Source organism: Pelobates fuscus, chromosome 7, assembly GCF_036172605.1.
Source record: "Pelobates fuscus isolate aPelFus1 chromosome 7, aPelFus1.pri, whole genome shotgun sequence".
Classification (NCBI taxonomy): domain Eukaryota; kingdom Metazoa; phylum Chordata; class Amphibia; order Anura; family Pelobatidae; genus Pelobates; species Pelobates fuscus.
This window is the reverse complement of record NC_086323.1, coordinates 70,064,279-70,208,457: the sequence shown is the minus strand read 5'-3', so window position 1 is coordinate 70,208,457 and position 144,179 is coordinate 70,064,279. Positions and strand designations below refer to the sequence as shown.

General features: G+C 42.8%; 1 protein-coding gene across 3 annotated transcripts; it reads left to right on the top strand.

Moving 5' to 3' along the window:
• The first annotated feature begins 40,348 nt into the window (after positions 1 to 40,348).
• DIPK1A (divergent protein kinase domain 1A) lies at positions 40,349 to 143,905 on the top strand. 3 transcript variants are annotated; one of them, XM_063428399.1, is made up of 6 exons: positions 40,349 to 40,437; positions 112,500 to 112,589; positions 114,204 to 114,338; positions 120,222 to 120,329; positions 126,314 to 126,490; positions 142,025 to 143,905. In XM_063428399.1, exons 2-6 carry the CDS (start codon positions 112,587 to 112,589, stop codon positions 142,835 to 142,837), a joined length of 1,236 nt encoding a protein of 411 aa, XP_063284469.1. In that variant the 5' UTR covers positions 40,349 to 40,437; positions 112,500 to 112,586; the 3' UTR covers positions 142,838 to 143,905. The 3 variants fall into 3 exon arrangements, with proteins under 3 accessions (XP_063284469.1, XP_063284472.1, XP_063284471.1); XM_063428402.1 differs by lacking the exon at positions 40,349 to 40,437 and adding an exon at positions 40,733 to 40,775; XM_063428401.1 differs by lacking the exon at positions 40,349 to 40,437 and adding an exon at positions 93,988 to 94,104.
• The last annotated feature ends 274 nt before the right edge of the window (positions 143,906 to 144,179 follow it).

Sequence of the window (144,179 nt, the reverse complement as noted above, 5' to 3'; positions counted from 1 at the left end):
GATATAGTCCTTCTTTTTTGGTGGGTGCATGTGGAACATGCCCCACATTTATGAAAGCCTGGCGTCTTTTGTGACTGGAGAAAATTCAGTTTTGGACTTTTCAACAAATTTGGTAATCGCATACCCATCCTGAAGGAAACGCCGTTTTGTATATATACCCTTTGGAAGGGAGACAGGCGCTGATCTCCAGTATAATCTTGTAAGTTCTCTACCTCCGGGTCTGAACCACTCATTATTGTACATACTTCACCATTGTGTGATTTTTTTATACATTCTAGATATCCTGGAAATTGTTGTGTCATTTTATACACAGGTCGTATTTTTATGATATTTGCTCTGCTACCCCTTTAATCTGTACGGTCACTTGTTGGTGCAGTACAGATTTTCCCCTTTGTTACTTTACATTGGGGCTGTAGCACAATCTAGCACACCTAGCGCAACAGGTTGTGTTCTGTTACTATTGTACTCATATGCAACCTATATGTTTTTATGCCTGCCTTGAAGTGCTCCTAATGGTTTATATTGAAAATGTTACTGATGCATGTTATATTGTAACCTTATAATAAATAAAGAATAAAAAAAAAAAAAAAACCAGTACCCCTATGTATAGGTTTTATGGTATTTTGGAAAGTTGCAGGGTCAAATATAAGACTTGCCCATTTCTGCTTTTGCACATTGAAATTTGCCAGATTGGTTATGCTGTCTTTGAGACCATTTGTCAGCCCAGGACAGAAAATTACCCCCAACATGGAATACCATTTGAAAAAGTAGACAACCCAGGGTATTTAAATTGGGATATGTCCTTTCTTTTTTTAGCTGCAAGTTAGTCACAAATGCTAGCCAAAGTTAATGTTCATATTTGTTATTCGCCTTTTTTACACAAAAATTGCACTTTCACTGATGATGTCATCATCGTGATACATTTTACGGTTTTAAAACACTCATGTGTGTTCAGCAAAGTCTGATGAGTAAATCAGTATCCCCAATGTACAGGTTTTGTAGTGTCTTGGAAAGTTACAGTATTAACTATAAGGCTTGCAAATTAAATTTTCTGGACTTTCTGCCTTGGTTGTCAGGCAGGTCCCTTAAATTGTAATTAGTAAAATCACATAATTATGTAAAAAGATTACATAAATATACATATATAATATATATATATATATATATATATATATAAGTTTATTTTGATATGAATATATATATCATATAATATAAGAAAGGTTGATAGTCCTTGCACTCAGGCTAAAAAGTTGCCTATATATATATATATATATATATATATATATATAATGCTGGGTGCCAGCCCTGGGGCTTCAACATGCAAAGTTGTGAAACAAATGGTTTGCACTCACGGTCTTCCTTATTAAAGTCTCCTTTATTCCAACATGTATATATATACATTAAGTATAATGTTATATATGATATATATGGCTACATATATATTTTTTGTATTTCTAATGTATTTTATTTTTCAGCAGCAGGGAGACTGCCTGACAACATAGGCACAGCATGGCCAGCTACTGCGGCCATGTGATCAGTCTCGCAATGCATCTCTACAGGGAGCATTCAGCGCCTCCACGCAGAGCATGGAGACACTCAACATAGGTGCTGCACACTACTCAGCACTTGACTAGGAAGCACCTCTAGTGGCCGTCTGAGGCAGCAATGCAAAGGCTGCCTTTTTTCTAAAAGTGCTCAGGCTGCAGGGACAGGTTATAGGCACTAGAATCACTACATTAAACTGTAGTGGTTCTGGGACTATAGTGTCCCTTTAATAAGATGTCTTTCTCTCACCTGTCAATGAACTCTTCGGCATAGATTCTGTGCTGAAGAACTGAGTTACAGGGAGAGCAGGAGGAGACACAGGTGTCGATGCATCCCGCCCACCCCACTGCATCTTTACCTTTTTCTCTTAACCACCCATTTGAATTTCTTGCCCCTTTTGTGTTTCTGTTTTGATTGTATTACCCGCTTTAGTGTATCTTATCTCCTATTTTCTGTCTTGTGTGTTGTACACCCCTCCTGTGTATCTCTTACAACCCCCCCTCTGTGTATCTTTTACTTCATCCCAGCCCCTTTGTGTGTCTCTTTTTTTCCTTCTCCAGCTCCTCTGTATGTCTCTTTCCCCAGTCCCTTGTGTGTGTCTTTCTCCCCCTTTCATGTGTCTTTTAGTTTCTCCCTTTTTTGTATAATTCTCCCCTTCCCTAGCCACTCTGTGTTTCTTTTTTGCCTCTCATCCCCTCTTTGTGTCTCTTTCTCCTCCTGAACACCTTTGTGTGTCTCCGCCACCCCTTTTTGTGTCTCTTTCTCCCCCTCAGCCCCTCTGTGTGTCTCATTCCCACTAGCCCCTCCATGTGTCTCATTTATCCCCCCAGCACTTCCATGTGTCTCATTCCCACCCTCAGCACCTTCATATATCTCATTCCCCCCAAGCCCCTCCATGTGTTTCATTCACATACCCAGCCCCTCCACACCTCTCCCCCCAGCCTCTCCATATGTCTAAAAAAAAAAAAAATATTGTGCCATTTTTGTATGTCAAGGTGTGTATATCTGTGCTTGTATGTGCCAGTGTGTGTATGTGTATGTCTGACACACACCTCACGGTTTTCCTATGGATAGGTCTAATGTGCGCGCGGTCATTGCAGTGCATGTGCATTAGGTCTCCCCCGCCGGCTGATGTTGGCGGGGGAGGAGTGTGGGCAGAACCTGACCCAGCACGAGGGACATCGGCGCTGGATTCAGGTAAGTAGCTGAAGGGTTTTTAACCCCTTCAGCCCCGTGGGATGGGGGGGGGGGCTCGAGGGAGGGGGGAACCTATTAACCCTATAGTGCTAGGAAAACAGCTTTGTTTTCCTGGCACTATAGGATCCCTTTAAGTTCTTATATTGTGAACTTAAAGGAAGATTCCAGTGTTAAAATCTATATTTATGTAAAAAGAGCTATTTTAAATTTAGGGCCCTCCACTGTTTTTTTTTTTAAAAACAATACGTTACTTACCACTAATGATAATCTCCCCGCCAATCCAATGCTTCTCATACAGCATTGGGACACAGGTGCAGAAATTGCTACAATGATCAACAAGCAGTGCTTCTCAAAGAAAAGCACTGGCGGAACTACTGGCGGTGCAGTCAGTACGGTTGCACCGGAGCCCCCATGCTTGGGGGGCTCAATGTAAACCGGATGAGTATCTCTTGCCAGGGGCCTGGTCGGGTGCAGAGCGCCACGCGAGGAGGCATAGGAAAACCCAGAGAGAGAAAGAAACAGACTGACAGCACCTCGAACAGACTCCCATCCGCCCCAGATTCACAACATCCAGATCCCAAGACTGGGCCTAGGGAAGCTACCCTCCTGCACCCAAATGGTATGGAAGCAGGCTAAAATGTGTAAATAATGCCTTGTGTTTGATATGACAGTGTGTGTATCTTTAATGTTATATATTCACAAATGGCTCTCAGACATTGTAGTAAAATAGAACTTCTCTTTACTTCAGTACACACATATAATAACATAACACAAGAGAGACTAACACAACAGAACAAATGCATAACTTCACTATGCTGCCATCTAGTGGAAGGTAGACTGCATAACACCCCAATACACAACACTCCTCCCCCCTAGACCTCAAAGTCTTTGAGATAACTGGGAGGGTGAATATTTCTTATTGAGCGCCCCAAAACCCGCCAATACATAACACTCCTCCCCCCTAGACCTCAAAGTCTTTGAGATAACTGGGAGGGTTAATATTTCTTCTTGAGCGCCCCAAAACCATGTTTGGAGCTGCTTCACCTGGACCTTCAGTTGTGCCCATCCCTTCTTCCTGTGCTCTCTCAGATGGACCGCAAGGAACTGGTTCTGCAACAACAACTCCTGGAGACCTGACACCTGTATCACCCAGTGGTTCGATATCATCTGGTATCACAGAAAACCCGGTATGACTGGGACCGACAGCAGGCACAATCTCATCACTCCGTTTCCGGATCTGATCGACATGCCTTCGTACTATTCTACCATCAGGAATTTGAACTTTGTATGACAGAAACTCCGTGCGGAACAGGATTTTCTGTTTCCTGTACCCGGCCGGACTCACAGGAAGTGCACACTCAGTGTGCACCTTCCTATCACTCCGGCCGGGCACCGCGGACAGCAGAGCAGCTCGGCCACGCTACAGGGGAGGTGAGAAGCAACTGCAGCCGCCTGAGCGCTCTTAACAGAGCGCTCAGGTGGCTGCAGCATTTAAAGGGCCGGCCCTGAACGCGGCCGGCCCCCTCAGAGTGTGCCGCCAGGCCTCCTGATGGCGGGCCCCCCTCCCGCCCGGGCCCTCGGACCATGCCCGAAGTGCCCGACCGGTCAGTCCGCCCCTGCATAACACAAGAGAGACTAACACAACAGAACAAGTGCATAACTTCACTATGTTGCCATCTACTGGAAGGTGGACTGCATAACAACCCAATACATAACAGTATATGCGTGTGCATTGGTGTGTATGTGTTTCTGTATTAGAATGTGTGTGTGTGTGTGTGTGTGTGTGTCAATGTGTATCTGTGTCAGAATCTCTATATTAGTTCCACCACGGTAGAGAACTATGAGAAGCCCTGTGTGAGTGTGCAAAGATACTGAGAAAGCTTCTAGCAAGCTGAAGTGCTTTAGGAGTTCTCATCGTAAAAGGTAAGGATCTAAAAAGAAAGACTCAAAGAGATTTGAAGGAGAAAAATAGAGAATGGAAATTGGGCCAAAACATGATAAATGCACGCAGGTTGTAATTATACCTCAAGTTTGCCAGGAGTGTCCTTTTAAGGCAAGGTGAATTAAAGCATAATTTAATTTCTGTTTTACCAAGAATACGTTGATGAGATTATTCAATAAAAGGGTTATTGACTAAACTCCACACTTTAGCCCAAGTTTTCTAATTGTGATTTAATTTGACAAAATCCAAAATGTATTAAATAAACCTGCAAATAAGGAATATCCCCAAAATAGCCAAGTAAAAAAAAAAAAAAAAAAAAACTGCTGAGGGGGAACATTTTTTGCAGTTTAAGAATTTACCCTGGTGCCATTGGCTAGTAAGTGCAGATCTCTTGTGGCAGCAGTTCTAAAAGACTCTTGCTTCTGAGAAACGCCAGTTGAGAAAATGAGTTCATCCAATAATGGTCTGGTGATAGTGTTTGAAAACCGCAGATGTGCTCAGAGGAATGTGAATTCCCTTGGAACTGTTGCACTTTATACTCTGTTAAGATCATTTAGCAAATAGCTCAGTATGGGTTTGGTGTAATATTTCAGCTCATAAATGTGTTCCAAAGGGACACGATCTACTATTTAATCAGATGCCGTTCATTTAACTAGGCTTTATCAGGATTATAGGGCATATTCTTGTTTGTTCTTTTCATCCTTTAGATTTAGGCCATAGCTATAGCCATTGCAGGAACACTTTTATCTTTAAATAAACCAGATTTAAATATAAATCTATTTACATTGGAACAACTACACCATGATTTAGTAAAACATTTTTTTTATTTTTATTTTTAACAATGTTACCCCCTTAATCAAAAAGAAATAAATTGAGCGCCCACATAAATCTGTGAATTAAAAATATAATGCTCTGTTCCTATTTAATATCTGGGCAGTAATTATGTAATGCCACACAGCGAAACCCCCCAAAACAGAGTAGTTTATTCACTAAGCAGCATCTTGTAGTAAAATAAAATATTCAACGCAGCTATTATTACAGTTCAGTGTTTTGGAATAAAACCTGTATTCATTAAGAACCTACAATTATTATTATTATTATTATTGCAATTTATAAAGCGCCAACAGATTCCGTAGCGCTTTACAATAGCGGCGGCTAACCTTGGCGATGCAGGTGTTTGTCCAGTCGTGCTAAGCCAGCCACTAGGGGTGGAAATATATGGCAAACAGACAATTGTTATGAATGGAAAATATATATATATATTTTTTTAAAATTTAATACATGGACAATACAATGCGAAAGTGAGAGGGGCAAAAAAAAAAAAAAGAGTATAAACCATAACATTTATCTGTAATTTCATTAGAAGGCATCTCTACTGAGGCACAATGCTTTCTTAATTCTGGACATTTCTCAGCTGGTAAATGCATTGGTAATGTCACTACATGTTCAGTAATATAGATATGATGCAATTTTAAAGAGACACTATAGGCACCCAGATGACTTCATATCATTGAAACAGCCTGGGTGCAGTGTCACTGTTTCCCTTAGTTCTGCAGTGTAAATCATTGCAGTTTCGCAGAAAGATAGCCACTAGAGGCGCTTCCCGGAGTTTCCTGGACTAAGTTGTCTAACTGATGCTGGACATCCTCACGCTCTGCATGAGGACATCCAGCATCAGTAAAATCCCCATAGGAAAGCATTGATTCAAGCGCTGGCCCCGCTGTGTGCCTACACGGAGCATAGGGGAGATCAGAGATTGTCCTCACCGGCCCACAGGCCCTTTGCTGGGCAGTCGGCAGGGAAGAGTGAGGACCCGGTAGTCCCCACTCCCTGAACAGAGGTAAGAAGGGAGGGGGATATAAAGTATATTTATTTTAATTAAAAAATATATATATTTGCTTTAATATGCCCTCCTACCTCCCCCCACACACAATAACTCCTTACACATTCCCACACTAACTCTCTTCTCCCCACACACACATACTGCACCCCTCACACACACATTGTAACTCTAACACGCACAGTGCACACCTCACACACACCCTGCATCCGTCACACACATACGGCATTCCCCCACACACAGTGCACTCACTCACACACACTACTGACTATGATGCTTCTACAGGCCCCATCCCCTACTACAGCTCCGATCCTGGCATATCCCAGGTAAGTTGTCAAACTGTTCTTAAATAGTATGATTACTTACTCTGGCATTCTGCCATGGCACTCTTGGCACTATAACCACTTTAGAGAGCTGTAGTGTTTATTGCGCCTGGATTGTTCCTTTAAATAATCAGTTCTCCTCTTGAGATCATGTTCTGTATCCTTCCCTGTAGGAATGCAGATTTGTATTCCTAACACTATAAAATCCCTTTAAGAAAAATATATTATACACATATTTGCACCATTTAAGTAGCATTTGGGTGATAATAAATGATGTGGGAAAACAAGACAGATGAAACAAATATTTATTGTGAGGCAGTATTAAACTGAGGCCCCATATCCAGGCCCAACATTCAGCCCCCAAAGCCCAACCCATTACCTGGATTACTTTTTGTTCGTGGGAATGCGGGGCGGGCAGGTTTATGTGGCGCTCCTGCGGGTTTTCCCGGAGGTGGCGTCAGATTTTGGCATTCCGGTAGCGGAGAAGAAGATGGAGGGCCTGGTGGAAGTTCTCTCGTTCCTTGGGGTGGAAATTGATTCCGCCAGGATGATTTTTCGGTTGCCGGATGAAAAGGTCTCTGTTCTACCTGCGGTGGGTTGATCTGGTGAATGGGGCAAAAAATGTGCAGTTGAGACAGCTTCAGGTCTTTCTGGATCACTTGACATTTGCGAGTCGGGTGCTACCCATGGGTTGAGTTTTCTGTCGACGGTTATCCTTGGCGACGGTGGGGATTTGGGAACCGTTTCATTTTATCAGGGTAAGCAGAAAGCTCAAGGCGGTTCTGCAGGTGTGGAGCTCCTTCCTGGAGATGTACAATGGTAGGTCATGCTGGCTGCGAGCGGCGGTGGATAACTTGGCGTTGGAACTCTACGCGGATGCGTCGGGATCCACTGGCTTTTGGGCATTTTTTAAGGGTCAGTGGTGTGCCGGGACTTGGCTGGAGGCTTGGAAGGGTGGGGATCTCATGTTGAACCTCACGTTTCTGGAATTCTTCCCAATTGTGGAATCTCTCAAGTTGTGGGGTGAGGACTTGAGGGACAGGAGGGTTAATTTTCACATGGACAACATGAGTGTTGTCCACGTTATTAATCGTTTCTTGTCTGCATCGGTCCCGGTGTTGGCGTTGCTGCGCGGCTTGATCCTGTTGAGTTTACAGTATAATGTGTGGGTTAGGGCGTGGAAAATGTCATCGCTGATGTGCTTTCTCGGTTCCAGTGGCAGCGTTTCCAAGAAGCGGCGCCGGAGGCGGACCAGGAGGGGCAACCTTGCCAGAAGTCTTTATAGAAGCTCGGTTCGGAGGATTGATGGGTTTGGAGTCGGAGTCGTTTTCAGCATCATCAAGGAAAGCATACCGGGTGGTCTGGTCCAAATGGCTGGGGTTTGTGATTGGGGACAGGAACCTGGCGTCGGACATGGGGCACTTCGAGTTAACCCTTCTGTTCTTGAATAGTTTACTGGAGGGGGGTCGGTCCTGTGCAGCGGCGGAGAAGGCTCTAGCTGCTCTGTCATTTTTGTCTTGACTCCGGGGTTGGCAGGACCTCACCATGGAGTTTAGTATTCAACAGGTACTGAGGGGATGGCACAATAAGAGGGTTCAAGATCGTCAAAGGCCGATTTCGGTTCAGTTGCTCTGGGAATTGTTGGTGATGTTACGGCGAGTGTACAGTTTGAATTGTGAGGCTTTGTTGTTTAGAGTGGCGTTTCGGATAGAGTTGGTGGCTGTGAGCCGACGGGCGGGGGCTCCGCTGCGGTCGGATGGGTTTGTGGATATAAGAATCCGCAAATCTAAGATGGATCAAGCGGAAGAGTGCGTTGGTTCGAATTGGTATAGCGGGCGGGAAGTTTTGCCCGGTGCATTTGTTTTGTCGCTTCTTGGAGGTCGGACCAGCGGGCAGAGGGACGCTGCTGGTTCATTGGGATGAGTCTCCGTTGACGTATGGATATTAGGGCACTTATACGTCTACTGGGCGGCAAGGCGGGCTGAGGAGCGCCCTTCTGGCCGTAACTTGGGGTTTTCCTATGACACGGCTCTCGTTCGGTGGAAGGGTATTCGGGGTTTGTCCTGGAGTCAAGTGTATCCAGAGTGTTGTTTCCTCAGCAGGTTCGTCCCCGGGGCTATTATACTGGTTATTCATGCAGGGGGTAATGATCTGGGCCAATGAGTACGATTAACTTGATTCACTCCATGAAGGATGATGCTGCCCGGTGTATGGCGTTTTTTTGGGACCTTACAGTGGTCTGGTCAGAGGTGCTTCCCAGGTCGTGTTGGCAGTGCCTGCCTCATGCAAAAAGGCTCGAGTGCAGTAGGCGAAAACTCAATATGACCATTGCTAGATTTGTATGGTGGCATGGGGGTATCGTGGTCAGGCATGTCGAATTGGAGGGTAACAACGGCAACTTAATGTGGAAAGATGGGGTCAACCTAAATCTGGTAGGTCTGGATATTTTTAATGTTCGGCTGCAAGTGGGGATTGAGAGGGTGCTGGTGGCGGGGGGCGCGATGCTGGGGGAGGGGGAAGGAGGCCGGCATCGCGGTGGCGGGATACCTGGCCAGCACATGTGAAAGCAAGTGCCAATTTGGATTGGGGAGTCGCAGCCAGCTTGGGCTGAAGGCGGAAAGGTAGGCTGCTTCGGACCCTGGGAACTGGAAGTGATATCTGTCTTGTGGTATAATCACCCCCATCAGCTGACAGTTGGATGTTAATGCTGGTTCAAAGTTAATAAAGCTGTGGCTGTTGCCCTTACCCACTATACAGGTGTCTGTGTAATTATTGGGCAGCGGGAAGGTTTACATGTGTCAGCAGTGAGTTTTTTTATCTATAGGTATACATTTCAAAATAATACACACAGAGGGAAAACTATTTATAAAAATGATATTTCCAATAATATAAATGATGACAGTTTTTCTCCCTTTAAAGATAAACACTTTCCTTGTTTAACAAACACACAACATCATAATGCAGCCTAATTTGATTCAATTACTTTAATGCAACGTATAGGAGGGAAGCTTAATTACAGATATCAGTGTAAGAGTGGCAGAGCTCAATCTTGTTGCTCATTTACGAGCTGCAATTTTAGACGCCTTGACTGTTAGACCATTTAAACGCATCCACAGTGCCTTTAACCCCTTAAGGACACATGACATGTGTGACATGTCATGATTCCCTTTTATTCCAGAAGTTTGGTCCTTAAGGGGTTAAATATCATTTATCTATTGCACTGTCTACAGGCAGTTATTTTACTTGAAATTTTTTTTTATTAAAAGCTAACCTTGCTTGATTAAACACATATTTTCTTCTGTGTGTTATCAAAACATGTTTCATTTCCAATAACCTGCTTATACTGATTATTTTCCTCCTATCACTATATATGTAGACCCCCAGTTCTTGTATGACCACAACTGCCATGATGACTAAGGTTGACAAAGTATTGTGGGAGTTGTAGTTTTACAAAAAAACTGAGGTGAGGATATATTTTTGACACTCCCGTTGCTAGGTTATTAAAGGGACACTGTAGTCATCAAAACAACTTTAGCTTAATGAAGCAGTTTTGGTGTATAGATCATGCCTGTAAATAGTCATCTAATGTTTGCAGTTACTGTATTGCAAACTCTATTTAATTTAGAATTTTTTATCTCCTGCTCTGCTAATACCTTTCTAGACCATGCAGGGGCCTCCTGTGTGTGGTTAAAGTTCACTTTACAGAGCAGGAGATAAAAACTTTTAAAGTAAGATCTGATTGAAAGTAGAGATGTCCCGAACAGTTCGCTGGCGAATAGTTCCTGGCGAACATAGCTTGTTCGTGTTCGCCACAGATGGCGAACATATGCGATGTTCGGTCCGCCCCCTATTCGTCATCATTGAGTAAACTCTGACCCTGTACCTCACAGTCAGCAGACACATTCCAGCCAATCAGCAGCAGACCCTCCCCCCCAGTCCCTCCCACCTCCTAGACAGCATACAATTTAGATTAATTCTGAAGCTGCATTCTTTTTTTTTTTTTTTTTAAGACAGAAGTGTGTTATATTTGAGCATGCTAGGCTGAACGTGCGTATATCATGGCTAGTTGCACTGAGGGTATGAGTATATAGCAGTACATTGTTGTGAAAGATGGTTGTCATGTTTAGGGTGTAGCTTGCACGTTATCAACTGTGTATTTATATCAGCAGCTCCACCACTAGTTATAAATCAAGTGTGAGTCGCCCCATGAGATGAGACTAGTGAATAACATAATACATTAACGGTTAAGGTAAAGGCATGTAAGGAACTACGACAATAAACTCTTTAGGAGGTGAAATAATGACATGTTTAAACGCTTGCTACTTTACGATTAGTTAATGTGCAGAGAGCAGTTCATGTGATCAAAGGCATGGTGTGGAGGATCGGCTATAGTGGGTCATGCTTGGCAGGCTGCTGTTTACTGCTTGTGCTCATCCGATCCCTTCTGGGAGCCAGGTGCAGACCCTGGGAGTCCCTGATACCTGGAACAACAAAGGCAAGTCTCTGGCTGAGTGCCGGGTTCGCGGCTTGAGGTGGTGGAAGCTTGTTTTGTCGGGTGGTTGGATCTGTCCCGTTGGTGCTTCACATCCGGTGCGGGATTGTGGTGGCTTAAGGTGGAGGTGAGTGCTTGACGTGGGGCAGGCTCTGCATTTCTCTTTGTGTCTCCGGTCCCGTCTTCGACGCCTTTTGCGTTGGTGGATTTTAATGGGGACTGCTTCGCTTAGCTGTGGTGGAGCTTGTTGGGGCTGTGGTGGAGCTTGTTGGGGCTTCCTGCTTGTTATTTGCTTCCAAAATTGATTAAAGAGTCTGTCCAGCTTAGACTCAATATCCTGCCATGCTTTGCTGGTACCAGGAGGACACGCGGCTGCCGCCATATTGGGAGAGTGGCAGATGAGTATGTCAGCCTGGGCGGCTGTGCTCTGTGCGTCCATTAGCTCCAGACAGCCTCTCAGGCTGCTCCTGGGCATCCCAGGATTGGGAGATCGGCCGCCTCTCCCGCCCGGTGAGCACCAGGCCACACTTGCCACGTGGAGGTAAGTAAGACTCTGTCGAGTTGCTGACCGCTATTAATCATGTCGGGTCGGTCAGGTAGGAGCAACATTGGTGGGTCATCCCCTTCATTCTCCTCTAGTGTAAGTCTCGCGGCCGCGCGGAGCGTTGCCACGGTAACCCGTGGCAACGCTTTGACCCCGCGGCTCTCGCGAGACTTACAGTGGAGAAGAAGGGAGCTGCACGGACCGGAGGTGAGAGAAGGGAGCCGACAGGAGCTGCTGTAAAGGTAAGTTACAGCTCTCTGCCAGCCCCCAACAGGACCGCCGGGCTTGTAATGAGCCCAGCGGTCCTGGTCTGTATTATGGCAATGTAAGTTGCCATAATACAGACATTAACTCGAATATAAGTCAAGTTGGGGTTTTTCAGCACAAAAAATGTGCTGAAAAACTCGACTTATACTCGAGTATATACGGTACATGTAGAAACATACATGGATGTGTGTACTAAAGAATTCATTTTTGTGTTTTGTGAATCCAAGGTTGTGTTTGTGTGAGTAGTGCCACTGTTTATATTTACATGTAGAGGAAGTGTGCGTGAAACAAAAACTCTATATCTTATGGACCAGATGTGTATTTGTGTGCATTGTAGGAATACAGTTGTGATTTTGTATTTTGTATAGAGCGTCAATGTATTTAGGGATGTGTGAATTCAAAAGAATATTTGTGTGTAATAATAATGTGTGCAGATGCAGTGTTATTGAATATTTGTATGGACTGTGTTAGTGAGTGCAAGAATGTTTTTGTGAGACATGCATGTGTCTGTGTTTGTATGTTTGTACGATTGTACTTCACTGGATGTTACTGTGTGCATGTATTGTTGTATTTGAGAAGTATGTCTATACAGGGGTGTATTTAACCAAATGTCATAGTGTAACTTATCTTCCCATTCACTGTCATTCTCTTACAAAGCACTTTTGTCTATCTGATCCCCAGGGGCTTTGCTAGGTGGATCCAGCCCCCCCAAATAAATTTTACATTAAGCTCGCCCAATGAATAACCCCAACGCCACCGTAAAAAAAATAAAAATAAAAAATATATATGAACAAATAAAGAAACAAATACATATATACAAAAGGACAGCAGTCTAAGGACTTTTTACAAAATTAAAATGTTATTTTTATTACTAGCTATCAATAAAATGTTAGCAGTTCGTTTTTTAAAGCTAGTTTTCCCGGAGGAATTAATACAAATACATAGACACATACTACTACACATATGCAGTCATACACAATTACACATATACATGTAAACTGTTACACATACTCAGAGATGCACACACCACATATACCCAGACCTATACACATATACAATATGTTGCCTAAATACACACTCTTACACATATAGACATACACACATTCAATAAACAAAACAAAAACATGGCCCAAACCACTAGCCTATCAGATATTGTTCCTGTATAGGGTTAACCCATACATTCCTGGCCCAGAAGGAGTTAATTATTTATATTATAGTTGCCAAGTAATTAAATCCAGAAGGGGTTAACTTCTTTATATACCAAGGGCTAGGGGATGCCTATTCCTCTGGCCCTAAAATGATTAATATTGCCTTTTGAAGTGTCCTGGTGTCCCAAAGTCCTAGCTAACCCCCCTAATAAGTCCTCTCACGGCTTATCCTGTAATAAAATAGTTCTACTTACCTGTTGCAGTCTTGATCCCTGAGGTTCTCTGGTTTCACAGGAGGAGCACAGCCAGCCTTCCAGGAGCTCTGAGCAGCTTGCACTGTGACTGCAGTGAGAGAGCAAGCCACCGGGAGCTGGGCAGAGTATGGAGCTGGCAGCATTTGGACCTAAAGCGTCAGTACACAGTTTTTTTTTTTTTACAATTTCCCCATTTTTTTCTTCTAAACTCCCTTTTCTTACCTTAAACTGCCTGTCCTCCCTTCTGTTCAGGCTCCTTTCCGCATGGCCGGGATTTTGTTTTGAGAGGCGGGGATATGATGTTAAATCCTATCCCCGCCTCCATCCACATACACTGTGACAGGCTGCATTTTATAACAGAGTTTTTAAAAAAAAATACAGGGCTGTCTGGGATGATCTGCTGATCTTACCATTTGGTCCATAACTTCTACTGCACCCGGCCCCCTGTCCGGTCTCTGCCCGAAGTGCCCTAGTGGTCAGTCCGCCCCTGGTTGTACGTGTTGCAAATGCTTACAGCTGAATCCTGGCTATGCTTGTATACTTTTTATTTAAAATTGTATACAGTGTAACGAGCGGACTGAGAACCCTCAGGGCCCCCGGGCAAAATAAATCAAGGGCCCCCTTACAGGCCCCACCCGTACCCCGCAGCAAGCGCCACCCTTGTCCCGCCTCCATGCACCGCCTCCAGCCACAACCTCCTTTTAAGACATTCTCCCATGCAAGGGAGGGATTTACAACAATTATTACAATAGCCAATCCCATAGATGTTACCTCCCACACATCTCCTCCCCTTAGATTAACACTTAACATAATTATACAGTACACACTTTTCCCCAATTCTTGGATGTACCCCAAATATATATGATACACCTCTGATCTGGGTGAGCAACATACTCAAAAATCACCCAGATCGGACCAGGGGTTCGGGAGTTATGGGCAGGCAAAGATTTGACCGACCGCATGGGTAAAGTATCCGAAAATAGTTCCATGTATTTTGGCCCTGCGGTCGGTCACAGAAAAGGGAATAAAAACATACGAATTGCCTGGGTTATGGAGCCTGGGGAGGATTCAAATGAATCTCCTAGTTCGTGGGGTTCTACACAAAATACTGGAAGTCTGGAGGTCTCAGCGGTGTTTGCCTAGTCGAGTGTCCGATTTTAGTTCCAGACACTCAACGGCAAAACACCGCTGTTCGGGAGTTTAAGATGGCCGCCGCCACGTGTTTGTTTCCCAAATGGCGGCCAGCGGTGTTTGCCTAGTCGAGTGTCCGATTTTAGTTCCAAACACTCGACGGCAAAACACCGCTGTTCGGGAGTTTAAGATGGCCGCCGCCACGTGTTTGTTTCCCGAATGGCGGCCACCCAGAGGACAAAGAACACATACATAGATTGCCTACTACCCGTTTGCAACATTGTTGCAAACGGTAATTGGAGGCACACTTATTCCTGGGTGGTCTGGTTGTTCGGTAGTTTCACTCAATATAATGAATGGAGTGATTCTACCGAACAATTAGGTGAATGCTGCATACATGAATAAAATTTAACCGAACACATAAAAACATACATATATACTTAAGACAGTATTACTGCAATATGCTACAAAGTCTTAAAGGGACATTTTTCCCAAAAGTCCCAATATGTCCACGGATGATTCTAAAAGGGCCAGCAGCAGCAATACAAAATACAACATGCCCAAATATAGTTCAAACGTACCAATTTTCCAGGGGCCATAGTCAGCAGGTAGGAGGCAGGCAGCCAGGCCTCTCCAATGCCCAGCGGCGAGGCGGGTTCCACCACAGCTCTGTGTAGTGGTTATGGTGCCAGGAGGGCCGGGCCCCCCTCCCAGAGTAAGTAGTCAAACCGTTTAAGAACAGTTTGACAACTTACCTGGGGTCTGCTGGGATATGAGGCTGTAGTAGGGTATAGGAGCAGTGGTGCAATGTGTGAGGGGTGCAGTGTGTGTGAAAGGTTCAGTGTGTGTGAGGGGGTGTAGTGTGTGAATGTGTAGGGTGTGTGGGGCAATGTGTGTATGAGGGGGCTGTGTATGTGTGTGGCAATGTTAGTATGGGGGGCTGTGTGTGTATGGATGGGCAGTGTATGTGTGTGTGTGCAGGGGTCAAGTCCTGGGGAAAAAAGTGTGGGAACTCCCCTCCCCACCAAAAAAAAACCACTTGTATGCATATATAAACGCGTGCACACACATACACTCACAGACACACACATGCACTCAGACACTCACAGACGCACACACATACTCAGACACTCACACAGTAATTTTGTGCTGCCCTAGGCATGACTATACCTGAGAACCCCCTAATCTAAATTTACCACCCCTTCCTGTCAAGGGCGCACCGCTTCCTGATTAAGAACCCACCCCTTCCTCTTTAGACTCCACCTTTTCCTGCTCCTTTTAAAGAAATACTATAGTGCCAGAAAAACAAAGCTGTTTTCCTGGCATTATAATTCCCTGTAGTGCCCCCCCTCCCTCATGTCCTCCCCTCCCCCACTCGACACTGATGGGGTTAAAATCCTATGGGTATTTAGAAAATGCTGGATGTCCTCATGCACAGGGTGAAGACGTCCAGCATCAGTTAGGCGACTTTTGGTCACCTAACCACCCGAAAGTCCCTCTAGTGGCTGTCTTATAGGCAGCCACTAGAGGTGGAGTTACCCCTCAAGGTAATTATTGCAGTTTCTGAGAAACCGCAATAATTACACTTGCAGGTTTAAGGGGACTGGGACACTGCACCCAGACCACTTCAATGAGCTGAAGTTGTCTGGGTGCCTATAGTGTCCCTCTAAGCACACTCTCTGACAGACACCCACACTGGCAGATACACACTGACAGTAACACACACACTCAGTGACAAACACACAGACGTCACTGATTTGACACACACACACATTCATTGACAGAGAGACACACACAAACACACTGACAGACACACACTAATATTCTCACACACAATAAATGACAAACAGACTCTTACTGATTTGACAGATACTTACAAACATACACTAACAGAAGCACATACACGCAAACATGTGCATACACTAACAGAAGCACATACACTTATACGCACACACACGTGCATACACTAACAGAAGCACATACACGCAAACATGCATACACTAACAGAAGCACATACACTCATACACACACACGTACATACGCTAACAGACGTAAATACACTCCTACACACACACACAATGACACAAACACACACATACACCAACAGACATGAACTAACATACACACACATACATAGACTAACAGACATACACACACACACACTAACAGACATACACACACACATACACTAACAGACATAGACTAACAGACATACACTAACAGACATACACACATACACTAACAGACATACACACACATACATAGACTAACAGACATACACACACACATACACTAACAGACATAGACTAACAGACATACACACACATACATAGACTAACAGACATACACTAACAGACATACACACATACACTAACAGACATACACACACATACATAGACTAACAGACATGCACACATACACTAACAGACATACACATACATACACATACACTAACAGACATACACACAGGCATACATATATACAAATTATTCAAATTAACATTGCCCACCCAGCCTCCCTACCTTTTAGGAAACCTTTTAGGCAGGCAATCAGGTGGCCCCCCCATGACAGGGGGAACAGAGGGCGTTTGGGGGCGGCATTTTTTGTCGCCCCCTGAGTGCCTGCAGAGTGAACGTCGTTCCTGCTGTGAAAAAAGTGCAGGAACGCCGTTCCCACGCGTTCCTGCAGGACTCGAGCCATGTGTGTGTGTGAGGCAATGTGTGTAAATGTGTATGGTGTGTGTGGGGGCAGTGTGTGTGTATGGGGGGCAGTGTGTGAATGTGTATGGTGTGTGGGGGCAGTGTGTGAATGTGTATGGTGTGTCTGGGGGGGCAGTTTATGGGGCTAGAGTTCACTCTCACCACTGCGACCACCAGGAATCCCTGGTGATCACAGTGTTGAGAGTGAACTCTACCTGTAGCTCCAGGCAGGGCCGGATTAACATAGGGGCTGATGGAGCTGCAGCTCCAGGCCCAGGCCCATGGAACAGGCCCATTGATTTAAAAAAATCACTACTCTTAGGGTTTCCAGGTATTTCTTATGGTTGCCAGGTATTTCTCAGAAGTATTTCTCAGGTATTTGAGGCTGCCTAGCCAGTGCCGGTATTGCAGTAATACCGGCAATACAAATGTCTATCTCAGTATAAACAGAGATTATTCTGCAATATCAGCGCAGGCCAGTAGGGGTCGCTGTTTGTGTGGAGAGAGGCAGGGATAAGAAGTTACAGCATCTGCCTCTCTCTACTCACTGATGAGCGGGGGAGCAGCTCTGCGCAGAGAGTCCAGACAGCAGCTACGAGCCTGCGAAACATGGGGACGATGAGAGACTTGGGGACACTGAGACATTGGGACACTGGGAGATATAGGGACACTGGGTAACATGTGGCACTGAGACACTAGGGACACAGTGGCCCCATGTCTCCCAGAGGCCCCTAGTCTCTGTGTCCCCATGTCTCCCAGCCAATGTCCCTGATGTCTCCTAGTGTCCCTGATGTCTCTCAGTGTCCCTGATGTCTCTCAGTGTCCCCATGTATCCCTGGTGTCTCTTAGTGTCCCTAGTCTCTCAGTGTCCCCTAGTCTCTCAGTGTCCCCTAGTCTCTCAGTGTCCCCTAGTCTCTCCGTGTCCCCATGTCTCTCCGTGTCCCCATGTCTCTCCCAGTGTCTCAGTATCCCCATGTCTCCCAGTGTCCCAATGTCTCTAAGTGGCCCCTAGTGTCCTAGTGACATTGGGACACTTGGAAACATGGGGACACAGAGACCTGGGCATACAAATACTAGGGGACACTGGGCAACTTGGGCACACTGAGACACCAGGAAGGCACTGAGAGACATGGGGACAATGGGCAACTTTGAGACCTGGGAGACATGGGGCACTCCCAGTGTCCCCATGTCTTCCAGCCAGTGTCCCTAGTATATCAGTATCCCCATGTCTCCGTGTCCCAGGTGTCTCTCAGTGTCCGCAGTGTGCCAATGTCCGTAGTGTCTCAGTGTTTCCTAGTCTCCCAAAGTCCCCTATTCTCCCAGTGTATCAGTGTCCCAATGTCCCTCAGTGTCCCCATGTCTCATAGTGTCACTTAGTATAAAAGAAAACATATCAGGCACTCACTGTGCAATCAACAGAGAGAAGCTGTTATATTTCTACTCCTGTCTCTATTCTGCCTGTGAATACCTTATGAGTTAATAATTACTCAATCATTTCTAGTTCACAGAGAGATTTTTAACTTATTTTTTAATTCTTCAAGTTTATTCAAGACAGGCATTAGATATGAGCAATAGATAGTGGCGGTTTGTGAAACAAGTTACCAACCCCATACAACGGAGGGTTAAAGCAACTGTAGCTAATTAGTGTCCTCTTTATGCTCTCTCTGTTTTGCAACAATATTGCAACACTGTGATAATACAGAAGCCCTAACCTGATAGCTATCTGACTCAGTTTCTATACTCAAACTGTCTCCTATATTGGATTGCATTAAAGGAACACTATAGTCACCTAAATTACTTTAGCTAAATAAAGCAGGTTTAGTGTATAGATCATTCCCCTGCAATTTCACTGCTCAATTCACTGTCATTTAGGGGTTAAATCACTTTGTTTCTGTTTATGCAGCCCTAGCCACACCTCCCCTGGCTATGATTGACAGAGCCTGCATGAAAAACAAAAACTGGTTTTTTTTTCATGCAGGTTTCACTAACAGATGTAATTTACCTTACATAATTGTATCTCAATCTCTAAATTGAACTTTAATCACATACAGGAGGCTCTTGCAGGGTCTAGCAAGCTATTAACATAGCAGGGGATAAGAAAATCTTAATTAAACAGAACTTGCAATAAAGAGCCTAAATAGGGCTCTCTTTACAGGAAGTGTTTATGGAAGGCTGTGCAAGTCACATGCAGGGAGGTGTGACTAGGGTTCATAAGGGAACAAATGTTCTCAGTGAGCAGTTCAGAGGTTTTGCTAAGATGTATTTAAACTAGGAGGGGGGGGCAAAAGGGTGATAAAACATCAATCCAATTGTCCCCCAAAACAAGGACAGAAGGTGCCTGTAGCAAGTGTGTTAAAAAATGATAAGCTTAGAGTCATGTCTACAAATGCTTGCAGTTTAGGGAATAAGATCCATGAACTTGTGGCAATAATGGCAACTGATAGTGTAGATTTAGTCGCTGTTACTGAGACATGGTATAATGAAAAAAATGACTGGGACATAGCAATACCAGGGTACTCTTTATATAGAAAAGACAGGGAAGGCAAGAAAGGGGGAGGGGTGGCCCTGTATGTGAAGGATTGCATAAAATCTAGCCTAATAAAGGTTAGTGAGACGAACATAGTGTCCATTTGGGTTACGTTAGAATTTGGTAATCACACAGTAGTTCGTGTAGGTGTGATTTATAGGCCCCCAGGACAAATTGAAGAGTTAGATAATCTACTAGTTGAAGAAATAGCTAAAATGACAATGAAGGGGGAAGTTATCACCATGGGTGACTTTAATCTTCCTGATGTGAATTGGAAAACAAAAATAGCTATTTGTGCCAGAAGCACACAAATTCTAAACTCCCTACTGGGATTGTCTCTGTAGCGGATTGGTACCGGGCTGTCCCACAACATGTATGAGAAATAGTGTATTTAGTTTAATGTGTGTGGTTTAATGTGTGTGAACATATATAGGAATCATGGTATCCAGTTATATTGACAGTTAAATGTATATAAAGAACTGTATTCCTCTAGTTGTTCGGTAGAATCATTCAAATAAAACAAGGGAATGAAACTACCGAACAACCAGACCCCCCCCTGTGTAAAGTGTGCCTTCAATTACCGTTTGCAACAATGTTGCAAACGGGTAATTACCTATTCGTGCAGTGTGGTCTTTGTCCTCTGGGTGGCCGCCATTCGGGATGCGAACACGTGGCGGCGGCCATCTTGGACTGCCGAACAGCGTTTTGCCGTCGAGTGTCTGGAACCAAAATCGGACACTTGACTAGGCAAACACCGCTGAGACCTCCAGACTCCTAATACTTCGCGGGGAAACTACCGAACAGCCCGCCGTTCGGTAGAAAGAACCCCACAAACTAGGGGATTCATCCGAATCCCCGTCAGGCCACTTAACAGTAATATTTCACCCCTTTGCATTCGCCTGTTTGTGACCGACCGCAGGGCCAGAATACATGGAACTGTTTTCGGATACTTTACCTCTGCGGTCGGTCCAAACTTCAAAGTCCCATAACTCCCGAACGCTTCATCCGAATGGGCTAATTTTTAAGTATGTTGGTCCCCCAGAATAGAGCTATCTGGGGATGTTGGATTTGTGGATGTACCCCAAGTATTTAGGGTACATCCAAAACTCGGGGAAAACTGTGTACACGATAAGGGGATTATGATGCTAGAGGAGGGGAGGAGATCTGTGGGAGGTTACTACCTAGAGATTGGATAATGTCTTAAGTGATAGAACCTCCTCCCTTGCATGGGAGAGGGCTTTATAAGGAACTGTGGAATAAAGCTTGTCAGTTCTACTCCTGAAACTGTGTGTCGTCCAGTTATTGGGATTGCGATGGGGATATTGCTGTATTACTCTGCCTGCTGGAAACCTTGCCTGTGGACTTAACATCACCTTGTTCCTGAGCCTCACTGGGATCTCTAGTGGAGAATAGCTGTGCAAAATCGGCTCTCCGCTACATTGGTTGGCAGCGGTGGGATCCAAACTCACAGAGGAACAAGCGTAAATGGAGTACGGATGGAGATTGATTTTTCTGCGCTAAAACGCTCCACGCTAAAGGACCTCCTAGAGGCAAGGGGTATACAAGCCAGCAATAAGAAGAAAGCAGTACTTGTTACAGAACTCATGGCAGAGTACAGAATGGAGGGCGATTCAGTTCCGGCACAGAGGGAGCCGGGAGGAACACCACAAGGATCGGAATTCCAGAGGCAGGTTCAGTTCAGGCTATCCTTTTATGGGGAAAACCCCCCAACAGAAATTGTTACCAGGACAATGGCCGAGGTACAAGAATTCATCCTAAGGACACAGGCACCAGAACAAAGCTCTGCAATTAATGTGCCACAGGAAGGTAAGCCTAAAATACCATACCAGGCTTTTAAAACATATGTGGAGGCAGAGGAAGATATAGACGCTTTCCTGCAAGACTTTGAAAGACTGTGTGCACTGCATAAAATTAACGCAGAGGACTGGGTACCTATTTTGGCCGGAAGGTTAACCGGGAGGGCAGCAGAGGCATATCGGACTGTACCTAATGACGAAATAAGGAATTACAGTAAAGTGAAAGAAATTATACTCGCCAGGTATGCTATAACACCCGAGGCATACCGGCGGAGGTTCCGGGATCTAAAGAAAACAGAGAAGGACTCACACGCAGAGTGGGCATGCCGATTACAGGGGGCAGCGCTCGGGTGGGTGCAAGCTAGCAAGGCACGTTCTATGGAGGATGTAATACAGATGTTGCTTATGGAGCAGTTCTATGAGGGAGTAACCAGTGAGGCCCAGGAATGGGTAAGGGACAGAAATCCTACTTCCCTTACCGAGGCTGCTAGGAAAGCGGATGACTACCTGGATGCACGCAGGTCACAAAAACCTGCAGCTCCAAAAGCAACCTTTAAAACATTCGGGGGAACCACCTACCCCCCAGCTCCACCGAGACCACTACCACCACCACCACCACCCGCTGCACAGCCCCGGTTCCGACAACCCCCCGCTGGTCCCTGTCATCACTGCCAGAAGTGGGGACATTATAAAAGGGAATGCCCACAGCTACGGGACCGTTCCACCTGGATTCGTCCAGGCCCACCTCCACCCAGGGCGGCCGCAGCCCACCATTACCAGGACCTAGTTACCACCCCGTATGGTCCCACAGTCCCCATTACTACTGTGGAACAATGGGAGGTACTGCACGAGGCAGATCCTGTCCAGGCCAATGTGGACAATCTACGGCACCATCGACAGACGGTATATCTGAATGGTACAGCAGTTCGGGGATTACGAGATTCGGGAGCCACCATCACTTTGGTACAGAGCCACCTGATTTCAGATCAGGCAAAACTGAACAAAACTGTTGCCGTCCGGGTAGCTGGGGGAGCAGTGTACTGGCTACCTACAGCAAGGGTACATTTACATTGGGGAGCGGGGGCAGGAGAAGTGGAGGTGGGATTGATGCCGCATTTACCGGCGGAGGTTTTATTGGGGAACGATCTGGGGAGGCTCACTTCTGCTTTTGAGCCCCAGTCGCCCACCACAGGGGAGGTCAACCCTGTAGTCACCCGACAACAGGCCCGCACCCAGGACCACAACACACTGCCGGAGGTCCAGGTAAGCAACCCTACCCCCCCTCTAGAATGTGTCCCCTGGGCTCCACCTAATGAATTTGTAGCTGAAGTCGCCACAGACCCCACGCTTCAGGTGTATAGGGACAAGGTTGGCACGGGTTCCCCCGGGGCGGAGGGAGAGAGGTTTATCTGGGATAAACAACTTTTGTACAGGGAAACAAGCAAACAGATTACGGGGTTAGACCCGATAGCGAGGAGACAATTAGTGGTACCACAGCGGTACCGGGCTGAATTACTCCGGATAGCGCATGATATTCCGCTATCCGGACATCTAGGGGTTAGTCGCACCAGGTACAGACTAACCCAGAGTTTCTTCTGGCCAGGGATTAGCCAGGAAGTACACAGATATTGCACGACTTGCGATACCTGCCAGAGAGTGGGAAAAAGGGGGGATCGCAGGAAGGCTAAACTTCACCCCTTACCCATAATAGAGGAACCTTTTAGCCGAATAGCGGTGGATCTGATAGGCCCCCTCAATAAAGTTAGCCCGTCAGGAAAACGGTATATTTTAACGGTAGTAGATTATGCCACCAGGTATCCAGAAGCAGTGGCTCTGACCAACATCCACGCTGAGACGGTCGCGGATGCCCTCATGCGGATATTCTCCCGGATGGGATTACCCAGGGAGATTATCTCGGATCAGGGTACCCAGTTTACCGCAGAATTCACCCAACACCTCTGGAGGATCTGTGGCATTAAGCCTATTATCAGTGCCCCTTACCACCCCCAGACGAACGGGCTCTGCGAACGATTCAATGGTACCTTGAAGCAGATGCTCCGAACCTTCGCAGAGACCCACAAGGACTGGGAACGATTCCTCCTATTCGCATACCGGGAGGTACCGCAGGAATCCACAGGGTTCTCCCCGTTTGAATTATTGTTTGGAAGGAGGGTCCGAGGCCCATTAGATCTTATTAGAGAGCATTGGGAGGGAGACCGGAGCACAGATGGCACTCCCATCATACCATATGTGTTGGCCTTTCGGGACCGCCTAGAAGCGTTGACCAAGACGGTAAGGGAAAACCTTCAGGAGGCCCAGACCCGCCAGCGTACATGGTATGATCGGGGAGCCAGGGACCGTAGCTTTCAGGTCGGGCAGAAGGTACTAATTTTAAAACCTGTCCGACATGATAAGTTACAGGCCGCCTGGCAGGGCCCATATAAGGTGGTGGAGCAAAGATGTGATACCACCTATATTATCGGCCCCTGCACAGGGACTGGGGGGCGACGCATGCTCCATGTGAACATGCTGAAGCCCTACCACGAGCGTACTGAGGAGGTAACCGCCATCTGTGCCCCTAACACGGAAGAGTTTGACAGCTTACCCCTCCCCGATTTGCTGGGGGATGGACAGCTGTCCGGGGATTTAGGGGAGGTTGCGCTGGGAGATCGGCTGAGCCCACAGGAGCGGATCGAGGTACAGCAACTATTAGAAGAGAAACGCGACACGTTCTCTAATGTACCTGGATACACGCCTCTGGCAACTCACCGGGTCGAGACCCCAGGGCAACTACCCATGCGCCAGACGCCATACCGCATTCCAGAAGCGGTACGGGCAAGCATGCGTAAGGAGAACGACGAAATGCTCCAACTGGGGGTGATCGAACCCTCAGACAGTCCTTGGGCATCTCCGGTAGTCCTCGTACCAAAGCGAGACGGTACGACCCGCTTCTGCGTGGACTATAGGAGATTGAACGAGAAGACTGTATCCGACGCCTATCCGATGCCCCGGATAGACGAGTTACTGGACAGAATGGCCAGGGGCCAATACCTCACCACTATTGACTTGTGTAAAGGGTATTGGCAAATCCCCCTGGCCCCAGACGCCATCCCGAAGTCGGCCTTTGTCACCCCATTTGGCTTGTACCAGTTTAAGGTCATGCCATTCGGGATGAAAAACGCCCCAGCCACCTTCCAAAGGATGGTGGATCGACTCCTGGATGGATTTCAGGACTATACCTGTGCCTACCTGGACGATATTGCCATTTTCAGCAATACGTGGCAGGAACATTTAGCTCACATAGGAGCTGTGCTAGATAGGATAAGGGAAGCAGGTTTGACCTTGAAGCCGGCCAAGTGTAGTATCGGAATGGCTGAGGTACAATACCTGGGACATAGAGTAGGGTGCGGTAAACAGAAACCCGAACCTGCCAAAGTAGAGGCTGTAGCCCAGTGGCCCACCCCTAGGACTAAGACCCAGGTTTTAGCGTTTCTAGGGACAGCAGGGTATTACAGGAAGTTTGTTCCCAATTATAGCGCCCTGGCCAAACCCCTCACTGACCTGACCCGTAAGAACCTTCCCCGCCAAGTAAACTGGACCCCGGAGTGTGAGCAGGCATTCCAACAATTGAAAGATGCACTGATAAATGCCCCTGTCTTGGCAGCTCCCAATCCAACTAAACGTTTTCTTGTTCACACAGACGCTTCTATGTTTGGATTGGGGGCAGTACTGAGTCAAGTCGGGGCCGATGGCGGAGAACATCCAGTGGCTTACATCAGTCGCAAACTGTTACCTCGAGAAGTAAGCTACGCCGCCATCGAAAAGGAATGCCTGGCTGTGGTGTGGGCCCTAAAGAAGCTACAACCCTATTTATATGGACAGTCCTTTTCCTTGCTCACGGATCACAACCCGTTAGTCTGGCTGAACCGGGTGGCTGGAGACAACGCCAGGCTGCTGCGCTGGAGTTTGGCGCTACAGCCTTTTGACTTTAATATCCAGTACCGGCCGGGTAAGCAGAATGGAAATGCTGACGGGTTGTCAAGACAAACTGACTTAGAGAAATGATCCGTGAGCCCCCGGACATCCCCAAGCCGATCCGTGTTGGATCAGACTGTGTATGCCGGCTTGTGGGCAAGGGGGAGCAGTGTAGCGGATTGGTACCGGGCTGTCCCACAACATGTATGAGAAATAGTGTATTTAGTCATATTGCTGGTTTAATGTGTGTGAACATATATAGGAATCATGGTATCCAGTTATATTGACAGTTAAATGTATATAAAGAACTGTATTCCTCTAGTTGTTCGGTAGAATCATTCAAATAAAACAAGGGAATGAAACTACCGGACAACCAGACCCCCCCCTGTGTAAAGTGTGCCTTCAATTACCGTTTGCAACAATGTTGCAAACGGGTAATTACCTATTCGTGCAGTGTGGTCTTTGTCCTCTGGGTGGCCGCCATTCGGGCCACTACTGTGGAACAATGGGAGGTACTGCACGAGGCAGATCCTGTCCAGGCCAATGTGGACAATCTACGGCACCATCGACAGACGGTATATCTGAATGGTACAGCAGTTCGGGGATTACGAGATTCGGGAGCCACCATCACTTTGGTACAGAGCCACCTGATTTCAGATCAGGCAAAACTGAACAAAACTGTTGCCGTCCGGGTAGCTGGGGGAGCAGTGTACTGGCTACCTACAGCAAGGGTACATTTACATTGGGGAGCGGGGGCAGGAGAAGTGGAGGTGGGATTGATGCCGCATTTACCGGCGGGGGTTTTATTGGGGAACGATCTGGGGAGGCTCACTTCTGCTTTTGAGCCCCAGTCGCCCACCACAGGGGAGGTCAACCCTGTAGTCACCCGACAACAGGCCCGCACCCAGGACCACAACACACTGCCGGAGGTCCAGGTAAGCAACCCTACCCCCCCTCTAGAATGTGTCCCCTGGGCTCCACCTAATGAATTTGTAGCTGAAGTCGCCACAGACCCCACGCTTCAGGTGTATAGGGACAAGGTTGGCACGGGTTCCCCCGGGGCGGAGGGAGAGAGGTTTATCTGGGATAAACAACTTTTGTACAGGGAAACAAGCAAACAGATTACGGGGTTAGACCCGATAGCGAGGAGACAATTAGTGGTACCACAGCGGTACCGGGCTGAATTACTCCGGATAGCGCATGATATTCCGCTATCCGGACATCTAGGGGTTAGTCGCACCAGGTACAGACTAACCCAGAGTTTCTTCTGGCCAGGGATTAGCCAGGAAGTACACAGATATTGCACGACTTGCGATACCTGCCAGAGAGTGGGAAAAAGGGGGGATCGCAGGAAGGCTAAACTTCACCCCTTACCCATAATAGAGGAACCTTTTAGCCGAATAGCGGTGGATCTGATAGGCCCCCTCAATAAAGTTAGCCCGTCAGGAAAACGGTATATTTTAACGGTAGTAGATTATGCCACCAGGTATCCAGAAGCAGTGGCTCTGACCAACATCCACGCTGAGACGGTCGCGGATGCCCTCATGCGGATATTCTCCCGGATGGGATTACCCAGGGAGATTATCTCGGATCAGGGTACCCAGTTTACCGCAGAATTCACCCAACACCTCTGGAGGATCTGTGGCATTAAGCCTATTATCAGTGCCCCTTACCACCCCCAGACGAACGGGCTCTGCGAACGATTCAATGGTACCTTGAAGCAGATGCTCCGAACCTTCGCAGAGACCCACAAGGACTGGGAACGATTCCTGCCGCACCTCCTATTCGCATACCGGGAGGTACCGCAGGAATCCACAGGGTTCTCCCCGTTTGAATTATTGTTTGGAAGGAGGGTCCGAGGCCCATTAGATCTTATTAGAGAGCATTGGGAGGGAGACCGGAGCACAGATGGCACTCCCATCATACCATATGTGTTGGCCTTTCGGGACCGCCTAGAAGCGTTGACCAAGACGGTAAGGGAAAACCTTCAGGAGGCCCAGACCCGCCAGCGTACATGGTATGATCGGGGAGCCAGGGACCGTAGCTTTCAGGTCGGGCAGAAGGTACTAATTTTAAAACCTGTCCGACATGATAAGTTACAGGCCGCCTGGCAGGGCCCATATAAGGTGGTGGAGCAAAGATGTGATACCACCTATATTATCGGCCCCTGCACAGGGACTGGGGGGCGACGCATGCTCCATGTGAACATGCTGAAGCCCTACCACGAGCGTACTGAGGAGGTAACCGCCATCTGTGCCCCTAACACGGAAGAGTTTGACAGCTTACCCCTCCCCGATTTGCTGGGGGATGGACAGCTGTCCGGGGATTTAGGGGAGGTTGCGCTGGGAGATCGGCTGAGCCCACAGGAGCGGATCGAGGTACAGCAACTATTAGAAGAGAAACGCGACACGTTCTCTAATGTACCTGGATACACGCCTCTGGCAACTCACCGGGTCGAGACCCCAGGGCAACTACCCATGCGCCAGACGCCATACCGCATTCCAGAAGCGGTACGGGCAAGCATGCGTAAGGAGATCGACGAAATGCTCCAACTGGGGGTGATCGAACCCTCAGACAGTCCTTGGGCATCTCCGGTAGTCCTCGTACCAAAGCGAGACGGTACGACCCGCTTCTGCGTGGACTATAGGAGATTGAACGAGAAGACTGTATCCGACGCCTATCCGATGCCCCGGATAGACGAGTTACTGGACAGAATGGCCAGGGGCCAATACCTCACCACTATTGACTTGTGTAAAGGGTATTGGCAAATCCCCCTGGCCCCAGACGCCATCCCGAAGTCGGCCTTTGTCACCCCATTTGGCTTGTACCAGTTTAAGGTCATGCCATTCGGGATGAAAAACGCCCCAGCCACCTTCCAAAGGATGGTGGATCGACTCCTGGATGGATTTCAGGACTATACCTGTGCCTACCTGGACGATATTGCCATTTTCAGCAATACGTGGCAGGAACATTTAGCTCACATAGGAGCTGTGCTAGATAGGATAAGGGAAGCAGGTTTGACCTTGAAGCCGGCCAAGTGTAGTATCGGAATGGCTGAGGTACAATACCTGGGACATAGAGTAGGGTGCGGTAAACAGAAACCCGAACCTGCCAAAGTAGAGGCTGTAGCCCAGTGGCCCACCCCTAGGACTAAGACCCAGGTTTTAGCGTTTCTAGGGACAGCAGGGTATTACAGGAAGTTTGTTCCCAATTATAGCGCCCTGGCCAAACCCCTCACTGACCTGACCCGTAAGAACCTTCCCCGCCAAGTAAACTGGACCCCGGAGTGTGAGCAGGCATTCCAACAATTGAAAGATGCACTGATAAATGCCCCTGTCTTGGCAGCTCCCAATCCAACTAAACGTTTTCTTGTTCACACAGACGCTTCTATGTTTGGATTGGGGGCAGTACTGAGTCAAGTCGGGGCCGATGGCGGAGAACATCCAGTGGCTTACATCAGTCGCAAACTGTTACCTCGAGAAGTAAGCTACGCCGCCATCGAAAAGGAATGCCTGGCTGTGGTGTGGGCCCTAAAGAAGCTACAACCCTATTTATATGGACAGCCCTTTTCCTTGCTCACGGATCACAACCCGTTAGTCTGGCTGAACCGGGTGGCTGGAGACAACGCCAGGCTGCTGCGCTGGAGTTTGGCGCTACAGCCTTTTGACTTTAATATTCAGTACTGGCCGGGTAAGCAGAATGGAAATGCTGACGGGTTGTCAAGACAAACTGACTTAGAGAAATGATCCGTGAGCCCCCGGACATCCCCAAGCCGATCCGTGTTGGATCAGACTGTGTATGCCGGCTTGTGGGCAAGGGGGAGCAGTGTAGCGGATTGGTACCGGGCTGTCCCACAACATGTATGAGAAATAGTGTATTTAGTCATATTGCTGGTTTAATGTGTGTGAACATATATAGGAATCATGGTATCCAGTTATATTGACAGTTAAATGTATATAAAGAACTGTATTCCTCTAGTTGTTCGGTAGAATCATTCAAATAAAACAAGGGAATGAAACTACCGAACAACCAGACCCCCCCCTGTGTAAAGTGTGCCTTCAATTACCGTTTGCAACAATGTTGCAAACGGGTAATTACCTATTCGTGCAGTGTGGTCTTTGTCCTCTGGGTGGCCGCCATTCGGGATGCGAACACGTGGCGGCGGCCATCTTGGACTGCCGAACAGCGGTGTTTTGCCGTCGAGTGTCTGGAACCAAAATCGGACACTTGACTAGGCAAACACCGCTGAGACCTCCAGACTCCTAATACTTCGCGGGGAAACTACTGAACGGCCCGCCGTTCGGTAGAAAGAACCCCACAAACTAGAGGATTCATCCGAATCCCCGTCAGGCCACTTAACAGTAATATTTCACCCCTTTGCATTCGCCTGTTTGTGACCGACCGCAGGGCCAGAATACATGGAACTGTTTTCGGATACTTTACCTCTGCGGTCGGTCCAAACTTCAAAGTCCCATAACTCCCGAACGCTTCATCCGAATGGGCTAATTTTTAAGTATGTTGGTCCCCCAGAATAGAGCTATCTGGGGATGTTGGATTTGTGGATGTACCCCAAGTATTTAGGGTACATCCAAAACTCGGGGAAAACTGTGTACACGATAAGGGGATTATGATGCTAGAGGAGGGGAGGAGATCTGTGGGAGGTTACTACCTAGAGATTGGATAATGTCTTAAGTGATAGAACCTCCTCCCTTGCATGGGAGAGGGCTTTATAAGGAACTGTGGAATAAAGCTTGTCAGTTCTACTCCTGAAACTGTGTGTCGTCCAGTTATTGGGATTGCGATGGGGATATTGCTGTATTACTCTGCCTGCTGGAAACCTTGCCTGTGGACTTAACATCACCTTGTTCCTGAGCCTTACTGGGATCTCTAGTGGAGAATAGCTGTGCAAAATCGGCTCTCCGCTACAGTCTCTAAAACAAGTCGTTGAGGAGCCAACTCGTAAAGAGGCCATACTAGATTTAGTGTTAACAAATGGAGATTTGGTATCAGATATTACTGTAGGTGAAAGTTTAGGATCCAGTGATCATCAGTCAGTGTGGTTTAATATAAGAACAGTGACTGAGTCACACCACACAAAAACAAAAGTTTTAGACTTTAGAAAAACAGACTTTTCTAAAATTAGAATATGTGTAAAGGAGTCATTATCAGACTGGAGCAACTTAAATGGAGTCCAAAATAAATGGGATTATTTAAAAGCTGCACTACTGAAGGCAACAGAAAATTGCATTAGGCTTGTCAGTAAAAGCAAAAAATTCAAGAAACCACTGTGGTACTCCGCAGATGTGGCCAAAATAGTAAAAAACAAAAAGTTAGCATTTAGTAATTATAAAAAAACCCAGAGTGAGGAAGACAGAATGACCTATAAGATTAGGCAGAAAGAGGCTAAGCAATTTATAAGAGCTTCCAAATCACACACAGAAGAGAAAATAGCACAGTCAGTAAAAAAGGGGGACAAAACTTTTTTTAGATACATAAATGAGAAAAGAAAAGTAAAACAAGGATTAGTTAGATTAAAAACAAAAGAAGGAAGGTATGTAGATGAGGATAAAGGTCTAGCTGACTGCCTCAATTAATATTTTTGTTCGGTATTTACAGCTGAAAATGAAGGAAAGGGACCTCTGTTAAAAAAAAGGATAAATTAGTCATTTATTACACGTGAGTTTACAGAGGAAGAGGTTCTATTTCAACTGTCAAAAGTAAAGACAAATAAGTCAATGGGACCTGATGTTCGCCCCTTTCAGCAGTTATGGTTATGTGATTTGTGTCAGTGGCCCACCCTTTTGCCTCGTCCATAGACTTCCTGCTTTACTGGACACTGCTGTTAGGGGGTATGGGTTTACTTGAAAGATGAAAGCGTGGGTATGTGTTTTCTCATAGCTGCATCCTATGAGTTTCCCTCCAGCACCATCTCCATCAGATACATGACGCTTAGGAGGTAGGACTGTTTTAGTGTTTTTGGTCAATAAAATTTTGTAATTAGGCCTATCATAATTGTCAGCACCAGGCCCACTGGGCTCTTAATCTGGCCCTGGCTCCAGGGCTAGAGTTTACTCTCGCAAGAGCCGTAACGTTGCCGTGGTAACAGCGGCAACGCTCTGTGCTCGCGCAAGAAGGACCCAGAGGAGCTGCAGGCTGAGCTCCCAGGTCCTCTCTTCCTCCCTCCCCTGCCGGCTGCCCGCACAGTGCCTGCGGACAGGGGAGGGGATGGGGGGCAATTGCCCTGTTGCCCCCCTGGATCCACCAGTGATATATACAGTAGACTGGTGCACCTGCCCAGGATCAGAGCCGGTGCAAGGATTTTTGCCGCCGTAGACAAAATAAAAATTTGCCGCCCTCACCCCCATGTGACATCACAATGCCCCACCCATATGACCTGCCATATGAACTAAAGCCAGTGCTGCACACAGTGTGTGTTTACATTAAAAAGCCTGCATGGACCAGCTATAGACACCAGAACCACTTCATTAAGCTATAGTGTCCCTTTAATGTGAGGTAAATTATAGATTAGTGTCACTAATAATATACTAGACTGCCTACTTACTTGCGTAGGTGATGCAGTGTGTTTGTGTGTAGTGGAAGCAGTGTGCATTTGTGTATAAGGGATGTATTGTGTGTTTCTGGTTGTGTGTAAGGGATGCATTGCGTGAATCTGTGTTTATATGCATAAGGGATGCAAGGTATGTGTGTGCATTGAGTGTAAGAGATGCATTGTGTTTCTGTGTGTATGTAAGAAAAGCAGTGTGTGCGGACCGGAGAGCAGCTTGGCCACACTACAGGGAAGGAGAGGTGAGAAGCAACTGCAGCTGCCTGAGGCTCTTAACAGAGAGCTCAGGCGGCTGCAGCATTTAAAGGACTGGTCCTGAATGCGGCCGGCCCCCTCAGAGTGTGCCACCGGACCGGCCACCCGGTGGCACCTACTTGCTTAGCCCCCGTGGGCCAATCTGGCCCTGCCGCCGGGCCCCCTGATGGCGGGCCCCCCTCCCGGCCGGGCCCTCGAACCATGTCCGAAGTGCCCGACCGGTCAGTCCGCCCCTGCAGTGTAACATTCTTCATTCTTCCACTGGGTAAGTATATTAGTACTTAGGCAATACTGTGCTTCGGAACTTCGATACTTCGACACTTCGGCAACTTCGGGACTTCGGGACTTCTGGACTCCGGGACTCCGGGACTTCAGGAATTCGGCACTTCGGCAATTCAGCTATTCGAACATTCGGAAGTACCTGAATGTCCGAATTGCCCGAAATTCGTCCGAACATGTCTACTGTGTTACGATTAATATTGACATAAAAAAAATTAAAAAAAATATTGTCTACAAAAACACAGGTAACCAGGATTGAAGACAATGGTAACTAAACATGGTCACAACAGAGGACCAGCGACTCTCTCTGTGAAAACAGATGGTGTCAAGCAGAAGGCCCACCATAAATAGGTTCTATCCAGCTAGTCTTTAATTAGTTAAAGGGACACTATAGGCACCAAAACAGCTTTAGCTTAATATAGCAGTTTTGCTGTATAGATCATGCCCTTGCCGTCTCAATACTCTGCCAATTAGAAGTTAAATAACCTCTGTTTCTGTTCATGCAGCCCTAGCCACACCACCCCTGGCTGTGACTCACACAGCCTGCATGAAAAATGGTTTCATTTTCAATCAGATGTTAAAGGAACACTAGAGTGTTAGCAATAGAAAGCTGTATTCCTAACACTATAGTGTCCCTCTGCCCACCCACCCCAGGCAAATAAAGGGTTAAATAACCCTTGTCTCACATACCTGATTCCAAAGCCGAGGTCCCTTGGTTTGACGATTTAACCCCTTGAGGTAAAAGTGCGCTCAAGGACCTCTTGGCACCATACCAACTTCATTTAGATAAGGTTGTTATGGTGCCTAAACTGTCCCTTTAACCCTGCAATTTAACCCTGCAGGGATAAAATGACAGAGACATTTCAATGAGATGAAGTGGTCTGGGCGCTTATAGTATAGTGTCCCTTTAACTTACTATATACATTTTTATCTCCTGCTCGGTAATCAAACGTTTGCTTCAGTCACACAAAAGAGGCTCTTGCAGGATCTAAAAGGGTATTAACAGAGCAGGAGATAATACATTCTAAATTAAACAGCATTTGCAATAAATTGATTTTTAACACTAGTTCTCTTTTCACACTAAAGCTGTGCAAGATACATGCAGGGAGGAGTGACTAGGGCTGTATGAGCGGACTGATTTAACTTCTAAATGGCAGAGAACTGAGCAGTGAGACTGCAGGTACATGATCTGTGCACCAAAACTGCTTAATTGAGCTAAAGTTGTTTTGCTGCCTGTCATGTCCCTTTAAGCCCAAAAGTCATAGTATAAGTGCTAAACCAGGAGCCCCCTAATAGTCAGGCTCATATTCTGCTAATGGGAAATCATTGCCTGGCGGGAACAAAGGGTGTGAAATATACTGTTCAAATTAGCTTCCCTCATTCGTATATTTAGTGTATTCAACTTCTGTCTTTTGTTTATTTTTGACACCCGTAAATTTTGCTACTATACTGTATAAATGTCTGTTTCTAATACTTTTTCATTGAAAAGAAGAGCCTGTGTTCTGTGAATAATCTTGTTTTTATGAGGCATGTACTCCTCTTTCATGAGATCACCTGCAGACATTATGAAATCTCATACTGGGTTTTGTCTATTGCAATGTGTTTCTGATTTGCACCGATCCAGAAAACGCTTTATTGGGTAATGACAATAAACGTTTACATGAGATATATTTGCCAGAGATAAACTTATCTCTCCTGAGATTAACCTTAGTTTTTAACAAATGGGAGTACGATGTAACTACAGGGTGGCACATAAGTCCCTACCCATCCAGCACACAGATACACTGGATCAATAAAGTATATGGATGGGCCACCCTGTATATTAAATTTGCTGTAAAACACATTTCAAATCCTGGACATATATAAGGTAAAGGGACACTGTAGGCACTCAGACCACTTCAGCTCATTAAGGTGGTCTGTGTGCTGTGTTCCTTTTGCACCTAGTGCTGCATGGTAAAACATTGTAGTTCCAGAGAACTGCAATGTTTACATTGCAGCACTAAGTCTGCCCTCTGTGGCTGTCTATCAGACAGCCACTGGGGTGCCTCCAGAATCATAATGGGCTTTTGGTCCGTTATCTGACGCTGGACATCCTCACGCTCTGCATGAAGACCTCCAGTGTCAGATTTTTTTCCATAGGAAAATATTGATTCAATGCTTTCCTATGGGAAGGTCTAATGTGCGCACGGCATTTGCCGTGCATACGCATTAGACCCCGCTCGTCGCAGGATGGAGGAGGGGGCAGAGCTTCGACCCAGCGCCGAGAAACATTGGCACTGGGATAAGGTAAGTAAATAAAGGGTTTTTAACTCTTTATTTACTGGGTAGGAGAGGGCTTGAGGGAGGGGGGAAGCAGAGGGATCGGTAGTGCCAGGAATACAGCTTTGTATTCCTGACAGTACAGTATCCCTTAAGTTTGTCTTCTGTACTTCTATAAATACATTAACTGTGACTGCTTATTAGACCACCAACCACAGGTGGGCCTCTGCGTAAGCGTGTTTAAAATGTTTAATAAGGACCCTTATGTAGCTGTGCAAAATTCCTAAGAAAGGAAATAGAAATTGCTGATGGATAGTCTAATTTCAGACAAATGTTTCCCCCAGGTTTGCTATGCAAAGATGGAAATATGGTATATCAAGTTTAGCTTAGGGTAAAACTGGAATTTATGTATCTAAAATTGATGTATAGTACATTGTTGAATACCCTTTGGCTGAGGATCATGGGGATTGCAGTCCCCAAACATCAGGAATGCCAAGGTTATCCAGTGCCAAATTGATAGATGTTCATTTGTCAGCTATCCAGCTCCTTATATGTGGTCACTTTTTTCTTGTCTATGTTATTATTTGCACAGGGCTGGGGTTTCCGTGATATCATATTCCATCTGATAATGGTCAGCTATGCTTCAATGCCCAGTTTGGACCAGAAATTATATGATGTGAGAGCTCTCCCATGAAATTATTCTCAGTCATAAAATACCTCATAACAGGGAGAATGATCTTATTAAAATATTTTAATGCTCTTTGTTACATTATATACATTTGAATCACTTTATCCTGTGTTATAATAACTGACTGAGTGCTTGTAATATCCCTATTAATTTCCACTAACCTTACTTTTTAAGTAATTTTTTTTAACAGAGTTAAAACAACCCTTCAACAAAACCAATCTGGTAGGTTAAATAAAGTACAATGCAAAAAATCAAAGGAACACAATAGAATTAGGAATACAAGCAAACAAACTATCAGCCAAAGTGAACTCTGGCCGATAGTAAAAGAAGGGTTACAGGGGTAGTACAGGTCATAACCCTAAATATATGAAAGGACAAAAGAAAGGTGATGAGGGGAGCTCCTCGTAGATACAGGGTACTTCACCTCACAACCACTACCCCCAGAATGAGTATCAAGTAATTGTAACTAAAAATAACAAAACTTTAATGGAACAAAAATATACTAGACATCTCCCACACGTACATACGTACATACACAAAACATACCCTCCCACACGTACATACACAAAACATACCCTCCCACACGTACATACACAAAACATACCCTCCCACACGTACATACACAAAACATACCCTCCCACACGTACATACACAAAACATACCCTCCCACACGTACATACACAAAACATACCCTGTCACCCTAGACAGTGAAGGTAAAAAAGAAAAGAAAATTAAAAAGAGAATTAGGAATACAAACATGAATTTCTAATGCTATAGCGTTATTCTAGCTGTTTAGGTTATCCTTTAATGCGTGCGGGGGGACAACGACACACATTAGGGAAAGTAGCATACTATAGTGTTAGGAATACAGTTTTCTATTCCTAATGCTATAGTGTTCATTTAAGTTAGCATACTAAAGGTTTATAAAATGATAATGAAAATATTTGTTTATATTTTGTTTGGAGACTTGAAGTTAAAATTACACTGCCACCGTTTTGGGGACTTTGCTGAATTTGCAAAGTCCTTTGACTGTGACATCGCCGGTGGTGCTCCAGTGGCCGGGGTGGGCAGGTAAAGGCTTACCTGAACCTGTCCCTCGCAGGTGCCGACATCTTGATCCGGCAGAATCCTCTTCAGCGCTGTCACTTCTGTACTCGCAAGAGTACAGCATTGAGGTCTATGGGGGATGCTCTATAGACACAGCCAATTCCCTGCAGCCGTCACTGATGTAAGTGGAGGAGAAATACGGAGACAAAGTGGTCCCTACTTCGTCTCTGTATATCTCTTGATTGGTTTGGAATTTCAGTGAAATTCCAACACCGTCATAATGAGTATTTTATAAAGAGCCTGTCTTTTTTTAGCGGGGTTGACAGTGCCTCTTGAGGGAATACTTCTCCCGATGGTCACTAAAAGCATTAGATTTATTTTCTCAGAAGGCAAGTCACTTAATGACATGGTCTAGTTGTTTTTAAGACATAAACTGAAGTTATGCCTTGAACAAATACAGGAGGTATAAGAATTAGCGGTATTTAAAGTGAGAGTGAATTATATTGCAGGTTGAACTCCTCCTCCAGTGTCTCTCTTCTAGACTGTCACTAGAGGTGCTTCCTAGTGTTTCACAGAGTTTTACTCCGTAAAACGATGCTGGAAGTCCTCATGCTTTGAGGACCCAATAGGTAAGAATTGATTTAGTGCTTTCCTATGGGTAAGCCTTAATGCATGTGCGGTGGTCACTGCGCATGTGCATTGGTCCCCTCTATCTCTGACGTCAGGGGCGGAGGATCCTGAACCAGCTCCCAGGTACCTCTTGTGATTGGGGGAGGGGGCATCGCGAATGCAGAGGGACACTATAGTGGTAGGAATACAGTTTTGTACTCCAAACACTGTAGTGTTATTTCAAGAGGACTAGTTAGAGAGGTCTCTAGTCTCCACAATTGGCCATTGGCCCCCTACTGGGCATTTACCCCTTTTTTTCTAATGGATAATACAGGAATGAGTAAAAGTTTAGTGAATAAACCTACATGTCTGTGCCTTGATTTTATATGGACTGTTAAAGGATTATGGACTGTGAGGCCTCTGGCACGTGGGGGAACTGTTAAAAGATTATGGACTGTGAGGCCTCTGGCACGTGGGGGAACTGTTAAAGGATTATGGACTGTGAGGCCTCTGGCACGTGGGGGAACTGTTAAAGGATTATGGACTGTGAGGCCTATGGCACGTGGGGGAACTGTTAAAGGATTATGGACTGTGAGGCCTCTGGCACGTGGGGGATCTGTTAAAGGATTATGGACTGTGAGGCCTCTGGCACGTGGGGGAACTGTTAAAGGATTATGGACTGTGAGGCCTCTGGCACGTGGGGGAACTGTTAAAGGATTATGGACTGTGAGGCCTCTGGCACGTGGGGGAACTGTTAAAGGATTATGGACTGTGAGGCCTATGGCACGTGGGGGAACTGTTAAAGGATTATGGACTGTGAGGCCTCTGGCACGTGGGGGATCTGTTAAAGGATTATGGACTGTGAGGCCTCTGGCACGTGGGGGAACTGTTAAAGGATTATGGACTGTGAGGCCTATGGCACGTGGGGGAACTGTTAAAGGATTATGGACTGTGAGGCATCTGGCACGTGGGGGAACTGTTAAAGGATTATGGACTGTGAGGCCTATGGCACGTGGGGGAACTGTTAAAGGATTATGGACTGTGAGGCCTATGGCACGTGGGGGAACTGTTAAAGGATTATGGACTGTGAGGCCTCTGGCACGTGGGGGAACTGTTAAAGGATTATGGACTGTGAGGCATCTGGCACGTGGGGGAACTGTTAAAGGATTATGGACTGTGAGGCCTCTGGCACGTGGGGGAACTGTTAAAGGATTATGGACTGTGAGGCCTCTGGCACGTGGGGGAACTGTTAAAGGATTATGGACTGTGAGGCCTCTGGCACGTGGGGGAACTGTTAAAGGATTATGGACTGTGAGGCCTATGGCACGTGGGGGAACTGTTAAAGGATTATGGACTGTGAGGCCTCTGGCACGTGGGGGATCTGTTAAAGGATTATGGACTGTGAGGCCTCTGGCACGTGGGGGAACTGTTAAAGGATTATGGACTGTGAGGCCTCTGGCACGTGGGGGAACTGTTAAAGGATTATGGACTGTGAGGCCTCTGGCACGTGGGGGAACTGTTAAAGGATTATGGACTGTGAGGCCTATGGCACGTGGGGGAACTGTTAAAGGATTATGGACTGTGAGGCCTCTGGCACGTGGGGGATCTGTTAAAGGATTATGGACTGTGAGGCCTCTGGCACGTGGGGGAACTGTTAAAGGATTATGGACTGTGAGGCCTATGGCACGTGGGGGAACTGTTAAAGGATTATGGACTGTGAGGCATCTGGCACGTGGGGGAACTGTTAAAGGATTATGGACTGTGAGGCCTATGGCACGTGGGGGAACTGTTAAAGGATTATGGACTGTGAGGCCTATGGCACGTGGGGGAACTGTTAAAGGATTATGGACTGTGAGGCCTCTGGCACGTGGGGGAACTGTTAAAGGATTATGGACTGTGAGGCATCTGGCACGTGGGGGAACTGTTAAAGGATTATGGACTGTGAGGCCTCTGGCACGTGGGGGAACTGTTAAAGGATTATGGACTGTGAGGCCTATGGCACGTGGGGGAACTGTTAAAGGATTATGGACTGTGAGGCCTCTGGCACGTGGGGGATCTGTTAAAGGATTATGGACTGTGAGGCCTCTGGCACGTGGGGGAACTGTTAAAGGATTATGGACTGTGAGGCCTCTGGCACGTGGGGGAACTGTTAAAGGATTATGGACTGTGAGGTCTCTGGCACGTGGGGGGACTGTTAAAGGATTATGGACTATGGGGTTCTGGCAGAAGTGAAACTGAGTTTAGGGAGTTTGCTTAAAAGTAGTTTTTCTTTTGTATGTGCATGAGTAGCTGTTTGAATGGATATACAAGATATAAACACAAGTGCTAAAGCAGTTAGTATATAGCATATCACCCTGGACCATATTTAAGAGTATGAATAGGGGTGTGATATCAGATGGAAGTTACTTGTAAACATGTTTGTTTTTACCAATGATTGGTTAAATGTAAGGGTAGCTGCATGCAAGGAAAGGACTTTTACTGACAATAAAATCAAGGATTAGCTCAATTCCCCAGCCTCACCCAAATCTCCTCAGAATAGATAAACAGATTATTTACTTTTTTTCTTAATGTTTTATTTGTATTTATTTGTTTTCATCAATGCATGCATTGTTCAAATGGTCTAAAAGCTGTTCTGCCCATGCCTGCAGACCCAACCTGCTTATTTTTTATTATTTTTTTTTACACCCAAGAGCTTGTCTGCATTCTCCCCATGTAAATTATCACATGAAATTAAAGCCCAGCAGCTGTCTGAGCTGGAATGTGACCTAAAGCAGGCAAACAGCGCCCCAAGCGGTCACATTGCAACTGTGCTGGGAATGTTAGCTTTGGCAGGCAGCAAAACACCGCGAGAAGCCGGCTGAGCAGCGCCATCTCGCGAGACTTCACAGTAGGCTCCAGCATAGAGAGAGAGAGAGAGAGAGAGAGAGAGAGAGAGAGAGAGAGAGAGAGATCTTCCCCCAGAGCTCCTGTACCTAACGTGTTGGAAGACACCAGCAGCAAGCAGTGCGTGCTGACCATGCCAGCTGCAGCCCAGGTAATCCTATAGGGTTACAAAGTATCAGCTCCTGTAATTACAGCTGTCTGCTCATTGACTTTGCAGGTGCCTGTCTCTGCATTAGAGATTAAGCCAGCTTGAGTTCCCATCCTTTCACTGCTCACCTCTCACTGTTTACATTCCTCAGATACCCCCCTGTCCTGTCATCACAGGGCTGCCAGTGTTAGGGGGGTCTCTATAGACTGAAATTATGCAAAGACAGGTCTTTACACCTCCAGTCAGCCATTAATATGGGATGCATTTGTCAAGAAATCCTTGCATTTCTCTCTATGGTTTTCTATCATTCACTGCATTCCCCCATAGGGAAATTTTATTGGGTAATTAAAAAAATATATATATATCATAAACTTATTTATTAAAGATGAATGTAAAGTGTATTTCTTTATCTGATTTTTATTTTTTAGATTATATTGTTTCTTAGTTTTGCAGGGTTAACTATTGGGCGTTTGTAAATAGGCTATTTAATTCAGATTTTTGTGTTGGATGAGATCCAGGTGTATGAGGACATGTAGAAAATAAACTGGTCATTTTGCAGCATTGGTGCTGGGCTTATTTATACACCACAAACTTATCAGCAGTAATTTGTCTTGATGGCACAAATACATAGTTCTAGAGGATTTTGTTTTGCATTATATATCTGAGCAGATGCTGTCTTTTAGGTAAGGAGGACTTGTTTTTTAAAATTTAATTATTTTTTTTGTAACATTGTGTCTCTTTGGATGGCTTTTTAATTGGTGGTAGTAGTAATTCATTTGCAATGGCAAATCATTTGACCTATCCCTCTGCAACATAATTATAGCAACAGACATCTATTTGGAACCTTGCTGAATTGGCCACAAAGAGGGCTGTAATATCTTTTTATTTATTTTTGTCTGGGAGAAAAGAATGATAGATAAAAGAAAGGTGATCTGATTTCAGTTTTAGGTGTTTGTAAAACCTGTGTTTGAGTATCACTTAATAGTATTGTATGCTTAATCCAGATTTAATCTCAATTGGATTTGTAGTATGACTCACTAAACTGTGAACTCTCGTTTATCAACAAGACAACTGTGACTTATTGGCCAAAATAGCCCGGTTGAAAGCATTCTCCTTTCTAAACTATTTTAGCATAACATTTGTCAGTTTTTGTGGTTTCTGGTTTAGTGAGTACATCTAATCTGTGTTAATGCAGGACATCACTGAAATCTGAACATACTGTTCCCCACAATCTGTCACTTTGCTGTCATGCATTGTTTTTTGCCATTATATTATGATTGCAACTGTTAAAATATAAAATGCAATTTCCCATGACATTTGCTACACAAAGTTTATAACTTTCCTCTTTTCTTGATCAATTCTGTTTTGTTGTGTGTGTATATAGCCCAAATAGTACGCCGTAAATACTATCTAATAGCCTGTAGTAAGATATTGTTTGAGGATAGCATCGTAATTGGATAATGCCGTATTCAGTTTGTCGGTGCTAAAATATTGTTTTTTTACTGTAACTTGACAACCAAATTGTAACATTTATACACTAATTGTCCTAATTTAAAAAAAAAACAATTGCCAGTTTCTCTATTTTAGGCTACTAAATTTTACAGTATGGGTATTATTATTATTATTATTATTATTATTATTATTATTTATATAGCGCCAACAAATTCCACAGCGCTGTACAATGGGCATTTTCACATCATTCACAGTTTAGTAAATAACACTCTGATGATCTGATTATAATGCCAGCAGTGTGGGTGTTAACCATTTATAGAGGACATATTTCAAAATTGCTATTAACTAGATCTTCCTTCAATGTCTTATCTTTTTTTTTCTTTTCTTTTTTTTTTTCTCTCTATATCCAACTTTTGTTAAAATTGATGTTATTCACACAGTGCTGCACTGTATACGTTAGATTTTACGATATAAATATTTGCAAGGATTCTATGGAGCTTTATTCGTAAGCTAATAAGTGATCTCCTGGGAATAACACGGGCATTTTTATGTTATTTGACCTCTTGATAATGATACCCAGTGGAGCAGCAAACAGATAGTATCCATCATTATTAAAGAATAAGAGACTGTTGGATCTCTTATCCATTTGTAGGTGAGCTAAGTTTCCGATTTCTATAGCCCATAATATAACCATGTTGTACATGGATTGTGAAATGTCATGGAAAAACCTTAATTTGTTACACAAGACTTTAAACATTTTTAAAAATTTTTTTTTAATTTTAAATATTTACATTTTACTATGGGCTATAGCACTAAACTCAGTTTCCCTGAAATGATGGAACAATTTTCGTTCTTAATTCTTTCCATTCTAAAGGGAAAAAGCCTAATTAGTAGCATGGGGCATGTGTGTGTGGTCACATCAGTATAGTTGATTGTCATAACTTTGTCATGTTTGGGCCGAAAAGCATTATTAACATCACTATAGCTATAGCACTAATTTTGTTTTCCTGCAAATTGAATTGGTGGTTCAACATGTTGCAAGTAAATATTGAATTATTCTTCTGCCTGAAATGCGTTATTTCTTAAAACTTCAGTACCAGTTCCCCCAGATGTTTAAAATTATTTGCAGATCAGATAAATTCCTTGTATGAAAGTAGAAGAACAGTCTGTTGGGGAATGGTGATATTTTAGAAAGTCAACGCAACGTGTCCATTTTTGATTTCTGAGCTCATCTATTAACTTGGCAATTTGCGGACAGTAGAATCTACCGTTAAAATGACTAAATACCTTGCAGCACTGCAAACTCTTATGTTCATACAAAGTCATTTAAAAAAAAAAAAATCTGAAATCAATAATTTCATCATTCTAATCCTGAATTCACTTATTTGTAAAATCTTTTCAGATAGCCCAGAGAAGAGATCTACATAGCATTATTATTAAAAAAAAGTTTGTTTAGGTGAATTTGCTCTACTCCATAGCTAGTGATGTGTGGTCTATTTTTTTGGTAATAAATAAAATCAAGGAATATATTCACTAAACATAAGCTTTGACATGGGTCTTTAGGCAATAATAGGCAATAGGCTTCTATTTTTGAATATGGTTGACTGTTTAACCGCCTCTGTACATTTTTTTTTCTTTTTTCGACTTGAACTAATCCTTACGATAAGTCCATAAGCTTTTCTTAGCATAGCAAAGTAGATAAGAGCTCCTGACATAAGCAAACTGGAAGAAAGCAACACACGTCTGTATGTTGGTATCCAAGATATTTTCCAAGCTTTTATTTAAGCTTAATGATAAATGGCGTAAAAAGAAGTCATGTCTAGTGTGTATTTTATTAAATTTTTTGCTCTGTCATGCTAACAAGCATAGACCTTGCTATTTGTTGGTAACTGCAGCTATACATTCTTTTAGCCCAATGACTTGTAAACGTAAAGATTACCATAATTTACAAAATATCCCATTGCAGCTCTTGGTAGACACACAGAAGCTTCATTTCAACCTGCACCTCGGCAGAAGTTTTAGATCTGAATTGCCTTTTAAATTGAGATTAGCCTTATATGCACGTGTTTTAAGTTTTTTTCTCTGTAATGGCACACGATGAGCAAAAACCAACATGAGAACGGAGTGTGGACCCATCGAAGGGGATGCTGTTTGAGTTGTCTGTTTTCTTGTACTCTGCGTACTTGTGTTTATGAAGCTCAACTTACTTGCCATTTTTTCTCTAAATATATCCTGGAATAGATTATCTGGTCAGTGGTGCTCAGCCAAGTCCTCAAGGCACAACATCCGTTGTTTCAACATATTATCATTGGGAAATGCCTGAATTCTGCACTATTGGTATACCCTGAGGACTGGGGGGTTAAAACCACAGGGCCATAGCATCCAGACATCGAAACATTTTTCTAGCTTGACTGTTTTCACTTTAAAGGGACTATATAGTCACTAGAACCAGTAAAGCTTTGTGCAGTTGTTCTGGTGTCTATAGTGTTTCCCTGCAGGCTCAGCAATGTAAACGGAGAAAAGGCAGTGTTTACATTGCTGCCTCGGATTGCCTCTAGTGGCAGTCACTCAGACAGCCACTAGAGGTGCTTCTTAGCCCAGTGCATCACACTCTGCATGGAGGCACTGAAAGTTGCCCAATAGAAAGGCATTGACTAAATTCATCTCTATGAGGAGATGCTGATTGGCGTAGCCATCGTATTCTAGGGAGCTGAGCCGTCCTATAAACTCTGTTATTGAGACACGATGGTCAGAATGGTCACAGACCATTTGATTGGCGCAGCATGGTGTTTTGCTACGCATGCGCAATAGCCTTCCAATGCTTTCCTATGGGAAAGTATTGGATTGGCTGAGGACATCGTTTGATCCCAACTATGGAGGCATAGGGGAGAAAAGGTGAGTAAAAACAGCTTTCCAACGCGATGCAAGGGGGGGCCAGTGAGCTAAATATTTTAACACTAATGTGTCAGGAATACATGTTTGTTTTTCGGACACTATAGTGTTCTTTTAAATTTGGAATTAACTTGAATTCTCTCACTGGTGCAAGTGTTTATAAAGTATTAGTTAAGTTATTTAAATTTGAAGTTATTTTATTTTGCACTACAAAACCCTTTGATTAACGCATTTCCTGTAATCCAGCACTGACGTAGCCTCCGCTGAATAACCCAGTCTGCTTCCGCTGATGTCATCAGGGTTGATGACTATTTCCAACTTAGAAATACGTTCAACATTTAAGCAACTTAAACAAACTTTGCCATTACAGTGTCTTATGGTGTGCAGTGAATGTATAGCCGCCACCTTTAAATTTTTGGACAAGACAGACAGTCCGCATATTTAACTCAAACCCAAATGTAATAAAGAGATATTTAGAAGGATTCCACCACCGGTTCCAAAATTCTAATTTCCTTTTATTTAATTCATGAGTGAGATCATCCAAATGACTTACAGTAGAAACAGCCTCCAGCTTAGTGTAGTCAAGTCGTACAGAAGCCAGTATCACTGAATGGTTCCTGACTGCCCTATAAATACCAATTTAATGATACAAAGAACTTGAAGGACTTATTAAATATCGCACTCTCCTGGATTAAAATTTTGTAAAGTGAACTTTTTTTTTGTTTTTGTTTTTTTAAGGAAGAGTGTCGTGAGTCGTGTGAGTCACAGTCAGGGTAAGTGTTGCTATTATTGCGCAAATAATGTGGTTAAGCTTTTAACCGACAGAGTACAGAGCGGGGAAATTGCAGGATTGTGATCTGTGCACCAAAACAACTTAATTACGCTAAAGTGGTTTTGGTGCTTAGACTGATCTTTAACCCCTTAAGGACACATGACATGTGTGACATGTCATGATTTTCTTTATTCCAGAAGTTTGGTCCTTAAGGGGTTAAAGGAATAATCGAAACATCATAACCTCTACAGCTTACACCTCCCGACTTGACTCGGACAAAAATCTTTCAATATTAGTGGAGGGGTGGAGTGACGCGTGATGGTTCCAGGTAAGATGTCAAACTGTTCTAAAATGGTTTGAGTACTTACACTGGAGAGAGAGCACTTCTGGCATCACAACCAATATAGTGTTACTGTAGTCGTTATGGTGCTTAGAATGTTCCTTTTAAGAATGGTTGATTATTTTAATACATGTTCGAACGATATAGTACTTATGTTATAGTTTGGTGTGTGTCATTAACTGTTGCTCATTTCTTTGAAGATCACACCCTAAGGCATGTTTTACCCCGCAGGCAGGTTCCCAACATCATACACATACAACATACAGAAATTCTCGCCTTTATTGCCTGTTCAGGTTTCTTGGCAGCAATAAAAATGTTACTCTATGAGATCTAGATCCTGTTCTGCAACGCACATTCTTTTGATTTTATATTCAGAATTTACCGTCGCAGTACTGTTGTTTTGAGAACAAATGTTTCTTTCCTGTGACAAACCACAAGATATTAATTTATCATGAGATTATAAACTTCAACAGTCCCTGTGTAGTTGCCCAGACCTGGGCGAGCACGATGCTTATTGTTCTACTGGTCAACAAAATACCGGTATCTCCTTTTGTAATCTCTTCATGGGGTAGAGCACATTTTAGACAATACTTGACCGGGCATCTCAACCTTTTCTACTCTGCAAATAATTTTGTACATGTATACATAGTGTGCCAGCCGACAAATGCAGAGTTTGCTAGAATATTTAAAACATGAACTAAATAGCCCACTTCTGGCTGCATTGCACATGCATGAGAATACCACATACACCTGTGTGCTTTGTAAGAAGAAAGAGGTCATTTGTTGGGAATACAATATTTTGAGAGATGAATTAAGAAATAGAGAAAATAAGGGAAAAAATAGGGGGTGGGGTGGGGAGACTTTTACAAAGATTGCCTGCAGGATACTACACTGGATTTCCAACTTACTTGTGCGGAAAGAGGAAGCTCCTGATGTGAGAATGTGCTATAATTATATTTAATAGATGTTCTAATATAGTTATTTGTTAGTGTGGCTAGCATAATGTATAGAGCCCTTCTTTTTTTTTTTTTTTTTTTTTTTTTTTTTATTCTGCCTGTAATATCACATAAATTATACATGGCAGAATCCCATTAAAGTCCACCTTTGATCACAGTACCACATGTTAAATAATTGCCACTTGCTACCCAATAATTTATGTATTAAAATTTATTTTTCATTTTTATTTTTTACTCTATATATTAGCGACTCAACTACAGTTGTAAGTGTGGTTCCTAAATTTTACAATATATCATGACTGTAGACTCCCACAGTGTTTAATTCCAATGTCTTGATGAAGGGACAGATTCTCAAGTTGTTGATGACCTCTATATTAATGCAACAGTGATATGATAACCCTTCCATAATAGCTTGTTCAAGCTGAGTTCTCGTTTTGAATATAGATGACTGAATTATATTGAAGGTGTCTCCAAATGCTAGGAGTGAGCCTTAAACATCTACCATTCCTCTGAAGATACCAGGCTGATCCTAGTAAAACATGTTTATTAGTGCCATTAGGACAAAAGATTTGTGAAGAAATAGGACTGCCCAACTCCAGCAACCTGGAACATGATGGATGACTTTATCCATCTGCTGATGTCCTCAGCCAATGAACTACTCCTAAATATGACACAATTGCTAAATCTACTCTACAAAGGGAATTTCAATGTTATGTCTATCTGAATATGAGCCAAATTGAGGACAAATGGGAAACCCTGGTAGGTTGCAAACTTTTGACTACTTACAGTGGGCGACGCTGGGAACTCCTGGTACCATAAGCGCTACAGGGAACTGTAGCTGTTATGGTGCCCAGCATGTCCCTTTTAAATATTTGTACTTAAGAATTTAAATCAAGATGTTCTAATCATAAGATCTATATTAGTGGTATGCCAACCTTTTGGCAAGGATTTAAGATTGGTTTATTTACATTTTGTTTAAAGAACAGGCTTACAGTCCGAGGGATCAGGGGCGGAGGACACACAAAAAAAACGCACAAGCCACAAATAAATAATAAGATTAAAAAAAGCAAGGAAGCACTCAGTGAAAGTAGTGATCCGTATGATGCACAATTCCCAACAACCACGTTAATACCGAATAGAAAACTAGTAAACAAAATTACATCTGCTGTAAGAAAAATTCAAACCACATTGTTGGCAAGATTAAGAAATTACAGCAAGTTTAATCACATAAATCACAAGAATAAAAGCTTAATAGTTGTTTTTTGTGTGGTCTTGTACTCTGCATTCGTTCGACTGTCCCCTTTATTTTCTGCTATCTGTATTTTCCCCTCATCCATGTATATTTGCTCATAATTTACACAGCGCAACATGTCTGCCTTAAGCCACAATAAATAGCCATCACTGAAAAAAATGGCTCATCTTGCTTTCAATGTAAGTTTTGTGATCTATATTTTAACCCCTACATATCATTGGGGGAAAAAAAAATAATTTCTACCACTTTAGAATTCTATTTGTTGGATCAGTACCGTGTTCTAGTTGCTTTCAGTTATTAAAACTTTCATTCCAGAATTGAAATCGTGATATTACTAATATTGTTGTAGATTTTAGAAAGTAACCTTCTAGCACAGATAGACCAAGCCTACCAACTGTCCCGCTTTTTGTCCTGTACTGGTGTCCTGCATTCATAGACATCCTGGAACTGTCCTTGTGCAGCCCACTGTGTGCATGTCAGTAGACGTGCTCATGTTCTGCAGTGGACACTAGGACCATTGAGGAAACACTAAAGCAGCATTGTCTGCATGGTCCTGTATGTAGAGGGCTGCACCAGGAGGCTGTCTGTCATCCTGGCGTGCTTGATGCCAGGCTGACGTGCCTTCAGTGGTTGGGCATAAACACTTTCTGAGTGGGCTCATGCATTATGGGCACGCACCCCCGATTCCATACCGCCCAGTGTTGAGAGATATGGCAGACCAAAAGATCAGGTGTGCGAGAAATTTAAAAAGTTTGTGTTTTATTGTATTTGACGAAACAATATGTGTAATATGATGTTCATTTTGAACAAAGACACTTGGGCTCAAAGCAGAAAAATGATTCTGGGGCATTTACCCTGGCACAGCGTGTCTAATGATGATGTGTTCACACTGCGCTGACTGGGGCTGTTCTATGCTGTCCCTGTATGTGGCGCATAATAGAATAACATTGATGTGATGGGACAGGACTCTGAAATTGGGGTTAGTTGGGAAGCCTGTGGGGGGTTTGGGCGCAAAAGAAGCAACAGACAAATAAAGAACCAACTGGTTTATTAGTAAATTGTACAAAACTGTCTGCAACACTTTGATAATCTCTTCCAGTGTTTCTGATTCTTCAATGTAATGTGCTTGGACTGAATTGGATTGTGATGTCAATTGCTAAATCTTTGATTAGATTATGGAAGGATTATTTAGAATTAAAAAAAAAAGTTTAATCCCCAAATCAATCCTCTTTTTCTTTTTGTGTTTAAAACTCGGCACCCAGTAGTCTAGATGGTGTGTGCATGCATGTGGGGGAGAGAGAGATGGAGACTGCATTTTGCAATTACATTTCCTCTTCAGGGATTTAAAAAGTACAGTAACACACAGGTGATGAATGCTTAAAATAAAATTAACGGCAATAGAACTACTCAAGCATAAAGTCATTTTTAGTAATTTATGTTTAAACTACAGCTGGTGATTGCAATGGTTTTATTTCATTTACTTTTTTCTTCATCTGTGTTTAAACTTAAAGGTGGGGAATTCCGCATGTGCGATTAGAGCCATGCAAATATGCTCATTTGTATAACTGATCTAGTAACCGAAAGATTAGGGAAAGTTTGTGTCCTTGCCTAGCGTTTGTGGTGTCAGAGGGAGCAGAAATACTGATACAGTATCGCATACACTCTGACTGCTTTCACCTTTAATGTACAATATACAGCCCATCCACAGTGACACTCCTGTGCCCTCTGCTTAACTATACTGGAGGGTACTAATGGATTGGGGTGCATACCTTTCAAATTACCATTTTTCCATGAGAAAGGAGGACTTCATAAATGTTTCAGCTCTTTGAAGCTAAATGATCAATGAGAAGGCCCATCACAATTCCACAGACCTGCTACTGATGTTTTACTAAGATGCTGATGATGCTTGGTTATATCCAAGTCTGAGTGCATTCACTACTTGGACCTATTCCTTGACTTTTGTTATTTTGTTTTTAATGTTTTTATTTATTTTTAATGTAGCAATTTAGTGGACCTAGTTTGTGTATCCTGGGCTATACACATTTATGTTGCACTTGTGTATAAAGCTGAGCGATTGTTTGGTTTGTTTAGAAGACCGAGGGGTTACATTTATCTTTGTAAAACAGTAGAAAATGTAGGGGCAACATGAAGGCCATTTAATTTTGAAAACTGCAGATTTAAAAGGTACAAACTGATGCGGAAGATAGTCAACTGGACTTGTTGAATTTTTTTTTTTTTTTTATTAGGTTGTTATTTTACTACAATGATTCTACCATTGTTACATATAGTGTACTACTGTATTTTTTTTGTACTTGCTGTTACATGTAGTTATTAATAATCTGGCTGATAAAGTATTTGCCAACCAAAATTCTATCGTTTATAACAAATGGCTGGCCTGCTCCCTCCCTGCTTGCCACTCCCAGCAGTAAATTCCTTCTAAGTAAAGTAACTGTCATATCTCTATTCCTTAGACCCAAACTATCCATCCCAGCAACAGGAAGGCCATTTGATTTTACTGGGCTCTACCCACCCGCATTCCTTCTAACTATATAGCATGCACCTCCAGCTGTTTTGGAACCACAGCCAATCACCTTCCTATTACCTTCACATGTTATCAGCTGCTGCAGTTTTACTATTAACTCTCTCTGCCCTCACATACAAATTCCTCTGCTACTTTTTCGTCTCATCTCCCCATTTTAACTTTTAGATTGTAAGCTCACGGGCAGCCCCTCTACCTGATGTATCAGTCTGTTTTTATTGTATTTGTCCTTTTCCCAACTGTACAGCGCTGCGGAATTTGTTGTCACTTTATAAATGCCAGTAATAAATAAAGTGCCTATAATTACCTCTCAGGGTCATGCTGAAAGTACAAATGAGGACTGGGAGCTTATCAGTTCAATCACTTATTTTTAGCTCTGGTGGTATTCCTGTGAGACCTTATGTTAATATGGTTACTGCAGAGAGAGAGACTATAGATAGTAAAGTATCCTGTTGGTGCCCTAAAGATATAGAAAGTTTGTTAGAAGTGCAGGAACAACATGGAGAAAGGGAGAAATATATATTTTTTATATTCTAAAATCTCTTGCACTCATACATACCTTGACATTCTGGTTGTATATTTTTCTGTCTACCTATTATCTATTTAAAGGGACACTATAGTCACCAGAACAACTACAACTTATTGAATTTGTTCTGGTGAGTAGAATCATTACCTTCAGGCTTTTTGCTGTAAACAGTGTCTTTTCAGAGAAAATGCAGTGTTTACATCACTGGCCACTCCTCAGATGGCTGTTAGAAAACCTTCCTGGGTCATGGCTGCCTAAAATGCATCCAAACATTCAGTGTCTCCTCCCTCTGCATGCAGACACTGAACTTTCCTCACAGAGATTCATTGATTCAATTCATCTCTATGAGGAGATGGTTATTGGCCAGGGCTGTGTTTGAATCATGCTGCCTCTTTGTCAGTCTCAGCCAATCCTATGGAGAAGCATTGTGATTGGATTGATTTTCTGAGTTTAACAGCATGCAGATTTACAGCTTCTGACTTGAATACAGTAAGATTTTTACTATATTTATGGAGGCATGAAGGGCCCAGGGGGGCTAGATGGTGGTGTAAACACTATAGAGTCAGGAATACATGTTTGTGTTCCTGACCCCATAGTGATCCTTTAATCTATCTGACTATGCTTTAGTGACCGTTTCTCTTTTTTTTCACCCCGGTAAAGATCTTTTTACTTACCTTTGCTACCTATAGTAAACTATTCAAACATAATTCTGCTACAAGTTCCGGGTAACAAAGTGTCCCCATCTTTCTGATATTTATCAGGGGGATAAGATACCTCTTTACAAGCCTTAGGACTCTTACTCTTTTTGCTATCTACATGTGAGCACTCTACACCTTTTGAGATGTAGAATTATACTCCTAAATTCCTAAGAAGGTTGACTAGTAATGTAATTCTGATTCCTGCTTAGTGTGACCATTTTCAGCCAAATCTCTGCTGATTTAAAAGTGAAATGTCTTGTTATTGTGTTCTGTTTTACCTTATGCTGAATATAAGGCTCTGTTGTGTGTCTGCTTTCATATGGTCCCTACCCCTATCTGAATGCTACAAAGTTTCCTAATGCCTCGTTTAGAGTGCTAGAAGCCGTAATTATCTTGCCCTGCGGCTTTTCACCTTTTTTTGACAACGATACAATTTTAATGCAAAGGCATTAACTTGATGACTGGTTCTTTCTATTGCAAATTAGCCCTGTGACATACTTCAATGTAAAATGATTTGTGTTAATTCAGCATTAGTCCTTCCTTGTTATGAGGCATAGAGAAACTTCAATCATGGCAGTTTTCTAGAGCTTCACAAATAGCATAGATAATAACACTTTATAGATCTTAAAGGGATTGTACATTTTTGTTAGATGTGTCTACCCCACCTTGACAAGGGTTTCTGTTGGGGTGTGTGTGTGTGTGTTGGGGTGTGTATATGTACACACACACACACAATGGTGAACTTTGTATTCTAGAAAAATAATGTAGTTTGGGGGGATTTGGAGACATCTTTGTAAACCACATTGATGAAGGTTGAGTGGTTTATGAATATATCCTGAGCCCCGAGATGTCATTATCTTCTCTGGGAACTGCTGCCTGGGAGCCTAGCTGTTGCTAATCTTGAGTAGGTATTGCACTGTGTTATTAGATGCCCTGATCTGCACGGAGTCAGTCAATCCATGTCTTATGGATTGCAAAGCAATGTGTGATTGCACTAATACATATCTCATAAATGGCGGTGCAGCAAGCTTCATTCTCACGGTGTTCAGGAATGCATGAACAGGAATTATGGGAGATAATGCCTTCTCTTTGGATACTGCTCAAGTAAGAAAATTACCAAGATTACTTCACCTGGGCAAACTATTTCAATGGAATATTGCATTGGTTATTAAAAATAGCAAGTGTGTATCATAAAATGGGATGGATCACGAGTTCTTTTTCTGGAATCTTGATTATCATTGAAATTCTACTGACAATATGACATAATTTATAGCCTGTCTTGGAACGTTTCAGGGCTTGATGGTGCCTTGCAAGGTCTCATATATTATCACACAAACAAACAAAAAAAGCAATCATCTCTATTGTTCAGGGCATTGCAAGCTACTACAACAGAGTTTAGATAATGCCTGTAAGTTACTCTGTATTCTTGGTAACCCTCTCTTTGTTGTCTGTGTGAATGTAGCAATACAGCTTGACCTACAAAGGTTACTGTAGAGTGTGGAAGGAGGGAGAGGATTCCTTTAACCAAACCTGTGCAAAAGTACAGAATTGAGTGTTGAAAGAGACACATATTCTAATTTTCAGTGGATGTGAAAAATTTGGAGCGGATTAAAAAGAACGGTCAGGTTAAAGTATGTGAGAGGACTTTTTCGAAGTAGTTCTAAAGTCGCTTAATTGCATATTTTTTAACACATTTGTTTAAAGCAATATGCCAAATAGGTTATTTTCATCTAATCAAGCTGTTGTAATTAGTACTTGAAGAACAGACTGTTTCTTGTACTGCATATAAATTGTATGAGAATGCATGGAACAAATTTAGCAGAGTTGCAAGCATTATACAGTAATGGCATAGTAGCTTTACCTCCTCTGTTAACTCTATCAGGACTTTTGACGAAAGTGAGAATCCAAAGTGAATTTCAAATTTAAGGCTGGAGTAGTCTAACTCAAAGCATAGCTGACTGAAATTTTCCAGTTCAGCTATTTTCAACTTAATTTTGAAATTTAATTTGGATTTCTCACTCGAGTATATAATCCTGCTTGTATGGATCCACTGACACTAGAGTAAAGTTTTGGGCGTTCAAGACGCGGCCCACCAGACATTGAGGTGCGTCCCGCGTGAGATCTTCAGCAGTAAGCACCCCTCCAGCTGCTAATAGCATGTGTCCAAGTTCCGTTTGACTGGCATGAGTAGTTACCTACTTTCCAATGTGCAAGGGAGGGGTTGGGGGGAGAGGAGGAATCTTTAAAGGGACACTCCGCTGCTCAAATAAAAATAATAATAATAAAAATCACTGTTTAGTAGATGTACTCCAAATGCAAACGTGTGTGTGTGTGTATAAAAAACAGCTTGCAAAACCTGCATATCTTTTTATCTTCAGCCTTTGCAGGCATTCCCCTTCTAACCCCGCCCAGACTTTATGTGGCTGTCCAATCACAGACTTCCCAATGCAGCTCAATGAGAAGGCAAGGCAAGTGCTCTGGGAAATTGCTGCCTCTCGAGTTTAGCTCCACTGAGCTAACCAAACCAGGAAGTTACTGGACGTGCTGTCTGCTTGAAAACCAGGGGGTGTAACTAGGGGAATTTTTAAAAGTGTTAAATTTCGATTGACCCCACACGATAACCTAAACGACACGACGGGTAGTCACGCTGATCGACATTGCCATACGCACACTGACACATGACTCAAAGTCACAGATATCGAATGCAAAAACTTAAGCAGGGTCGGGCGTTTAGTGGGCCTGTCCCATTGCAACACTGATAGCACACCGGACAGCTCCACCTCGGGACGGAGACCGTGCCAACACCACCCAGCTACACTTGGCAACAACTAGCTGGTACAACACCGTGGAATATCGCACGACTTTCCACTCACGCACCAGACGAAACTCCACTAGCATTGGATTGCTCACGACAGACACAGATTGCACACATACCATGAGAGAAATATATGGAGGACCATGACGCTTTCAACTCCTAAAAACTGGAGCAGCTAAAATTGCGCAATGACGACACACATTGTACTCACCCGCAGGAGGTGCCAAAGTAGACGGGGGGTAACATCTCCATTCCTTTCCCCCTTTACCTTACCCTTTCCCCATATACCCAACTCCTCCGAACAACACCTTACCCATTCTTGACAATAGGAAAGCGACAGACATTCATGGTAAAGCTGACTACAACAGACAAGGATAACACACAGGGACGATCCGAGTGTATAATATAACAATTATGAAGAAAAAAAAAAATTTCCAAAGCAGACCTACCGCTCATACCCACCCCGCGAAGGTAGGCGACTGAATCGGAAATGCATTTCCCAGATACTTAGTTATACTATGAACCCCATGGTAATGTCTGCACACTGTATCTTTAATACTTCATACATTGTAACTAAAATTGTCTTGTTGAAACTTGTATCCAAAATGCTACATGCCATTTGTTATACTTATTTACTATGTTATGCTTGGAGGCCTGCGAGCCTCATACTTTTTATGTTACACATCAATAAAACAGATTTACAAAAAAAAAATTCTATTGACCCCTACACTTTTTGTAAAATGAAGAAAAAAAAAAAAAAAAAGACACACTCTTTACACACAAAGCATTTCAGCACGCTAAAGTGCTACAGGGGTCTGGAGTGTCCCATTAACTCGTTGGTAATGCTGAATGCTCAGTATGTCGACAGGATGTGAAGTCCGATAGAATGTTAAACTAATTTTTATCATTCTTCTTTTTTTCATTTTTTTTTTCTTCAAAATGCTGAACAGATATAAAAATGATCTACATAAGGTATAAGCAGTTTTTAAACTGTTACACAATGATGCACATGCATTTTCAGATGACAGCACTGCTTTAAAATATGCAAGCCTGCAGTGCATAAAGTGGTCTCTAGCTGAGACAGTAAGTACGTTTTGCTAACCATTGTTATATAAATTAAATGCATGCCCTAGAATTTAGATGTATTTAATAAACTGCAGGCTCTACCGTCTTTCGTCTCGAGTGGTTGAGTCGGGCTAATTTCTGCTGATTCGTCTGCTTGTCCATAATATTTGGGAACACCTCTCCAAGGCTGTTCAATATGATAAGATTGACTAATGGAATTGTTTCAACTTAAATATTAAGCTATTAACAATTTACAGAACAGAGAGTCCTTATCTGCCCATTGAGCTAGGTAATGATTTTTTACAATTTCCTCATGCCTTATCATGTAATTCTTAATATGGCGCATTGTTTAAATGCCCTATTGTGATAACCGTGCATTTTATTTGTTGAATGTGACTGCTTTGCTGAATGCTGATTGGTGATTTTATATGTGACTAGATGAGGGGAGTTTCGTGACTGGCTTGGTGGGCGATTATGCTTGGGATAAGTAACTTGTTTTGTGTAAGTGCTGGAAAGTGTGTATATATGGATGTGTATAGTTGTTTGTGAACTACAGTACCCATTATGCTTACACAGAGAATTGCAGTTCACCCTTATCTACAGGGACATAAAACTAGTTTTTGAACCAAATCTCTCATGATATGATATGATATATACCTCCCAACATTTCAAATGGACTTAGAGGGACACTTTAACATTTTGGGGGGGTGGCCAGGGGCAGAGATGTTCAGAGAAATTTGAGGTGACTTGCTAATAATTTGTGCAACTAAAATGTAATTTAGTGTGTGTCTCCTAGAATAGAGGAACAGAGATTTGGACCCAATATGGGAACTATCCCTTCTACATAGGAGGTAAAGACATAGGAGGTAAATATGATGCTCAGCTAACCGCCAAATGATTACAGGAAGTACTGTAACCACTTCAGCCTGTTGTTCTGATATTGATCACATTAACAAGAGCTACTGCTGCTTTTAATTGCAGTCACACTCTCTTCTTGCCAAACAGGTGATTGAATGAGAAGTGGCTGAGAGCACTCCAGAGGGGGCTGCAGCTGGTGGTTGCGGCCTTCTCTGGAGTGCTCCCTTTTATGACTGGTTAGTTGTTAAACTGTCCGCAAACTTTTCTAATACATCCTCAGGAGTGCCCTGGCACCCTCCCTAGGCACCTTAACCGTAACAGCAGGCTGGAAGGGGTATGATGATGCTTTGAGTGTTTATTTAAAAGCTGGGTTGCCCCAGAGCAGTGCATCCACTTTGGCTCACCACTGGCAGCTCACATTTTGCATAGCACCCAAAAAAAACCCAGTAATGTAAAAGGCAGAAGTCATATCATATAACACATTCATACTAGGTGTAGTAAGCACTAACAAAATTAACATACTTATACATCTTCCAAAGATTCATAAATGTAATCTACCAAAACTATTTTTTTTTTAAATGGTTAAGGGCGGAGCCTAGCAGCTAAGCAGCCCAGACGTGTTCAGCACGAGCTCCCACGTCTGGGCCGACAGGGTGTTTCACCCCAAAAAACGGCACTTACCAACCGCAGCTTCTACTGCTGATATCCGGGAGAGGCTGCTGCACCAAACGGTACCTCTCCCGTTCTTCTACGTTAGTGGATCAACCAACGAGGCTTGCGGCCTACAGAGGACTGAGTCCGGGAGAGACGGCCGCTCTCCAGGATCTCCAGCAACGAGTGGGCACCCTGTAAATCCTCCCCCCCCCCCCACCCCGGACCGGTGGGGGTCATCCCGGTCCATACCACGCACCATACGGAAAGCGGGTACCGAAGAAAGCGGGAAGCTGTTAAACTGCGATCTCCCCCAAAATGGCGGAAACAGTTTCTGCAAGCGACACGAGGCAGACCACAGCAGATGGATGCGCTGCACTCGACCGCATGCTGCTACACATCGACGAGGTCTTCGCCCGGTTCTGGAAGCATTTAGATGAACGCGTAGCAACGGCGGCTGGGGGAGGGAAAAGCGGACGAAGGCGAGCAGGGGAAGGGGTACGTGGGACCATGCCAGGCACCACAGCCCACAGAGCACCCAGGCCGCACGCAAACAGCCCTTCTGGGCAGAAAGCCAACGAGAAACTCAGCCCAAAGCCCCAAGAGCCACAACGAAAGGCCCCTCAACAGCTGACACAGCATGACACTCCCAGGCGGATTGCAACCCCAAAGCAGCAGCCAGCGGCACAGAGGAAGGCCCCACCATGGCGGCGAGCAAAGCACCATCCGTCGCACCGGCTGCGGGTACAGCTTGGGCCCCACGCATCATCCCTGCACAAGCAGAAGACAAAGCAAAGCCGGATCCATAAGAGACATACCTCTGCACAGCACAGAAGACTCCCGGTACTCCCAGCGACTACCACCAAAGGGTCTGACCGAGCCCACTTGCCAAGACAGGAGACGGGAGGCCTGGGCTACCCTTCAAATAGGTCTGGACAGTGTCTGATAGCCATGGGCATAGGCTGAGCGAAATAAGCACCAGGGGACACTAGCTAAGTTAAAGCTATAATCTGCTGTTCCCTCTCCTACACACAGCACTGATATACAATGGTAGCATGTGTTTTAATGTTTTAGTATTTTGTTTCATGTCTATATTCCTATGCCCACTAATCCACCGGATCCCACTACTATGTGGTACCAAGTCATTAATAGACCTGGTGGTCTCCTCTCTCAAATAATGACCAGCACCTGTAGTCCCTTAGCATGCGTTATCCTATCAACTACCTGAATATTCCTGCTGCCCCTCTAGGACCAGTCACTTATTGATGCATGACATACATAGCCTTGCATCCTTCCACGGCCCTAGACACATTCTCTAGGCCTGTTCTATAAGCCTGATTTCAAAGCCTGATTTCAAAGCCTGATTTCAAAGCCTGATTTCAAAGCCTGATTTCAAAGCCTGATTTAACAGCCTGATTTAACAGCCTGATTTAACAGCCTGATCCAACAGCCTGATCCAACAGCCTGATCTAACAACAGCCTGATCTAACAACAGCCTGATCTAACAACAGCCTGATCTAACAACAGCCTGATCTAACAACAGCCTGATCTAACAACAGCCTGATCTAACAACAGCCTGATCTAACAACAGCCTGATCTAACAACAGCCTGATCTAACAACAGCCTGATCTAACAACAGCCTGATCTAACAACAGCCTGATCTAACAACAGCCTGATCTAACAACCTGAATCATAAGCTTGATTTACATGCCTGTATTATACGCCTGTTTTACATGCATATCTCGTCTTAAATATACATAAAAGTGCACTGTCTTTGCAAGCCACATTACAACCTATGTATGACCGCGTAAACTCTGGCAGAATGCTGTTGTGGCACTTGCCGGTATACATGTACCTTGTCTTAACTATGCACAATAAAATAAAGATTTGGAAAAAAAAAAAAATGGTTAAGAAGTCACCTATGTCCATTTCACAGGTTCATTTTCATAAGCTTGCATGGTATGAACAGCATTTGATGTCAACCCATCCATCAGACATTACACATTTGCAATGCGTTCATTATAATCGCATTGCTTATTGATATTTTGAAACGTTGATACAAGCTCTGTATTTAATCAGAGGTTTAAGTGCATTCGTGTCTCAACCTTAAAAAGCTGCCGTATAACATTGTCAAAAAATGTCCCCGTCTTCGTTCTTCAAGCTAGCACTGTTACGTTTGAGTTCTCGGAGTGATTTCATGAGAAAGCAGTTCTGTTTAAATATTCATACAGCAAATTAATATATCCTTAGATTACTGCAAACCACAAGCTACTTTATTTATTTTACAAATGGATTATTGACTTCAAAGGCCTATTTACACAGCCCTCTATAAATGTAACTCTGTTTACTGGTTTGCAGGCCATGCTTACCTCAGTGGCTGCATAGCATTGTTCGAAGTTGCACTGTCTGATGTTAACGTCCAAGCCCTTTTTTGTTTTCTAAGCGTTTTGATTTAGGAAAGGAAAAGGTTATACAAGAAGAGTAAAAGTGCACATGGATACTATAATGTTATAAAGTAATTAACAAATATGCAAACAGTAGCACAAACAGAACATACCCTATTCCAGTTTAATATGGTTAACCTGTCGCCACAATATATGATGTAGACGATGTATTAGAGCAAAATAATGATAGAAGTAAGTAACAAATTGTCAGTGTAGTAAGCAGGGTAAGTGAGGGCCCACATCAAAGGAGAAATAGGAGAAGTGGCGGGGCGAGGGGTGGGGCTAGAGAGATGGGGCAATATAGTACAGAATGGCTGGAGAATGTATGAGCCAGGATGGCTGATTTATGTCCATAAATGTTATATCTGGTGCAATTCATAAGTGTTTGGACACATAAATTTTTTGTTGTGTTAGAGTGAGAATAGCATTTGTGGTGTAATATGTGTGGTCACATGTGGAGGGGGATAGGGACTGTAGTCTGTGTTGGGGGAAATAGTCTTTAGTTCATGTGTGTAGGGAGGAAATGGGAGCTGTCGTGTGTGTGTGCGTGCACGCGCAGGGATAGGGGATATAGTGGCTGTGGTGTACGCGCAGTAGGTGTGTTGAGCATGAGATATATAGATAGATAAATGGATATAGTGACTGAGCTTCTATACCTCCGCCATGTCAGCTTCCTCTCTGCTACCAGGGTGTTTGGAGCATGTCAGATCCAGTAGCAGATGCTTGACGGGGGTCATCTTCCACTGGACCAAGCTGCAGCTCTCCTTATAGGCAGGAAATCGTTCCCTGTGCTTTTGCCTCCTCTTTTCCTCTGCCTACACTGTCTCCAACTACTGCCTTTACAAAGCACTTGTTGATCTCAGGCCTAGCTCTTTCTTAACTTGTCCTGAGGATCAGGGACCAGTGCAGCCAGCCAACAGGCCTGAAAACTGTTACTGGGATCTCTAAACAAACCAGAAAGACGACATAGTTCCTGTGAAGGGATGCCCTTTCACTATTCGGCTATTTGCATTCTTTTCTACTATCCTGTCCCAGTTCATTCGTTATTTTGTTCGGTTCCTGAACCGAGACCACCCCAGAGACTAATTAGAACTTAGAACACTGTGTATCTTGTACGAAAACCGCAGACTAACCGCAGACTAATTGAGTGCTCCTGAACGCTGCCTGCGGGACTTGGTCGTCGAGTGCCTGGAACAGTTTTTTTTTTTGGCAACGTACTCGCACGACCACCGGTCTTTACGGATCTCCTCTACGTTCCTCTTCCCATCAACTCAGACGAACGGCGTTCGAGAGTTTCTGAATACCGAACACAGGGAGCATTCTACACGAACCAGTTTGACTTGATCTACTGTGGTATTCATACAAAACCCCACAAACTGAGACCGGCTCTTGCTCCTTTTCTCATGGAACTGTTTCTCGGCTTCAACCTTGTGGCAGACCGGTCAACTCTCCCTACAGTGCCGTTCGTGAACTACTGAACTGATTTTTTTTTTTTTTAATATGTTGTTCCTCAGAGCCAGGCTACCCAGAGATGTGACTTTTGTGGGGTTCCCATGTATTTTGGGGGTGGAAAATATAACTTTTTCTGACCAGATTATAGTATTGAGTTTAGTATTATCTCGCTGGCTCAGAGGAGGAGTTTATGTACTATATAAATGAAATGCCTGTTTTTCCATTAAACCAGTCTTGTCCCAGCATTAAGCTTTGGCTCATGTGTGGGTTATTATGCGACACCAGCGATATTGGAACCTGTGGATTATTGGCATGTTATTCTTATGGGAAAAGGGTATACAAGACGGGGATATCTTCACTGACCGACACAGTTCCCATTGGAATTGGCCCACAATACTTTTTTTTTTTTTCATTCATGGTGGAAGATCCAATATTGTGGCCTACCAGAGTGGGGTGGACGACCACTGCCTTGCCTACTTGCCAACTCTCATTTGCAAGAGAATGTCTGGCTGGTCATGTTCTCTTTCCCTCCCCCTCCCTTTGGACTGGTGGGGTTATCCCAGTCCCAACTGGAGGGATCTGAAGCTGTCTACTGGGAAGAAGAGCAGTGAATTTTGTAATGGTTTTGATCCTAAAATGGCTGCCAAACAGGCACCTTCACATCCGACCAAGTTGCTGGGCCCTTGATATGTACTATCCAGAAAAAGATGTTGCGCTAGAGTATTACTATGTATATCTAGTAAGATGATTTTTTTTACTGGTGAGATATATACTTACTAGATACACATAGTAATACTCTAGCGCAACATCTTTTTCTGGATATTGGATTGTTTTACACATATTTGGTGATTGCTGCTGATTTCTAAGATCTCTATTATCATAAGTGCTACACTTTTTAACAAACCTGTTTAGCGCTATCCGCTACTTTGGGTTAACTGTATTTCCACGATATATATTGCTTGTGAAGACATGGGAAGACCCACGTGAGGATCAAAGGACCAAACTACTCCAAAGCATGCTTGCAGGCAGTGGCAGAGTAAGAGGGCTCCTGACAAAACACCAGTCCATCAGGTCTGGTGCCCGCAGCCACTCAGCTAGTCCTCCAGCCCAGCTGAGAAAACCTCCACATCACAGCCAAATGCCTGGTTCAACACACGCATGAGTGACGCTTGAAAGGCATTTCTTGGGATTCCATTGCTGGTTCACTGAGGAGCCAGATCTGTGGGTGCCAGATACGGGCACACTAGGGCTGGTGGAGCGGCATACGTTGAACATTTCTAGCTGTTGAGACTCTGCTTTGGAGGTTGGAGTAGGCTGAAGGGCTATATAAAGGCATTAGATGCCCCTTTTACAAAAGTATTTAACTCCTTTATTTTGTTAAGTAGATCCCTGGTGGTCTGGTGGGTTACTTTACACACTTTCGTCCTGTTGGAACTGTTAATTTTGCACGTTTTTTGGATGGTTTATTCTACATATTTTGAAAATAGAAATTATCCCCAGCAAGGTGCATTTGGTCTGTGTTTTTATTTTAATTTTATTTTTTTGGGCGCTTTCAAGTGGCCTTCCTTGGTGGGTCCTATAGTAGTCATAATGTCCTGGTGCCCTGGCATCCCCCCATTGTAACTGGCCAAACTGATTTTTATCGGTTTGACTTTTTACCTTGAGTCTGCAGTGCAGGTTTTAGTTAATGGGCATGTTATCGAATAGTAGTGCAAACCACAAGCTACTTTATTTGGAGTGTTTATTTAAGTCAACTGAACAAAACCCTAATGTTCGCCTTCTATGTTGAAATCTTCTTGTGAAACTGAGATGGATAATTTATTTTTGTAAAAGTCCAGCATGCAGTGCTTTAATCCCTCTTTAGGAAACAGTTTTGCATCATCTTGTTATATTTATCTTGCAACAGCACACTAGTTGTATGCTGTATTAGGCAACTTTTAAATAGGAGTGGATCTGTATAGGTTGAAATCTGTTATCAAATCTCTACCGCTACAAGGGGACTAATCGTTACACCGTAATGAAAAGTAGCAAATTTAGTTTGAGTCCCTATAAAATGATTACAATGTTTTTGTTAAATTCCCAACTCCAATTTTTTTTAAAAATTACCTGTTATAAATGGTTCAATACTTAAAATAAATAAAATATATTTGCATCTAATTCAAAATGGTTGTAAATAATAAAAGTACCATTGGATTATTACTTGTGGATGCACAAAGGAAAGATGTGCATGGCCCTGGGCTGTATTTCAGATAGCTGTGGGGAATTTCAGCTTGGTGGAGTGAGTGTATGTACAATTTGTGATACATTGAGGCCCCCCAATCAATTTTCCTATAACAGTCGCAATATTGGAGTTCTGTCCTGCCGTCCCGATTTGGTTCCCTTGTGTTTGCATTTTTTTTTTTAAATTCTTTATTTTGTCAGTGTTGTAGTTTGACATACAAGTTTGCCCTGTCACAACGGCAGGTGTAAATCAACATCAATACAGATCATACTATCTCATAAGCAAGGGAAGCGTTACATATTATGCGTGTTCAAGGTGAGATAGGTATTCTGTGTCACATGCGGTTCATGGCTGTATTCCGCTTTGCTGTGGTTGTCGTCAACACTATTTTTTGTTTGAGATGTCATGTTGGCATACAGTTTGGTTAGGTCCACAGTCACCTTTGGCGTCAAGGGTTTAGCCCGTCGGTGGTGCCACCTGGTGATGGCTATAAATTGGTTACGCTGTGGTGTGCTGGGGGTCTTGGGTCAGTTGGGGGTGTATCCGTATAGTTGGATTCAGGCTGGTTATCAGTGACCCATCTATATGTGGCGTGTCAGGCTCGGTTACAGTTGTCGCCCGTTTCTCGTTGAGTCTCTGTCAGTGTTTCATGTAGGTCGCTGGGTTCGTGTTAGTCCGGTTGTGTGTTAGCTTGTTGGTGTCGGTGCGGGCGGGTGTTGGGCCCCTGACCTGGAGGAGGACATGGGGGGGGGGGGGGGGGGGTAGTAAGACGTCATGTGATTCGTGGGAACCTACCATGGGTCAAGTGGGTCTGCTTGGTTGAGCCTCCTGTATTGAGGTGTATGTCATGGGGCTTCACCTGTCAGTCCCCGTACTAGTGGTGCGGTTAAGTATTACATGGGGTCGTCAGGTGAGTGGTGGGGTAGCGGGTGCCGAATAAGCATATATACAAATAAACATAAATGTAGGTAAATAACAACATTTTAAAACGAAAAGTGATAAGGTTAAGTGATCTCAATCGAAAGTCCCTTCTTCGTCACTAATGTCCGCATCAGCTCCTGATCAGTACCGTTACTCATCATAGCGTCCTATGTTACAGGTGGTGGTACAGCTTGGGAGCGCGGGATGAAGGGTATAACAGTGTTCAGGTCCCAGGATCTTGCTGGTTGTTCTGGCGTCACCGGTACGGCTGATATGCCCAGTTTTCGTAGAAATGGTGCTGCTTCTTCCATGGTGTGCAAGGCATGTACGGCACCGGCTTGTGTGACTACTATGGAATTGTCCGCTCCCCATCTATACGGCAGGCCTGCCGAGCGTAGCTGGGTAGTAACGGGTCCGCATGACTTCCTCCACAGTAAGGTAGCCCTTGACAAGTCTTGAAAGAATAGTAAGGTGGAGTCCTCAAAGGTAATTGGTGTCTTGCCTTTAACAGCTTGCAGAATATGTATTTTGTCTTGGACGGTGTGGCATCTTAAAATAACGTCTCTGGCGAGGTTGGATTTCGTGTTGTTTGTCGAGGGGAGACGATATATACTTTCAGCGTTCATTTTGCGGGCCACTGCTGGGGGCAGTATAGTCGCGAGGAGGCGCCTTATATAGTGGGGTAGTTCCTCTGCCGATATCGCGGCCGGGATCCCCCTGATTTTTATGTGGGTTCGGCGGTGTCGGTCCTCCATGACTGCAAGTTTCCCCATTAGGAGTGTTTGGTTCCGTTGGAGTTGGAGTATTGTGTCCTGTACTGCAGTGATCTTAGTGTGTGCGTCTTGTACGTTGTCGGTGACTGCTCCCACTGTCTCCCTGATCTCTCGCATCTCAGATTTGAGCTTTGCGGAATCTGCGTCCAGTAGTTTGTGGATACTGGCAAGGAGTAATTTTAGGTCCCCCTTTGTGGTCGGGGCAGAGTCATCGTCGGCAGCTATATTTAGGGGCGCTGTTGTCACTATGTTTGGTAGTACCTCTGTTTGCCTTCGTTCCGGCTTCTCCGACCTCTCCGGCCTCTCCGGTTCAGATTCGGCCTCACTTTGGGATTCTTCCGGTGGCGGAGGAGGTTCGGGTCGCGCCGGTCTTTGGAGCATGGCCCCGATGTCTCTGTTGGCGGGCCCGGTAGCCGACTTCTGCGATCTGCGGCCCATGGTCGGGTCGTGTGACAGCGGCTCTGCTCCTGGCTGGTCTGGGAAGTTTCTCCACAGGAGTGACTCGAGGTCTGTGGTCGTCAGCGGTCGGTAGGCCTCAACTCGGCGGCGCCGCTTAGGTAGCCTCTGCGGCTGAAAAAAAGGCATCAGCCGGCTCAGCACAACTTGCTGGATCAGGGTGAGTAGGATTGCAAGGTGGATTGTTAGTATTTTTGGCTGGATTTAACGGATTGAGGGTGACTCGGGAGGAGGTCAGGAAAATGGCGTCTTATCAGGTCTGCATGCAAGCTCCGCCCCCCGTGTTTGCATTTTACATGTGCTTCTGCTGTCTGTCCTTTAGTGGGCGACTGAGGCTGCCCACCAGTCTCGATCTGTATACCTCCCATTGTTAGTAGATATTATGCCTTCCATAAGGATTAGAACGTTCATGGGCTGATGATGATAAATGTTCAAATTTAGTAGGCCTTGCTGGCATATTGACTACTATCTAAGTAGAAACCGTTATGTGCTAACCTGTTCATTAGCAGAAATGTATAACAAACCAGTGGTCAACCTCTGAAATAAAGATATTTTCGCCCACAGCAGTGGAAATTCATTGCTTGGAGAGGTTGTTCTATCAGATACATTTAAAAAAAGGCTTGAATGTGTGTTTTTTTTTTTTTTTTGCATGAACAGAATATTCAAGTATATAATTCAGTTTTTAACTATTAACATGACGTAAAGTCATGATTTTATTCATGACATGGAGGCTCCTATTATGCTGCACTCCTTTATTTCCTCAGCAGCAAAGAATAATAACATTAAATCAGTATAAAAGAAACCAGTAAATAACATGAGGTATATCTTCCTAGCAACAGGAACAGCCAATCAGCATCCTCTTCATAGCATAGTAGGCAGTATCCAGTATACTACTTCCTCTTTCTTGCAATCCCGAACAAGGACAACAAATCCAAATGAAAAGTGGGGCTCCAATAAGAGGGTATGCGAACCTTAAGCTGGAAGAGAAAGGAGAATATTGCAATATCCAAGTAAAAAGAGCTTGTGCTCTTGCAAAGAAAAAAATATAAAATATGTCAAAACAATAGAGATATCACACAAGACAGAGTATCGTGGTAAGGGTGGATGAGCAAAACAAAATCTCAGAGAAGTCGACATATGACGGGATGTCAACCGACAGGCGTCCCATAGAAACTTTGATGCTCAGCAGAAATGGACAATCAGTAAGACCGGTAAGGTTCATAGAGCAATAGGCTTTACCTTCATCATACAAAGAAATCAGAAAATGGAGGAGACTTAAAAGGAGCCGATATGGGATCCAAATTTTATTTAATGCACCAACTATGCCATCTGCTTCAAGCTGATTTATAAGCCTGTCTTGTGTCGGATGCCCGTGCACCCTCAATAAGTCAAAGAGTTGATTGCGAAACTCCCTCGACCGACTAAGGTGCCCTGAAATCAACCACACCATGAGATGCAAGAGACTTTTGAAGCACAAGGGGATGAGGCAGACCGTCTGGATCCTGAAGAAGGCACTCAAGAGATGGAGACGTGGAAGGTTGATAGCCATCTCCTGAAGAAGAGGGAACTATGGTTGGGACGGCGATAGAGGAGCCACGATCACCAGGTGCCGGATTGGCGATATAGATGAGAAAAGCAATGGGGAATCAGTACAAAGGGCAGGAAAAGCGTAATTCCTTGAAGACCAATCTTAGGAGAAAACATTCGTAGCCAGTGCTGTCGGATCTGGTCTCCAACTGAAAAAAACAGGGAAGTTGAGCATTCAAACGGAAGGCAAAAAGGTCTATTTCCAATAGACCCCAAAGGTTCCAGCTGTTTTGGAAGACCGTGGAATCCAAATGCCAGTCGCTGGAATACCAGTCTGCCGTGGTGTTAGAGAGACCTTGAATATATTCTGCCGTGACTGAAATGCAGTGTATCAGGCGAAATTGCCAGAAATTGCGAGCCACGTAGGTCAGAATTTTGTATTTTGTGCCTTCAGGTGATTGATGTAGCGGACAGCTGACACGTTGTCCATCTTCAGAAGGATAGCACATTGTGCTTGAGTTGGGGAGAAACTTTGGACTGCAATGGAACCGTCCAGAAGTTCCAAACAATTGATGTGGAGTGTTGGTTCCAGATCTGCCCTTGGCGGAAATGTTTCCGCATTGAGCGCCCCAACTGTGCAAACGTGCGTCAGATTTGATGATCAAATCTGGAGCTGTACAGAATATGGTGTGTTCATTCCAAGCTTCCGTGTGAAGAAGCCACCCTTGGAGTTCGTCCTTCGCTTCTGAGTCCCGAGTTACCATTTACGTTTATGATGCGCTGCCCTTGAGATGAAGGTTGTAATCGTTGTAGGGCTCGATAGCCAAGAAGACCTGTAAAAATGGCCTGTATAGATGCTGCTAGAAGGCCTAACATTCTCGACAGATGGTTGAGAGGTTGCTAGTGTTCGCCTATTTCCTTCTTGATATTGGCTAATTTTGTCACCGGAAGGTGTAGAGTTTGAAGGGTACAATCTACAATAATCCAATATAACCCAGAAATTGGATTTGTTGCTTGGGAACGATAATGTATGTCTCCCAATTGATCAGGAAGCCTAGGTTCTCTAACCGAGTCAAAGTCCATGCAAGATATGTCCGGATTAATTGAATAGACTGAGCCAGAATTAAAATGCATTCTAAATATATTAGAAGACGTACTCCATAGCAGGGCAACCATAGGTTTCATGAGCTTGGTGAAGCACCATGGAGCCGAAAACAAATTATAGACCCACGTCTACCCATGGTGATGACTTTGGCGTGCATGTGACGTCACGCGGGAGACGCGTGCGCACTTTCTGGGGTCAAAGGCTGATTTTGGCCAATCAGATTTGTAAATGGCTTTTTTAAATGCATTTCTACTTCTCCTCGTTGCCCTGTCGTGGTTTCCCCTAGTGGTGTTCAGAGAGTGTGTTCCTGAGCGTTTTATATCTGGTTTTTGACTTTGGTTTCTTTTTGACTTCCCTGTATTCTGGTATCCCTGACTTTTGGCTTTCCCTTATCATTGTGTCCCTGACCTCGGCAAATATTTTGACTATTCTCTGGTACGTTAAGTCCTGCCATTCTAAGGCCCGGTAAGACGTTACCTTTTAGTCCCCCCACTATCAGTAGGGAATAATGAAGATTTTGAAGTCTTACCATAAGGTCTTCATCTTGAAGGAGCACCTCTTGGACCATTAACAACACAGGGTCGACCATGTTGTGGGAAGAAGTTTGGTATAGTGCATTGTTCAAAGAGATCAGTTCTGTCCTTGGTTGTGTCTAAAAACTTCTGTTTATTCAGTCAGACAGCTTCTGGTATTTTTGGCCCCAGCAAAAACTCTAGTGTTAAATAGCTTGCGCATCTTGGATTGTGCTTTATCTAGAGTAGTCAATGTGTGGAGAAAGGAGCCCAATTATTTTACAAAGTTGTCCTCAAAGAGAGAACCTTTTTTCCTGTGCCAGTCTCCTTCAGAGCCACAGTTACACATTTGGGCTCAATCTTGAGCAAGATCAATTTGCAGCGTTCTGTGACAACCGCATTGTTGGCGTTGCCAACTTAAATCACTCTCTGGATCTTACCACTTAAGATGGCGCAATCTAATTCTAGATCGTCCTCTACTGCTTCAATTACTTTGGCTGCTGGATCAAAGATGTCCAGGATTTTATCCTGACAGTCTTGCATGAAAAATCTAAGCCTTTAGTAGGCTTCCATCCTGTCTTACTCCGGAATTAAATGATCTTAGGATCGACTAATAGCGTTTTACATGCGTCATCAGGGACTGTTTGATGTGGGCCTTCAACCCGCAATTTATTTCACTTTGTCTTCTCAAAAGTCTTGTGTACTCTGGATGCAATATACTTGGCTACGTGGTCTGAGGGAGACCCCTGGGTGACGTAGGTAGTCGGGTTCGAATAGGGGTTCACTTTGAGTGTCCAAGATCCTATCGGTGTCCCCTGAAGCCGCATGATCTACCTCAATCTTGTTAGGTTTAATAGGACGTGTATCCTGCGTGGGATTAGCATCCTCTCCATCAGTAATTTCATAATCTGGGTCAGAAAGATCCTCTGAATCCTCCATATAGGATCCAGGGGACTTCTCCTCAATATCAGAGTTCAGATTCAGAGTATAGTTGGGCTTTTGCCCGTTTCCAAAGTTTGGTTTATTTTGCCCAACTAGTGGCTCTGTTGCGTGGTGGTAAACTAATCGTGCCACCCGTGACCGTTATGGCGCTGTCCGTCTCTATTATTTTGGAGTGTTTAGCCTTATATGTGGCTTGCGGCCAGGCTAAAGCAGAGAAGGTGTGAGTACAGGTACGGCCACCTGAGTAGTCGGCTGAGCCGATCTCTGTGCCTGTAACCGGGTCTGCGCAAATGTCTGTGAAAGTGAATCAGACATAACCTCCATCTTTGACACAAGGGCATTTGTCATTGCTTTTGCCATGGAAGTGTCAAAGTCTGCATATCAGCAGGATCAGTAGAATCAGCAGAAAAATCAGCCTTCTCTCATGGAGAGGCTTCTAAAGTAAACTGCATGTTTGCTGTAGTACCAGAAGGCACAGAAAGGTCCTTTCAGACTGCATCATAAATATACAGACAAGCCTAAGGGAATGAATAAAGTAAAAGAATACCAAAAGGAAAGGGGTGTGTAACCCTCAAGTAATAAATAAATGAACAGGGTAAGGGAATGAAGGTACTCACAATAGTGAAAGAAATGGCAATTGTAATGGGAAAATGCAGGAGCTGTCCGGCTGCCACTATAACTAAACCCCAATTTAGATTTCAGACAGTTGGGGTCAGCGCAGCGGCCAGACAGATGAATGAAGGGAAAAAACTGCGCAATAGCACTTTGCAGGGGATAAAGGTCCTCAAAGACATCCCTGATCCCCAATTGATGGTCATCTTTGGGCCAGGGAGGTCCGAGGGGAAATAAATTAAAAAATGATATACAATAAAGCATGCTACCGGAAACAAATCAAGTAAATACATCAAATGAAGTTAAAATGAAGTAGCTAAATATATTCTAATTAAAATGTAATAATTATATTAACCACAGTAATAATATGAATAAAAGTAAAAGATCCCACAATTAAGAACCGTGGGACCCAGTGTCACTAAATTGAGCAGCAAAGAAAGAGGAAGTAGTATACTGGACACTGCCTATTATTCTATGAAGATGATGCTGATTGGCTGTTCCTGTTGCTAGGAAGATATATCTTTCATGTTATTTACTGGTTTCTTTTATACTGATTTAATGTTATTTTTATTTGCTGATGAGGGAAATAAAGAAAGAGTGCAGCATAATAGGAGCCTCCGTGTCTTAATAAAATTGATATGTATGTCATGTGGTGGTTGATCCAAGTAGAAATCTGCCATTATGGAATCAAGAAGGAATCGTGTGTTATGCCTAATTCACTACCATTTTATAGCATAGGTTGCTTATGCATCCTTGACCTCAAAGTGCATAACTTGGTATTTCTCTACATTGAATTTCATCTGCCATTTTTTTACCCAGTCCCCAATCTATGTAAATCCCTCTGCTGCAAAGCAATATCTTGCTCACATTGTATTCTTTTACAGCATTTTGTGTCTTCTGCAAACACTGAAACATGGCTTTCAAAGCCAATTTCAAAATAATTTATAAATATATTAAATAGAATCAGTCCCAGAACAGAACCCTGAGGGACACCCATTACCACTTTTGTCCAGCTTGAAAATGTTGTATTAATGACAACTCGTTGTACTCTATCCTTAAGCCAATATTCTACCCAAGAACAAGAACATTCGTCGAGACCAATTTCATTTAGTTTGAAGACTAACCTATTGTGAGGAACCGTATCAAATGCATTGGCAAAATCCAAGTAGATGACACCAACAGCAACGTCATGATCTATACTTCTACTTACTAATTCGTTGAATGCAATTAGGTTAGTTTGATATGACCTATGTTTCATAAAACCATGCTTATATTTTCTAATAACACTGCTCCTCCCAATGAATTCATGAATTTTATCCATTAATAACCATTCAAATACTCTCCTACGTACAGAATTTGGCTCACAGGTCTATATTATTCAGGCAAAGATTTTGAATCTTTTTGGAATATAGGAACCACATCTGTCTTTCTCCAATCTTCCAGTACAACTCCTGAAAGAAAAGAATCTTGAAAGATTAAATACAGAGGTTCACTTAGTTTCACACTAAGCTCCCTAAGTATTCGTGGGTGAATACTGTCAGGCCCCAGAGCTTTGTTTTGCATTAACTTTATTTAGCTGCTGTAGCACCTTGTCTTGAGTAATCAAATCACAATTTTTCCAAAGAGTTTATGCATGTCAGTATGTTGTAAAGCTGCCTTTATCTTGGCATAAATTAAATAAATTATTTATTCGTACAACCCACATGCTTTTGCTTTTGCTTTTTGAGTTTGTTTCAAAAGACACCATATTGTGATCACTATTTCCCAAGTGCTCCTCTACTTCAACGTTGGTCAAAAGATCAACATATTTTGTTATAACTAGATCCAGACAAGCATCCTTTCTAATTGTTGTTTGTACCAGTTGTGACATGAAGGTGTCATTTAACATTCAAAAACCTGATTTCCCCTTGCTGAACTACGAGTCCTTCTTTTCCAAATTATGCAACTTTCCTTTGCTCTAAGAACTGTTCTTCCTCATCAATAGTAACATTAGGTGGTTTATAACATATAACATATATATAACAGCATAAAAGAATGGGCTTCACAATTGAACTTGATGGTCTTTCATTTTTAAACCAGGCAACTACATTAAACCCATATGTTACACGTCTTAATTGGCATTTGGTTTGCTTCTACTTTGTTTTTTGTTTTTTTAATCTTTCTTTTTGCAGTGCAGGATTTAGGTATACAGGCTTGCATGAACATTGTAAAATATTGACTGCAGTAGAAAGCACAGTGATTTGACATACAATATCAGGAAAAATTGCACTGTTTTTATATATAAATGACATGGTTATCAGTATGTGTCAAACAGTTATCCAAAATGTATATTTAAAACTAAAATCGTGTCTAGTGACCGCATAAATGTCAACTTGTGTTAGAGTGCCCATCAGGAGACTTATTCGTAATGTGTTAGTCAGGTTAGGTGACTGGCAGGGCTTAAAAACTAAAGAAAAGTAAGCATGCTTTAGTATGTGTGTCAGTGAAAAGCTGTCATAATTCAAGCTAAAGACCAGCTGTACTAACTGCCACTGTGATGCATCTCAAATAGAAGTGAGCATTGACTGGCTGTAAGCTTTGTGTCAATAATTATTGAGTATTAATACCTCTGGGTACACCTCACCAGAGAGGAATTACAAATGGCAAGAATGCAAGAGTAACACAATATAAAATACATGAGAGCGCAAAAGTGAAATAAAAATGTCTCTGCCCTGAGAGCTGGAGTGAGTAGATATAAGCCGGAGAGTTGTTGCACCGATCTATCCTATGCCACAGGTGAGCCATGTCAGACAGTGTTTTAATGCCTCTGGAGGGGGGGCCATGGATAGTGGGGGGGTTGAGAGTCCATTAGGACCTGGGGGGGTTGCCCCCACAGCTGCAGGTGCTGATGCAAACCCGCCATGTGGACCAAAACGATTCATGCTGCAGGCCTTGCCAAGCAAGAATCCACTGACCACGAGGATCCGCAGGAATTTTTGGCCGCCTCTTGAGAGCCGTGTAGTCTACATCTTTGGGGCATAGTGGTAGGTTTGCTGCATGCGTGTTATTAGCTGCGGCACCTAAGTTCCTCTCACCTTCTCCCAGTGTTGGCGGGTAAGTGCCAGCCATTGCAGTCTCCTGCACCTCCTTCTCCGCACGATCTATCGTTGGCCACATGGGCGACATGGAGCTCCAGCAACATGTAGCCATCTTTGACCGCAATCAGACCCTGCCCACCCCCGCTTCCACTTTGTTTTAAGCAACAATAATGCCATGTTGGGTATATAGTGCTGCCTTGTTGTCTGGTAAGCCTCTTAATTTAGTTTTTAACGATTTTTGCTAATCATTTAATCTGCCTTTTCTCTTCCCAGTCCCAATGGCAACAAAACAATATGCACACAATTTCAAAGTATGTTTATGAGACAGAGCAGATGGCTACAAAATATGAATTCACTTGATTGTTACACAGCCTCGAATAAAATCTGCAAAGGCTTTCACAGATATGAGTGCCAGTTATTTTCAGTGTAGGGATCTCCTTAATGGATCTGTTAAAGTGTGTGTTGGGGGGGGGAGTGGGTCCTTTAAATGAAAGTGGATAGATCAGAATTATTCTTCCACTACATATAGGGCCCACTATAGTCACCTGAACAACTATAGCTTCATGTAGTTGTTCTGGGAAATCTAGTCAGTCCCTGCAGGCTTTTTCAGAGAAAAGGCAGTGTTTGCCTCTGGAGGTGTCCTTAGGGAGCAATGTTGTCACTCAGACTGCCACTAGAGGTGCTTCCTGGGTTGTGCAGCACTGGTGTTTTTGTAGACTCTGTACGCTCCCCATGGTGTATTGATTTAATGCATTTCTTTGAGGAGATGGTTGGCCAGAGCCATGTTTGCCGCGCATGCGCAGTAGCCTCCCAACACTTTAGTATGAGAAGCACTGGATTGGCTGAGATCATTAGTTGTAACAAAAAGGGCAGATTTCAATACACGCCTCTGACTGACTGTCAATCATATAACCAGTCCTGTTACTTCCTGGTTTGGTTACCTCAGTGCAGCTAAACTCAAGAGGCAGGCAAGTGCCCAAAGCACATATATTGCAAAGAATTATCTTTGATCTGCATTGCAAAGTCTGTGATTGGACAGCATCAACGTTTGGGCTGAAGAAGAAGGGGATGCTTGCGAAGGCTGCAGACGAGAGCTGTAGCTTTTGCAAGAAGTTTTTAGCGATGATTTTTAAAAAAAAATTGTACTTTTTTTATTCACTTTATTGGGGGTATAATTTAATTCATGCCTGTTTTCATTTTGGGTATATGTGCTAATCCTGATTTTTAAAAGCTTTTTACATATATGTATTTTAAACATTTTTGGTGTTGGAATGTCTCTTTAAGAACGAATGTCGCCATTGTGTATTGTCATCAGAATCGGTTTGATACTGACCATAAAGCTTCATGGAATGCCTCTACTAAATGAACTAAGCATTCCATGTTGGAGCTGTGTCTTTATACCATTATTGACTATGACCTAATAACAGAGTGCCGAAATACTTTACTGAGCCACATATAGTCTTCATCTTGTCTTGAGAGCAGTACCACGACTTACTCACTTTGTCTGAAATGATCTGCTAAGACTAACAAAGCAGCATGTCCCATGCTTCCATAATGTCTTTATGGATCAAACTGTAATGATGCCACATCGATACAGATATAGCCTGAAACCGTTAATGTCCTTTATCCCTAGGGGTTCATGGCTATTTAACTTTAAACTTGACGCTGATGTGATGGGTGTTACAGAACAATTATTCTTGCTAATGTGGAAACATTCTATACAATTAATTATAAAGCATATCTAATGTATAATACTCCACATGCTTCCAGTAGATATTGGGACAACACAATGTCGATGACTGTTTCCTTTTGTGAATACTTTAAAATCATGCATAATTTAGTGTTTTATGCTTTCAAAAAAACCATGCAATTATTGGTCAAACACGTGACCCTGATCTGTATAGCAGTTTTTGTGTGAAACGAACGTGCGAGCAAAAAAACATTTAACAACCAATGATTGCGTGCCGTAGATAAATGCTTTTTTTTGGTTGAAAGCTGGCTGGGTTTTCAATGAACCTGAGTGCATAGATGTAAATTATATTGTTATAGTTTTTTATTTTCTAAAATATATGCTTCATTGAATATTTTAATACCAACTTCTTTCCTGGTGTATGTAAAATGGCACAATTCCATAATTTTCTGTCTGTCTATCTCTGTCTGTCTTTGTGTGTATGTGTTTAATATAGTAATGATGTACGATCTACTCCACTCCCCCTTCTTTCTATCTCTGTTTATTGGAAAATTAATGGCTAACAAACCTCATAGTATGGCACTGGCATGTTTTATACAGCTCAGTAACTTCATTAATTAAATAAAATTTTCTCTGTCCTTTTGTCTGCATTTCTAAGAGCAGCGTGGGTAGCATTAAGCAGGATTTTTTTTTATCCATATCTTGCCATGTTCCTTTAGTACAGCGTTAGTCTTAGTTTTATCGTGTTCTGGCCAAATCCTTATCAGAGTACCAGTATTTAAGCGTCGCTAACAGTTTTATACATGTTTGATTTATTTATTTTTCTTTAAAAAGAACAAATGGTTTATGTATGTTTTGTTTTAGGTTTATGTTTGTATAAAATCTTCAGAATGTTTTTAAAAGTTATGTGACTAAAGTGCAGCAGTATTTCACAGATTTTTTGTTTTGTGTACTTTCCAAAATGAAACACCAAAGTGAAAAGGAAAACAGAAAATAAAATTTCAAAGAGGGAGCAAGGGGGTGAGGGGAAGAGGGAGCAAGGGGGTGAAGGAAATGAAAAACATGGGATAAGAGCTCCCATAACCAATACAACCAAAACCCAGATCATCAGGTCAAATAAACTAAACACGAGGTCAAAGTATGTCTTGCAGACACCTCATCTGCTTCTATGACATTTTGGACATGGACAAGACAGGGGCAGCAATTCTCTGAATACTTGGCTAAAAGGTCCAATAAAGCAACAGTAAGCTCCCCAATGGCTTGAATTTCTTCAATGCGCTCTCGCCATTGCTGAAAAGTTGTGGCAATGCTCTGCTTTCAAAGGGCACACACCAGGGATATTGATCCCATTTTGTTTTCTTAAAGGGACACTCTAGTCACAAAAACAACTTTAACTTAACAAAGAAGTCTTGGTGTATAGATCATGCCTCTGCAGTCTCACTGCTCAATTCTCTGCCATTTAGGTGTTAAATCACTTTGTATATGAAGTCTATGTAACAAACCCTTCCACCAGCCCAGGCCAACAAAAGTATTCCCTTACTTTGACAAGCATTCTCTGAGTGCTCTGCAATGTAAACTCACAGCATGAGATTTTTTTTAAATTCTCCGCTACTAAATCCTATTGGGGCAATCTTTCACAATATTTAAATCCCGCTTGTCCATGCGATCACATACAGTAATACCCACTGGGCAGCATACTTAGCTCAGCACCGACCAGCCTCTGCAGCCTTTGGTCTTGCTACAGGGGGCTTGTAAAGAGATTTAATTATGGTCTTCACAGACTTAATGGCTATCCCTACTTCAGAGGGAATGCCTGGTGACATCCGTAATGAAGTTACCCAGATATGGCTGAACTTCATGTTAAGGTGGTATTTTGCGGTAATTTAATAAACTGTGTCAAGACGTGTTTTAAAAGAACACTTAAGGGTCAGGAACACACACATGTATTTCTGACCCGATAGTGTTAAAAACACAATTTGCCCCCTCCCCATTTGCTGCTGCTGGCTTGGTGCCAAACTTGCCTGCTTGGCTGACCTCCTTAGAAGTGATTCTATTCTCAATGTCTTTGTCTCTTTGTGCGTATGTTTTCAATATAGTAATGATGTACGTTATACTCCACTCCCCTTTTTGTCTATCTGTTTATTGGAAAATGAATGACTAAGAATATAGAAATGATGTACGTTATACATAACAAAGCATTGGATTGTCTGAGCTTGTCAAGGAGGCGGGGCAGGGGCAGAGCCAGCACAAGCCAAACACACCCCTGGCCAATCAGACTGGCAGTGCTGCGCACACTGCAGCAGTGCCACAGGAAGCACCTCTAGCAACCATATGAGGAGTGGCCAGTGGAGGTGTCCGTAGGCTGTAATGTAAACACTGCATTTTCTCTGAAAAAGAGTGACTGCAAAAAAGCCTGAAGGGAATGCTTATACTCATCAGAACAAATATAATAAACTGTAGTTGTTCTGGTGACCATAATGTCCCTTTAATAACATTTTCTCTGTTTGCATGTGTACATTAAAGAACAAATTGTTCAGTTTAGGCCTCTCAAAAATGATTAATAATTTTACTTTTTAACTTAATTTTTAAAAAAAATGTATTAAAGGACATTTGTGGTGACTCATTCATACATTCCATCAGTAGAACATAATGTCTCCTAACAAGGAATTATTAAACATTCATATTTATTTATATAAACCTTAAAAAAATAAAATTATTTAAAACTTTTTTTAAAAAATAATTATTTTTGCAGTGCATAGTTACATCATATATAACAACATTTATGCATACATAGAGTACAAATAATGCTGATAATATATTGCAAGGTTATATATGCATGCACAAAGACTTATTTGCACTTTTTTGATTAAAGAAAAAATACAAAGTAGTTGAAAACATTTAAACAGTGCCTGTCTTGCATATGGGAAATCCCCAAAAATTATAATGCATTTGGCTTGGCTAGAGATCCACCAGTTATACACTGGCAACATGTACTGGGTTAGAGAGTGTGAAAGAAAATTAAACAAGAAGAAAACACAAAGATAATTGAACAGGTAACAAGTTGCTGTTTTAGCATACAGTAAGGGGGGACGACGACGTATTTGATCCCCTGCTGATTTTGAATGTTTGCCCACTGACAAAGAAATGATCAGTCTATAATTTTAATGGCAGGTGTATTTTAACAGTGAGTGACAGAATAACAAAAAAGACCAGAAAAACTCAATGTCAAAAAAGTTATAAATTGATTTGCATGTCAATGAGTGAAATATGTATTTGACCCCCTTCGACTTAGTACTTGGTTGCAAAACCCTTGTTGGCAATCACAGAGGTCAGACGTTTCCTGGAGTTGAAGACCAGGTGTGCACACATCTCAGGAGGGATTTTGTCCCACTCCTCTTTGCAGATACACTCCAAGTCATTAATGTTTAGAGGCTGACGTTTGGCAACTCGAACCTTCAGCTCCCACTACAGATTTTCTATTTGATTAAGTTCTGGACACTGGCCAGGCCACTCCAGGACCTTCTTGAGCCACTCCCTCATTGCCTTGGCTGTGTGTTTTGGGTCATTGTCATGCTGGAATACCAATCCACGCCCCATTTTCAATGCCCTGGCTAAGGGAAAGAGGTTCTCACCCAAGATTTGATGGTACATAGCCCCGTCCGTTGTCCCTTTGATGCGGTGCAGTTGTCCTGTCCCCTTAGCAGAAAACCACTCTCAAAGCATAATGTTTCCACCTCCATGTTTGACGGTGGGGATAGTGTTCTTGGGGTCATAAGCAGCATTCCTCCTCCTCCAAACACAGCAAGTTGAGTTGATGCAAAAGAGCTTGATCTTTGACCACAACACTTTCACCCAGTTCTCCTCTGAATCATTCAGATGTTCATTGGCAAACTTCAGACGGGCCTGTACATGTGCTTTCTTGAGCAGGGAGACCTTTCGGGTGCTGCAGAATTTCAGTCCTTCACGGCGTAGTGTGTTACTGCTTGTTTTCTTGGTGACTATGGCCCCAGCTGCTTTGAGATCATTAACAAGATCCTCCCATGTAGTTCTGGGATGATAACTCACCGTCCTCATGATCATTGAAACTCCACAATGTGAGCTCTTGCATGGAGCACCAGACCGAGGGAGACGGACAGTTATTTTGTGTTTCTTCCATCTGCGAATAATCGCACCAACTGTTGTCACCTTCTCACCAAGCTGCTTTGTGATGGTCTTGTGTAGGTCCAGCCTTGTGTAGGTCTACAATCTTGTCCCTGATATCCTTGGACAACTCTTTGGTCTGGACCATGGTGGAGAGTTTGGAATCCAATTGATTGCGTCTGTGGACAGGTGTCTTTTTTTTTTTTTTTTTTTTTTTTTTATACAGGTAACGAGCTGAGATTAGGAGCACTCCCTTTAAGAGAGTGCTCCTTATCTCAGCTTGTTACCTGTATAAAAGACACATGGGAGCCAGAAATCTTGCTGATTGTTAGGGGATCAAATACTTATTTCACTCATTGACATGCAAATCAATTTATACGTTTTTTGACGTGCGTTTTTCTGGAATATTTTATTTTTTGTTCTTCTGTCTCTCTCTGTTAAAATACATAAAATCGACCATTTTCCATATATTAATCCGACTTGACCAAAATTATCTCTGAATTAACCGTAAACAGGCACGATTTACCTTTATTTTTTGGTAAACATTGACATCTATTGTTTTGGACATATGATTATTGGTTGACTTTTTGAATGTGAAAAGGTTTTGTTTATTAGCTAAGGATGGTATACTAAACGGCACTTAAAGCCAGTGGTTGATTTCTTTGTTGTTCTACTCCGAAGGCTTTTAAATAAAAAATTTTTTTTTTAATAATTGAAGTATTTACTTCTAATAATAATTTCTTTTTAAATTCTATATTAAGTTATGTTTTAATAATTACCCCCCTCCCCCCCCCCCCCCTCCACTCCCCCCATTTGGGCTGGATTTTTCATATTCATTGTAATTGCTGCATTCAAATTTGGGTTCATGCCCCTTTAATCTAGCCCCTTATATACTCATATACTCATGTCCTCTGAATTGCTATCCTAATTCAAAAAATAAAAAGATAACGATTTACTCCCCTATCCAATGAAAATGCTCCCTTGATGATCCTGGCATCTTCTCCCCCGCCAATGTCTCATAAGAAGCAGGGTCTCCTCCGTGATGGTCCTCTCCAATGCTCTTCATGGATGAGCATTGGGGGCCTAATCTTATGCATTACATCTGCATGATTTATTGAAAACTTATGAACTGGCTTGAAGCAGTCAACCAACATATGAGGAAGATGATTGTAATCTGTGAAAATACTGCAAAAAAAATATGGAGCTGAACCAATTTTCTGTGAATTATGGCGTTAAAGGGACACTCCAGACCTCTAAAGCACTGCAACAAGTGTAGATTTCAATAGAAATATAAAATTACCTGGTTACACCCCTTGGCTTTCAAGAAGACATCAGACTTTACTTCCTGGTTTGGTTAGCTCAGTGGAGCTAAACTCAAGTGGAAGCAATTGATCAGAGCACTTGCCGTGCAAAGACTTCTCTTTGAGCTGCATTGGGAAGTCTGTTATTGGACAACCACAGAAAGTCTGGGTGGGGTCTGAAAGACTGCAAACAAGAGTAATGTTTTTAAATGTACCCCTCTTATAAAGTGCATCATTAAATGAATGCACATTGTCATCTGAAGTACATCTACTAAACAGTGATTTAATGTATCTTCTTTAATGCATTCAAACATATACTTATGTCCATTGTTTGCAAGTATCCAATATCTTTCTACAGTGACATCTGAGGTATTGGTATAATTTGCTCTGACTGTGTACAGACAACCTGGTTTATTACATAATTTAAAATTATTTAAAAAAATAATAATAATAAGTTAAGCCCCCACGCCTCCTCAGCTTGGCGAAATTAGTCTCTCTATCAGTCTAGGTGTTGGGGAAAAACAGCAGGAATAAAGTTGCATTAGTCAAGAAAGGAGGTTGGCGAGCGAGTCTGACGTATTTGCAGAGTACAATAATAATCTCCATTCTTTCTGACCAAGTGCTTAGCCACTACCCTGTTTACCCAAAAATAAGCACTAGTCGCTAGTTCGCTAATGTCTGTTCAGGGAGTTTTCCCTGAAAATAGATTTGCGGGATTCCATTCGCGAGAAAGCCAATCTATGTTAGGGGAAGTTTCCCTGAAAATAGATTTGCGGGATTCCATTCGCGAGAAAGCCAATCTATGTTAGGGGAAGTTTCCCTGAAAATAGATTTGCGGGATTCCATTCGCGAGAAAGCTAATCTATGTTAGGGGAAGTTTCCCTGAAAATAGATTTGCGGGATTCCATTCGCGAGAAAGCTAATCTATGTTAGGGGAAGTTTCCCCAAACATAGATTAGCTGGATTTCATGGCCTAGTGAACTGGTCTATTTTCGGGGGAATTCCTCCTAACGTAGACCTGTTTTCTAGCACATATTGCTACCATTTCCCCCCGAAATAAGACATAAGGCACTAGGGATTATTTTCTGGGGGGAAATTAACATAGCACCTGATCTTATTTTCGAGGAAAGACGTCCTGCACCTAGCAGCTTCACTCTGGTGTTCACAACATCATAAAACTGTGCTATAAACATAAAACATGGATTTATTGGATCCCTACTGCTATAGCTTCTCCGTATATTTTTGTAATAGAAGAGTATAAAAAATTGAATAGCTCTTTTAGAAATAAAATATGTATTTTGACCTTGTACTTTTTGCATGGCAGTAACTTTACCAATTTGGGACCAAAGACATGTCAGGAATGGCCAATAACTGGTTAGTCTTGATTATTTACATTTTAGGTTTTTGCTTGTTTTTCATTTTCAAAAGTGTATCATAGTTAGAATTCATGCTTCTATTCACAGAAATGGTCCCCTTAGCAAATCCTTATTTTTTTTTCCTTTTTAATTACCGTATCTTTGAAAAGGGATTATATCTGCCTACATTATTCTGAAATGTAAATTGGCAGCAGTACACAGATGAATCAATAAAGTATGCAGAGAAATAGGCGTGATACTAATTAAATGAGAGTACATTTGTCCTAGCAAATTGAAGTGCTGTGTTTGATTATGCACCATATTGCATTGTTAAATTCCATCCTTGGCTTCCTGACCAGTAGATTACGTGTTAAGTGACATATTTCCTTAGATGCTGAAATTCTATGGTAAACATTAATCTGTAGTCTGTTCTTTTGCTACTTAAATGGATTTAATGAAACCGTTATGGAGCTTTGCATCTTTATCATTTGTAGTGTAGACACAGAGGTTAATTAGGACATATGCTTAATAAAACACAAAAGAATGCTTTGATTTCTTTTTAATAATATAGGCTAACCTGGAACAATCATTAGTCTCTCTTGAGCAAACATGCTTTAAAATAGGTCTGAAAGGATTATGAAAATGTGCCTCCCTCGGACTGCTCTAATAAGAACTGTCAGTTTTTGTGGTGAGCCCTTGTCAACTATTGTTCCCACTTATAGCAATTTATTATATTTTACAGTGCATTCAGAAAGTATTCAGACCACTTCATTCTCCCCCCCCCCCCCCCCATGTTTTTATGTTTCAGCCTTTTGCTAAAATGCCCCATAATGACAAATCAAAAAACATAATTTTAACATCATTACAGATATGTTAAAAAAAATAATAACTTAAATACCATATTGATCTAAGTATTCAGACCGTTCCCTCAGTGCTTGTTGACGCACCTTTGACAGTGATTACAGCCGCAGGCCATTTTGGGTATGATGCTTTGCACACCGGGATTAGGTTGGGTCTGCCATTAATCTTTGTAGATCCTCTCAACATAGGCGTGCGCAGCCTATTGCATTAGGGTGTGCACCCTCAAGCACAAGCACACGCAGCGTGTATATATATATATATATATATATATACATACACACACACACACAAAGCTGTGTGAGGGTGCTGTTAGTGTGATGTGTGTGTGCTGGTAGTGTACTATGTGGGTGAGGGTGTTTGTGTGTGCGTGCTTGTGAGGGTGCTGTGAATGTACTGTGTGTCAGGGTGCTGTTTGTGTGTGTGTGTGCACTTGTGAGGGTGCTGTAAATGTACTGTGTGTCAGGGTGCTGTTTGTGTGTGAGGGTACTGGTAGTGTTTTGTGTGTGTGTGTTTGTTAGGGTCCTGTTTGTGTTTGTGAGGGTGCTGTGTGTGTGTGTGCTGTGTATGTCTGTGGGTGCTGTGTATGTCTGTGGGTGCTGTGTATGTCTGTGGGTGCTGTGTATGTCTGTGGGTGCTGTGTATGTCTGTGGGTGCTGTGTATGTCTGTGGGTGCTGTGTATGTCTGTGGGTGCTGTGTATGTCTGTGGGTGCTGTGTATGTCTGTGGGTGCTGTGTATGTCTGTGGGTGCTGTGTATGTCTGTGGGTGCTGTGTATGTGTATGTCTGTGGGTGCTGTGTATGTGTATGTCTGTGGGTGCTGTGTATGTGTATGTCTGTGGGTGTGCTGTGTATGTGTATGTCTGTGGGTGTGCTGTGTATGTGTATGTCTGTGGGTGCTGTGTATGTCTGTGGGTGCTGTGGATTGCTGTGGATGTCTGTGGGTGCTGTGGATGTCTGTGGGTGCTGTGGATGTCTGTGGGTGCTGTGTATGTCTGTGGGTGCTGTGGATGTCTGTGGGTGCTGTGGATGTCTGTGGGTGCTGTGGATGTCTGTGGATGTCTGTGGATGTCTGTGGGTGCTGTGGATGTCTGTGGATGTCTGTGGATGTCTGTGGGTGCTGTGGATGTCTGTGGGTGCTGTGGATGTCTGTGGGTGCTGTGGATGTCTGTGGGTGCTGTGGATGTCTGTGGGTGCTGTGTATGTGTGTGTGGGTGCTGTGTATGTGTGTGTGGGTGCTGTGTATGTGTGTGGGTGATTGTGGGGGGTGGAGGTGGGGGTACATTACTAAATATCCCCCCTCCCTTCTTACTTTATGTGGGGAGGGGGGATTCTTGTTCCTTGTCCCTGGTGGTCCAGTGGAGGTGGAGGCAGATCAGTTATCCCCCCTCCCTTCTTACCTTATGCCTGGGAGGGGGGATCCTGCTGCTGCTGCCATCCCTGGTGGTCCAGAGGAGAGTGAACTCTAGCGAGATCTGAGCGTTGCCGCGGCAACGCTCAGATCTCGCGAGAGGAACCCGGCGGAGCTGCTGGCAATAGCTCCCCTGGTCCTCTCCTGCCTCCCTCACTGCCTGTGAGCCGGTGAGGGGAGGCTGAGAGCAGAGCCGGCGTTCGGATAGCGCCGGCTCTGCATGAGCCGACAGGGGAGATCCTGAGATCTCCCCTGCCGGTCTCAATGCATAGGCGTGCCGCTGGGATTAGGGTGTGCCCCGGCACACCCCGTGCGCACGCCTATGCCACTCAAGCTCTGTCAAGTTAGATGGGGCCTGTAGATGGACAGCCATTTTCAGGTCAATTAGGTTCTCAAGGACATACACTGTGTTGTCTCTAGCTACTCTTGGGTTGTCTTGGGTGTTGGATTAGAGTCATTGATCTGTTTGGAAGGTGACCTTTCGGCCCTGTATGAGGTCCAGAGCGCTCTGGACTAGGTTTTCGGTTACAGATCTCCGTATTTTGCGGTATTCAGCTTTTCTTCAATCTGGACCAGTCACTGCTGCTGGAAAACACCCCCAACACATGATGCTACCTCTACCATGCTTCATGGTATTGCACAGGTGATGAGCAATGCCTAGTTTCCTCCAGACATGATGCTTTGAATTGATGCTTCTAGCAGAGAGTCTTCCTGCAGTTTCAAGGAGTTTCACACTTTGCATGAGGACATCCAGCACCTTGCAAAACCCCATAGGAAAACATTGAGTCAATGGAGAAGGCCTTATGCGCTCGCCCCCCTTGGGTGATGTCAGAGGAAGAGGAGCCAGACCCAGTACCGAGAGATCTTGGCGCTGGAATCATGTAAGGGTTTTAAAGGTGTTTATTTTATTTTTATAACCCCTCCATTAACGGGGGGGTGACTGGCGGGGGCGTGGAGACAGAGGAACACTGTAGTGTTAGGAATACTGTTTTGTATTCTTAAAACCAAGGCCGTCGCCACCGTTAGGCAAACTAGGCATTCGCTACCGGGATATTTCCTGGTGTGCTCTCCCTGTCTGGGTCCGCAGTGCTGGGCGAGCGGCACCTCCATCTGGCCACCTCAGGGCCCCCTGAAGCTCTGCTAGGTAAGGCAGAGCAGGCACCTGCTTAACTTGATGGCAGGTGCCTGCTCTGCCAAGAAATACCGGGGAAATGAGCGGAGGAGAGGGGGACAGGAGGCAGGCTGCTCTATTGTGGGTGGCAAGGAAGGCTGTTCTTGCAGCTTCCCACTCCTCCCTTGCATGTCCTCTGTGATGCTGGGAGCCCTGCAAAAGAGTTCTTTCTTCAAAGTATGATACACTTTTACACTTTTAAAGGACCACTATAGTGCCAGGAAAACATACTCGTTTTCCTGGCACTTTAGGGTCTCTAAGTCCCCCCCTCCCGCCGGGCTCTAGGGGGTGGAAGGGGTTAAATTTTACCTGTTTTCCCCCGCCTGGCTCCCTCGGTGCTGGGGAACTCTCCTCCTCCTTTTTGCAGCCATCGGCTGAATACGCATGCGCGGCGAGAGCTGCGCGCGCATTCAGCCAGTCCATAGGAAAGCATTCTCAATGCTTTCCTTTGGAGACTTTAGAGACTGGATTAACCCATTTGTAAACAGCAGTTTCTCTGAAACTGCTATGTTTACAGCAGGCAGGGTTAATCCTAGATGGACCTGGCACCCAGACCACTTCATTAAGCTGAAGTGGTCTGGGTGCCTATAGTGGTCCTTTAAAGGACCACTATAGTGCCAGGAAAACATACTCGTTTTCCTGGCACTATAGTGCCCTGAGGGTGCCCTCAGGGACCCCCTCCCGCCGGGCTCTGGGGAGAGGAAAGGGGTTAAAACTTACCTTTCTACAGCGCCGGGCGGGGAGCTCTCCTCCTCCGATCCTCCTCCTCTCCTCCCATTCGGCTGAATGCGCACGCACGGCAAGAGCTGCGCGCACATTCAGCCGGTCTCATAGGAAAGCATTATCAATGCTTTCCTATGGATGCTTGCGTGCTCTCACTGTGATTTTCACAGTGAGAATCACGCAAGCGCCTCTAGCGGCTGTCAGTGAGACAGCCACTAGAGGATTTGGGGGAAGGCTTAACCCATTAATAAACATAGCAGTTTCTCTGAAACTGCTATGTTTATTTAAAAAAATGGGTTAACCCTAGCTGGACCTGGCACCCAGACCACTTCATTAAGCTGAAGTGGTCTGGGTGCCTATAGTGGTCCTTTAAGCTTCGGTAGCTATGAACAAATGTAATTTGTGGTGGTGTTTTTTTGGGCAGTGCTTTCACGTTCTACCACATGGAATCATTGTATTGAATGGTTCTTTATGGCAGAATCTTAGGCGCATCACGGTGAGCGCTGTGCATGTGCCTAAAGTCCCCATTGCACCACTATGAGGTGCATTGGATTGGACCAACATCTTGGAGGCGTGACCTCACACAAGATGGTTGCTGCAGCACCAAGGAAGACTCGATGCTGGAAAATAGGTGAATAAATATTTTTATTTTTTTTAATTAAAGATTTTATTTTTTTATATCTGTGGGACCCTACACTTAACAGCCAAATCAGTACTGTAGAGTTAGGAATACATATCTGTATTCTGAATGCTACAATGTTTAACAAAAACGTGTTGTCTTCCTTCTACTAACATGCTGAGGAAGTTTCACTTCCTTTCTATCATGTAAAAATATTTGTACAGGTTGGCAGGATTTGGCCTATTACGGTCTGTGGACAGGATTTGGACGACATCACCAGATTGTGTCAACAGGAAGATTTCTTTGGTTTCCATAGTAATTGCCCCACTTGGAGAACTTTGCTCAATTAAGCCATATACATTGTTTCCTTTGTGCTAAGCACATTTCTAATATACCTTTTACTAGGACTACTATAATTCTTGGTAATTGTCGGCATGCCTAATTGTTAGGTAAATATTTTTGGCATTTCACTGGATTTCCCCAGTTCTAAAATGTTTTTAGAGTTTATAAGACAATCATGTATATTCTAGAGCAGCGTTTCCCAATTGTGTTCCGCGGAACCCCGGAGAACACAAATGGGGTCACGCCAAAATTTTGGGAAACAAAATGGGCGCTACAATAATTGAGGCAGGCAGCGAGGGAGCTGAGGAGGGCATGCACAGCAGTGATGCCAAAGCTGGAATATAACTTAACTCCGGCATCATGAAGAGGCGCGCGAGGGAGCTGAGCTGGAAGAACACTGCTTCCTCGCCGCCCACATGCCAGCAGCTCCACTGGACACCAGGGACCGTGTGCTAGCCGCTCAGCCCAGCAGCTCCACTGGACCCTGGGGACTGCACACCAGCCACTCAGCCCAGCAGCCCCACTGGACCCCAGGGAAATGGAGACTCCATGCCAGCACTCCCAAAGATTGGGAGACTGGATGGAGTGAAATTAAAAAAAAAAAAATATATATATATATATATATATATATATATATATATATATATATATATATATATATATATATAAATTGTGTGTGTGTGTGTGTGGCTGTTAAGGAGTATGTATGTGTGCTTGTCAGTGAGAGTGTGTGCGTGTCTGTCAAAGAGTATGGGTCTGCCAGTGTGTGTATCTGTGTGTCAAGGTTTGTGTATGTGTCACTGTGTGTATCTGAGTGTGTGTGCCAGTGTATATCAGTGTGTTTGTTTGTGACTATGTATGTATCTGTGTGTGTATGTGCCTATGTGCCTATGTGTGTGTGTGTGTGTGTGTGTGTGTATATATCTGTGGGTGCAAGTGTGTGTGTGTGTGTATATCTGTGGGTGCAAGTGTGTGTATTTGTGAGTCAAGATGTGTGTGTGTTGCTGTGTGCATCTGAGTGTGTCTGTATGTCTGTGTGTGTCTCTGTGCTCAGATACATACACAGATACACACAATTTGACATACAGATACATGTACACACAAACACACTGTGTCAAGGTGTGTATCTGTGTGCCAGTATATGCCAGTGTGTATCTGTGTGTCAGATACACACAGACACATACAAACAAAGATAAATGCGAGTGTGCGTGTGCACACACACACACGCATACTGTATGTCAAGGTGTGTCAGTGTGTATCTGTGTGCTACTTTGTGCCAGTGTATGTGTATCTGTGTGTCAGATTCATACACACAGATACACATACAAACACAAATACAGACTTTCTTTTCTTTGTAAGATTTTCCTGCAATTTGGGGCACCTAGGTTCCTATATTCTGTGCACCTTCACCCTTCTTAAGGGTCCAAATCTGGAGACCCCAAGTGTTACTCTTTTTTCCTCCATTTGCTTCTGTCCCTCCTTGCCTCTTCTTCCTCTTTTTGTCTCTATTACTCAATCCCCACTCACATTTATTTCCCACTTGCTCAGACAAGCTCACATACACTATATGGATGAACACAAAATGGAGTTTTGTTTTTTAAAAAAGTATGTGTCTGTTCAAGGGATATACACTAAATGCAGGAACTTCAACTTTCAGTAACTTTTTGGGGTCTTATTGTTGATTGGATTGTTGATTGGATTTTAAATCACTCATCCATATATAAATTCCAGCTTGGAGCGTCTCTTTAAATTTTGCTCACTGAATTTTTGACCTTAGATCAAGAATGTGCCATGAGTTGGTAAAGAAAAATCTGCAGTAAACCTTTTAAAGTGGTTAAATTTGTTTTTTTTCTTTTCAAATCTCAATCGTAATTAAGACTTAATGGCCTAACGGGAAAAGGTTAATTTGGAGGAGTTTGAAAGGTTAACTTCAACCAGATGGCTAATGAGTTACAGAAGGCTTAGATGGTAATTTTGTCAAAAGCATACCAGCCAGACTGTTTCATATTCTTATTTAAATCACCAACCAAAATGCAAAGATGGGAACCTTAATTTTTTTTTTTTTTTTAAATGTATATAATGTTTTCCATTTAAATTAGCATTTTTTTCCTGTATCCTTTCTGATTTTCCCATTTTTCTTTTCTGCCTCAGATTGTTCATTTACTTCATAAACCCTCTGGGTAGTAACGGTAGTCAGTCTTCATAACATTGCTATAACACATACAAATTAACTAAAGACAGACATGTCTCATTTTTGCTGCAATAAAAAGGGGAAGACTAGCTGTATGCCAAGATAACTTGGAAATCTAAAAAATATAAAATTCTTTATTTTTGGAGTGCATGTTCGATTTAAAGCGTGAACAGTTTACACTTTCGGACATAATCATAGCACATAAAATGAAGTATAAAGCAAAATGTATAACATAAAACAGCACAATTTGTATATAGGTAAGCGAGCACAAGATAAAGCACATGTCAATGAACATTAGAGAGAGAGGCTATATAGTGTAAGTGCAGTAACTGACATTTTGTGAGTTATTAACAAGGATGTTAATAGCCATTTTTAACTCTTTAAGGACAACAACCAGTTGAGACTTGCCCTACGTACAAACTAACCAAATGAATAAAATGTATGATGGCACGTTTTCAGGATTCCTGTGAGATGGAAAATATACTACAAACTGCACACTCACCCAAATAGTGCAGTGCAAAAAAAAAAGAGAAATGTCATTAAAAATGTTTTTACCTGAACAAAAGCTACAGTACATAGAACAAGGATTCCTCAGGCTCTCGAAATATAAACTAGGCAAAACAATGTATCTACAAAAAGAAATTGAATCAAATTCATTTTTGGTGGACCTATTGTATTGCTCTATTTGGTTTTATTTATTTTTGTAGATACTGTTTTGCCTATTTTATATTTAAAGGACCTGAGAAACCCTTGTTCTATGTTAGGGATCGACCGATTATCGGTCTGGCCGATATTATCGGCTGATATTCAGAATTTTCAGCAATATCAGTATCGGCGTGTAAAGATACTGATATTGCTGATAATCAGGACAGCCCTTAAGGGTATGCGAGCTGTGCGGCCGCATCAGGGCGCCATGCAACCCGACACGGTTCGCACCCAGGGGCAGACTGAACATTCGGGAAATTAAGCCCGAGGCTTTTGGAGGTCTGCCTTGGTTTACCGAGTTGTGTACCAGCGGGGGTGGTCTGAGATTTCCCCATTTGGCTCCCTTACCTCAGGGCCCCTGTCAGCAGCATTACTGTGCACACATTAAATAAGCATAAAGCCTTTATCCCTCTGCTGATCTTAGTGTCATTTTCTGGTGTGAGGAAGGGGCGGATATATGACGTGACATCATATCCCAGCCCCCATCTCCCGTACGCTCACCCATTTGGCGTGGCTTTAGTGTGGAGGCAGGATGTAGGGGTAACAAGCTAGCTCCACAAGCTACTCACTGGGGTAGGACCACAGGAGGGAAAAAAATTAAAAGAATAAATTAAAAATTAACATTAAGTGGTTTGGATAAGACAGACAAAGAAAAGGTGTAAATGGGAATGACATATCCTGAAGGGATCTAGGTATGAGTAAAGGAGGAAAGAGAGGCAAAATGAAGGGGGGTGAGGGTAGAGGTAGAGAAAATTGGGTGGAAAAATTAATTGACACACACAAAGACACTAAAAGATCCACACAGGCTGACCCAGCACAGTAATACACTATGTTCTACATGCTGTTCAAATACACGCCCACATTTACACACTGCTACCATACCCAAATTAATAGCCACTGCCCAATACACAAATACACGCCCACATTTACACACTGCTACCATACCCAAATTAATAGCCACTGCCCAATACACAAATACACCCCCACATTTACACACTGCTACCTTGCACAAATTCATATCTACTACCACAATACACTAACACTACCCCTACATTTATACACACTTCTATGCTACACAAGTACACCCTAAACACTATCATGCTACAAAATACAGTCCAAAAGAATAAAATAAGAAAAGCTATAATCTTAATGTTGATATTTAAGCTGTTTAGTAGATAATTCCACAATATGCAATCCCTATGTGGAATTGCCCAAATTTATTGATACCAAACTAGAAAGCTGTTTAATAGATAACTATTTTTTTGTTATCCATAAATTTGGCAATTCCATATAAAAAAAATAACTGAGTTATCTACTAAACAGCTAAAAGATTAAAATTATGAAATTAGCTTTTTTAGTTTTGATATTTCAGCAGTTTAGTAGATAACTTTCTAAGTTGCTATCACTAATGTATAGCAAAAAAAGGCACAGTTCAGTAGAGAACTCTTATTAGGTGCACAAACACACTGCATCCACTACACACACACACACACACACACACACACACACACATATATATTCTTGAAAACATAAAATATTCTGACTGGCATGTATATTTTGTGCATTTACCTTTAATAAAAAAAGATTTACAAAAAAAATAAATTAATAAACATGTTCAGTTAACAGTATATTTTTGTAGAAATAGTTTATTTTTTCGAAACAGTAAATGTACAGAATATCGGTAAAAATATCGGCTATCTGCCTGAAAGTTCACAGATTATCAGTATCTGCTCTAAAAAAAAAAAAATCAATATCGGTTGATCTTTATTTACCTCCTTAAAAAAAAAAAATCTTTAGTGCATTTATAAGCCCATCACATGAGATATCAACTCTGAATGTGGAAAATCTTATAGGTACTCAGTGGAAACATGAAAAAGAAATAATAAAAGTACATAGTCAAATAATCTGGTGCTCTTGCACTACATGTCTGATCCACTTGGAGGTCAGGCTCAGTCCCACAATCATTTTATTTGAAATTAAGTATATGTAAAAAATGACACATGCATCCCTATCGTTAGTAGGTGTTTGTGTGTCTTGTGTATAATAGAGCACCAAAACAATATTGTTGTGGGGACGTAATGACTTTTTGGTTTGTGGCCTCTAGGCCATTTGTCCCTCCACCTGGTGTTGGTGTTGCGGGGCCCTGGGTTGCTATTCTGAGTGTTTGGTCGCCCCGTATGCTGTTGGGTATATTGTAAGATTTAATGTGTGTTGTCCTGTCGTTGCTTTATGGCGGTAGGGTCCTACACATCCCCCATTAGGTGAGGCTGGTTGGGGTGTTCTGCCTGGCTAAAAGGTCATTTTCAATATGGAGTTGCGTTGTAGGTCAGAGCATGGGTGTCTGTGTAGTCGTCGTGATCCGCCTAAAGTGGCTGCGTGCATTGGCTATGTGTCAGGCTCCCGGTGTGGGGGGGGGATGTGTAGGCGAATCGCGGAGCTGCCGCCTTGTGGCTTGGGCCTAACAGAGAGAGTGTGGGTGGCTATGTATATGCGAACCTTAAAACATAATTAAAACAGAAACATAAACTTAAACTTTGTGTGCTTCTTTCCTTGAGTAAGTTCAGGTAAGTCTCTTGTCCCTCCTTGACTTAAGTGTGGGTTTGGCTTTGGTCGCTCGTGCGGATGTGTGTGGTAGTCCTTGATTAGTGGTGCGTTGCTGGGGGATACCCGATGCCGTCAGCAGGGACGGGATTTCGGCTGGGTCTGTGGCCTTATTTGATTTGTCATCTTTAGTGACCCAAATTGATCGCGGTGTCGCCCATCTGTAGGATATTCCTTCATTTTGGAGGATTTTCGTAAGGGGTTGCATGGATTTCCTCCATAACAAGGTGGTTCTGCTTAGGTCTTGGAAGAGAGAGTTGGCATTGTTCAAAGTTGTAAGGTGACTGTCCCTTCAGTGCCTGTAAGAGTCCCATCTTGTCCGTGATCGATTGGCATCGCAGGATGATGTCCCGGGGTGCTGATGTTCCGGGGCGCTGATGCTGGGGCCTTGGGGGATTTGGCGATCCTGTACACCCCATCAAAGGTAAAGTATTTGGCTTGTTTTGCCGGCAGGAGGCCGCCAGCCTCCGGATAAAGTGTGGTAGCTCGTCTAGTGGGATTGTTTCCAGGACCCCCCTTATCTTTAGATTCTTCATTCTCCCCCTATCATCTAAAATATTCACTTGCCTGTTTGTTTCTGCCTGTGATGCCTGTAATTGCTGTACTTGTTCGCCCAGCACTTTCAGACCTTGTTTAAGGTCGAGCACCTCCTCTTCTGTGGCTTGGGTGCGTGCAGTGACGACCTGTACCTCCGTGGTAAGCACCGCCAAGTCTCCTTCCCACATTGTCCTTAGGTTGTGCTGGAGGCTGGTGAGCATGTCTTTTATCTCCTATTTACTTGCAGGAGCTGTTTCATGTGCGTGCGAGGCACCCCCGGAGGCTGGTGCTGGGTTCTGAGGTGAGGCCCCACCGCCAGACCATGAGGGTGATGAGTCCCTCGAGCGGGAGGGTTCCCGTGAGGCTGGGACTGGCGTTTGAGGCTGCAGCATTAGGCTGATGTCACGCTGTGTCTTGGCGTCGGCCACCGTCTGCTTTTGGGATTTCCTCCCCATGTCTCCGCCTGTTGTGTAGTGGGTAGCAGCGTGGACAGGTCGAAATCACTCCACGTCGGATAGTCCCCTTGGTACGCGAGGGCCTGGTCTCTCACGCGGTAGGCCTTTGGGCCGCGGCTGCGTTTTTGTTTTGCCTGGGGCGAGGAAAAAAGGCATCTGCCGCTGCAGTGTAGCGTTCTGCAAGCGGATCTGCCCCCGGTGTCTGTTTTGGCGGTATGATGCCGTCGCTATTCTCTAGTTAGAGAGATAAGCCGCCGGAGCGATGTGGAAGTGCGACTACTCCGTTGCACTGGTAGGCTCCGCCCCCCGGCAACAAACATTTTTATTTTTTCGTTTGTCTTTTTTAAAATATTATATTTTCCTTTTCAAAATTAAATATGTTGAGCCATAATTAAGCAATTTGGTTCACAGTATACCTCACCTTAATGTTTAATGAATACCTTAAGATACTCCCCTCCCCCTCCTTTGTCTCAAGTGGAGTATGTGGAATGTAGATTGGGCCTTTTTTCCTTTGGAATTTGACCCTTGGGTTTCTGTAAGATTTACTCCTTTTCTGCTTCATGGTCAAACACAGTATTACCTTAATTCAGCTTCTAAAATATCTGCAAAAGAACAGAACTCTTCAAAATGGTTTGCCTACAGCGAGAATAAAGGAAATTGTAACGGCAAGATGATTGCCAAGCCAAATTGCTGTGATTTTACTACTAAAGAAGGTGCGTTGGGTTAAAGATGTGCTTTGTAATGAAAAAAGTGCTGAACATGCAGGACAAACTTTATAACGATAGTACAATTGTTTTAGTTACAGCTTTGCAAACACTGCCAACTCTATTTGTTATTGGATTTCAACTCCCATATACATCACCCACACTGGGGCTTAAAAAGCTGCATTTGTTTGATCGTGAGCTCTAATAATGTTTTTTTTTAAAAACAAAACTTGATTCGTATTCATTTTTAACCTCTAGCCTTTCGCAGTCCCTGAGCAGGTTCATTGCAAGTTTTATGAGTCTATTAGTTTGACCATGAGCTGTAGTGATTTTGCTGCTTAGAGTGCTACATTTCGAAATAGAATTTACTATAGCTTATTGCAGATTTCACATTTCGTGTTGTGAATTGGCATACATAGTAAAGACAAAAAGGAATTGGAACACCCGGAACATGCATTTTGCAGAAATGGTACTGCCGTAGTGACCAATATTCATAAATAATGCAGATTAAGTCTGGGCTTGACAAATCCCAGGTCGCCATGGTGCCTGGGATTTGTGAGCCTGTTTAGCCCCTGATGTGACTGACTGCCTGAGAGCAGAGGGAGTCTGTGCATTGAGGACGAGGGGGGACGGGCAGCTCATGTGTTGCTGAGGGAGGGGGGGCTTGACTTAGTGCTGTGGCGAGGGAGGGTGCTGTAATTTCGCTGCTCTGATCCCTCACAGACGTTGCAGTGATGCCGAGAGCCAGGTTATGACCTCACTCTGTCCCCCGGCTCACTAAACTGTGCGTGAGTGGGAGCAGAATAGGGAGATGAAAGCAGCCACACTGGACCCCAGGGGAAGCCTATACACCCCAGCTCTCAACGGGTATGGAGGCTGGGTGGATTTAAATTAGAATTAAGTCAGTTTGTGAGTGTCAGTCTGTCTGTGTGTGTGTGTGTTCGTGTTTCCTCCAATCACATGGGAAAGGTTGTTTTTATTCCCCCCCTTTTCCCACACCGTGCTGGTCACGCCACGGTTGGACCCACCTCGATGGCTGAGATTATCAATCCTGACTATCTCAGCCAATCTAATGCTTCCACATAGGAAAGCATTGGGAGACTATTGCGCATGCACGGCAAAATGCCACTGTGCCAATTTAACTTCATAGAGATGCAATGAATCAGTGCATCACTATAGGGAACATTAATGTAGGTGCTGCACAGTGTGAAGCACTGAGCCAGGAAGCACCTCTAGAGGCCGTCTGAGTGACTCTCGCTAGAGGCAGCAATGTAAACACTCTTTTGTCTGAAAAGTCAGTGTTTACATTAAAAAGCATTAAGGGACAGGACATAAACTTCAGACCAACTACATTAAGCTGTAGTGGTTCTGGTGACTATAGTGTCCCTTTAAGAATTGTATTTTTGGCGTTACTTTCTCTGGCTTCTAACTTTACTGACTGGCTCCTAGATTCCAAGCCAGTTTGTCAAGCCCTGGATTAACCCCTTAAGACCGCAGGACGTTCTATGCCGTCCTTATTTAGATGGCTCTAAAATCCGCAGGGCAGCATAGAACGTCCTGCGGTCTTATGTACTTACCCGGTCGCCGGCGATCCCACGCCGGCGATCGCGGTATGGGGGACTTACCTGGGAGCCCAGGGAGTCCCTCTTCGGCCCCCCAGGGCCATGTGATCGCGAGGTCCTTGCGAGGACCCCGCGATCACATGGACGGCATAGCCGTCCAAGGCAGTGCCGGCAGGGGGAGTGCCTGTAATGACAGGTACTCCCCCTGCTGTCTGAAATTCAAATAAAATCTGTTAAAACAGTGTAAAAATAAGATTATATATACTTAGATCATATATATATTTATTATATATATGATCTAAGTATATATATACACATATACACATAAATATACATACACTGTCTACATGTATTTTAATATTAATATATACATAATTATATATATATATATTAATATCAAAATACACGTACAATGATATTGATTAAATATATATATATAATTTTTATTATATATATATTTATATATAATAAAAAATAAATAAATATATAAATACGTTAAAAAATAAAATAAAAAATAATACAAAATAAATAGATAAAAAATATATAAACATGCGAAATTTCGTTCTAACTGTATTTTAAAATTAATATATATATAGATATCAAAATACATGTAGAACGAAATAATATATCTCTATATACATAAGTATATACGTATATATCACTAAATATATACCTATATATAAATAAAAATAATAAAAAAAAATATATACATATATATGCACACATATATATATATATACACACCTATATATATATAATAATTCTACGCATATATTTATGTAATAATTTTACATAATTAGGTCATTTTATTAATTACAATTAGCGGGACCTGCCTGACAACCCATGCTGAAACTATAGGGAATTTAATTTGCTAGCACTATATTTAACCCTGTAACTTTCCAAGACACCATAAAACCTGTACATGGGGGGTACTGTTTTACTCGGAAGACTTCGCTGAACACAAATATTAGTGTTTCAAAACAGTAAAATATATTACAACGACGATATCGTCAGTGACAGTGACATTTTTTGCATTTTTCACACACAAATGGCACTTACACTGACGATATAATTGTTGTGATACATTTTACTGTTTTGAAACACTAATATTTGTGTTCAGCGAAGTCTCCTGAGTATAACAGTACCCCTCATGTACAGGTTTTATGGTGTTTTCAAAAGTTACAGAGTCAAATATAAGGTTTGCGTTTCAGTTTTTTCACATTAAAATTCGCCAGGTTGCCTTTGAGACCGTATGGTAGCCCAGGAATGAAAATTATCTCCATGATGGCATACCATTTGCAATAGTAGACAACCCAGGGTATTGCAAATAGGGTATGGTTTTTTTTTTTTAGTAGCCACTTAGTCACAAACACTGGCCAAAATTTGCGTTCAAATTCGTTTTTTGCATTTTCAAATATTAACACTAACTTTGGCCAGTGTTTGTGACCAAGTGGCTACTAAAAAAGACTGGACATACTCCATTTGCAATACCTTGGGTTGTCTACTTTTGCAAATGGTATGCCATCATGGGGGTAATTCTTATTTCTGGGCTACCATATGGTCTCAAAGGCAACGTAACTAATCTGGCGAATTTCAATGTGAAAAAACTGAAATATGTTACATGCTATATTTGACCCTGTAACTTCCCAAAACACCATAAAACCTGTACATAGGGGGTACTGTTTTACACGTGAGACATCGCTGAATACAAATATGTGTATTGTATTGCAGTATAAGCAAACAGTATTATGACATTCACAGTTAGAATGTCACGTAGAACTAAAAAAATTTAAAAAAATCGTATTTTCTCTCATTTTTGTAATATTTTTTTCATATTAAATTATGTTCCATACCTAAATATTTGATGTTAAACGAAAGCCCTGTTTCCCCTGAATAAAATGATATATAATAAGTGTGGGTGCATTTAATATGAAAGAGGTGAATTACGGTTGGACAGACATGTAGCGCAAATGCCAGGTTTTGTTTACTTTTTTTTTGGATCACAACTTGTACATTTGGCTGCGGTCTTAAGGGGTTAAGTTATAGTACACACATAAAAATAAATTAAAATTTTACTAGGTGTGGCGAAACCGACCTCGCCACATGTCCTTGGAGGGGGCTGCTTGCCCACCTCTTGCCTTTGGACTATGGACCAGACCTTATGTGAAGGTGATACCCCAGATAGCTATACCATGGAGCCTATTCATATAATGAAAGACTATGGGAAAGACTTTAGCTCCATGGCAATTGTACTGTGTGAATAGGATCTGCGCGCTATTCGGTAGTTTTGTGCGCTCAGATCCCAGCTATCTGGGCATATGTGAAATGTCTGTGTGTTATGGATAAAAAGTAACTTTCTGTATTTTAAAGTATTTTATGTCTTTTACTGTCTTTTTGTCTGCCATGTGGGTAATGGAGTTTTGCCTCAGTCCTTGGAGATAATTAGATTCCTTCCTCAATTATCTCCAGGCCAGAGGGGAGGGATTGTGAGGCATTTTGGGAGGTAACCGGTCTGAGCTGGAAAGTCATGCTGACAGGGGTTTTAAAAGATACTATTACTAACTTTTGAACCCCTGGTCTGATTCATGCCATTTTTTTATATGTTGTTCCCCTGAATGAATTGATTGTGGATATATATTTTTATGTGAATGTGATGTATGGTTTTAGAGTTATGAAAGTTGTGTAGAAAGTATGTTTTAACTGTATGTGTAATTGGGTTAAGTGTTAATCTAAGGGGAGGAGATGTGTGGGAGGTAACATCTATGCTATTGGATATTTTATGCCTCCCCCTGGGTGTGGCCTGTATGTGTGAGATGGAAATAAAAGCCAGGCTGGATGAGCCAGTCCAGAGTTCCTGTTTTACCCTCAAAGTGAAGTGTCGTCTCATTATTGGGGGAAGGATTGATTGCATGCTGTTCCAGTTGACTGCTAGGAGTGTAAGCCTATTCGTATGGTTCCTATTCAACGGTCTACAGCATTCATATGCTAGAGAAGATTCCTATGCTTCTCTGAGTCGGTGGTTGTGGTGTCTGCTGCAGTGCTTGAAGTCCTCAGGAGCGCTAGGAGCATCCTTTAACGGAGGTGCCCAGTCGGGGTGCCAGGCGATCCGTTACACTAGGCTACTAAAAATCGCCTATCTCAGAAAACAAATATGCGGATTCAGTTTAATCATATGGCCATATAGTGTTATGCCCACAACAACTTTACAGTATCCCAATATTGGTAGGTCCTACACCATTTCCAAACATGGGAGACAATTTAAATAGTACTAGTGCTAAATAAGCTAAAATGTATACAATTCACCTATTGTAATAGCATTGTGAGTATGTAGAATGCAAAATGAATGTAATAAAAGCAATTAAAAACCATGTCAAAACTAAACAATTAAAATAGTAGTACTTAAATGAATACACCCACAATGCAAATATATCTGCTCAATTGAAGTTATAATAAAAGTGACATTACTATCCAAAAACTCCTCAAATATCTACCTGTGGTCACCTCCAAAGTCATACAAGCACATTTTACTGACGTGATAAATGGGATGTTCTTATAGGATAATCCGTGCTTTAACCAAGGAAGATTAGCCATCGAGACAAATCCATTTGAGTAGTGAAAGTAGACTGCCCTCAGATCTTTGTCTGTGTGGTATCTGTGATGAGTAAAGGAGTTCTAGAATGAAAGATGTATACCTTTCAAGTATCCCTTTTTAGGAGGGACAGCCCCTATTTTGGTCCCAAATCTCCCTGTCCCTCTTTACTATTCTAATACCTCTTTTCTACAAGCTCCACATTGTTGTGTCTAAATGCATACTAGAGCACCACAAAATTATAAATACAATAATGTGTCTTTAAACCACAATAAATTGGTATAGCCCAAAAGTCTCCTAACGATCCGGAAGTCCCTCAAGTGGCTGTCTGGTTTGCTTCAGGGTGAAATATTACTGTGACTATATGCAGCTGGTTGCAAACAGGTCTAAAGCCAGTGTCGTGCTAGTGTAGGTTGCTACATTTGTGTGATGTGAGGTCAAATCACATACTAAACGGTAAACAATGCTAATGATACCGGAGAAACTGACGGAAGCAAAGCACAGAGAGATGGACACAGGTTTCTTCAGGAAGGAAGAGATTCTTTATTGGATCACCGATCGGGACTCAGAGGGACTAGCGTCACCAAAATACCACAAGTTCTGAGCCCCGGACAATAGTGCAGGCTCCTTATATAGGCACATAACTCCTCCCATATTAAGCTCCACCCGCACATTCTCTTAACCAATCAACACAAATAAGAATTAACTTCCTGTTTGACCGCATGGCTTGTCCAGCACAATGGAGGAGGGGAATACTATATCCTGTATTCTTGCACATGCTCCGTACACTACTGATCGTATCTTGCCTCGTGCAACCAACTGATCGATACGTCAGCATATGCACGTACACATGCCACGTGGTAATCTCGGCCTACTAAATTTATTTTTACCGAGATTCCACCACATTCCCCCCTTTGATACCTCTTGATATTTTACAATTACTTGAGGCATCACATAACCTTAGTTTTGCTTACACCGCAAGTTACCTTGAACCAGACCAGACTTATCTTATGATGTGAATCTTTTAACACTCATCTTCCTGCATTGGTTCTCCTTGATCTAGAGCCTTATACTTATATATCGCCATTATCTGTGCAGCAGCCTTCCTCTCTGCTATACTTCCTATCAGGCTTTGCACAGACCTAACTACTAAGGGTATAAGACACGGTAGGAGTAGACACAACAGTAAAATCAGTAGGACTCCACCTACCACTGCCTTAAGCCCTCCAAACCACTCATACCAGCTACCAAACCAACTACTTGGATTATACCCTTTCCATACCTGAGTAGGCACATGCGCTAGTTTAACCATATGGCTAGTAAGCTCAGCTATTGCTTGCCCTTCGTCATCTATTTGAAGACAGCAATTGCTTAGGTTAAACTTCCCACATACACCTCCCTCTACTGCCAAAAGGTAATCCAAGGCTAATCTATTCTGGTATACTGCTGTCCTCATCCTGGTATTATGTTTCACTAGGAGATTGAGCGCTTGTGATGTTTCATTAGTGATAATCTCAACCACCGCCTGTAATCTTATAATGCGGTTGAGCATATAAATAGGGGTTCTATAACCAAAGGTACCATCCTCTGCCCACGTGGCTGGCCCATAATAATCTATGATACGCTGGGGAGGCCATTCATTATCTTCCCAGGTGCCTATCTCTAAGGGTCCCCTTTTCTTCCTATGATTCACATCATACACTTTAACACCTAAAGTCTCACCTGTTTCAATCGGTAACAAGAAGAAGGATGGTTTGAGCATACCCAACACACATGCCCCTTCCCAGTCCTGTGGCAACTCCGAATAGGCTTTCTTACCACAGATCCAGTACAAATTTGCTGGGGCTCTCCAGGTAGATGTGATGGATAAATCAAACCACACATCCTTTAAACTGGCATATCTAGCAAACGGGTTAGATGGTTCTGAGACATTTGAAGCCGACCACCAAGTTGTATTTTTTGTATCATCATCATAAGCTTTTTGCCCTAGACAAGTTAATTCTCCTACAGAAGTATTATACATTATTCCTTTCCTTGCTATGCAAACATAACCTATGATGGAGGTCTTTAATCTCCACTCAGATTTACCTCTAACACTCAAATGATAATCGGCTTGTGTAGATATTAGTTGGTCAACTGCCTCAGAACCGGACATTACCTCCTTTGCTTCCCAAGGCCATTGGTCTCCCATGTTAGTACCTCCACACACATAGCAGTTGGTAACATTAAGACTACCGGCAATACTTTCGGCTAAATCTATGAACAGGTTTTTAGCGTTATGGGGGATCTTATTATCTATACTCATCTCTTCATAAAAGGAATGATATACTTGATGAGTCTGGGAGGATACCGTATCAGTCTCTATTCCTATAAACAATAATGTCCCAGGATCTAAACCCGTCCCGTATATCTGAAACCCAAATAAATTTCCATACTTATCTAGGAACTTGTCGGGGTTATTAATAAGTATATGGACTGGGTTGCATTCCATAGACTTACAATAAGGGCTAGTCGGCAACTTAGTCACTATCATGTCTTTATCTACTGTCTGTCCCCAAGTCGCCCACCCCACACAAGACCAATATGGGCAAAAGTTATAGTCTTTATTTGGGCATCTAGGACTTACATATTTATTTTTACTACTGGGACAAATATATTTATCATTAGACCCATACGTCCTCTCCCATCTAAGATCCCCACATACATTCCACGGTTTTCTACCACTTGATATCGCCTTACATGCATCAAATAGCAGAACACCCGAAGAATATACGGATTCTAACACCGTCTTATTAATTAGGGTCCCCCGAGGATCTCCATTCCTGAGAGTCAACCAAATTGTACGAGGTTGATACTCTGGACTGAAGCACTTAGGTTCTCCTACTCCTAAATGGCACACACTATAGTCTATATTTAGGTATCTACATCTTGATACCTCTCCTTTACATTCGTATTGTGAATGCCAAATTAGGGTTTGGGAAATATGGTTACCTGTTCTCGTAGTCTTAATGCATACCTCACAGCTAGGAGTGTCGGTACCTCTACCTTCCTGAATATAAAAACACATGTAAATAAACACAATCAAAAGCACATCTTTCGCCGTCATCCTCAGTCTTCGTCCGTGCGATGGAACCTCAGCTTCCAGGATGTGAGGGCTGCAGGGAATGGAGTTCTGCTCGTCTTCACAGGTGTCCCTTCGAGACTTTCCTGGCTTATACACTATGTGTTGGTAAGCGGACAGGCTTTATTATGGCCTTCTCACTCACACCTGTAACAATAAAATTTGTAATCCACAATAATTTCTCGTTACTCCGACTGAGTAGTGCGTTTCAACCGGATCTTGCAGGGATTCTCTGGATCTGCTGTAACTTGCCAAGAATCGACTGCTGCTGGTTTAACCCTGGAGTGATGTATCCACGGAGTCACTTCGGCTACTTTTATCGCTGTAGGGGTAGACAAAAGAACAACATAAGGACCTCTCCACTTGGGCCCTAACGGTACATTATTCCACTCTTTAATCCACACTTGGTCTCCTGGATGATAACTATGAACAGGGGGATAAATATTCACAGGTAATCTATCTTGTACCCATTTCTGTACCTCCTCCATAGTCTTACCCAACTCTACAACCTGCTGCCGGGTAATTCCTTCTCCCAACTGACTCAAATCCCCCCTTAAGTTACCAAGTACGGGAGGTGGTCGCCCATACATAATTTCAAAAGGAGAGAGGCCCATCCTTCTGGTAGGGGTACTGCGGATTTGCAATAGAGCTATAGGTAAGAGAACGTTCCACTTAAGTTGGGTTTCCTGACACATTTTAGCCAACTGGTTCTTAATAGTTCTATTCATTCTCTCTACCTTACCAGAACTCTGGGGTCTATATGCGGTATGAAGCCTCCACTTTATACCAAGCATATGAGTCAGTTGTTGTAGGCACTGATGAACAAAAGCTGGACCATTGTCCGATCCTATAGAACAGGGTAGTCCATATCGGGGTATTATTTCTCGTAGCAGGAATCTCACAACTTCTCCTGCTTTCTCTGTACGAGTAGGACATGCTTCTACCCAGCCTGAATAGGTGCACACAATTACCAACAGGTAACGATGTCCACCCGATTTAGGCATCACTGTAAAGTCTATTTGTAGATCGGACATGGGGAGTCCCCCCATAAACTGGACTCCTGGTGGCTTTACTGGTCCTTGTCTTGCATTATTCTTAGCACACGTTACACATCTGCGTACAATGGCCTGAGTCAAGTTGGACAATCTTGGTATGTAGAAATGTTTCCTGAGAGATTCTTCTGTACTGTCTCTCCCAGAATGTGTCCCGTTATGATAGTTCTGGACAATTTCTACTGCTAGTGATGCTGGTATAACTATTCTTCCATCTTCTAGCTGATACCACTTGTTCTCCAAATACTTTCCCGGTTCAGTCTTTAACCACTCCTCTTCTTGAGTTGTATAAACTGGAGTCCATTGAGACAGTGGGGTTGGTATTAGAGCAGCTATATGCCCCACATACTCCTGTCTTCCTGATTCAGCAGCACGCTTAGCTGCACTATCTGCCATCCGATTTCCTTTGGTTACATCACCATCTCCTCTCAGATGCGCTCGACAATGTATAATACCGACTTCTTTCGGCTCCCACACTGCTTCCAATAGTTGTAGGATTTCAGCTGCGTATTTGATTTCTTTGCCTTCTGAATTCAGTAGTCCTCTTTCTTTATACAAAGCTCCGTGGGCATGAGTGGTTAAAAACGCATACTTAGAGTCCGTATAGATATTTACTCTTAAACCTTCAGCCAATTGTAACGCTCGTGTTAGTGCTATTAATTCTGCCTTTTGTGCTGATGTTCCTTTTGCCAGTGGCCGAGCTTCTATCACCTTGTCTATTGTTGTTACTGCATATCCTGCATAGCGGATCCCTTCTTTCACATAACTACTGCCGTCAGTGTAATATTGAACATCGGGGTTCTGGATGGGAAAATCACGAAGATCTGGTCTACTTGAAAATACTTCATCCATTACTTCCAAACAATCATGTTGACTTTCAGTAGGTTGCGGCAAAAGGGTAGCTGGATTTAAGGTGTTTACAGTCTCTAAATGCACTCTTGGGTTTTCACACAACATTGCTTGATACTTGGTCATACGGCTGTTACTAAACCAATGATTTCCTTTGTAATCCAACAACGTCTGTACTGCATGTGGGACTCGTACATAAAGTTCTTGACCCAGAGTGAGTTTATCGGCTTCAGCTACTAGCAGGGCGGCTGCAGCTACGGCTCTTAGACAAGGTGGTAGTCCGCTGGCCACTGCATCCAGTTGCTTAGACATGTAGGCAACAGGTCTTTGCCATGATCCCAAGTACTGTGTCAATACTCCCACAGCCATTCTTCTTTGCTCATGTACATACAGGTAGAATGGTCGTGTGTGATCAGGTAGACCTAATGCTGGGGCACTCATCAAAGCCTTCTTCACATCTTCAAATGCCGTTTGCTGTTCTTGGGTCCATAAGAAGGGGTCGTGCTCTGTACCTTTGATGGCTGCGTACAGAGGTTTTGCCAGTATCGCATAGCTGGGAATCCATATCCTACAGAAGCCTGCTGCCCCCAAGAATTCTCGCACTTGTCTTCTATTCTTGGGTATTGGTATTTGGCAGACAGCTTCTTTTCTCTCTGGCCCCATAATCCTTTGACCTTCAGAGATATGGAATCCCAGATACTTGACAGTTGGCAAACACAACTGAGCCTTCTTTCTAGACACCTTGTATCCTGCCTTCCAGAGAATATGTAGTAGATCGTGCGTTGCTTGCTGACATTTTTCTTTTGTAACTGCTGCTATCAACAAGTCATCTACATATTGTAACAATACACATTCTCCTGGGATAGACTCGAAATCCAGTAGATCTCGACTTAGAGCTGAACCAAATAGGGTAGGTGAATTTTTAAACCCTTGGGGCAGTCTTGTCCAAGTCATTTGGCGTTTTGAGCCCGTTACAGCGTTCTCCCATTGGAAAGCGAAAATACATTGACTTTCTGTGGCAATTCGGAGGCAAAAGAAGGCATCTTTGAGATCTAAGACTGTGAAGTAAGTAGCCCCGCCCGGAATTAAAGCAAGCAGGTTATATGGATTGGGTACAACTGGATGTATACTAACAACCGCATCATTGACTGCTCTCAAGTCCTGCACAGGTCGATACTCATCTGTACCGGGCTTTTGAACAGGCAGCAATGGGGTGTTCCAGGGGGAAGTACAGAATTTTAGGATACCATACCGTATGAACTTATCCAGATAGGATTGAATGTTCTTCTTAGCCTTCTGCGGGATGTGGTATTGTCTTAGGCTTACTGGATAAACCCCAAGTTTTAGTTCAATTTTTATAGGTGGAATATTGCGGGCCAGTCCTGGTGGGTTGTTCTCTGCCCAAACTCCTGGTATGTTGAACAATGTCTCATCACTCCTAGGGTTTTGGCTAGTCAACACTGTATAAAGTCGCCACTCTTCTTCCTTTGGTACGGATAAAGTCATAATACCTGAAGGTCCATTAAACTTTAAGGATGTTGTTCCATTTGGTAGGAACGTAATCTGCGCTTGTAATTTTGATAGCATATCACGTCCCAGCAATTGGACTGGACATTCAGGCATATAAAGGAATTGATGTTTTACTACGTGGCCTCCCAATGTACAGAGTCGACTTTTAAGAACCGGTTTTTCAGCACTTCTTCCAGTTGCTCCTATCACAGTAATAGTCCTTCCAGATGGAGGAGCAACTAGATTAGTCACCACTGAATGTTCAGCACCAGTGTCGATCATGAACGCACTCCTTTTTCCCCCTATTGATACATCGACCATAGGCTCCGCTCGACCAAGGGGGATGGAGCCCGGTCGGTATCAATAGTCCTCCATGACCGTGTCAGCCAATCCTACAAAGTCCCTACCGTCTCTATCGCGGGACCTTTGCGCTGCTGGAATATACCTGTCTTCCCTAACACTTCCTCTGTTCCCATTACTCCCTCTATAACCATTACTCCCTCCGGGGCCTCCTCTACCTCTCGCTCTGCCTCTAAAGTTTCCGTAGCCTGCCCTGGGTTGGTCTCTCTCGTACTGCTCTCTTTGCGGACATTCGTTCCTCCAATGCCCTTCTTCCTTGCAATACGCGCATTGATCCCTACTCAAAGGCTCCCTACTCCATCTATTATTGCCTCTATCTGGGCCCCGTTTATCTACGCCTGCGATCGCTACCGCTAGCATATCAGCCTTTTTACGCATCTTGCGCTCTTCCTCTTTCTTACTTTCTGTATCCCTGTTCATATAGACCTTATTTGCTACCTCCATTAGTTGGGTGATGGACATACCTGCAAACCCTTCTAACTTTTGTAGCTTGCGCTTAATATCTCCGTATGCTTGGCTGACAAAGGCGGAGTTAACCATTCGGGAATTGTCTGCGTCTTCCGGATTAAAGTGGGTATACAAGCGGTATGCCTCCAATAATCCGTCATAAAAGACACTGGGCGCTTCATCACTTTTCTGGATCACCTCAACTGTCTTCGACATGTTAATGGCTTTCTTTCCTCCTGCTTTCATGCCAGCAATTATAGCGTCTCTATAGGCTCTGAGTTGAACCATATCAGCACCATTTACGTTCCAATCGGGATCAGTGTTGGGATAATGTGTTGCGGCCCATGCTGCTGGATTAGCTTGGTTCAAAGCACGGGCTCTATCCTCTAGTGCTTTTATGGCTGCTTGATTTATTCTTGTCCTTTCCTCATTGTTAAATAAAGTCATTAGTAACTGCTGGCAATCAGCCCATGTCGGATTATGCGTCTGTACTATTGAGGTGAACAGATCAGTCATAGCTTGTGGTTTCTCAGTATACGAGGAATTATGGGTCTTCCAGTTTAAAAGATCGGTTGTGGTAAATGGGACATATACGAAGACTGGGTCAGCGTGTGCCATTTGACCTGCGGCATCGATATAAGCTGACCCGGGATTCAGACGAAGAGGCATCTGATAGTGCTTTAATTGTTGGGCACCAGTCAACTGTCGGGTTTGGATGGGGCTACGTAGAGAGGCGTCAGTCATGGGTTCCGGTCGGGGAGAGATAGGGTATGGGGATGTGGGAGGTTGGTTTTGGGAAAAGGTCGTAAATAAAACACTTCGAGCCGAGCTAGATGAAGCTTGACCGGAAGTCTGAAGTGGCGCCAAATCAGGATATTCGTTTCTAATGGGGGTGGGTTCTGGTTCCGGAAGGGGAGATTTAGTACGAGGGGGGGTGGATCCTGTACTGGAGGAGGAAGCGGAAGTGGATGGGGGTAAAGAGGGGAGGGCTGCAGGACTTCCTGCGTTTGCGTCACTTCTTCTTAACGGAAAGTAAGGGGGCGGCAAAGGGATCTCGGACTCAGGGGGCGTGTCCAAAATGGGCCTAACACCAGTCCTAGTGGACGAACAAGTCCTAGCTACCATGAGGCGACACTGCTCCTCGTGGCATGTCTGGAGCCATTTTGGCGAGTCATTTACGGCCTGTCTCCAACAGTCAATATAAGGAAACTGGCCGTAAAGTTCAGGCCTACCTGATACAGCCACGTGTAAGCGCTGTACCAGAGTTAGATCCAAACTGCCACGTGGCGGCCATGCCGCAACCAAAGTAGGCCACTCCCTAGTGCACAAAGTAACTAAACGCACAGGAGACATCTTAACCCCAAAATCACAAGTTTTGAATCCCTTTTTAAAATTCTTCACCATACAACCTAAGGGATCCGGAATCGTTGACTGCGACGCACCCATACTTAACAATGGAACGTCGTCGACAACGAATACTATACACGCGTACTATTCAACAGTCACACCCGTTTCCTCTGGCAACAGCACCACGTGGTACGGTTACCAAGTGAAACGTACACAATAACAATAAACACTCAGGGAATTCCCGTACACACACAGCTGTTACACCAGTCACTATATAATCAATATTATGCCCTTTGGCGTAACTATACAGTCACCCACGCTATAATTCTCTATATACGAATTACCCGTCTATAACACACCCCAGTAACATCGTCTTTTACAAATAGCGGTTACAGTACGGTTAGCATAGGTCAAAGCACAAGTTAAGGTCACAATACAATTATTAGTGGTTATGGTGTTAAACATGCAATGGACAACAATGATTAGTACTTATATACAGTGTCAGTAAATATACAGGGTTATGGTACCGTGCACTATAATACAGCAACACACTATTAACACTCTCGCTAGACGGCTGAGCTCGCGCTATCTAACAAGATATACACTTTACTAAAACAATCGTTAACACATTTACAATTCCCAACTAAACTATTGGCCAGTACCTTGATGGACTACCTAAAACTATATACACCCGTTTTGGTTAGCCACACTGCCCAATCACCACATATATAGCGAGCTAGAGAACTGAATTTACACAGGCGCCTCTTAGTCGCACTATCAAAAGTCTAGTGGGTTCCAAATTTACACGCCTTCCCACTTAGCCCAGATAGGATGAGAACTAGCGAACCGAATTTACACAGGCGCCGCTTAGTCTCCCGGTCTCTCCGACCTAGCGAACAAAATGTACACCCTAGAACGCTAGTCTAGACAAGACACCGGTGTCCGGCTAGGGCTATTTACACCAGGACCCCGCCTGACTAACCAAATCAAACGGTCTGACTAAAGAGCGTTCGATCGAGCGGTGCGCCTTTGCTCCTTCCCTCCGACAGAGGGGGCAGATACACAGATTCAAAAACCCCTTTGGGCCTACCGCACAATCGGTATACCCCTAGTGGGTCCTGCCGTCTAAAACAGCAGTTGTCTTACCTCCTCGTTCCTGAACCTGAGTTCACACTCATCGACGGGGACACCCCAGCACTTCTCACGTAGAGGCCGATGATCTCCTGGACAACGGCCCAGTGGCGCCGAGACGAAGGGAGGTCCACGCAGAAGTTCAGGGGTGCAGCCGTAGAGAACGTGGGCAAAGATAGACCGTCTCACGCCTCTGCCTCTCAGCTACCGTTGAACGATGAGCTTCCCGGCCAATGCACCAAATGATACCGGAGAAACTGACGGAAGCAAAGCACAGAGAGATGGACACAGGTTTCTTCAGGAAGGAAGAGATTCTTTATTGGATCACCGATCGGGACTCAGAGGGACTAGCGTCACCAAAATACCACAAGTTCTGAGCCCCGGACAATAGTGCAGGCTCCTTATATAGGCATATAACTCCTCCCATATTAAGCTCCACCCGCACATTCTCTTAACCAATCAACACAAATAAGAATTAACTTCCTGTTTGACCGCATGGCTTGTCCAGCACAATGGAGGAGGGGAATACTATATCCTGTATTCTTGCACATGCTCCGTACACTACTGATCGTATCTTGCCTCGTGCAACCAACTGATCGATACGTCAGCATATGCACGTACACATGCCACGTGGTAATCTCGGCCTACTAAATTTATTTTTACCGAGATTCCACCACACTAACATATTAATTGATAAACAGAAAATTAAATACTGTGGTGCTGGTGAAATAAGTGCCCCTGTAGGTAGCTTCAACCTGGGGCTGATGATCCTGCTGGCTGGAAGACTGCCACATTAGCCACATCCCACTGGTGTGCCGGTTTGGTGGAGTTGGCCGCTGTTGCAGGGGCTGAAAGTCCCATTGAGTGTAGGAACATATCGGCTTCCGATGCCAAAGTCAGTCAGATGCGTCTGCCATCTTTTTCAGCTATCAAGGCTCTCGGGATGCCCAGTTGTAGGTAATGACGGCTGACCGTAGCTGTGCTGTCACCCCCTTCAGTGATGCGCGCCATTGCAGCGTTGCTTGATTTGGGTCCTGAAAAAAAATTAAAGAGTGCTCCTCAAAGATAAAAGGCGTTGTGCCCCTGATTGCTTTCAGTAGTGTGTCTTTATCAGACCTAGATTTAAAGCATAACATGACATCTTTGGGTTTCAGGGTGTTGGCATTGGGCCTTCCCGGGATTCTGTAGAGTCCATCTAAAGATAGTCCATTCTCCTGTTTAGGTGTAATTGCAGTTCATTTAAAACTGTAATAATTGCCCTTGCAGGGTTAAGGGGCTTGGGAGCTGAAGTGTTCTGGGTGCCAATAGTGTCCCTTTAAGAAACACATGTTATGGAGGCCTGGTATTTAGATTTTGTGTTGTCCTTGTGGGTATCATCAATTTTTATAAGCAAATGACATCTGTAATGGCACTTGTGAGCTAAAATATGTGTGGGAACTAACCACAGGGCAATCCATTCTCAATATTATTTTACATTTTGTTAGTCATGTTTGTAAATGCACTTGGCTTATTGGAGTTTGCATGAAATCCTGAATTTGGTGAATTTAAGTAGGAATTCTTACTTCTCTGGTAATTACCCCAATTAAAGAAGAAGAAAATTGAAATGTAAAATATCTTTTAATTTGTTATTAACATAATTTTTTGTCTGATGCACCATGCATCCGATAAATGTACGTTTTTATAATCTGTATGTACTTTTATAATCAGTGACTGTTCTGCAATTGAGAAATTCTCTGTACCCATATAAGAACAATGTTAAAAATGTATCTCCCACTTAGATTTTATGTACTGTGAAAGTTTTATTTATGTACTGGCTAATGTGTTTGTTTGTTTTTTGTTGTTGTTTAAGTGACTTGATCAAACATGTGGCCTTTAAAGAAAAAATGTTGGCAATGTATTTCAGTTTTATGAATTTTCCCAAAAGTTCTCATCATTTTTCTTTTCTAATTTATGATCTTCCCATTCCCTACATCTTTCTCTTCCTTTTTTTTTTTTCTTTTTCTTCGCTCCTTTATTTGACATTAATTTTTCCTCTCTGAAGTCCGTCATAACTTCACAGCAACAAAATAATTTATGAAATCTTCTTCATTTTTCTTGTTTGAGTACTGCATAGACAGCGTTCAAACTTACCACTTGCCGCTAGACACTGGTGAATGGAAATTGAAACCTAGTGAGTGTGCTATGGGTCTTCCAGGCGACTAATGCTATCTGATCAGAAGGGTAAAACGTGAACTTTTAAGCCCTCATATAGATATATTATCCGTGCAGTATAAAGATATAGAAAGAAAGTATGTAACAAAGTTACAGCAAATGTTTGTGCTTTCACCACAAATCCCCTGTCTATATTGCATCTGCACTGAGCTCAGTTCAGACAAGGAAGTCCGCAGAGCTTGTACCGGTAAACACGTTCCTGGGGACCATGTAAGTAAAGGAAGATTTAAATGCCTGGAGTGCGCTGCCACCCTTTAATGTAAGTAGGCAAACTGTTTTTCAAACAGTTTGAGAACCTACCTGGGATCTGCTGGGTGTAGTGATGTCCTATATTGGGAGCCAGAATCTCTCTGTATTGAACGAAGCTAGGCAGGGCAGGGCAGGGCTTGGCTTATTGGCAGAGTGATCATCTGACACACTGTAGGTGAGAAGGCACCACATGGCAAGGCCTGGCACAGGAGATGTAACAGGAACCCCATGAACCTTCTGGTTTTGAATGGAGGAAGTGACCGACGCCCAGCATTTTTAAGTGCTTTGAATACTTGCCAAGGGGTACCAGGTTGCTCTTAGAAACATATGGCGATTGGGGTGTTTGTTTAAGCAATTGTCAGCAAATTCTATTTATCACATCAACTGAATAGAATTTCTGTCTCAGCTGGTGTCAGGTCTCACAGCTCCATTCACAGTTTTGTACGGTGTGAAGGACATGTCACTGGGTACACCTTTATTTGTCATGCACACACTGTACAAATATTTGACCAGCCAGTAGAGGAAGTTTAGCTTTTCCCTGTGGGTTGTCTTGTAATAGCAATCATTTTTACAAATTGTCATCGTTATAAGTGAATTTGTACAGGGAGATAAGAAAAGGGGACCTCCTTGAAGCATCACTTATGAAAATGGTAAAAAAAAATGATGGTGCTTGGTGTGTCCCTTTAAGGTAGGGATTGAAAATCAAAACCCATAAAATCTCAGTGTTTTTTGATTAGAATGCTGTAAACAGGTTGCTGCTAATAATGCACACAAGGTCAGTATGTGCGTACCAAAGTATCTTTAAAATTACCAGTTTTTCCAATTCTTTTATCAAGGGATTAATTAAATCCTTGTGTATCTGGCTGCTTTAAGTCATGTTAGATCCATTTTACCGTTGGAGTGTTTGTTGTGAATGTCTTGTTAAAACATCATTTCAATTACACTAAACAAAAAAAAAAAATCTTGTTTATCTGCAGGACCGATGCCTCTGTGCCATCAGTCGTAGAGTGACGGCCATTGCTGTAACATCACTAATCTGAGGCGTGAACATTAGGACCACTTTAATGGTAAGGAAATCCTTTTCGTTAGTGATGGAGATCACTGTCTGGTGAGTGACTGTGCACAAACCCATCAACGTCTTCATCTGTTAGAAGAGAACCTATTTCCCGCATACTGCAGTGTTACGTGACATATATAAGAAATGCACATTCAGATGCCTCTTCCTAAACATTTATTTTTCAAAGTAAAAAAAAAAAAAAAAAGCTTCTGTCTGGGAAAGTCGCTGATGAAGTGCTACTTCGGAGAAAGAATTGTCTTTTTTATCCACAGAGCATTTGATAGAATTTCCCCAACTCTTACCTGATTTGAGGCACTCAATCACAGATCAATGAGCATTAGTCTGATTCACTGCTTGTAACAGCCATTATAGTAATATATCCAGGCACCTGAATAGGTGGCTGCCCTTGGCTACTGCGTCATTCTTATGTAGAAAAATAGTGCTTTGCAGTGAATGAGGTTTAATGAAGATCAGTCATGACATTTAACAACATTGTATCTTAGCATTTCCTGACCTTAGTTACTGCAAAGTTTTTAAAGTTTAATGCTTAAAAGAAGATTCTGGCAAATCATTTGTTTACCTGTTGAAAGCATTGTGCAGACTTCTCAAAGTGCTGCAGTTTAGGTAACTGTCAATGTTTCAGTTAGACAGACTGCTACAAATGCAACCACTTCACAGCTAAAACAGGCACACTGCAATATAGGTTGCATGAAGGAGTTCAGACCTCGTTGGCATTCTGAAAATCTGCAACACTGTCCCCTGGATATAGCTTCAAGCCGGAGAATTGTCATAGTATTCGTAAAGATATATCTGTATTGGATATATATAAAAAAAAAAGCATATCAACTCGCTGGTAAATGTGGTTCTGTTCAACAACACCCATGTAGTACAGTTAGTAATTAATATTGTTCCAGTTAATGAAAAAGACAGATAAGCCTGTTGGTGTGGAGCGGCAACAGGCAGTTATAGTTTAAATAAAATAAATTGTGTGTATATATATATATATATATATCACATTGGTTGTTAAAGCAGAATTTTAGGGGAACTCTTTCGGAGCCATTTGATAACATCTAGGGCTTTTCAATTAGCTAAAACTTTCTGCTGAGTGAGTACGTACTGGTCTATAAGTAATAATGGTTACAATGCTATTAGTTTCCCTTTAAGAATTTAGTAGATGACATATTTTTTAGTTCAGAACATCAACATTGTCAGTGCAGTTAATTAAAGAGAGAATTGCTGGTAATTTTGAGATTTAGATCTAAATAGCTGATTTAGAAAAAGTAAATTCTACATGACTGTTATGACCTAAATATTGGAGATTTTGACCTGGAATTTGAGATTTCTAGTAATTTTCACTTGAGTGATTAACCCTGTGACTCACCACAATCGATTTTATCCACCAAACTGGGAATTATGCGACTTGAGCAGGACTTTTTTGGACCACAATTGCTAAATTGGAGAATATTTTTAATTTGAACTATTCTTGCCTACAAATTGTACTGCTTTGTAAATGTTCCACAGTTCAGTTTAATAAATAATGAATAAAATCCATGTTTTAAAATTGGTCACTATGGAGTCTAGCTTTCTTTTCTTTTTAACCCAATTATTTTCCATATCTCTACAGGCTCGTTTGTCCTATATGCGGATAAAATATCTCTTCTTATCATGGCTGGCTGTATTTATTGGCAGCTGGGTTATATATGTCCGGTACAATTCCTACACGGAGCTCTGCAGGGGACATGATTGTAAATCAACTATAGTAAGTATTCTTTTATCTGTGACTTTTGTATTTATTTTTTCTTCCTTCATAGAGGTATAGAACAATTTCGAAATGGCACCATTCATTTTGGCATAGCTTTTTCTACGAGATACCAATGTTCTACAAACAGATCTATTTTGTCCACAATGTCCTAATTGGATAACTGCATTTCATTAGGTCGGGTGGCTCTAATACCAAATGATGATCTGGATGAGAGCTGTTTTGAACCAATCCTCACTGTCCATATTGGAAGACTTGTTCAAAATCCAGTCAACTGCCTTCGTGAAATAGACAACCAAATTCTAATCTTTACAAACTGGGGAACTAGAGTTTCTACTACCAAATTAATAAAATTGCCTAATTTCTTTTCATTCCTGGGTCGAACTTCCCATGTGGTTGGTACCGGTAATTGTGATGGCTACTTGTAGTATTTAATAATGGGATGTGCTTGCAAAGGATAGAGGGGCGAAAATAATGAAGTTCTAGAGTTATTTTCTATTGGGAAATGGGAAAGTTTAGGGAATGTAACCGTACAGAGAATTTGGTTACTCACATTGTTTGCAGAATTTAGAATCCATTTCCAGGTGCATAGTTGGATACTGGAAATCCTATTGTACAGCATTGTTGAATATGCTGATGCTATATAAATATTACTACTAATAATATTCTTTGACAATATCAAGCTGCTGTCTGTCGTGAATGATAAAATCGCTTAAGTAGATTAAGATTCTCGCCAGTCCATAATCACTGGCCATGTATCCTGCAGACTCTGGATGTTAAGGTTTTGCTGACCGTAAATTGAGTAATTTGATAACATGCGTCCTGAGGCAGGCTGTTAGAAACTTTGAGAGACTCCAGAGTGAATTACATAGTATCTGTGGCAAGAGCACAGAAGACTTGGTACAGGGTGCTCCACTGGCATCAACCTGGAAAGACCTTTGCTAGAGCAGAATTAACACTGCTAGCATATATAGTAATAATACAGTTGGCAGCAAGTGCATAGGGAAATATATCCATTTCAGAATGCCAATTATGTGAGGCAAGGCTATACTGTTGAATTATATTTTTGTGTGTGTGTATACACAAAAAAGAAAATTGGATGAGGCTTGTTCTTTGTAGTTTCCTATACTCGTGGATTGCTTATGTAATACAAATTTTATTTGTGAGTCTTTTTTTGAATCTCATTTTCAGATGTTGCTCATCTCCAAGTCGTGGGTGCCCCCTCCTATATCTCCCCTATTCGCCCTACCATAGTTTTGCCCGAGATGAAATTAAATATCACTGTTCCAGACAACTCCCCAATTTCACTAATGATGTCATTAATTCATTTATATTTATAACATGTTCACGTTGGCAGGAGATCATTGGGAAGCATTGCTGAACATCAAGTATGCAAACTACTTTTCATAATATTTTTTTGCCATGTTGCCGTAACTTGTGTGGGTTACCCCATTCTGTGTGCCTTTGCGGGATGGTGGTTACAGTGTCTAATGGGTGTCCTGCTCTCCCCCTCAGATGCCTGGCATGACACAGAACACAATTAACACATTTTCCTGCAACACCTTGATGTAGTCTGGGAATTGGGAACTCCATGATTAATACAAACCTGCTTCTTTCTGTACTTGCTACTCTGTCACGGCAGTTCTACACTGCAAACAACAATGGGTAGGCTTTACCCCATCTGCCCCCTGCTGCCTAGCAGGTGCTGGTTCCTTTTCACTCAGGGCTAATTTCACAAACAAAACTATGCCTATTACTCTTTGCATGTCATTTAAAATACTTGCGCATGGTTGTTTACCATTACGGTGTTCATATGTATTTTACTTGTACTTTGGTAATGGTTTGTTTCTTGTTTTGTATTTTTTTTGGTGGTTGATTATCATCACCTGCCCGGGATGCTCGTTCTCACTCCTAATCTTTATCCTAGCTATAGGGCCATTGACTCACCACATCAAGTCTCATCCCGTTTGATTCACTCTCTAGTATATCTAGATCTCCACCTCACAAAATCCCCTTCTGTTTTGATTAAGGAAAATCACTCCAAAATTAGGTGAAAGGGGTGAGACTGGAGGTGGCATGACTGTGCAGGGTCAACACAATTAAAATAATGCCTTTGTCAGTATTTTTTTTTTTTAAGCTCTTGGGTTTGTTGGCAGTATTTATTCTGCAACACCCTCTACTCTATTGACACCACAGGGTTGTGACTGGAGGATTCCTTGCTAAGCCCTTTTACCAAACACCATCTCTTGTTGGGACCTTTATCCCTCTTCCACTAAGATGCTCCAGAGATCTATATTGTCGCTATTTGTATGGCATAGGTTGATAGACAAGCTTGTAGATCCTTTCCCTTAGCTAATATTTTCCCTGTTGACAACACTCCCTATGGTGTCCACCAGGCCTACATCTCAAACCAACATTAAGGGCCGGTATCAAGCAGATTTAACAGATTGTAGCCAATTCTCAGTCCACAATGTAACATCTGAAAACTCCTGTAGGACAGTCGTAGGTGAGTAGGGCAGAGATGCAACCACATATCTAGCAATGCCCCCAATGGGTGAACCTGCCCCACCCACTGACAGCCTGCCTGCTGACCTCAGCTTTTTAGAACTATGTAGGGAGCGCTCCCACCATGGTTCTTGTGCCCACTGTACAGCCTGAGTACATATAATGCTGCCCCTGTGCTGCTCATGTGTTGCCCAAGGACAGTTCCCTTGTGAACCCAGATGTGGGTCACCAGGGAATTAGTGGGGTTTATCCCGGCCCCAGGGGATCACCCCCATACTTTGTCATCGGCCCCCTGCAGCAGCATTCTGCCTCTAAAATGGTGGCGATTGTGGACAGACACACTCCAATGGCTCGATTATCTCTTAATTCTCTTCCATGTGAGTCATGAATACTGCAGAGTGGCCATCTGAACCATTTCCTACATGCTGCCAAGAAAGGAGAAGTCACCTTCTATTTAGTTATTTGCTTTCTCTTTCCGCACTATCAGCAATTCATTCTATTTTAAGCATGCCTATTTTATCAATCTTGATTTCTCAGATACACCTGTCGCTGCAATTTACATTTCCCCTTTTAACTTTTCCAACCTCTGACAGGTCATGTGTCTTACTTGTTCTACCATTATATAACAAGTGCAATTTCTTTCACAACGTTTTTGTCAAATTTTTCTCGACCTGTAGTGGTTTTGCTATGATGTCATCAAAAGCCTTTACGTATTACGTAAACGTAATACATTGTATAACTCGTTCTGCCGCTTGTACTACAATGTAATTATGACCCACCATTGTGACATGCTAAAAGAACTATACTGGCTGTCGCTGGAATCCAGACGTACCCTTCATCTTTCCAGCCTTGTGTTTAAGAGCTTTTCTAGGAAGCTCCCGCCCTACCTGAGCAGAATGCTCTCCCCGGCTGTTCCCACCTCCTATAACCTCCCATCCAGTACCAGCACTTTATTTAGTCTACCTCAATACAAAAAAAAAAGCAGCTCGATCCTCCTTTTCCTTCAGAGCACCGCAATTGTGGAACGACCTCCCGCACACTTTCAAATCTTCCCCAGGCCTGAAGTCCTTTAAGTGATCCCTCTCTACATACCTCAAAACAGAATACACCTGTCATGGTTGATTTATATATTCCCTACTAGTTCTATACTAAATTTTGTATATATTGTGTATTTTTATATTGTTTTTATATTTTATTGTACCCTATGGAATCAATGCAATGTTTTGTGAACCCAGAACATACTTGAAAATGAGAGAAATCCTAACGTATCCTTCCTGGTAGAATATTTTATATATATAATCGTATTATGTCCTGGTGCATCCTAAATTCCAAAAAATACAATAAAACAAACTAAAATAGTGCTCATTTTATGTTGAAGAAAATCAATTTGTAAAACTTGAAACTTGTTTTTTGTATACAGTGCATTGACATTTTCTTTTGCTATTAATTCCCTTTTAACTTTCTCTTGGTAATATGTAAAATTGCTACAAAGTTTATTGCCAAAGATCAAGGTCTAAGATACATTTATGGGCCTAGCGGTGACTTGTAGACCATGACAAATTGGTGTCTGAATATGTCCTCAGGGCTTTGTTATAAACCAGTGCACTGTACTAGCAAGGTTCAATTAGCCTATTATTCCGAAGCATATAAATAGAACAATTTGTAACTTTAACCCCTTAAGGACCAAACTTCTGGAATAAAAGGGAATCATGACATGTCACACATGTCATGTGTCCTTAAGGGGTTAAAGAACCTTTCTGTAGAAGTATAATGTATTGAGTGAATGTTTCCTTAGTCCTCCATGACAAAGGATTATGGTTGCGAGTTAAATTTCTGTAGATTAACCATTCTAGCACGAGATTTCTGCATACTCTAGATTTTATTTTCTAACTATCTGATGGGATAGACTTTACTTCATGTACCTGGAAACGTAACCATGTGTAATGCACTACAATGTAAAGGCTAAATATAAAATATGCTGAAGTGCTCTATTTTTCCTTTTTGCAATCATCGTTGCATTCTTTGGGCAGGATATTTTTGTTCCTTTGTTACAATTCATGTGAGACCTCCAGTTTACAAGGGCTTATGAGAGTGCCCGATCCGCTGTTTAAGTTACTTTGATGCATCAGAAATGTGAGTACTCTGACCTTGGTTTAAGGACACAGTATAGGCTCAGGCAACTCCTAGATGCCATTGTAGACCACCACTCCCATTAGGTTCTATTGTGAGCTTGCTGGGACATTTAGACCTTGGCAGCGTGATTGCATAGTATCTCATGTTCATAAATGGTATTTTCAAAAAGGTTGCCACATCTTTGCATGCTTTCTATCCATATCAATCATTATTGATTGCAATCATTATTTTAATCTTGGTTATAATTATTATATTATCATCTTTATTATACTTTATGTTCATCATAGTAGCTAGAGCTGTCAATCTTTTTTCCTTTTTCTTTATATAGACACTAATTGAGAGCAAGTCTCTGCCAGGAACGTATTAAAGACTTATTTTGGTGCCTGACAGAAAGATAAAGGAACTGGCTGCGTGCTCCCCGTTTTTTTTTGTTGTTGTTTTTTTTTGCTGTATCACATTCTCTACTTATATTTATAAACTTTTTGGGTTGGTAGACCGTGGATATCTTTCTTAATCCTAAACCTCTCGGAATATATATATATATATATATATATATATATATAAAAATTTATTTTATTTTTTTTCTCTATATATAATTTGGGATATTCTTGTTCTTGCTTGCCTTTCCTGGCTTGGTGGGGTTATTGTTCCATGTGGTCTGGGGTTGGAGCAGGGTTTTTTAAGTTGTAGGAAGTGGAATTCGGGATACAGACACAAAGCTAGCGGGTCAAGGAATTACTTCTGGGTAATCCAGCAGGCATAGTTCAGAAATCTGTTCAAGGTCAAAGCCTAGGCAGCACAGCCTTACAAGTGAAATGGCAAACAAAGGGTCAGTGTCCAAGACAAGTGTACACAAGTCCAGAAACACAGTACAGTACACAGAGAAACAAAAGCAGGATGAAAGAGCCAGTCGAAATTAGAGTCCAGAAAGTCAGGGTCAAAAATGAACAAATATTATGAAGCCACATCTGCACAATTTGAGGTGGTTTAAGATGCACTGGTTTGAAAAAAAAAAAAAACACCCGACAGAGAGCAATTTTCTTTAGTACTATTCTGCAGTTAATAAGCCAAGGGGAAAATGTATTGAATAATGGTTTGAACATTATCTGAGAAAAAAAAATATTGAGTATTCAATTTGAACTGCTCCAAGAGGGGTGTATTATGGTTTTGGTTCTGATTAATGACGTAGCATTTGATTGCACGCATTATTAAGCAGCTAATTACGTGTGTCTCTCCTTTCTTTAGTGTGATAAATATAGGAAAGGTATTATTGATGGATCTGCGTGCGAAGGACTCTGTGCTAAAGAGACACTCTATTTTGGAAAATGTTTGTCTACAAAACCCAACAACCAGGTAATTTTTATTTTTGCTTTATTTTTATTGAAAAGACTGTATTTCTTTGTATGGACTAAAACTAAAGACATTTGTTCCCTATATACCAAATATAGGACACACCTCAATAATTACATTATGAGTTGTATTAAATCTCAAAATGGTCACCTTCAGCATGTTCTTGCTCAGATCCCAAGCTTTTATACAATTCCCATGGTGATTTGCTAGGATTAAGGCTTGCACGTTGTAGTTCTATAGTTGGGGATTGTAGTAGATTGAGGGCTGGTTCCAAATCTAGGGATTTAGACCTATTCTGCCCAGTGGTCATGACTTCTCCAACAGGGTAATATCTAGCAGAGTCTTCCTATCCAGCACTAGCCAACTAGCAATGCCAATGATCTCCAAGAAAGTTGCAGCAGATAGGTTAAAGATCCCCAGAATTCCTCCACTGAGCCAGACACTCAGTGAAGTTATTTATATAGTGCCAGCATACTCCAGAGCAAGGAATATAAAGTGTAGAACAGAACTAATAGTTTATTCCAGATCCATACAAAATGGAGAGCAAAACCACCAAATGATACTGCACTCAAGAAAGAAAGTGTATATGAATATAAATGTATTGCCACAACTAAATAAAATTGGAAATAGTACTCCTCTATCCTGTGTAAAGACACAAAAGGTATGATGATAGTCCTATTCAATGGTTTGCCCACCACTATAAAAGTGTAGAGACAGAGTATAAAACACTTGGTGTCAAATCACCAAAACACATAGTCTACCTATACACAGCTCAAGTACAAGAAATAAGGTACAGTGCTTGATATGCCTATACAATCAGTCTAAAGTGCAACACAAAACAAAATATACAATATTGCCTGCCAATTATCCTCTGATAAGAATATGAAGATGATTATTCTCAGAAGATAATTGGCAGGCAGTATTGTATATTTTGTTTTGTGTTGCACTTTAGACTGATTGTATAGGTATATCAAGCACTGTACCTTCTTTCTTGTACTTGAGCTGTGTATAGGTAGACTATGTGTTTTGGTGATTTGACACCAAGTGTTTTATAATCTGTCTCTACACTTTTATAGTGGTGGGCAAACCATTGAATAGGACTATCATCATACCTTTGGTGTCTTTACACAGGATAGATGAGTACTATTTCCAATTTTATTTAGTTGTGGCAATACATTTATATTCATATACACTTTCTTTCTTGAGTGCAGTATCATTTGGTGGTTTTGTATTTTGTGATTTAGGGTCTTTAGAGGTGACCCAGATGCCTGCACCTTTTGTTTTGACTGAGCACACTAGTTACAAGGATGGGTGGGGACAGACCATGGCAAGGGCTGTAGACCCTACGGGAGACTTGTAGGAGTGACAGGAAAGCCATCTTGAACTGGTCTGGAAACGCTGTCCTGGAACAGTATTGCAATGCCTTGCCGATTAAAACAATAGGACACCAATAGAGGAGGAAAAAAACACCTAAAATGGACACTCAATACATTTAACTGAAGTCCAATCACACAATATAGGAAGTCCCAACCATTATATACCTGATGGTTAGCCATAGTATCGATAGGGTCCAATTTCCATTGTAACGGTGGGACCATAGGCTCTAGGAAGAAGTCTGGCGACAAGCCTTGTAATTTCTGTTAGTTTGGCATTAGATGGCGTGGGAGTGCAGTACAATGGGCCAATCATTCAAATGTTCTGTTACCGGGATCTACCGTTTGTACAACACCTGCTCTGTTTGCGAATGGAATGAGGTCAGAAGTCCACAGCCATGTATACACAGCATATACACAGACACATGCAGGCACACACTCAAGCTTAGATACATACATTCATAGATACATACTTTAACAGTGAATTTCACAGGCCTTGTTTGTCAAATAGTCTGAATTCCCCAAGATTTGTATTCTGCTGCATGTCCGGAGTACAGCATTCCCCAAACGTATATTGTTTCCAGATTTCTGGGGAATTTATAGGGTTAATTTGAACACATGCCCGTTTTGACTAGTTTTTGACATGCTGCAGTGCTTGTATCCCAGAGAAGAGATTTGTTGAAGTGATACTATCAGTTGCTAACCGAACAAACCCTAATGCTGTTTAACCCAAACAAATCCTGACAATATCACTGTGTGTCACCATAGTCACAAACTTTACACTGATGCTATTTCAAACCATAGCTAACCCTAACAGTAGCAACCTTCAAGCTTGCAAATGCTGCCCATTTATCATGCATTTTTATTCACCTTGATAAAGAAAATTCTGACGTTTTCTCCTCTGAAAGTGACATTGATTACTAGAGAAGTATTTGTATATCTGTGCTATATATCGGAGCAAAGACGTTTGCTCTGGCAGATGTGAGTGAGATAATATGAGGGGAGCACTTTTTTGGAACATGCCTGCACCACAGATGATATATTTTTAAGCACAACAAAATATTTGTTGTTTTATAACAAAGTACTATTATTTGTATTTTTTTTTTAATTATATATAAAATGCTATAAGCATTTATAGCAATTTCTTTTACGCACTTATTTATTGATTTTGTGTATGATTGTGGAGTAAGACAAATAATTGCTGCATATACACAAAGCATATATTTTGTGGTTTTTAAGTCATATAATACTTATTATTCATTCGAATTTTTTTATTTATATATATATATATATATATATATATATATATATATAGAGAGAGAGAGAGAGAAAAGTATAAAAGTGCTAATGAATATATATATATAAATATAAAATAAAAAAAAGCATGATTGCCACTTACTCGCATAATACAGAAAAATCATGGGAGAAGCTGCCTGCTGATTTGCATAAAGGCCTGCAGCAAGCAATTACAAAGAGCTATAAAAGCTGCGTTTTGCCTGCATTAATAGTGCCTCCCATTATATAGCGAATATGAAACAGTTTGATGGGAAAATAGGTACTTGGAATCCATCAGTTCTGCCCGATACCTTATATTTTAGTACTCCTGAAAGCCGTATCCATATTCCAATCACTTAGGAGCTCTGTGTTATGGCTTTTCACATGCCATTTCTGCTGAAAGGCCCTTTTTTTAAATCAAGATTTGGGGAAATTGACATTTTTTTTTTGGTGGAGATTAGTCTGTTGAGTCACCTTAGTAATTGCAATCATTTTAACACTTAAGCAGCTGGGCCAAACTATTTATTAAGAGCTCTGCGCAATACAAAGAGTTGAAGTAAAATGAGCAAATTCCTTGTTAAATAGACACGCTGCTAGACTGTGGGTGGTTGCCCCCCACTCCCAGTTACACCCCCAGGAACAATAACCAAGTTTCCTTTTAATAAAGGTAGATTTGTTTTGGAAAAATTTGACAATTTACTTGAATTTGTAATCGGACTTCAAATTTCCATCCGTGTAACTTAATTTGGCCGCAAAATAAAAATTTAAATAAATCTTTTGGTTCTGCTGTTTTTGTCTTAAAACGTGTGACTTGCATGAGAAATCACAGCTCGCTGTTTAGCGAATGAACCCTTTATTCTTGTAACCTCCAAATTAGATCTGATCCCATTGCGGACAGTTATCTGTTGCAGCATTCAGGAATGTCACTGTCGGATATGTGCTTATGAATGGCTTTTTGTTACCGCATCAGTGTTCACAGCGATTGATTACACTTTAATCTAGTGACTTGGAGCGTCCGAGATGAATACCCATTGAAGTTGAGTAGTATTTAAAAAAAAAAAAGGAAAGGAAAGAAAAAATGCTGTATTGCACACTTTATAAAGATACCCCAATAAAAAAATAGTATTAATAAGATTACAAATTTCAAATGCTGCCTCCCTTTAGGCGTGTGCAGTTACATTCACAACTGTAAAATGTGTTGATATACAATTAACATTTTAGTGAATTACTGATTGTTTACTGCATGAGTACTTATCCCTTCCTTCAAATGATTGCTAGAATTGTCAGAGAAGTCTTAACTATTACTTCTGCCATTTCTTCCTAAAGGATGTAAGGGGTAAGACCTTAGTAAGAAGGTATTAGATCCTCAGACTTATCCTGGCTCATCAAGAAACCCTGCCACGTGGCATCACTCCTTTCGACAAAGCTACATATGTTCTAAAATACATCATACCGATGTGGCATGGCAATAACAGGACATTGCAATATTCACTGCCTGGAGATTGCTGCAGAGTCCGTTATTTATTCACGTCTAAGCCATCTCTTTACTTATTACTAAAAACCTTACAACTGACTTCAGTCAAGGATTACTCTTTTTGTTTCTGCTGTAGCCATGTTGGTGCCCTTTTGATCACATGAACAATGTAAACAGAAAGATCGATCTTTATTTTACAGTTTAATCGTCATTATTACAGTTTAATCTTTATTGTATTTCATATTTGACCTTCCTTTTCTCAGTAGCTTTAGATGTTATCCTGTCAGTACAGCGCCCATCCCTGGATTTTGTCGTTGCCTACAGTGCTTGTCTGGGGTGGTATCCAGCCACAGGGCATTGTCTTTCCTTGTTGGCTTGTATTCTACTTTTTATACCCACCTACTTATGTGACACTTACTAGTTAAAGGAACACGCTATTGTTAAAAATATTTTTAATGTTGACTTGTTAAAATTGTAAGAATAAAAAAAAAAATACAAAATGCTAGAAAACGTACTTATTCCTCTATTTCTACTCTTCCACCGGTTTATTAAAGGGACACTATAGTCACCTGAACAACTACAGTTTAATGTAGTTGTTCAGGTATGATCTATAGCTCCCTGCATGCAATCTAATGTAAACACTGTATTTTCAGAGAAAATACAGTGTTTACATTGATTGATAGGAATACCTCCAGTGGCCGTCACTCAGACAGCCACCAGACGGACTTCCTATCATGTAGGGCCCTAAAAAGGCCCTGTACACGTCAGACGTATTAAAATACGTCTGACGTGTGCAGGAGAGAGAAGGCACTGTGTGCGCGCCTTCTCTCTCCAGCCTGTCTGAGAGGAGAGGTTGTGGGCAAAGACCGCAAGCTTAGGTGTCAGCTCAGCTCGCGGCCGCGAACACCGCGTGAATGCGCGGTAGTGCGCTCAGGACTTCAGAGGGCGGCATGAATGCCGCCCTATGAAGTATGTGCGCATCTGTGGCGAAGCCGCGCATGCGCACAGTGGAGCAATGACGCTTCCAAATAGAAGCGTCTCATTGCTCCCTGCTCGCGCCCGCCTATTTCGTCATTTTGACGAAATAGGGGGCGCAGCTTCACGAGGCTCCCGGCGCTGGAATGAGGTGAGTAAAATCCTCTGCCTGGAGAGTCCCTTTAATCAACTCTGATGACTTTTGTCCAATCGGATACTTTTCATAGAGAAATCGTGAATGAAAATCATCACTGTCTGTCAATCCTTTTTTCTCTATGGGAAACATTAGCTGCCTATTTCATGCGTGATGCTGAATGTGTGGACCTCTTGCAATCGGATGTCTTAAGGAAGAATTGCATCTAGTGGTGCTCAGAGTGCCACTACTCACACGTTTTAGGCAAAGTGTAAACCATGCGACTTCTTAAAGGCAATGTTTTTGCATTGCTAATCAAAAGGGGCAGTATTCAGAGATTGAGAGAGAGGTGCATTTACCTGTAAATGTATATGGTGTCTGGAATCGATTTAATACTGCCCCTTTAAAGCACACATTTTAGTATTCTAAAAGACGTATGTTTCAATGTATGTCTACTGAATAAATGTACTAGGTCCAACTTTATCAATGCAGAATTTGATTCAAATGACCGCTAGATATTATTGAATTTTATACATAAATAAAATGGTTGTGTCAATGGCTTGAGTGTTTATTATATTTTTCCAGGCTTTTTTTTCAGTATTTTTTTTTTTTTTTGCTACACATTTCTATCTATATTTTTTCTATTATTTTATTATTGTAGATTGCTAGATTGTGATACTTTACAAATATGAATATATTCTTGTTTATTTTCCTTCTGTGATTGCCAACCACTAATAAAGCTGCCACTTTCCTTTAGCTGTATTTAGGAATGTGGGGGAACCTAGAAAGCGTTATAAAATGTCAGATGGAAGATGTCCTACGACTTGATTTTGGAGCTGAACTAGAGCCAAGGAAAGAGATTGTGTTATTCGATAAACCAACAAGAGGCACAACGGTGCAGAAGTTCAAAGAAATGGTGTACAGCCTGTTCAAAGTAAGCAAATTCCGACCCTCCCCTTACCGGGACATTATGACATGAGAGGCCTTCGAAATGACACAATAGCTGGTTTTATGTACTGCAGCATGGTTATTTATGTCTTCTGTCTCTGGAACTGTTGTGTAGTACGCTGACCTCAATCTGTGTTGTCAATAACAGAATTATCAAGGAGTGTGTGTTTCTGTCCGTTAGATCTGTTCAACTTTCTGATTGTTTTCCGTAGGAAAAGCCATGTAAAAGCAGAGTCTACATAGTATCGTACAAAATGAGCTGAATATCTTATTAACCCCTTGCATTCCACATGGTAATCTATTGCAGTGCATCACTGTGGTTAAAGGAACTGTATCATTTAAAGATTCAAATAACCTGTTAGAAAGTTAAACATCATCATTTTGTTGTTCCTAATACCCAGATGTCTACATTGTTGTGGGTGTTTCAGAATAGTTGCAGTGAGGTCACGGAAACCCATGTGGCTCTGGTGATTTGGATGTTTCCTAATCCTGTAATACCCTGTGGAGGCCCATGTGACTGTGGTGATCTGTGGGTGTTCCATTCAGCAGCAATGCGGCCACTGCAGCCCTTGTGAAAGTTATTTAATCTTTTTTTGCGGTGAAATTAACAGAATTAATATTTTCCCACAAAGCCTTTTTTTATTATTATTATTAAAGGAAAAAAAAATGTATTCCTATCACTACAGTGTTAAAAACACCATTTAGGTGTCTGCCCCCCTACCCCTTGTCCCTCTTAAAACGCACCGTTATTCAAGCGCCGCGCGGGTCCTCCACCACCACCACCACCACCACCACCACCACCACCACCACCACCACCAAAATTTCCTATCTCGGCTAATCCAATGCTTCCTCATTGGGAAGCTATCGTGAATGTGAAGTAAAATGCTACGCTGCCCCGGCAGTATCTTCTCATTAAATCCGTGCATCTCTATGACTGACTTCATGCAGTGCATGGAGACGCTGAACATCTGTGCTGCACATTGTGTAGCACTGACCCAAAAAGCACCTCTAGTGAGCCTGAGTGCTGCCTAGTGACACTTCCAGTGGCAGCCAATGTAAACGCTGCCTTTTCTCTGAAAAGGCAGCGTTTACATTAAAAAGCATGCAGTGACTGACTATACTCTCCATAACTACAATAAGCTGTACTTGTTCTGGGCACTATAGTGTTTCTTTAATATTATAAATAAATTTAATGTTGCCTCATCTTGGCTCCCTGTCAATCATCATTTTATGCTCTATCCTTTGCACCTGTCAGTCAACATACAGAAAACCTACAGCAAAGAGGAGAAATTAAACAATATTTCTGATTATCATCATCATATGCAATGTTTGCCTTGGTTGTTGGGATACTGGGTTAGGATATAATTCCCGAAAACTTATTTTTTTTGTATTGTGCAAAAGATCACAAACTGGCTTGCACTGCCACAAAAGCATGAACAAGCCCTATAACCATCATACATTAGGACGAAAACTTTTTTTTATATATTTTTTATTTTTGTGCAATAGCCTAACAATGCAACAGAATAGAGACCATGAATATTACAAAGCTTTACAAAGCAATGCTTTTGCACATTTTTTTTTTTTTTATAATTTATAATTTTTATTGTAGCATAGCATTTTATACGTTTTGCATCTCACATAGTTTTGCTACTTTTTAAATGCAGCCATTGCATATAAGATCATAGGTAACAGGTAAACATAACAATCTCGGTAGAGCATAGGTATAATGATATATAAATAGGTATGCATAAACTTTCTAACAGGTGGTTGCATGGTTTTAGTAAGATAAGATAGCATTGCTTCTTAGGGATAGCTTCCTTTTGGGGGGGTATGAGCGATCTGGGAGGTACATGGTACATGGTATTGCAGTTTGTGGGTGGTCTATTGGGCGGTGGGCCCGCTGGAGCAGGATTTCAAAGGTGGAGTCGGACATATAATGTAATAGCCTAAGGGGTAGTCCTTTATTACATGCAGTCCAGGGTATAAGGTACTTGCGGTGTTCAGGTTGTCGGCTGAGGAGTGCCTGTGGGACCGCTCGCTCTAGGGAAAAAGGGTTAGATTCTCTTGACGTCCCATGTCCTGGATGAGGTCGCTGGTGTCTTTGCTGCAGAGGTAGTGCCTGTAGTGGCTTCCATGGATATCCCCAGGTTTTGCAGAAATGCTACAGAGTCACTTACTTGGGTGATGTGTATTCTTTTACCTTCAATGCTGACAGAGAGCCTGCACCCTGGTCCCCATCAGTATTGTATCCCCTTGGTTCTCAGTACTTGGGTGACTTCTTTCATGGAGTGTCGCCAAGTGACCGTTGTCCTGGAGAGGTCATTATAGAACGATAGCTCAGAACCTTCAAACTCATACGTGTTAGCTTCTCGGGCGGCTTCTTGTACCAGTAGCTTGCCTTGGAGAGACTGAAAGCGGATGAGTAGGTCCCGTGGGACATCAGCTGGGGCTCTAGGTGGTTTAGGTATGCGAAAATGAAACTCCAGTAAGACGGATTTTGCTTTCGCTTGTGGTAGCAGGGAGGCTAGTACTCTACGTAAGTAGTGTGTGGTCTCAGGGTCTTGCACAGCTTCTGGTATCCCCCTTATCCGGAGGTTTCGCTGGCGCTTAGCGTCTTCCAGTGCCGCCACTTTATTTCCCAGTATAGTGCTGGTCTTCTTCATTTGGGCCATTTCCCTTTGTAGGGTTTCAATTTTGGCTGCTGTAGCAGCTTCATTTACCTCCACGGCCTGTATGCGGGCTGTCATTCCCTGATTAGGGCCACGTCTGCTGCCGATTGAGCTTTGAACTCTTTGAGCAGATGGAGGATGTCTGCTTTGCTTGCCCGCATTTGGTCAGGAGGTGGAGTGCTCTCTCGTCTAGTGCTCCTTCTCTTTGTCGCTGCCTCAGCGGCCTCCTCCATACTGTCTTCCGAGGAGTTTTCAGAGGCTTCCGCGCGGGCGCCATCTTGGTAGGCCGCGGCCGCGGCGTTGCTCGGAATATCGCCGATATTTTGAGAAGGCGGCAGCGCCTCGTTATGGAGTGTCACGACTAGTAATGTGGTCCAGCACGCAGAAACTATGTAAACATATACATAAGTAAGAAAAGGAAAATAATAGGAAAGAGCGTAAACCGGTCCTTAGAATGGCCGGACTAATACGCTAGAGACAGAGAATGGTCAAAGGGAAAGCCGAGGTCAAGGAAGCCAGAAAATACTCAATACCGATTAAACAAGCCAAGTCAGGGAAACCAGAGATCAGAATAACCAGGGAAACGCCAAGGATCAGGATACCAGGAAATCAGAAACACGAGAATAGCACTTTCAGGAAACCAGGAAACTGAAACCACGACATGGCAAAGTAATGGGGAAAGCTAGGGGTTTAAATACCCCTCTCTAGGCTATGATTGGTCAGAGGGCGACCTCTGACCCCAAAACGTGCGTGTGCGTTGACGTCGTGACGTCACGCACACGTTGGTATAATTCTCGGGGGCTGGGCTAGCAATAGACGCGACCACGCGGTCGGCGCCATCTTGGATCTGGGCGCGATGCCCGGGAGAACTATGTGCGCGGTTCCCGGCTCGCCGACGAGCAGGTAAGCTCGTGTAGTCGGAGCGGTCGTGCCGGTCGGGCACGACCGTGAGGCTCGGCGGGCCGGTGACCGCAACAGTACCCCCCACTCGAAGACCGTGCACCGGGCGGGAAGGACCCGGCTTAAGAGGAAAGCGGTTGTGAAACGACCGGATAAGACGGGGCGCATGGACCCGGTTAGCAGGAACCCAACAACGTTCCTCGGGACCATAACCCTTCCAGTCAACGAGATAGGACAAGACACCTCTGGATAATTTGGAGTCCATGATAGAATGGACTTCGTATTCTTCTTGATCACCCACTACCAAGGGCGGAGGAGGAGTGGATACCCTGGTGTAGCGATTGCAAGTAAGGGGCTTGAGCAGAGACACATGGAAAGTATTCGCTATTCTCATATGAGCCGGTAGTGCCAAAGAATAGGTCACTGGATTAATACGTTGGGTAACTCGAAAGGGACCAATGTACCGAGGGGCAAATTTCATGGATGGGACCTTAAGCTTGATATGTCTCGTGGAGAGCCACACCCTGTCACCTGGAAGATAGACAGGATTAGCGCCCCGTTTCTTGTCAGCTTGGACCTTTGCTCGGAATGAGGCTTTTTGCAGAGCTGAATGGACGGAATCCCAGGTATCATGAATCGATTCTAAACGGGTGTCCAAAGCGGGGATTTCTGTGTCTGAGAATGCAGAAGGTAAAACAGCGGGGTGATAACCCTGATTAACAAAGAATGGACTGTGATTAGAAGATTCATGAGTGGCGTTGTTTCTGGCGAACTCAGCCATGGGTAAGAGCTCATACCAGTTAGATTGATTGGCATTTATAAAGCAACGTAAATAAGCTTCTAAAGACTGATTCGCCCTCTCTGCTGCTCCATTTGTTTGAGGGTGATATGCTGATGAAAAGGAGAGTTCGACGCCCAATTGTTTGCAAAAGGAACGCCAAAACCTAGAAACAAACTGGGTACCTCTGTCAGATACTATGTTTTTGGGTACACCGTGCAACCGAAAGATCTCTCTCAAGAATATTTGAACAAGATCTTGAGCAGATGGTAATTTCTTAAGTGGGACGAAATGTGCCATCTTCGTGAATCTATCAATAACCATAAGGACTGTATTAAACCCGTTTGAACTGGGTAGATCCACAATGAAATCCATGGCCAAGTGGGTCCATGGAGCACTAGGTATGGGCAGTGGTTGTAACAGTCTAGGAGGTGACCTAGGAGGAACTTTAGAAACTGCACATATTTGACATGCCCCAACATAATCTTTGATATCGTTTCTAAGAGCAGGCCACCAAAATCTCCTGGAGACGGCTGAGAGAGTTTTATGGACTCCAGGATGGCCCGCTGTGAGGTTGTCATGGAACAAATCTAGTACCTTCTTTCGAAACTGAGGTGACACATACAGTTTGTCCGGAGGTTTTCCCACAGGTGCCTGAGTTTGATCTGCTATTATGGCACAGAAGAGTGGAGAAGACACTTCGGAAACAGTAGTGGCAATGAGGCATTCAGGAGGTACAATAGGATATATCTCCTGTTCTGGTACTTCATCTGTCTCAAACTGCCGAGAAAGTGCATCTGCCTTGGTGTTTTTAGTACCAGGCCGGTACGTAATTACGAAATTGAATCGGGAGAGGAACAATGACCACCTAGCCTGACGAGAGGACAGTCTCTTAGCGTCCCCAATATAAGCCAAATTCTTATGATCAGTAAAGATCAAAAGTGGCTCTTTGGAACCTTCTAAGAGATGCCTCCATTCCTTAAGGGCAAGTACAATGGCCAAAAGTTCCCTATTCCCTATGTCGTAATTCCTCTCTGCAGGTGTGAGTTTGCGAGAGTAAAATCCACAGGGATGTAAAGGCGTATCAGGACTTTCTCTTTGAGACAGAATGGCTCCAACTCCTGTTTCTGATGCATCCACCTCTAGGATAAATGGTTTGGATGGATCAGGATGGGTCAGGACAGGTGCTGAGGAAAATAAAAATTTTAATTGTTCAAATGCCTCTCTTGCTTCTTTGGGCCAAGATATACAATTTGTTCCTTTTTTTGTTAAATTGGTTATAGGGGAAATCACGGAGGAAAATCCCCTTATGAATTTGCGGTAGTAATTTGCAAAACCTATAAAGCGTTGAGTAGCTTTAAGGCCCTTGGGTAATGGCCACTGTAAGACTGCCTCCAGTTTACGAGGATCCATCTGGAAACCAGACGGAGATATAACGTATCCAAGGAATTGTATCTCCGTTTGGTCAAACTGGCATTTCTCCAGTTTACAGTAAAGGCCGTTTTGTAACAGGGTTTTCAGTACAATTCTCACATGTTCGTGATGTGTCTCTAGGTCTGGGGAATAGATGAGAATGTCGTCCAAATACACTAGAACGAACATGTGAAGGTACTCTCTTAGGACATCGTTAATAAAATCCTGGAATACCGCTGGAGCGTTACATAATCCAAACGGCATAACCAGGTATTCGTAATGTCCCATTCTGGTGTTAAATGCGGTCTTCCATTCGTGACCGTCCTTAATCCTGACTAGATTGTATGCACTTCGGAGATCGAGCTTGGTAAAGACTCGAGCTCCCTTCAATCTGTCAAATAGCTCTGATATAAGGGGAATAGGGTAGGCGTTTTTAATGGTAATCCTATTCAAACCCCTATAATCAATACAAGGGCGTAGGTCTCCTTCTTTTTTAGAGACAAAGAAGAATCCAGCCCCGGCTGGTGAGGAGGACCTACGGATATGACCCTTTCTGAGAGCCTCCTTAATGTATTCCTCTAAACAAAGATTTTCCTGGGGGGACAAGGCATAGATTCCTCCCTTGGGAGGCATAGTCCCTGGTAATAAATTTATAGTACAGTCATAAGGTCTATGAGGAGGTAACCCTTCTGACTGGACCTTGTTAAATACCTCTTTCAAATCCATATACTGTTGTGGAATTTGTGTGGTCAAGGGAGGTGTAACAGGAACATTAATGGTGCCAATAGGTTGTGGGATTTGTTTAAAGCAGACACCTTTGCATCTCTCACCCCAACTCACAATCTCTCCTTCAATCCAATCCAAACGTGGATTGTGTTTAAGGAGCCAAGGGAAACCGAGTATTATCGGAACTGTAGGTGAAGAGATAATTTGAAAGGCCATTTCTTCAGAATGGAGAACACCCACTGAAACAGTGATTGGCAGAGTTTCGTGTGTGATGAAAGGCTGGGTAAGAGGCCTCCCATCAATGGCCTCGACTGCTATAGGTTTCTCTTTATGTCTTAAGGGCAGGAGATGTTTTGCAGAGAATTCTTTGTCTAGGAAATTCTCCGCTGCCCCAGAGTCAATCATAGCCTCACATTGAACAGTAGTGTTCTCGAAAGATAAGGTTACTTTGATAAGGAAACGGTTCTTAGTCAATTTAGGGGACATATACATCACACCTAAGGTCGGTCCCCGTACGTGCCTTAGGTGTGCAAGTTTTCCGGCCGAACCGGGCATGACGACCTTAGATGCCCCTTCTTGCCACAATACATACATAACCCCTCGTTACGTCTGTGTTGTCTCTCTGCCTCAGTGAGTTTAGCACTACCCAATTGCATGGGTTCAGGTTCTGGAAGAGGCGTTTGGCTACTCACCACTGGGTTAGAGAAACGAGGAGCTATGGACAAATTAGAGCGTCTGTTGCGTTGTTTGTTTTTCTCTCTCTCTCTGAGCCGGTTGTCAATGTCTATCATGTAGGCAATAAACTCGTTAAGACTAACCGGAAGGTCTCTAGCTGCAGTCTCATCGTGTATATTCTCAGCTAAACCTTCAGAGAAAGCAGCCACCAGACCGCTATTGGTCCAATCAACCTCAGACGCTAATGTCCTGAACTCTATAGCATAATCGGCTACAGAACGACTGCCTTGCTTGATTCGCATAAGGGCTTTGGCAGCGTTCTTCTCCCTGCCTTTAGGTTCAAATGTAGCTTTAAAGGCCGTAAGAAAAGTATTGTAATCACGGGCTACTGCGTCACCACTTTCCCATAAGGGGTTAGCCCAGGTCAAAGCTTTTCCAGTTAATTGGTTCATCAGATAGATCAAAAATAGGCTATCTGTTGGGAATGAACCTGGGGAGGCCTCAAAGTGGTATTCAATTTGGTTTAAAAAACCTCTGAATTCCTTAGAATCACCTCCATAGCGGGGGGGCGGTGACAAGGTTATGGACGGTGGTTTATGTGGTACGGGAACCACTACAGGTGGCGGAACCACAGGTGGTACCGGAGGGACCTCTAAATAGGCAGTCCTCTGGAGTAAGGTCTGAAATGCCTGGGCAAATTGGTCTAACCTGTGGTCCATATCCTCCACCCTACTCTCACATGCGATCATATGCTTGCATAGTTCTGCAGGATCCATGGCCATGTCGTAATGTCACGACTAGTAATGTGGTCCAGCACGCAGAAACTATGTAAACATATACATAAGTAAGAAAAGGAAAATAATAGGAAAGAGCGTAAACCGGTCCTTAGAATGGCCGGACTAATACGCTAGAGACAGAGAATGGTCAAAGGGAAAGCCGAGGTCAAGGAAGCCAGAAAATACTCAATACCGATTAAACAAGCCAAGTCAGGGAAACCAGAGATCAGAATAACCAGGGAAACGCCAAGGATCAGGATACCAGGAAATCAGAAACACGAGAATAGCACTTTCAGGAAACCAGGAAACTGAAACCACGACATGGCAAAGTAATGGGGAAAGCTAGGGGTTTAAATACCCCTCTCTAGGCTATGATTGGTCAGAGGGCGACCTCTGACCCCAAAACGTGCGTGTGCGTTGACGTCGTGACGTCACGCACACGTTGGTATAATTCTCGGGGGCTGGGCTAGCAATAGACGCGACCACGCGGTCGGCGCCATCTTGGATCTGGGCGCGATGCCCGGGAGAACTATGTGCGCGGTTCCCGGCTCGCCGACGAGCAGGTAAGCTCGTGTAGTCGGAGCGGTCGTGCCGGTCGGGCACGACCGTGAGGCTCGGCGGGCCGGTGACCGCAACAGTACCCCCCACTCGAAGACCGTGCACCGGGCGGGAAGGACCCGGCTTAAGAGGAAAGCGGTTGTGAAACGACCGGATAAGACGGGGCGCATGGACCCGGTTAGCAGGAACCCAACAACGTTCCTCGGGACCATAACCCTTCCAGTCAACGAGATAGGACAAGACACCTCTGGATAATTTGGAGTCCATGATAGAATGGACTTCGTATTCTTCTTGATCACCCACTACCAAGGGCGGAGGAGGAGTGGATACCCTGGTGTAGCGATTGCAAGTAAGGGGCTTGAGCAGAGACACATGGAAAGTATTCGCTATTCTCATATGAGCCGGTAGTGCCAAAGAATAGGTCACTGGATTAATACGTTGGGTAACTCGAAAGGGACCAATGTACCGAGGGGCAAATTTCATGGATGGGACCTTAAGCTTGATATGTCTCGTGGAGAGCCACACCCTGTCACCTGGAAGATAGACAGGATTAGCGCCCCGTTTCTTGTCAGCTTGGACCTTTGCTCGGAATGAGGCTTTTTGCAGAGCTGAATGGACGGAATCCCAGGTATCATGAATCGATTCTAAACGGGTGTCCAAAGCGGGGATTTCTGTGTCTGAGAATGCAGAAGGTAAAACAGCGGGGTGATAACCCTGATTAACAAAGAATGGACTGTGATTAGAAGATTCATGAGTGGCGTTGTTTCTGGCGAACTCAGCCATGGGTAAGAGCTCATACCAGTTAGATTGATTGGCATTTATAAAGCAACGTAAATAAGCTTCTAAAGACTGATTCGCCCTCTCTGCTGCTCCATTTGTTTGAGGGTGATATGCTGATGAAAAGGAGAGTTCGACGCCCAATTGTTTGCAAAAGGAACGCCAAAACCTAGAAACAAACTGGGTACCTCTGTCAGATACTATGTTTTTGGGTACACCGTGCAACCGAAAGATCTCTCTCAAGAATATTTGAACAAGATCTTGAGCAGATGGTAATTTCTTAAGTGGGACGAAATGTGCCATCTTCGTGAATCTATCAATAACCATAAGGACTGTATTAAACCCGTTTGAACTGGGTAGATCCACAATGAAATCCATGGCCAAGTGGGTCCATGGAGCACTAGGTATGGGCAGTGGTTGTAACAGTCTAGGAGGTGACCTAGGAGGAACTTTAGAAACTGCACATATTTGACATGCCCCAACATAATCTTTGATATCGTTTCTAAGAGCAGGCCACCAAAATCTCCTGGAGACGGCTGAGAGAGTTTTATGGACTCCAGGATGGCCCGCTGTGAGGTTGTCATGGAACAAATCTAGTACCTTCTTTCGAAACTGAGGTGACACATACAGTTTGTCCGGAGGTTTTCCCACAGGTGCCTGAGTTTGATCTGCTATTATGGCACAGAAGAGTGGAGAAGACACTTCGGAAACAGTAGTGGCAATGAGGCATTCAGGAGGTACAATAGGATATATCTCCTGTTCTGGTACTTCATCTGTCTCAAACTGCCGAGAAAGTGCATCTGCCTTGGTGTTTTTAGTACCAGGCCGGTACGTAATTACGAAATTGAATCGGGAGAGGAACAATGACCACCTAGCCTGACGAGAGGACAGTCTCTTAGCGTCCCCAATATAAGCCAAATTCTTATGATCAGTAAAGATCAAAAGTGGCTCTTTGGAACCTTCTAAGAGATGCCTCCATTCCTTAAGGGCAAGTACAATGGCCAAAAGTTCCCTATTCCCTATGTCGTAATTCCTCTCTGCAGGTGTGAGTTTGCGAGAGTAAAATCCACAGGGATGTAAAGGCGTATCAGGACTTTCTCTTTGAGACAGAATGGCTCCAACTCCTGTTTCTGATGCATCCACCTCTAGGATAAATGGTTTGGATGGATCAGGATGGGTCAGGACAGGTGCTGAGGAAAATAAAAATTTTAATTGTTCAAATGCCTCTCTTGCTTCTTTGGGCCAAGATATACAATTTGTTCCTTTTTTTGTTAAATTGGTTATAGGGGAAATCACGGAGGAAAATCCCCTTATGAATTTGCGGTAGTAATTTGCAAAACCTATAAAGCGTTGAGTAGCTTTAAGGCCCTTGGGTAATGGCCACTGTAAGACTGCCTCCAGTTTACGAGGATCCATCTGGAAACCAGACGGAGATATAACGTATCCAAGGAATTGTATCTCCGTTTGGTCAAACTGGCATTTCTCCAGTTTACAGTAAAGGCCGTTTTGTAACAGGGTTTTCAGTACAATTCTCACATGTTCGTGATGTGTCTCTAGGTCTGGGGAATAGATGAGAATGTCGTCCAAATACACTAGAACGAACATGTGAAGGTACTCTCTTAGGACATCGTTAATAAAATCCTGGAATACCGCTGGAGCGTTACATAATCCAAACGGCATAACCAGGTATTCGTAATGTCCCATTCTGGTGTTAAATGCGGTCTTCCATTCGTGACCGTCCTTAATCCTGACTAGATTGTATGCACTTCGGAGATCGAGCTTGGTAAAGACTCGAGCTCCCTTCAATCTGTCAAATAGCTCTGATATAAGGGGAATAGGGTAGGCGTTTTTAATGGTAATCCTATTCAAACCCCTATAATCAATACAAGGGCGTAGGTCTCCTTCTTTTTTAGAGACAAAGAAGAATCCAGCCCCGGCTGGTGAGGAGGACCTACGGATATGACCCTTTCTGAGAGCCTCCTTAATGTATTCCTCTAAACAAAGATTTTCCTGGGGGGACAAGGCATAGATTCCTCCCTTGGGAGGCATAGTCCCTGGTAATAAATTTATAGTACAGTCATAAGGTCTATGAGGAGGTAACCCTTCTGACTGGACCTTGTTAAATACCTCTTTCAAATCCATATACTGTTGTGGAATTTGTGTGGTCAAGGGAGGTGTAACAGGAACATTAATGGTGCCAATAGGTTGTGGGATTTGTTTAAAGCAGACACCTTTGCATCTCTCACCCCAACTCACAATCTCTCCTTCAATCCAATCCAAACGTGGATTGTGTTTAAGGAGCCAAGGGAAACCGAGTATTATCGGAACTGTAGGTGAAGAGATAATTTGAAAGGCCATTTCTTCAGAATGGAGAACACCCACTGAAACAGTGATTGGCAGAGTTTCGTGTGTGATGAAAGGCTGGGTAAGAGGCCTCCCATCAATGGCCTCGACTGCTATAGGTTTCTCTTTATGTCTTAAGGGCAGGAGATGTTTTGCAGAGAATTCTTTGTCTAGGAAATTCTCCGCTGCCCCAGAGTCAATCATAGCCTCACATTGAACAGTAGTGTTCTCGAAAGATAAGGTTACTTTGATAAGGAAACGGTTCTTAGTCAATTTAGGGGACATATACATCACACCTAAGGTCGGTCCCCGTACGTGCCTTAGGTGTGCAAGTTTTCCGGCCGAACCGGGCATGACGACCTTAGATGCCCCTTCTTGCCACAATACATACATAACCCCTCGTTACGTCTGTGTTGTCTCTCTGCCTCAGTGAGTTTAGCACTACCCAATTGCATGGGTTCAGGTTCTGGAAGAGGCGTTTGGCTACTCACCACTGGGTTAGAGAAACGAGGAGCTATGGACAAATTAGAGCGTCTGTTGCGTTGTTTGTTTTTCTCTCTCTCTCTGAGCCGGTTGTCAATGTCTATCATGTAGGCAATAAACTCGTTAAGACTAACCGGAAGGTCTCTAGCTGCAGTCTCATCGTGTATATTCTCAGCTAAACCTTCAGAGAAAGCAGCCACCAGACCGCTATTGGTCCAATCAACCTCAGACGCTAATGTCCTGAACTCTATAGCATAATCGGCTACAGAACGACTGCCTTGCTTGATTCGCATAAGGGCTTTGGCAGCGTTCTTCTCCCTGCCTTTAGGTTCAAATGTAGCTTTAAAGGCCGTAAGAAAAGTATTGTAATCACGGGCTACTGCGTCACCACTTTCCCATAAGGGGTTAGCCCAGGTCAAAGCTTTTCCAGTTAATTGGTTCATCAGATAGATCAAAAATAGGCTATCTGTTGGGAATGAACCTGGGGAGGCCTCAAAGTGGTATTCAATTTGGTTTAAAAAACCTCTGAATTCCTTAGAATCACCTCCATAGCGGGGGGGCGGTGACAAGGTTATGGACGGTGGTTTATGTGGTACGGGAACCACTACAGGTGGCGGAACCACAGGTGGTACCGGAGGGACCTCTAAATAGGCAGTCCTCTGGAGTAAGGTCTGAAATGCCTGGGCAAATTGGTCTAACCTGTGGTCCATATCCTCCACCCTACTCTCACATGCGATCATATGCTTGCATAGTTCTGCAGGATCCATGGCCATGTCGTAATGTCACGACTAGTAATGTGGTCCAGCACGCAGAAACTATGTAAACATATACATAAGTAAGAAAAGGAAAATAATAGGAAAGAGCGTAAACCGGTCCTTAGAATGGCCGGACTAATACGCTAGAGACAGAGAATGGTCAAAGGGAAAGCCGAGGTCAAGGAAGCCAGAAAATACTCAATACCGATTAAACAAGCCAAGTCAGGGAAACCAGAGATCAGAATAACCAGGGAAACGCCAAGGATCAGGATACCAGGAAATCAGAAACACGAGAATAGCACTTTCAGGAAACCAGGAAACTGAAACCACGACATGGCAAAGTAATGGGGAAAGCTAGGGGTTTAAATACCCCTCTCTAGGCTATGATTGGTCAGAGGGCGACCTCTGACCCCAAAACGTGCGTGTGCGTTGACGTCGTGACGTCACGCACACGTTGGTATAATTCTCGGGGGCTGGGCTAGCAATAGACGCGACCACGCGGTCGGCGCCATCTTGGATCTGGGCGCGATGCCCGGGAGAACTATGTGCGCGGTTCCCGGCTCGCCGACGAGCAGGTAAGCTCGTGTAGTCGGAGCGGCCGTGCCGGTCGGGCACGACCGTGAGGCTCGGCGGGCCGGTGACCGCAACATGGAGCTGTTTGGATTTGCGTCCCATTGTGTTCTGATCGTTGTTGGGCAGTGGTTGGGCTTTTCTGAACCGCCGATTTTGTCGTTTGTGAGTGTATTTCTCCCGGAGCTCAGTGCTCGCATGTCTGCTTGGGTTGCTCGCTAGCTCCGCCCCCCCCTTTTGCACATTTTTAAATGGTGAGATATATTTAGCACAGTGTCCATACAACCAAAGAGATAAAATGAAGACTAAAATCTACACACTAGCTGTGTGTCAGCCTAAAGCTATATGAACTACAGGGGATGGGCACAAAATCAGTAGGAGAATAACACAAATAGGTGTGTTCCTAGTGTCCAAAAGGGCATTTTACTCAGAAAATGTTGAGACCCAGAAGGTGGAATCTGAGTAAAAAGTATGTCTTACATCATGATTATTAAATTAGGATCATTCTGGCTTCTTGGAGACATGACCAGATTAAGTGTTTGTATGGCCATACAATATAATTAAATTTCTCACACATTTATTTTACATGCTTATTATTGTAACATTTTATATAATATCCTAAAATAAATTCTTAGTTCTGTAACAACCTCCTGTTCGAGTTCCAAAAGTAATTTCGATATCTGCTATAAGAATTAAAGCTAATTCCACCGTTTTCTTGAAGAAAACTAATGCTGTAGTATTACAATTTAATTCATGTGAAATATTTATTAAATCACATTTAAAAAAGAAAGGTGGTGGCATAACTATGGTTACATTTATTTATTTTTATGCACACCTCTCAAATTTGTTCGTTTTCTAAATTATTCTTTCAGCAATTAGGTTGCTTCCGTTGTGGGTTTAATGGAGCCATTATTTTTTTTGCAGATAACAAAGTAAGCAGGAAAAGAATCCAGTGTAAACAATTGCTTTTTTTTTTTTTCTTAAGAGAATATTTAACGAGCAACTTTGTTTGTTTTAAACACTTCCTCATGTTATCCCTGAGTTAATGTCACATGTCACCAAACGCATAAAACTTTGTAGTTTTCGTTTTGTGTAGTCCTCCGGAAACGTAAAGGAATGTTACCATGAAAGTATCCTTAAAGGGACACTAACACAAAAGGTTTTTAAACTCAACCTATTTTGTTTTTATTTTATTCCAATTTTATTTCATTTCACAAACTGGAGCAGCACACAGAATATTGCATATTCAAAGTACAAAAAAATACATTTGGCAATTAGAGGGAGTACATTAGCACAAATATATACTGGTATTTATATATAGTCATGGCTTTGACTTCAGGGGGCCATTGATTTTGCCCTGCAGGAAGAAGATAAATCACATCTCCTAAAAAACATTTAGTTAGACTTGCTAAGATCCTGGAAATAATACCAATGGAGCTTTTAATCACTGCATTCATTATCTAGGTTTTGTCTGCAAAGGTCCTTTAACCATAAGATATTTTTTTTTTCTTATAAATAGTTTGAATACTTTATATCTTGGTATATGATTGGATGATCGGTCTCCTATTGCAATGGCAAAAGTTAAAGCAACAATTGGGGAATCATAACATCTTCATCTAAATTAAGTTGTTATGGTGCCAAAGGTTCCCGGGCACTGGCTTTTAGGGGGTTAAACCATTTGTAAATGGTTTAACCCCCAAAGTCTGTGCTCCAGTGCTGGATTACTCTTGGAAAAGGTACGTAGATTTTTTTTTTTTTTTTGGTGCCAGAAGGGGGTGCTCACTGAGTGACAACTGACCACTCTAAGCCAATCAGCTGACACCCGTACCTGATTTTCCGAGCCTTTTGTTATGAAGAATTTCAGAAGGTGGAAAGCGAGCAGGGCAGAGCGATTTATTGCTGGAGCACTCCCTTTAGGGTTTAAAACTGTTCACGAATGGTTTAGCCCTAAAGGGAAGTCTGCACTAGGGACCTCTTGGCACCTTGACAACTTTATTTCGATATTCCATTTAGTGTGCCAGTCAGTCCAGATTTACACTGTATATTTGTTACTGTTCTAAATTTACTTTTAATTTTCTTTTTGTTTGTTTTTTTTAGACTAAATTGGGTGATCAAGGTAATCTTCGAGATCTAGTAAATCTGATCCTGAATGCAGCGGATGGAAATAAAGATGGCCACGTGTCACTTCCTGAGGCCAAGTCAGCATGGGCACTATTACAGCTCAATGAGTTCTTGTTGATGGTGATCTTGCAAGATAAGGAACACACACCAAAACTCCTGGGATTTTGTGGGGATCTTTATATAACTGAGCGAGTACCATACACATATCTGTATGGAATAAGCCTGCCATGGGTATTTGAAGTATTTATTCCTGTTGGACTAAGAAAACGTATGGACCAATGGTTCACTCCATCTTGGCCAAGGAAAGCCAAGATAGTTATAGGTCTTCTGGAATTTGTGGAAGACATTTTCCATGGGCCTTATGGAAACTTTTTCATGTGTGATGTAAGTGCCAACAACTTTGGATATAACAATAAATATGACTTGAAAATGGTGGACATGAGAAAAATAGTACCAGAAATTAGCTTGAAGGACTTTATAAAAGACAGGCCATGTGAGTCTGATAATGACTGTGTTTATGGTACAGACTGCCGTACATCGTGCGACCAAAGTAAAAAGAGGTGCACAGCTGATATAACCCAACCAAATTTGGCAAAAGTCTGCCTTCTAGTGAAGGACTATCTACTGCGTGGAACTCCTTCTGAAATTCGAGAAGAGTTGGAGAAGCAGCTTTATTCTTGCATTGCCCTCAGAATTGCAGCCAAGCAGATGGAAATGGAACATTCATTAATATTAAACAATTTAAAAGCTCTTTTATGGAAGAAAATATCTCATACTAATGACTCGTAAGAACATGCATTTAACGGAGAGGGACCTTGGCACTTTTGTGGCAAAAACAAAGAAAGGTTTGGTTTTTGTGTGTTCTAAAGAATTTTATTTTCCTTACCATCATGGCATTTCTCAAACCACAAGACAGAACAGTATTTTACACTTAAATCAACAGTGTCACTTTGTGAAATCTCACTAGTGTAAATTTCCACAGTCAATGTGTCATTTTACATGAAGGATTCCTGTGTCCTCACATATTCTAGCTCTTCACAGACTGGACAAACAAAAATGTCGTAGGGACTTAAACAGCAAGAATTGAGGAGAGATCTCAGCTGAACAAAATAAAAAGTATTGCTCTTCTAGATTCTTCTAAATTCTCCACATTTGCTGTTTTCAGGAATTTACAATGATGTGAAATTGCCTCATATTCTTCTTTTGGTGTAGTTGAAAACATTGGCCAAATGACCACTCATGACATAGTGTGGTTTAATAGAAGCTGCTCTTTTAAAGGCATTCTAGAACACTTCAAGATAAAGTTTACTGATACTTAGCATGGAAATTTTGCACATTGTTGTTCAGAGAACCACTAATATGAACATTAAAGTTGTAGAATTGTTGCCTACATGGTTCAGATGCTTTTTAAATTCTATTTCACTTAATATATATATTTTTTTCATTGACAAGGAAAATTTGGAAACTCTTGTGTATTGATAATGTCCTTCCTCCTCTAAGAATGAGCTGTGCCTCTGTGTTATCTGCTTGTATCTATAGAAAAGTCTGAGGTTTTTCTCGATATGGTCAGTTAAATGGTTCTCTACAGGATTTTTCAGTAACGTGAGAACTCAACGTGAATTTGAAATTTCTGGTCAAAATAGCCAAACTAGAAAACTTCCATGAAATCTGAAATTCACTTTGGATTTTTACTTTCGTGAATAACCCTGTATACTGTGAATTATAATTTTTTTCTTTGTCATGTAAGCTCCACCGTGATTCTAAACCCACCCATGGTGATGGCGACCATCATACACCATTTATTTGCTGTACAAATCTATGCTGTACCGATCTTATCATAAACAAAAATAATGAGAATCTGTTAAGGTTTTTGTTCTGTTTTCATTTTGGTTTTAGATTTAAGTCAGAGGAACCCTAGGTACACATATATTTACCATAGCACTTAATAGTCACTATATACTTGAATGGATTGTAACAAAATGCATTTCTGTGAAAAAATGATTCTATTAAAAAAAAATAATACAAAAAACTTCAACAGGTCAATTAGAATAATGCAAACCTGTTCATTCTTTGTATATATTTTTAATTATTGGAAACATTGGGTCGTCAACTTATTCTGCAACAAAAATGT

Coding starts and splice junctions, on each gene's coding strand:
- DIPK1A (XM_063428399.1), top strand. Junction 114,339..120,221: donor ATGATTGTAAATCAACTATA/GTAAGTATTCTT, acceptor TCCTTTCTTTAG/TGTGATAAATATAGGAAAGG. Junction 120,330..126,313: donor CTACAAAACCCAACAACCAG/GTAATTTTTATT, acceptor ACTTTCCTTTAG/CTGTATTTAGGAATGTGGGG.